The sequence below is a fragment of the Lygodium microphyllum genome, chromosome 2 (genome assembly GCF_053477565.2).
Source record: "Lygodium microphyllum isolate KBCC chromosome 2, Lygodium_microphyllum_v1.1.10, whole genome shotgun sequence".
In the NCBI taxonomy this organism is placed as follows: domain Eukaryota; kingdom Viridiplantae; phylum Streptophyta; class Polypodiopsida; order Schizaeales; family Lygodiaceae; genus Lygodium; species Lygodium microphyllum.
In genome coordinates, this window is record NC_141136.1 from 108,719,600 (window position 1) to 108,863,778 (window position 144,179).

At 42.5% G+C, this 144,179-nt stretch overlaps 1 protein-coding gene across 5 annotated transcripts; it reads right to left on the reverse strand.

The window, feature by feature from the left end:
- Positions 1–20,123: 20,123 nt before the first annotated feature.
- Positions 20,124–102,511, reverse strand: LUT1 (Cytochrome P450 superfamily protein). 5 transcript variants are annotated; one of them, XR_015694375.1, is made up of 10 exons: positions 101,849–102,511; positions 80,412–80,708; positions 63,017–63,214; positions 62,832–62,933; positions 57,636–57,776; positions 57,431–57,538; positions 57,227–57,309; positions 56,784–56,946; positions 21,658–21,788; positions 20,124–20,994 (listed from the first exon to the last, which is right to left on the reverse strand). XR_015694375.1 is itself a non-coding variant. In XM_087697198.1 (9 exons), exons 1-9 carry the CDS (start codon positions 102,392–102,394, stop codon positions 21,735–21,737), a joined length of 1,563 nt encoding a protein of 520 aa, XP_087553324.1. In that variant the 5' UTR covers positions 102,395–102,511; the 3' UTR covers positions 21,276–21,734. The 5 variants fall into 5 exon arrangements, 3 of the variants coding, with proteins under 3 accessions (XP_087553324.1, XP_087553308.1, XP_087553334.1); XR_015694379.1 differs by lacking the exon at positions 20,124–20,994 and adding an exon at positions 38,705–38,769 and having other exon boundaries at positions 21,276–21,788; XM_087697198.1 differs by lacking the exon at positions 20,124–20,994 and having other exon boundaries at positions 21,276–21,788; positions 80,541–80,708.
- Positions 102,512–144,179: the final 41,668 nt, after the last annotated feature.

Here is a 144,179-nt window from a genome sequence, read left to right on the forward strand (position 1 = left end):
AAGATATGGGTAGGAAAAATCATAAAATGAGAAATAGGCTAAAGAAGGAGTGGCTGAAAATTTAAGTGAATCAGTTAGGAAAGGTGTCAATTGATAAGCAGGAAAAGTAGAAGGTATATGGATAGATGGAGAAGGGCATGGTGGAGAAGGAAAAAAAACTCGATCTTCGATGAAAGAACAATAGGTAAATATAGGAATTTGAGAAAAACCCTGAGGTTGGAAAAGGAGAGGTAAGATAGCTGCTGAGTTGGTTTGATAAAGGGAAAGATAAGTATCATAGCGATGAGCCATTTGTTGATAGTATAATAGGCTAGGAACAGAGGGACCTAAAACAGATCGTCTCTGATAGGCATCAAAGAAGGATGAATCAAATGGATGGTTTTTGGAAAGATAAGCTAGGAGATCCACCCTCAATTGGTTAGTGCTCTGCACATAAGTAGAAGCTGTATTCTGACATTGATTCAGGACCACAGAATCAATCATTGAATGCCATGAAGTGTCAAGGCAAGTAGCCACTTTAGAAGAATAACACTGGAACGTGTCATCTATCCTCAACTCTAAATAGTTGACATACAAAACATCTTGCAAAACCACATCCCCCACATACCAATCCAGATCTAAATCATCTGAAATCAACAGATCACCTCATAGATACATGTAAGACAGCAACATGGTATCCATCGTCACAAAAATCTTCAAAGACCATACGGACAACTTCTATCAGTAAATCAGAAAACCAAGCCCCACTCCAACCATCCTCTGGAAGAGGAAGATCCATCATTGAAAGCTTCATATAGAAGGCCAACTTCTGCAACTAATAGCGGACAAAGAAAGAATGGTTCGGAGGAACATACTCCTGAAAGTGCTCAAATGTAGACCATAACAAATCCATCCTAGGGATTGCAATCTTTTCACTTTATCTTGAAACAATGGACATAATGTGGCCTGTCTCTGGAGAACTGCCAAGTCCTGCTGAGATATAGAAGGAATCATAAGGACATTGGGGCTTGGAGGAATGGACCGTGACTGTGCCAGTTGGTCCTACAACTACTTAATCTGGGAAGCTTGTGATTCCAATGTATTATGAGCAGTTTGCAAAGCTGATAGTTTTGCATCTAAAAGAGTCTGAAACTCTTGAGCTTCGTTGGACATTCTCTCTTTCTCCTCCGAGACTTTAGTGACCTCTAACTGAGCTTCTGCTAAACTGAATCTTCAAAGAAGATATTTCTTCTCTCTAGGTCTCAATCATTTGGGTCTGCTGCTCAATCTGCTTAAATAGATCTGCAAGAGTGTCTTTAGCAGAGGCTAACTCTAAGGTTGCCTTATGCAACTGGTCTTTGGACTGCATCAATTCTTCATAGAAAGAAGCATATAACTGTTGAACACAAGCTGTCACTGAGAGTTCAATCGAACTCTGGATGTTATTACAAAGGAATGGAATGGCATCTCCTGACACTAAACTATGCAGTGAAGGAACTGATATTTCCAAACAATCCTCTCGATGTGCCCTGAATAAATTGTTGCATGTAAGGTAGACAGGGAGGTCACTTCCAAAGGTGGCAGAAACTGTGACTGAAGGAAGGACTAAGGGAGTTTTATCTACCACACGCTTCAAGCGATTCCACTAAATGACCAATGAAAGAGGGGAATCAAGATCCTCTATGTCAATAGGTTCTGACTCTTCTGAAGGTGGAGGGGGAGGTACTGGATCAGATGGAGGAGGTGGTAGCACACCCTTCTTAAGGCTTGAGTATATCAAGAAAGCATATAAATAGAAACCATAAGTGACATTTGTGACATTCCCTCTAGTCACTTTGATAAAATATTGGTCCATCTTTGTAAGCAGGTAAGTACTCCAATCAATGGCAACCCCTTTTAATGCCATCCTAGAAGCTGTGAAGAGTACCTTGGACAAATAATGAGATGGTGTTTTGGTAGGCATGAACCTGTCTTGGAGAAACTGGCAGACTAACTTCCAAAGAGGATCAGTGATAATGGAAAAGAACACTCCTGAAGTGTTAATCACTTTCTTGACATTCAGAATCTCTTTGGTCTGTTTCTGTAACAACTTGAGAATCTCATCATTGGAGAATAATTGTCTGGCTGTAACAAAGGGTTCCTTTGTAGGGAAGAGAGAAAGCCTTCCCTAACCCTCTAGGTGTCAATACCATGGAAGCACCATGAACGAGGCCCGATTTCTTACTGTATGATGCAAGAAACTCATCACTCAGGGATGGATCGTCTGGAATCAATGGAAGTGAAGCATCTACGAAAGTTGCAAGTCCTACTTTCACTATAGGCTCAAAAGCCAGTAGGGAAGAATAATCCCTACTGATCAACGGGACATACTGGATAGGAGGAGCGTGAGGCGCCATTCAGATGGAAAACACACACACCACAAACATAGACAACCACAAAGAATGCCTGCAAAATAACAAAATAGCTATAAAAAAGAAATCGATCAAAAGAAGTACACACACAGACGTAACTAACCAATTGACCACCCCAAATAACCCACATCCTAGAAAAAATTCGACACGACCTCTACGCATATGCGATCGAAAACTTCATGCCATGCAACAAACAAGCACCCAAAATCCCGTATCAGGCAAAAAAGAAAAAAAACTACAAACCGCACCCGTAATCGTATCACACAAACAAACCATAATACCTTAAAAATCTAATCAAAACCTAACTATAACTTTGACCAACAATTTCAGCTTAAAGGACTTTACGTGCCCATCCCACGAAGCGTGTTTATTCAAAAGGGAAAAAAAAGTGCAGTGAGGGGAATGATTTTAATGAAGGGTTCATTTTAAGAATTTATTAACAATGGGTGAAATTTTATTAGGTTATAAATCTTGATAAGAAAACGGTGGTTCCTTCTTAAAATTTAATGACAATTTATTAGGGTGAAGCAGTGCTTTTTAACGAAACTCGAACTGCGATACCCAGACTGGGGTCTCTAAATGCAAATTTATTAATTAGAAATTAATGGTGATGTGGAGCACCTTTTTGCCCAGCGTGTGCTTTTTTTTTTGTGACGGCTGGTTCATTTTTATTAAAAATTAAGGTGCCTCAGAAGCGCACGTAGTGCGTGCAAAGTGAACGACTGATTGATTTTAAATTATTATAAACATTGTGTGTTTAGCATGAGCGCACGTGAAAAAGCGGGAGAATAAAGTTTATTTTAAGAATTAACCGTGGTTAAGAGATGATTAAAATGAATACAGTGAAGTTTTGGGGGAGAGGATGAGGAATATGAGGAGTTTAAATCGACTAAGATAGATTTTAACCAAGATGTCTCCTATCTTACCATGGGAATAGGGTGAGATAAAGTGAGAACTGAAGAAGTATATAGCAACATGCTTGATGAGGGTAATATTGATGAAGAGATATCTTGTGAAAGTTCTTGTGACACAAAGACTAGAGATGATGAGTTATTGAAATATCCTAGTGGACTGATTAATGAGATTGTCTCAGTGTTATAGAGTTGAAACCCTTACATGATAAGGATGGATTCTTTATAGAGAATTAGAAAAACTCTAGAGAGGAAAGAAGTTGAGAATAAGAATGACCCTATTGGAAGTGATTTTGAATCTTGTGAGTCAAAGGAACCAATCTGATATGGATGCTTCCTTGAGAAGCATCAAAAGTGAGCTACTGGGAACCAAAAGAATCTCCTTTAGGGATGAGTTTGAGGAGAGGAACAATGGAGTGGGTTTAGAGTCTAGACCCTTAGAAGATGAGTTGCGTAAGAGGAATTATCATTTTGAAAGGGAAATTGGAAGTTCATCCGATGAAACCCTATGAGAATTCCGTGAATATGAGTCAAATATAAAGATTCTCTTGATGCTATTGCCTTTTCAAGTTGATTCGGATGAAGATGTCTTTGGGATGGAATATCTCGTGAAGAGAAAAGCATTGAGTGTGCAATTGCAAGATTTCTTCACTCTTCTAATGGAGTAGAATGTGATGAGGTCCCCTCCACTAACCCATAAAATGTGCAATAAAAGTTGGTGAGCTAAAAGAATCCCAAGAGACCAAAAGTTTCGATCTTTACACCATCCTCTTACTCACTATACCTAGGAGTCCTCAAGATTAGGGATGTAAAGGACCCTTAATAAACTAGCTCCCTCCTAAAACCTCTAGTATCTCCTTGCCTATCACTTTGGGCACATCATGGGTAGGACATCCTTGAGCTCACTCAAAAACATTCAAACCCCTAGATTCACTACACATTATCCTGACTACATTGATTATTTCAAAGATCAAACATATTTAGGGAGCTTTGGCTTGTCTCATGTTAGATCTATTCCCTCGATCATACCTTTACACCACCATTACCCATAGTCAAATAAGTAATATTCTGGGATAACTCCCTCACCGCTATGACACCAATCAACAAACAATCCATTGTCATCAATGACCGTTCATTATATTGAAATTACAGGAGATTGGAGGTCATTTTCTGGCCCCATAAGAAATTGAGAAGAGAAAAAGTGGTAGTGCAATTTTTTTTTAAACATTCTAAGAAAAAAAATGTGCAATCCAAGGGAATGTTTTTCCTTATATACTCAATACTTTCATTTATCAATCAATACTAATGAAAGCTCACATGCAACTGTCACATTCAATGCCTCATTGCTACTCAAAATCTTACCTTGAATGACTCTCTCAAAATCTTCCCTCTTATTCATTTTCAAATCTTTACTTTGGTGAGCTCTAAAACACCTTCATGTTGCAAGCATGGATCACTTCTTGATAACTCTATTGTAAGTGTAGATGATTGTAAATGGCATTTATACTATCTCTATGTTGCTTTGGAATATGAGTATAAAGCTATTCGTAAAAGAAACAAGGTTATCATGAATACATTGAGTTCTTGGGAAGCACTAAGGTTAGAGGGTAGGAAGAATATTGATATGTGGGCCAATGTCAAATTGTATTCCATCGATCATACGACAAGGAGAATCCCTCAATTTTCTATTTTTTTCTCGTTGTTGAGGTTTATTGGAGATGTCCATCAAGGGCTTCTAGCTTATACACAAAATCTAGTAGCCATCCACACATGTTAAAACTAAAGAACTAGTGGGTTACATCAAGAAAGAGATACAATGAGGGAACAACTAGAGGAGATCCAAGGAAAACTAAGTGGACTTTAAATAAATCCAACTACATGTAGCCATATCAAAGGAAACCATACAGTACTTGGGTTGCGTGAAATGGAAGTTGAGGTTGTAACAAAGGAATAAGAGTAATATTGTAACAGTTAGTCACTCTTCTACTATATTTTGGGAGCATCAAGTCCAAAGTAAGTACTCAATGTGTGATTGCATTGTGAATCCATGATCATGTGCTTATTGTTGTTGTAATCAATAGGGTTCCCTTCTCCATCCATACAAAACAAAGAGGGACATAGAGAGAGCATTGCAAGCCTACAACAACACCATTCATCCTAAATTTGTTGTCCAAAAAGAGGTTCAAAAAGGGCAAGGAATAAATGTGTTGAAAAGTTCCTACAAAAATCTTTTCTTGACAAATAGGAGATCCAGGACCCTAGACAAAGTGGGATCCATAGATAAAGCTATACTCAAATCTTCAAATTCAGGCAAGAGACATTGAAGAAAGAAAGAGTCAAGGGGTCTTTGCTTCCAAAGCCATCTTCAATTCCAAGAAGAGAAGGGTCAATACTAGGTTTTTGCTTCCAAATCCAACTTTAATTCAACAAGACACAACATCAACCAAAGAGCCCTTTCACATCATTGAAAACTATCTTGGAAACATAAGAGTGCTAAAGTATGACAACTTGAACAACATATTATTTGACCTAAGAACTTCATAGAGAACTATGATCAACTTTTATAAGCTAGAGCATACCATGGAAAATGGGATTGCCATTTTCATTACTAGGATCAACAAAATTGAGATTGTGAAGGGTGAGAAAATGGAGAGAGTTTCTATCATCTTGATGAATAGGGCTCTTTAGCTGGACCTAGTGAGGGAAATGAAGGCATGGAGTGCTTAGTACACTTCTTCATGAAATTAGAGAAAGACATATGATGGCTAGGAGCACTTTAGGTTGACTCTAAATATTTTGATCAATTGCACTAGGTTTTTTAACAAACTTCTATATCCAATGTGAGAAGGGCTCAACAAGCAAGTAAGGAAATAAGAATTGAAGAGTTTGGATAATATAAAGTGGAGTGGCATACGATTATAGATTTGGAGACACTACAGTAGATGTACAATGTGTCAAAAGGTGTTGAGTTAAGGTCTTTGCATTTACTACATGGACCCAACCAAGTCCAATACTGCTAGTTGAAATCAAGTTCTTGCTAGACATATCAAATATTCAAACTTTCAAGCCACTCCAAGTATCCCTTCATCACATGTTCACATTGCATGCCTTGTGTAGAATATTGAGAGAATTGTGCATCTCTACACTTGATTTACATGGGAATTTCAACCCTAGAGAACTAGGGATAATGTTATTAGGGATATTGAAAAGATTCTCTCTAATATTGGTCTCCATGGGGCCAATGTTGTGATCAAGGAAGATCTTCAAAGATCTAAAAGTAGGAATAGTTTTGTTAAGAAACCCTTGATAGATGAAGTTAAGGATAGAAGGTTTTTGGACTTCAATGGCAAGCTTGAACAAAGGAACCCCAAGAAAGGTTCTTCTTACATCTAATACAACCAATGGAAAGCACTACGCAATGCAATCAAAGACCATGGAGATGATGGAAGAGCAAGGACTAGGAATTCTAAAGTTTGGGAGACATTAGATACAATGTTCATGTATTGTGATAAAATATCTTGTAAGGAGGATCTCCTAGGCTTCAAGAAGGCACTTGACAAATTCAAAAACTCCATGAAGGATGCTTGGGGAGTAACAATTTTGCACTCAATATTGTAAGAAGCTTCATAGTTAGTTTCTACACCTTTTAACTTACCATTTAGCTCTTAAGTAACTCCATCTCTTTTCTTATGTATAACATTTTCTTTATAATCACACTACTTGGTTTGTGATGCATTATGAGAGTTTCTTCATTTGATCCATCCAAGGGATAGAGAAGTCCATAGTTTAGCTCATCCAACATCATAAAGGTAGGCAAGCATAAGCAAACAAGCTTTTTGTCTCACATACTTCACTACAAAACATAACATGGGGTAAGGATCAAGGTTTTTAGTTTTATTTGAGCTTTTTCTTGGTTTCCAACAAGATGATGGTCACATCTAAGTCCCTTTCTTCTTTGTTGGTTACCTCAAGTTCCATCTTCTCATGCAAAATCTGCAACTTGTCTACATCTATTTCATCATACACACACACAAGTCTAGTTTAAACCCTATCAATCATCGTCAAACTCTAAGGGATTGTGTTTATGTGTTCTACTAGTTTCCCCTTTTTCCTATGTGATATTGATGTTGTCATCTAGGCTCATCAAAAGCACAATATATATATTGGAGTTTCTATGCTTACTGTTATTCCCTTTTTTTAATTAAATGGCTCTTATTTTCGTTGTTCCTCTTCATATTAACTATTCAAATCCATCATCTAGGGACTTCTTAACCTTAGGAGGGGAAGTCTCATGCTTTGAGAGTCCTGATTTCTAAGATTTAAGTTTTGGGAAATTTATAATGAAGTTCTCTCTTTTAGGACATTAAAAGTAGGCATTCAAAAGATTTTGGTAGATGATGGGGTGGTCTTTTATGAAGTCCCCATATACATCTAAGATGAGTATGGATACTAATAGCTTTTTGCTTAGATCAACCACCATAGCTAGGAGTTGAGGATGCCACATGAGATTAACATCAATGTAGGGTCTTTGACCTAATAGTTTGTCTATGGGGGATTCTAGGATCTTGAGGAAAAGGGATAGGTTTAGAGGTAGATTGGGAAATCGCATCTACATGGGGATGCAGGTAGGTTGGAGTGCCAAGAGGGATAAAAGTCAAGAGTCCGTTTGAAATGTGACAATGGGGAGCTCCTAAGCATGCATTGACCATAGTGCAACAGGGTAAGAGTTTCCATTGACCATAGCTCAGTAGGGTAAAAGTTGCATGCTCATTCTCAAACAGGAAGAAGAAATAATTGTTTGGAAGACAATGTATGATCTAGGGTTTGCATCTTAGGATCTCCCAATTATTGCTTACCTAGGATCTCAAAAATTCTACAAGAGGTGTCACTCCATGGCACATCCTAATTAAAGCATGAGATTTATACAATGTACAAATTTTGAATTCCATTTTAGGGAAAGTGAGGGGAAATTTATTGCTTGGAATACCTATTTCAATGTTTACTAGCATGCTACTTTTTTTAGAATGGTTGGGGACATGGAAAGGCATAGATTATCCCCCTTGTTATCCTTGCATAAATAGATATTGGCTCTATTGAGCAAAGCTTTGCTAATGTCCAAGAGTTGCATTGTTATTATGCTCATTAGTTACTTGGAAGCTCGCCCTTTTACCATTAGCAACTCCTCCACCACCTCTATGTAAAATATTACACGGCGCAGCGAACAGAATCTGAGAAAGAGATAGAGAGTACACAACAGATAAGAGGAGAATCAGTAAAATTCTTTAACTCCAAACAACTGATACAAGGATGGCTCTGTCCACCCGTGCGCTTCCACTGAGTGAAGCTTAGATGGCGATCTAGACAGAAGATAGGCGAAGAGCTTAAGGCTAGCTGGAACAACAACTCTGACTGGGTGAAAGATGAGTGTAAGATGGCTGCGAAGGGGTTTAGCTTTTATAGCCCGCGAAGGTCGTTAGGTCGGCCTGCTGACCGACCTACCATATGAGCCTCCACTAGTCGGCCAGGGAATATTCCAGGGAATATTCCCTTTACCATCGGGCCGGGGGCGCTGCCCCCGGACCCCCGCCAGGGGGGCCGCTGGCCCCCCTGGGACCCCCCAGCCAGGGGCCGCTTCCGCGGCCCCCGGACCCCACAATAGGGGCCCCTTTTAACTCCCTTACCACGCAACTCAATGCAATGTGCCTCGAGTTGCTACCAGCTTAACCACTCCGTCTAACCCAAAGATTAGACCCACAACAGTCACCTTTTTGCCATCCGGTCACATATACCTCATCTGATATACAAGTCAGGACTCAACCAATGTCCGGGCTCACATTTGGCTTCTCCTCATAATGGGGGCCTTACAACTTTGAGCACCATGGATCATTGGTAGCACCTAATGAGGGTGGGGCATTGATCATATCTAACACCCCCCCTCAATGTCCACCCATAGGTGAACTATCTCCTCGGCCCAATGCCGAGTCTCTGAAGATGAACTTGAAGCAGATCCTTCGTAAGTGCTTTGGTGAAGATATCTGCTCCATTCTCCTCTGTTGGACAGTAGACCAATTCCACTATCCCATCCTCCATCAAATCACGCACATAGTGATACTGGATCTCTATATGTTTGGTGCGTGCATGAAACACTGGATTTTTGGCAATGGCGATGCAACTCTGATTGTCACATCTCAGCACAGTTGGTTCTTCATCCTGCACTCCCATATGCCATAGAATCCTTCTCAACCATACGGCCTCACATGCAGCAAAACAAGCTGCCTTGTACTCTGCTTCGGTAGAAGACAATGCCACTGTTGGTTGCTTCTTACTAATCCAAGAGAAAATTCCTGAACCCAAAGAGAAACAATAACCAGAAACTGACTTCCTGGAATCAATGTCTCCTGCCCAATCTGAGTCACAGTTCCCCACAAGAGAAGTTCCGAAACTGTATGTGATACCATAGTCAAGAGTTTTCTTCAAGTATCTGAGCACCCGCATCCCAGCCTTCCAATGACTCTCATGAGGTTTGTTTGAGAACCTGCTCAAAACACCAACAGCAAAACTGATATCTGGTCTGGTGTTACACAAGTAGATTAGACTGCCGACCAACCTCCTATACCTCCCAATGTCTGCTAGTGCTGATGTATCCTCAACGGATAACTTTACATTCACCTCCATAGGTGTAGCTATCTCCTTGCACTCGGTCATGCCAAATGCCTTCAAGATCTCCCATGCATACTTCTTCTGAGAGATGAAGATCTTTCCTGGCTCTTGCCAGACTTCAATCCCCAAACAATAGTGCAGCAAGCCCAAGTCTGTCATTTCAAACTCAAAACTCAAAGCCTTTCGAGTTTGGTTGATCATATCTTCATAGTCACCTGTAATAAGAAGGTCGTCCACATATAGGACAATCACTGCAGACTTTTTACCATCCCTGTAAACATACAAGTTAGCATCTGAGGCACATCTTTTGAAGTTTAGATTTAAAAAGAACCTATCTATCCGCTGGTACCATGCTCTGGGGGCTTGTTTCAGCCCATACAATGCCTTCTTCAGTTTACACACTTTGTTCTCAGAATGGGGGGCCTCAAACCCTGGTGGCTGAGCCACGTACACCTCCTCCTTGAGGTCACCATTTAAGAACGCTGACTTAACATCCATTTGGTACACTGGCCACTTCTTGTGGGCAGCCACTGCAAGTACCGTGCGAATAGTGGTCATTCTGGCAGTTGGGGCAAATGACTCTTGAAAATCAAACCCTTCAACTTGTGAAAATCCTTGGGCAACCAGTCTAGCTTTGTACTTTTCTAAGGTACCATCAGCCTTGTACTTTACCTTCCAGATCCACTTGGTGCCAATAATCTTCCGCTTTGCTGGCCGATCCACTAGCTCCCAAGTGTCATTCTTCATTATGCTGTCATACTCCGCCTGCATAGCAGCCTTCCATGATGGATCTGCAAGTGCTTCTTCTAAGTCAGTTGGCTCCTTTACTTCTCTCATAATCTCAACCATCAAGGCCATGTTGACTATGTGAGCAGAAGCCCTCCTTTGCTCCTCTATTCTCTGAGACCTCCTTGGTCCGTCTGCCTTCTCCTCAACAGATGCAGGCATAGGATTATTGTGGTCATAGAGCTGCTTCACCCAGCGCGGCAATGGCTTTTCCGGTGGGGTGATGTCAGGTTGGTGAACTTTTTCCTCATCATCTGAAGATGATGCTTCCTCCTCCTTAAGGATAGGGATAGCTCTCGGGACAGGTTCATAGTGGACTACTTCTTCGCTTGATGATAAAGTGGAAGACCTTGCCTTCTCCTCCTCCACTGTATGCGGCTCCTCCTTGAACACCACATCACGGCTCGCGATGATCTTCTTTGCCTCTTGGTCATATAACTTGTAAGCCTTCTGCTCATCACTATAACCCAAGAAGATACATTTTCTGCTTTTTGGTTGTAACTTGTTTCTCTTCTCATCTGGAACATGTGCATAACATTCACATCCAAAAATTCTGAAATGTGAAACAGATGGTTTCTTACCAGTGTAAGCCTCATGAGGTGTTTTTCCCTTGAGAGCCTTTGTGTAGCTCCGATTTAGAATGTAGACTGCAGTATTAACAGCTTCAGCCCAAAAATGGTTAGGCAATCCCTTGCCCTTTAGCATGCATCTTGCCATCTCCACAATGGTACGATTCCTGCGTTCCACAACACCATTCTGCTGAGGTGTGTGAGGCGTTGTCAATTGACGCTTGATACCTTTGCTCTTGCAAAAGCCTTCAAACTCCTTTGAGTTGAACTCACCACCACCATCTGTTCTAAATTTCTTCACACTTTTCCATGTTTCATTCTCAACAAGTATTAGCCATTCTTTAAACTTACCAAAAGCTTGAGCCTTATCACGAAGGAAGTACACCCACATCTTCCTACTGTAGTCGTCGACAATCAACATAAAATAAGAAGATCCCCCCAAGGCCTGTGTAGGCATCTTACCACACAAGTCAGCATGCACCAACTCTAGAGGAGCATGTGCTCTATTCTTGCTTTCTTGTGGAAATGCCTTTCTCTGTTGCTTGCCCATCATACAAGCTTCACATGGTTCCTTCAATTCAGTTATTGTAGGTAGGTGAGCAACCATACCTTGCTTTTGCATCTCCTTCAATACTGCAAATCCGATGTGTCCAAACCTTTCATGCCAAAGCTTACTTGTGCCCACTCCAGCGGTGGCTGTAAGAGCACTTAGCTCATACAGGTTGTTCCTCCTTTCTCCTTTGCCAACAATTGTGCCAGCACTATCAATAATTTCTGCACCTGTCTTCTTGAACCTCACTTCATGACCAAGATCAGTTATGGCAGCAACTGATAAGAGATTTCTTCTGATTTCGGGAACATACAACACATTTGAAAGCTTTTTGACTTCACCATTTGCAGCAACAAAAGAAATAGTACCTGTGCCCGCAGCAGGGCATTTAGCATCATTTCCAACCGTCACAGTGATGGATTCTTGTAGAGGCTGCATAGAACTGTATAGACCTTTCTTGTTGGTCATGTGACGGGAGGCCCCACTATCCAACACCCAAGAGTCAGTGGTAGATTCTTCTTGCGCCGAGGAGCACACTTCCTCAATGGTCGCCATGAATAATTCCAACTCTGCTTCAGCCGTATTGGCTGTCTCTTTCCCTTTAGTTTTAAGGGTACCATTCTTTTCATCTGCCTTCTTGACACGACAATCTGCAATTGCATGTCCTTTCTTCTTACAGTAGAAGCACTCTCCTTGAAACTTCTTCTTGCCGCCCTTTTTCTTTTTGTCACCATCATTTTTGGTGGAGGAAACACCTTTGCCTTTTGCATTGGCAGAGAATGCAGCATCTCCATTGTTGCTTCCTTCTCGGGCTTTCAGCCTCAACTCCTCCTCCATTAATAATGCACAAAACTCCTCAAAAGTCAAAGCTTGAGGTCTCACCTGAGTATTAAGGGCAGTTACTAGTCCATCAAACTTTTGTGGACAAATCCGAAGACACCTCCGAGCTAGCTCTTCGCTAGTCTTTTGTATCCCAGCGCCAGCCATCTGGTCGCGCAGATTCTTAATCCGAGTGATGAATGCTTCAACCGTCTCTCCTTCAGCAAACTTCTCCGCTGCTAGTTGATTCTCCAAGTTTTGAATCCTTGTTTGGTTTCGTGTTTCATACTGACTCCTTAGTACATTCCAAGCCTCTGACGCTTTGGTTGTATGCTGAATCAGAGTCAAAACACTGTCAGAACAGCTTGTAACTAAGGCACACAATGCATCTGCATTCCTTCGTTTCCAAGCTCGTAGAAGATCTGCATTCGGAGGAATCATCACACTAGGATTTGATGGGTCGGGGGTAGGCTGTGGTTCTGCGTCAGTCCCCAGCACAGTCTCCAGAAGCTCATAAGAATCAAGGATAGTAGTAATTTTGAACTTCCACAAGGTGTAGTTTGTACCATCTAACTTGCCTTCGCTGAAGGTTGGTGGACGAATCCTCAGTGTTTGAATAGCCGGTACAGCAGCACCACCTCCTGCACCGCTTCCTGATGCGCCAGAACTGCTTCCCGGAGTCGACATCGTTTCTCTTTGCTGTTGAAGCCTTTGCCTCTTGCACGCTCTCCGATCTCTAGAGCCCCCTGGGCTCTGATACCATGTAAAATATTACACGGCGCAGCGAACAGAATCTGAGAAAGAGATAGAGAGTACACAACAGATAAGAGGAGAATCAGTAAAATTCTTTAACTCCAAACAACTGATACAAGGATGGCTCTGTCCACCCGTGCGCTTCCACTGAGTGAAGCTTAGATGGCGATCTAGACAGAAGATAGGCGAAGAGCTTAAGGCTAGCTGGAACAACAACTCTGACTGGGTGAAAGATGAGTGTAAGATGGCTGCGAAGGGGTTTAGCTTTTATAGCCCGCGAAGGTCGTTAGGTCGGCCTGCTGACCGACCTACCATATGAGCCTCCACTAGTCGGCCAGGGAATATTCCAGGGAATATTCCCTTTACCATCGGGCCGGGGGCGCTGCCCCCGGACCCCCGCCAGGGGGGCCGCTGGCCCCCCTGGGACCCCCCAGCCAGGGGCCGCTTCCGCGGCCCCCGGACCCCACAATAGGGGCCCCTTTTAACTCCCTTACCACGCAACTCAATGCAATGTGCCTCGAGTTGCTACCAGCTTAACCACTCCGTCTAACCCAAAGATTAGACCCACAACAGTCACCTTTTTGCCATCCGGTCACATATACCTCATCTGATATACAAGTCAGGACTCAACCAATGTCCGGGCTCACATTTGGCTTCTCCTCATAATGGGGGCCTTACAACTTTGAGCACCATGGATCATTGGTAGCACCTAATGAGGGTGGGGCATTGATCATATCTAACACTCTATCTAGTCAACCTCAAACTCTCATGGCATAATGCCAAAATACCATATTTCTCCTCCTCCCAAAACTGGCTACCACCTTCCCCTCTTCCTCAAATGTCTTGTGCTCCTTAGGCGTGCAAGATATTACATAGAGAGGCCATTGAAGGGCAAGTTACCAATAATATTGCCATAAGCCCAAGTGGACTCCATTTGTGGCAAAGGAGTGGAGGCATCCCTTCCCAGGCTCCCCTCCAAGGGACCTAGGAGATTATGACCAATCGCCTCATGATAGAGCTCAATCACAAGATTGAGGCAAGTTAGGATTTTCATGTATGCCATAGAGCCAAGATGAAATGAAACGAAAAAGTTCCATTGGATCTCTCTCTCTCTCTCTCTCTCTCTCTCTCTCTCTCTCTCTCTCTCTCTCTCTCTCTCTCTCTCTCTCTCTCTCTCTCTCTCTCTCTCTCTCTCTCTCTCTCTCTCTCTCTCTCTCTCTCTCTCTCTCTCTCTCTCTCTCTCTCTCTCTCTCTCTCTATCTATGTGCATGCGTGTGTGCATGCATGTGTGTGTGTGTGTGTGTGTGTGTGTGTGTGTGTGTGTGGGGGGGGGGGGGGGGGGGGGGCCTTAAACTATGTGATTTTGTAAAGGCTCAACATTCTCATATTTCCAAACTTATTTATTACATTTACTTGGTAGCATTGTCTTTTTAATGTGTAAAAGACTCATGAAATATTTATCTTTCTTATGCAGAAAATTTTGTGTAATGACCTCTACAAATACAATTGTGCAAGTCTAACTTATGGTTTTCCAATGCCGATGCACAGCATTACTTGTTATCTCTTTACACATAAAGCTATTTTCTTTTCTTACTAGAATCTAGAAGATATTATGAGAGATATTAGAGATTATGTGATGCAAATATTTTGATCATATGAATTCAAAGCAAAATAAGAAATTCAAAAAATAATGCACTTTTTAATCATTAGCATAGAAGGTAAGAATTAGGAAGTTGAATGTCTTCATTGTTGCATAAGTCCACTTTAAAGTCAATGAGAAACATGGACAAAAAATAGCGCTCCCTTACTAGCTAAATTTCCAAGGCCAACGGATCACAATGAGGAATGATGAGGCAAAGTCCCTTTTGCATTCTAGCATACGTAAAAACTAATAAAATTCTAGCATCCTATGCATATTTCACTCATGGTTAATTGTTGTAATGTGCACAGTGAATGATGAAAAGTTCACCGTGCAAGTTAATATCTTGTATTATATCCCCCAAAATTTCCTTCATGTATTGGTCTAGTGGTGCCACAACTTCCCACAATCACAATTCCATCTTTTGTACAAAAATGTCATGATGAAGTTTTGAGTGGCAATCATGTACTTTTAAACAATAAAATCTAGTTGCAACTTCTAGGTGATTCCATCTTCCATCTTTATGTCCTAACCTGCATCCACAAACTCGAACATACTATCTGCATTCGGGGCACTTCACTAGGAACATGGTTCTCGAGGTATGTACTTAAGTGGTGGAGAAAAAGACTACAAAGATGGCTATGGGCATAAAAACAAACATTTTTATTTGCTTACTTGAAATGTCAAGCTTTAGGCATTTCTACACCTCATGAAAGTTTTTGCACATGTAACTCTCGCTTATTCTTAAATCTAGCAATATCCACTCTTTGCTTTTGAAATCTAGAAGGGGAAAACTAGACAAGGTTCCCCATACTAGTTAAGGAAGGTGGGATGTAAAAATCATTGTAAAAGAAGACGCCCATCTCATCCAATGCCCCTTTGGTCCTCCCCTTGTAAAGCTTTTCACCAATAGACACGTGGATAACATCTAGAACATCTACCACACATTTCACTAGCTATCGCTCCTTGGCACTTTTGATGGCTACAGGTTTGTTAAAAGGCTAAAATTTCATAACCCTAATAATTTCAAAAATATCAAAATGGTTTTGTAAAAAATATTTCATAATAGAAGTCTTCTCCTCTCATTGGTGGAGAGCACTATCTCTCTAGACATTAAAAGGCTAAAAAGTAACCTTGCACTTCTGCTAATGCCTTTATTGGCTACTCAAAGACTACTAAGAAACTAGTACAATGTAATGACAATGAGGTACTATATCAAGGGTAAAGCAAGTCAAAGAAATTGAAAGCCTATAGACTTAAGTTATTGCACATAAAAGAGAGTAAAAGAGGAGAATCTTGATGTACCATGTACCATACATGAAACAAGGAGCTTGCAAACTAACTTGGACCCTTTTATTTCTATTACTTTTCGTCCAATGATTGAGATGTAAACTTGTTATGGATTTCAAGCATTGGATTTTGTTCCATGTAATAAATAAAGTCCCATAAGAAAATATCATCAAGGCCTAAGCCAAGAGCCAAGTGTAGTAGTCAAATGAAATAGGTCAAAGGGACTAAAGTGAGGGTTACCTAAGCATTGTTGGATATAAGGTTGAAAATCAATAATGAAGGTTCAAACATATGTATACTATCTTGTGGTTTCCACCATTCTCTGTCCCATTCTCTCTTCTATTTGCACCATCGTTAGAGCTTAAGTAAAGGTGAGGGAATGCCCTAATGAGGCCTTTTCAACTTGAGGGTTGAGCCTTCTCCCCTCTTACTTGTGAGGGTTTTCTTCTCTTCTCTTGCTTGTAAGTATTTCTTCTCTTCTCCTCTTGCTCAGTCACATGTACAAGAGGAATGTATCCAAGGAGATGAATAAAGAGGATCCATGGTGTGTATTGTGGATGAGGACCTATTGATATTTTCTTCCACAAAGTTGAGCTTCACTAAGTATCTACATTACTTGGTAACTTCCATCTTCCTCTAGCTTCTATTCATGGGATAGTAGTGAAGTAGAGTAAGAAAGAGGAGCTTGGTTGTCAAGTGTCCTAGCTAAGAGATAGGACAACCAAGAGTTTGTGAAATATCTTGAAGGAATCAATTTGGTCCCCATCTAGTTCCCCAACATCAAGCTAGGTTTCCCAACATCCACTACACATGCAATAGAAAATAATGAAATGAAAACAAATATGATATGTTGCATGGCAATGCACCATGTAAAACAATAACGTTATCACATGTTTCAAAACCAATTGATTGAATTGTATGTTTACAAAAAACCACAACGATAGTAGCACTAAGCCATTACAAGGAGAGACTTGTGTATAACCGGCTACAAAAGTTATATGAGTTTCCCAAATCTCCACCATTCCAACATATCACAACTATAACAATAAATGAAAATTTGAAAAGTGCAGCAAATAGTGCTAGTATACGTGGAACAATTGCAAAGACATGCAAATGCTAAACACTTTGATTGTGTAAATCAATTGAAGATATCTTTATTTAGTTTTAAGCAAACCAAGAGCATCTTGCAAAAATTTTTACGGAGAGGAATTTTAAAATATAACATTAAACACTTCTTCATTGGTTAAGAGAATTGGAGATTCATGTCAATGTTTAAGTCATGATGAAAAATGGTAGACATTGGTTAAGAGAATTGGAGATTCATGTCAATGTTTAAGTCATGATGAAAAATGGTAGACATGGTAGACATACAAACTAAAGTTAGACCACAAAGTTTAAGATGAAAGCTCCTAATGCATTATCATTGTGAATCAATATCATAGACACAATATGTGGTTATATACTTTCTAAAAGAAATTAATAGGAGACTGTATAGAAGGATCTTGAATGTCGAGTTGCAAGCCTACATGAATTTGCTTGTTGCAACCATGAAGTAAACAATTTGACAAATGGATCATGAGAAGTGCAAGACATTACTGTATGTGCAAAAATAGAGGAAAAGTACATCTATACTAGTCACAAGGCCAAATTTTGCCAGTGTCATTCATATTGCATGTCAAGGTATGCATAAGTTAGGAAAGCCACATATGGATGCAATGTCAAAATACTCATGTGAAAGCAATCCTAGTGTGTACTATGATGAGGGAAAATTGGATAGGTTTTTTAATTTATCCAACATCAAGATAGTAAAGAGTGAGTTCTCATGTTGTTGATACCTCATATTATGTGAGGATTGGGTCTTCCTACCAGAAGATGTCTATCTTGCAAAGCCCAATCCACAAACCTTATAGTGATTTTCTCACACGAATTTTGCAGATGCACGTCTCCGTGTTGAGTATGATATGAAAAAATTAGGGTGATCACTGGATGGAGCCAATGGTAGCATTGGACTTGCGCCTACATAGATATTTAACCATGAAGGTGCAACATGGTAGGAATCTTGACAAACTAGAACTTGCGTAGATGCTACAAGCGCACCCCACAACAGCCTATAGCTGTGCAAATTGGAGATATGGTAGACCAACATGAAAATTTCTACAAGCATAACATGCAACTCTAAGCAATAGTAGTGCATCATCTATCTAATTGTGAATCATGCAAATGAGTATGATGATGATGATGATGGGCATTCTCCTCCCCTGTTGTCTCCTCCTTTTTCTTCGCCTCCTTCCTCGTCTTGTACTTGTTTAGAGCCGTCAACATGCAAATTGATGAATGCTATAGTAATATAAGGTAAAGGGGCCAATAGATTGTCATCTAACAATCCTCCATTATTAAAAAAATTTCCAAGTGAGTTGCATAAATGTTTTTTAATAGTCAAACTATTTATGTTATATAGAGCTCAAAGAAAAAATATTGGGATATTTTGATATTTTTATCAAGTAGCCTTAGTTACAAATGAAAGGTTCATAAAAGAGGAACAATGAGGGACCAATAGAGTGACACTCGAGGATGCATTGCTTTCGGGTTTTACAAAATCTAAAATATAAAAAATTTTACATGGCTCAATTGTTTGACTTAAGTTAAGCTTATCTGTAATTTAAAAAAACTCATATTATATTGTTAAGTGACTAAAAAAGCCACATCTTTCTTGTAAAAATGTCACTAAATTGGGGTGGGGTGTGTTTTCCTTTTGGAGGGCGCTCCTTTATTGGCCCCTTTACCCTAGCTATCGATGATTACAACATGTGGCCTTGTGGGAGGCCAGCTAGTCACACCTGCAAAGGCAACGACACGAATAGTCTCTGCACCCAATCCCTGAAAGCAAGCTTAGACTTTCTACCTATATTGTAAGCGACCAACTTTGCCTCTATGTCATCTTGCAATTATAAAATTCGATGGGGTAAAATCTCACTTCAAATAAGAGTCTCATAGTCCCCATCAACCCTTTAGGATGAAGATGGCCTTCTATTGAAATCCCTTCTTCACAACATATAACATGGGAACTCAACACCATAAAATGTATCGACTTCTCATCACATGCGATCAACCACGCGACAATATCTATATCCAAACACGCTCATTACCTAGCTAGTCAAGGTTTTTAAGGAAAGAGAGGATAAGTTTTCACACAAAGAAAGGGTAAGTTTTTATATCTTACAATAATTAGTTGAATGTTTTACAAGATACGAGACGTAATATAAAGCTCTTAGTCTTTTTGCACATAATAGATTAAAACAAGATTTGTGTTTAATCATGTCGCTTCTAATATTCATTCTAGCATGTTTAGGCTAGCTTCTATAGTCAAATAAAACATATTTGTATCCATCAATTCAATCGTGTTTAATTCAACAAGCTACTCATTTTACCCCCTTTTCACTCACTATGGCATCACATAACTCTTATAGAGGATCCTAAATTTATTCTTCCCAATATCAAGCTAATTTCACAACGTGTGCATCTTCAATAATAGGTTGATTTGCTATCATGGTGAAAGGCTCGATATAGTACCACAAGATGAACCCAATCTTCAAAAGTTTCATCTTCGCTAAAGGTTGAAAACTATTTTTTCAGTCATATTTTCTACTTATTTTCACAAAAATGAAATGAAATAAAAATACCCTTCCCACATGCATATACAAGGAATGGCACTTTCCCCCATAATTATGAAATATTAAAGAGACTTGTGCCAACTCATCGCCATTCTATTTAAGTAGCATGGTTTTGTTGCTTACCCTTACTATAATTTGTGCTTTTACAAAGTTGCGACATCGTCATTGTTATGTGAAAATATTAGAATATGAAAAGCTATTACCTTCTAGATTCTAAGCACCTTGCAAGGTACTATCACAAGGACAATACATGTTATGAGAGCCGAAACATCCTCAAATTTTCTTAGCTTCATTTTGCTGTAAGTGCTCTTCAGCCACACGCCTCCAAAGACTTAAATCATGAAATGCAACTCACTTTTCCCTTGAAGCATGCCATTGACCAAACTAGATTGCACGTTACATAGGCATACAATGCGGATATAGCGTGAAAAGAGGTTCTCTGACCTGAGGCTTTGATGTGGCTTCACATGTCATATTGTGATTGCTCCATGTTGAGCGCTGCTATGGGTTGGTAAGCCATTCCCTAGTAAATAAATACATAACCCTTGCCTTTTCCAGTGGTAGGATCACCCAGCATCAGCACATGCACTTTATCCCAAAATAGGAACAGATAGTTAAACTACGCCTGTGAATCGTCCCTCTCCCTGTCACCTCATCAATTGGCTCACTCGCGTTCCATAGACACTAATAATTTTGTTGAAGTTAAAGGTATCCTTTCTCAACATGGCGAGGCACCATGGACACTGTTCATCAAGGATGTCCGCGGTCCTCAATTCATATCCTATCTAGATACTGGAGCCTTCCAAGTATATCATATCATATCCTATCAAGGATGGCGTTGGAGGCTTCCAAGTCAGTATATCATGTTGCCGTTCTCATGAAGCCGAAGTTTCCATCATAACCTCAACAGTTGGTCAGGTGTAGATAACTCAATCTGAAACAACTGGAAGTATAATCTGCAAAACGAAGTGTCATTGGGCGGAAGTGCAGGTTAGCATGCATCTCCAAATATGAGCCTCCTAGAGAAGATATCAGAGTGCATGCATCTAGTGTGCTAGTGAATTTGGGGAAACATTCTCAATGTTTTACTAATAGTGGAACAGAAATGCTTCTGTGAAATCAGAAATATGAAGACTGGGATGCCAACAGGCAGAAATTCTGGATGCTACCAGCATAGCGAGGGGATATCTAATATTCTTGCTGCCAGAGACATGGCTAACAGATGGACTTTCACATATTAATCAAAACATGTTTCCATGTCCTTATTAATATCAGAAAAGAAGTGTCTCTGTGACATCAGCAAATATGGAGTAAACGGGCATGCCCACAGGCAGGAGTAGATGCTGCAAGAGTAGCAAGGATATCTATAATACTCTTGCTGCCAGAAACATGGCTAACAGAAGGACTTTCATGAGACAACCACTAAGATGTTTACGAGTTTTTCCTTGGTTCCAATTAATACGAGTGGATATGTTCCTTCCAGACTTGTGCCCCAAAACTGTGCCCACAAGACGCAAACATGCCAACTGATATAAACTCATGGCTGACTGCAGCTCATGCTGACTTCTGGCTAAGATCGAAGGGTATCGATAATTAATAAACAGGACAATGCTCTCTACCCAGTGACAGCTCGACCTTCCGTTGCAGATGGCATTTATGAAAGACCGAGGAAGGTTTCAATATGAATCTCAAGTATTCATACTACAGCCATGGCACTTTTATGCCGTTCGTTCACTGTCATGTACAAGCCCTGCAAAAGATTTAAACAATAGCAATAAGCTTGGATGTACCAACAATCAAACCATTTAAAAAATCAGACAAAATGCAGGGTTTTTATCCCTTTATGCCTGAGAAGTAACTTAGCACCAGCTTGGATGTGCCCACGATCAAACCATTTAAGAAACCAAACAAAATACAGGGTTTTTATCCCTTTATGCCTGAGAAGTAACTTAACGCCTAAGAGGCAAAAACAATCCACAGACACATGAGCCAAAAACCAACCTCCAACCCACAAACACAACACTTCTTGCATTTATCAGGAAGACTATGGAGCAAATTCTAAGCAATTAGCACACCTTTCCTTGGCAATTGCTTTCTCTTTTCCTCAACAGAAAGGATTTCTCAATTTTTATTGCATCCAATACAAAATCAGCTATGATAGCTGATGAACATACAAGATATATATTGATGAGGTGTATGCTTACACTTCCCAATTTGAGCCCGAAGAATGTGCATTACCATCTTAGGAATTCTCCCAACATCAGAGTGCTTCAAGCTTCCCTTGAAATTCCAGATCGAGTTAAGATTTTTAGGGACTCAAAAGTGAGCTTCAAAGGATCTTAGTGGTCAAGGCAAGATTTCTGCCTGGGCCCAGAGGTTTCCACTATTCACATCCAATTGAACCCGAGCCTCACTTGGACTGACACTAGAAGCTGAAAATTGGAATGCAATTACTAAAGCTTCACTTAATAGGAAGATTCCTACTTCAGTATGGAGCTTGAAATGATACTTTGCCACATCCAAGAAAATACAAGAAAACTAACAAGAAATGCTAGAAACAAACCATAGCTTGCCATTCATATTCAATGAGAAGGAGAAATACAAATGTTGAAGCCATGGCTGCTTGTTGAGAATACTATGATGATAGCTGCTGCAAGGCACACACCCTTTGCAATGGTGGGAAGGAAGAAACCTTCTAGCTCCAAGAAGTGGAGTTTCAAGAAATGAATTGAAAAGATATGTTACATTGGCACTCTCTTGCCTTTTATACTCTAGCCTAAAATAGACTAATTGGCCTAATTAAAGTAGCATGAAAATTGCTTTATTACAATCCATCCCTGCCCAAAAGTTTTGTCCTCAAAACTTTGAAGACTGAAATGACAAATGGATGGTAAATGTAAAGGAACGAGAGACCAATGCTGAATATCCTTGCTGAAGTTGTCCTTTGAAGAAGATACTCTTCCATGAAAAGAATCTTGAAAATAAACTCAAAACAGTGGAAATCTGGAATGCTGTCCTGAACAGTGTAGTGATAGTAAATGACCCATAACTTTGAATAGAAATGTCGGAATGACGCATATGAGGTATAGAAATGAAGTTTACTTCATAAGGTATCCATCCATGTCATCAAAATCCAATTTTGATGTCGATAGGTCAATTATTTTCATGACAGAAATTTATAACAGCAAGTTGTCCACTGTGTAATGAGCTAAGTATCTTCTTGAAGAAGCCATGGATATTGATCCAAATATGAAGCATGCTGCCAATATGATTCTTCCATAGGCAATCCTTTCCATTTGACAAGGTATTCCATAACAATACGGTTCCTTAGAACCTTCTCTATCTTGCCAATAATCCTTTCGGGCTCATAGATGATTAAGCCATCTTCATCAAGAGAAGGTAGTTCTTCAAGAACTTGTATGTCAGGGCCAATATACTTCTTAAGTTGAGACACATGAAAAACATTATGAATGCGTGTGGATGAAGGCAAATCAAGTTGGTAAGCAAGATCTCCAACTTTTCTTGTGATTTGATATGGACCATAATAGCGATGGACAAGCTTATTATGTCCGCCCTTGGGAGAAGCATAATGAGACTTAGGTACTTTAAAAAATACCCATTCTCCTTCTTCAAAATCCACATGCCTTCTCTTATCATCCGCATATAATTTCATTGTCTCTTGTGCCTTCCTAATGTTTTCTTTGCATTGCTTCATTAAGGCTTCCATCTTTTCCAACTCTTCTCAAGCAAGAGGATTCACTTCATCATGAAACAATGCTGAAAGTACTTGGACTTTGTATCCATACAATGCCTCGAATGGTGACATACCAATACTCATATAATGAGTATTATTATAACAGAACTCCGCAAGATGAATCCAATGATCCCATGCATTCTGCGTATCATGGCAAAAATGTCTCAAATAGACCTCTAACCATTTATTGACCCTTTCAGTTTGGCCATCCGTTTGTGGATGATAGGCAGTACTTGGAGTTAATTTGGTACCTATGGAAGTAAAGAGACTTTTCCAAAAATTCCCTATGAACTTGGAATCCCTGTCAAAAACAATCTTCATAGGTAATCCATGAAGTCTGAAAATTCCTTCCATGAATTGATCTGCCACCTGTTTGGCTGAATATTGGACTTTGGTAGGTAAGAAGTGGGCTGATTTGGTAAGATGATCAACCACAATAAAAATGCTATTCCAGCCCTGCTTAGTGGTAGAAAGTCTTGTAATGAAATCCATACTAATATCAGTCCATTTACCATGAGGAATAGGCAAAGGCTGAAGTAAACCACTAGGCAATAAATTGGAATCTTTATTCTGCTGGCATGGTAAGCACTGCATCACATACTCCTTGACATCTTTCCAAAGTCCCTTCCAATAGAAACATTTATGGATCTTATCAAAGGTTTTAAACAAGCCAATATGTCCTGCCAAAGGAGAAGAATGCATCTCCTGCAAAATACGTGGCCTAAATTATGACTGAGGGGTCAAATAGACTCTTCCTTTGAACCAAAGAAGTCCATTTTGCCACTTGAAATTGGGAAATTCACATCCATTGTCTTGCTATAATTTCTTCATAATGTTGGCAGTGTGTTCATCCAAAAGATATTCTTCTTGAATGTCCTGAATCCAATCTTTATGTATGGTAGAGATAGTAGAAACGGAACATGCCCACATCCTGGATAAGGCATCAGCCACTAATTATCCTTGCCTGCCATATAGAATATCTCAAAATCATATCCTTGAAGAGTAGCTAACCACCGTCTTTGTTTGGGAGAGAGATTTGGCTGAGAAAGAAAATACTTCAGCACTCGATGGTCACTCTTGACCTTAAAATGACTGCCATAGATGTAGTGATGCCACTTCTTAATAGCATGAAAAATGGCTAACATTTTCTGCTCATAGACATGGAGTTCCCTTTCTTTATCATCTAACTTCCTGCTTTCATAAGCAATAACACCATGGTCTTGGCATAAAACTGCCCCAATACCTCTGCCACTAGCATCTGCATAGATGGTAAATTCCTTGAAAAAGTTTGGGCACACTAAGATAGGTACTGAAATAAGAAGACTTTTCAGCTCATTAAAGCTCATAGTGGCTATAGCATCCCAGAAGAAAGCTTCTTTCTTCAATCTGTCAGTAAGAGGAGCTGCTACATGGGCATAATTCTTGATGAATCTCTTATAGAAGGAAGATAATCCAAGAAATCCTCGCAATGAAGTATAATTTTGTGGTATGGGCCAATCTTTGATGCACTGTACTTTCTTTGGATCAACCATGATTCCTTTCTCACCAACTATATGACCCAAATATTCCACTTCATCAGCCATAAAAGTACACTTGCTTTCCTTTGCAAAAAGCTTGTGTCTTCTCAAAGTAAGGAGAACTTCTCTGACATGTTCCAAATGTTCCTCTCTATTCTTGCTATAGATGAGAATATCATCGAAGAATACCAAGACTGATTTATACAAGAATGGCTACAAAATCTTGTTCATAAGTACTTGGAAGGTTGCAGGTGCATTGGAAAGTCCGAATGGCATGACTAGGAAGTGATAGAGACCTCTTTTTGTCCTAAAAGCTGTCTTGTACTCATCCCCTGCTTTCATTCTGATTTGATGATACCCTGATCTTAAGTCGATCTTGGTGAAAACCTTTGCATCCTTGAGTTCATCCAACAAATCATCTATACCGGGAATTGGGTACCTGTTCTTCACAGTGCTCTTATTTAGATCTCTATAGTCAATACACATCCTAAATGACCCATCTTTCTTCTTGACAAGTAGTACGGGAGAAGCAAAAGGTGACTGACTAGGCTGAATAAATCCCATTTCCAGTAAGTCTTTAACCTGTTTCTCTACTTCTTCTCTCTCACACTTGGATAATCTGTAAGGAGGTTTGTTGATGGGTTTAGTGTCAGGCATTAGATCAATAGGATGATCCACTTCTCGTTGAGGAGGCAACAATGTAGGTGGCTGAAATATGTCCTTAAACTCTTCCAAAAGTTTACATAGACATGGATCTTGCTCCTTAGGTGAAGTAGATTGCTGATTTTCATCTGCCTTTGATAGAAGAAGTATGAAAATGCAAGACATAGTATTGATTTCCCTCTTCATCTTCTTCTTACTGATTATTTCCACTTGTTTCCTCTCAATGCCATTAAGTTTTACTTGCTGCCTATTCCAAGTAAACTCCATAAATATCTGGTTAAGATCCAAGGAAAATTTTCCAAGATGTTTAAGTCAATCGCAGCCAATAATGATCTCAATAGGACCCATATCTAGGACAATCAAGTCTGTCATAATAGTGCAAGACTGTGATAGTTCAATAGGAGTCTACCGACATATCTCTTTACTCAACTCTTGAGCTCCATTTGCCACTTGTACCTTCAATAGGGAATCCATTTCTTGTGGTAATAACTTCAGCTCATACAATGACTTAGCATTGACAAAACTATGTGTGCTGCCCGTATCAATGAGAATATGAGCAACCTTTGAATTTATAGTACCTTTGAGCCGAAGTGTATTTTCACCCTTACGACCCATCCATGCATCCTGAGATATGGAACATAACATGGGTTGACAAGAAACCATAGAACCACCTAGATCATAGGGAAAGCTATTGACCGGCTCTAAATCCTCCTGTACATCTTGGTCCTCTTGATCATGCATGTCTTCATATGTGGGGGCTGCATCCACTTGCAAAATAGCATCTTCATTTGCTTCTTCATCCTCAAATTCTTCTATATTCAACATGTTTGACTTTGCTATGTATCCCTTGCACTTCTGTTTATGTTCAGGAGACCACTTCTCCCCACACTTGTAACATAGGCCCTTGGTTTTGTCATTGGGAAGTGCTTTATTGTTGTTGGCAATGGGATATGGTTTGGCTGCAGCTTCAGTCCTCTTGAAATCCCCTTTTGAATCAGCATTACTCCTAAAATTAGTGCCCTGCCTTGAAGCATAAGCTGTAGGATATATAGGCACCCTACTGAAATTATTTGAGAACCTATTTTCAGCTCTATTTCCTTCTCTTTGTTGGCTGAATTGCTGTCTAAATCTCATGGGCTGATTTGCTTAATAATGTGTCCCTGTTTTGAGCTGAAATGCAGTCAACTCTCTTCTATACTTTTGGCTATACCTTTCAGCATATTGTATGGCTGCATGTACACTAGTTGGCTTGGCTACTCCAACTTCGGCTGAAAGGTTAGGATCAAGACCAAAGATGTACTTATTTAACTTGGCTGCATCGGAGATACCTTCGACATACATGGAAAGATTCAACTTGAATAATCCCTTACGGAAGATCCCCTTTGCCTAAGATCATACCATCTTCGTTCAAGTCTTTACTTTTCCATGGGTGACACAAATACTTGAGTCATGGCTGATTTAAACTCATCCCAAGATTGAAAATTTTCCCCTAACTTGCACATGTATCTCCACCAAGTATGTGCATACCCTTCTAGGTGTAGGGCTGCATAACAAATCTTTGCTTGTTCATTGCGAGGGTATAGAGTAAAGTACATTTTCAATTTATTGATCCACTCCTCAAGCTCGGTTGGTGAAGGGTTATCTCCTTTGAAATTTGTTATATTGATCTTATCCTTGTATTCTTTATCATAGTGATATTGCTGCCCACCATGATTGTTAAAGCCAAAAGATTGTTGTCTATGAAAAGAGTCACTCCTTGGTTGCTGCCCATGATTGTTTGTATATGATTGCTGCCCATTGCGATGGTTTCCATGAGATTGATGGCCAAGCAATGAATTTCCATGTGATTGGGTATGATTAGAAACACCATGTGGCATTCTATCCTCATGAACATTACCATGCTGAAAACTATCATGAGCATTAACATGCTGAAAACTGTCCCCATGTACATGCTATCCATGATCTTCTCTCACATTAGGTTCTCTTACATTAGGAGTTTGAGCATGATGAGTATCAGACTCTTTATAAGAGAGGTGACATCCATGAATAAACTCTTCTTCATCTTCATGCAGTGAATGACCTTGCTGTCCATGTTCTCTTGAGATAGGAAATTTAGGCCTGCCTCTACTCCATGAATTAGCACGTGGCTGAGCGGTTTCATTGACTCTAGAAGGACCTCCATGTTCATAAGTCGATGGTATATGTTAATAAGCTGTAGTAGATCTCACAGTCCCATGAATGAGTGGCACTTCTTCAACATGGGATGGTGGTTTACTTTGAAATCTATCTCCCAAATTGTTGAATATAGTGATCAACTGATCAAACTTGGTATCCAATCTACTACTTTGTTGCTCCATATGAGAAATCATCTTGCTAAATTTATCATCCATAGAGTGGGTAAGCTGAAGTAAACCATCATTCATGTTGCCAAGTTGCTTAGACATTTGTTGGAAGTCGTTAGAATCACGTGAGAGGTTTACTTCATTCCCCTGATCTATGACATGAGGGTTCTTTGGCCATTGCACTTCGTCATTGGTGGTACTAACTCCCATGAATTCTAGCCTCTGATTTATAGCTCTATTATTGTAATTTGTCTCAGCATGATACTCCTCCAAGCCTTCCTCAATGTGGTCTAACATTTGCTCTTTCTTCTTGTTCCTTACCATGTTGTAATTTCAGCACTGTCAGTCAAAGATTGGTCTATATCTTGAGCTATGCTTCCCCGATCCAAGTGCTTTATAGCTCCAAACGGAGCTTACAAAATGTATATATACCAGATTTACTGAAATAAGCACTTTGGAAAAGGTATATAATGGTTCCAGACCAAAACAGTATGTCTCTGCCTGCCTGTCAAAGTGCAATCTACAGTGACCACCTGTCACAAAATGGGCTATAACTTGAGCCCCGCTACTCCAAATGAGGCGTGCTATAGCTAGGATCGAAAAGGACTTCGAGCTCTACGTACTGAGCACAAGAACCCTTATTGCAGAATTAAAAATGTCTTTCTTGTAATAGGTTCTTTATGACTGTCCAAAATGGGAATGCACCTTGTAAAACCCTGTAAAAGCACTGTTTGAGCATTGATTCATCCCATATGCATATAGACCATGGTAAAACTCATGTGGGCACTGAAGGGCAACCTGTAGGCTATAATAACCACCTGGAATCAAATCTGTAGCACCTGTAGACCTGTCAAACTATTCAAAACTGTGACCAAACTGCCCTGTTTTTCCCTGTTTGTACCAAGTGTCTTCAAATCTTTTCCACTCTCATCCTGAGTGGTCTTCCGTGGTCCACCACCTGTGATGAGGGATAAAACGGCGGACAGGCACCTAAATGGGCTCTGAAACTCCGGAAGGTGTGCAAAGTTCCTTCCGGGCCAAGTTGTGCACTCTTACAGAGTCATCAATAGCAAGGGAGAGTCACCTCACTATTTTCTTGCTATCTCGTCCGACTTCGACCTTTTTCCTCGGTCGGTATTGAACATGGCAGAGCTAGTATTCTAACAAACAAGGTATGATATGCAAGACCGAATCAAGACATTGATCCTTTCATGATATGCATGAATTGGAAAGGTATCATGAATGAAAATGGGCTGAGATAGGCTTACCAATAGTATCAGTGACTCACTGCATACTATACTTACCTTTACAAATTTATTTTGGGAAATTCTCAAAGATTGGGTCAACACAAACTCATGGGTTAGGGTTAGGTAAATCTCAATCAAAATATGAAGGATTATATGATGAATTTTGAAGTCTTCAATCAATCAAATGCAATAGATCAATGGGATGATCAAAACTCAATAAATGAATGGTTAAATGACTGAGTAGATACTCAATCAATGCTTGACAATCCAAATTGAAGGCTCATTGTATGAAATTTGATGATTCATTATCAATCAATGCTGAAGGTAAAGTCTATGAAGCAAGTCATTGCTTAGATTACTCTCTTAATCTCTCCTTCAACAATAGGAGATGCAGTCAACAAGTGGATTAATGATTGGAGAGATTAAAAAGAGTATTAGAAGTACCTCTTTCAACGCTTGGAGAAGAAGATGTTACTTGTCTCAAACCTCAGCCATAAAGAGTGATAACCCATCTTCATAAGTCCTCCAATTGATCAAGAGAGAGTAATGCTCCATAATTCCATACAATAGCTCCAAGTATGATCCAAGGATGATGCCTTGAGTGAGTCTTCAACTCCAAGAAGCCAAATGAATGGAAGATCCTTTGTAATTGGAGCCTCTTTAACTGAGATTTCCAAGAAATTCTTCAATCCCTGTCATGCTTGAAGTCCAAGAGAAAATTGGCCTTCAATCTTGAATCCATTGCTTAAAGCCTTCAAAATCTTCAGTGTTTGGAGTAGTAGAAAGGTCCCTGAAGTCATTTAAGACCAAAGCCCCATGAAATAGAAGAGAATAGACAAAAAATTTGAAGCCTATAGCTTGCTGCCCTGTTTTGACTCCATAGCCATGTCAAAATGAAGCTTCAAGCTTGAAGAAGGTTCAATGTCGATCATGAGAGTTGTGTAGTAGCTTCAGGGAATGGATTTAAGCAAAAGCCCCATAAAATTGATCAAGAATTCTGAAATTTTCTCTCTGCTGTAATAACAGTCCATTTCTAGGGTTTGTATAAGAAGGAAGAGCTCAAGAATGACCATTGATTTATGCCAAAGTTGAAGGAGATTAAGTGGTAATCTTGTAAGCTCTATGGCCAAGCCTCATGGAGCTTGATAACTCCATTTTAAATCATGAATACAGGAGTATGTCCAAGCAAGGCTTATGCATACTCTATGTGATGCTTAGAACATGGAGAATTAGCCAGTAGAAGCCATGGAGGTAGATGAAGTCTTGGTTGAGAGATGAGAGCGGGATTTTGGCTATGGAAGCTTGAGAGAAAGAGGAAAGAGAAGAAGAAACCCTTGGTTAACAAAAAGTAACTCTTTTTACTCCTCCATGATCCCTGTTTAACTCCAATTAGTCCAATCTCCCTCCAAAATGACCTATGAATTGACCACGAGCTGTTAGTTTCACCATAGATTCTCCAAGAACCTCCGAAATAGTAACGACTTGATGCAGATAGCCATGGCTAGTCACAGTTTGAAATGTAACTAAGCCTGTGACCAAATCTTGTCCTCCCAGTTACCCTGTACCAAGTCTGTGACTAAAATTCACCATGAAAATGACCCTTCCCATGGATCAAAATCCATGCTCTGATACCAATTGAAATAATACTTTGCCACATCCAAGAAAATACAAGAAAACTAACAAGAAATGCTTCCAAGAAATGCTAGAAACAAACCATAGCTTGCCATTCATATTCAATGAGAAGGAGAAATACAAATGTTGAAGCCATGGCTGCTTGTTGAGAATACTATGATGATAGCTGCTGCAATGTACACACGCTTTGCAATGGTGGGAAGGAAGAAACCTTCTAGCTCCAAGAAGTGGAGTTTCAAGAAATGAATTGAAAAGATATGTTACATTGGCACTCTCTTGCCTTTTATACTCTAGCCTAAAATAGACTAATTGGCCTAATTAAAGTAGCATAAAAATTGCTTTATTACAGAGCTTCAATTCCTATGTATGACAACTTCATATAAATGGATAGAGAGCTTCACTCCAAAGGTGAGATGGTAGATGCAAGAGAGGCTCCTGAATATTTACCAAGGTTGCAACCAAGGATTTAGACTTACATGCAGCTTCAAAGAGCTATGCATATAGTTCTCAGTCCGTGTGGTTGAAATTGATGAGCATGATGCTACATGCGTGCTCTACCAAATCCCCTCTTAAGAGGGTAAACGGTCTCAATGGTAACAGAGGCCCATATGCAGCACCTCACAGAAAGTTTGCAATGTTACGATGGTTGATGGTTGCAAGTATAGCTCATGCCCTGCTTTCACTCCCTGTTTCCCATGGGCCTCAGACTGTCTCAGCTGCCAAGACAAAACAAACTTCAAAGGCATGAGTTTTCAACCATTTAGAGGGCTTGGGAGGAACAAGTAGATCAAGCCAATAGCATTGCAGCCATCAGCATTGTATTGCTGATATGTGTCATCATCCATACATACCATCATTCACTATAAAATGTTTCACTTATTATCCCCGAGTAGCATAGCCCAAGGCTGGCAGTAAGCTGTGAATTATCTGCAATACCATTCGCCCGGTCGGCTGGACACTCATGTTTAGATTTTTTAGTTTTCAAATATTAGCATCAAATAGTTCTAGCTTGTCTCTAAGTTTGCCTCCCAACAACTATCACAATTACCATAGGTGCCCATCTGAGCATCCACAGTGACCAGCCATTGTGAGTCTTGGCCCAAAGGACTATGGTTTTCCAACTAGCACTCTAGCTTCTCTAAAGACAATGGCAAGCCTACTTGAAAAGCTAGCTTCTTGTTGTTAGCAATCATGTTTGTCCATAGTTGTCAGGTACGAAAAGTACAGTACGATACGGTACGATAAAATACGGTATTAAATGGTAACTTAAGATTTTATAAGGTACGGTACGATATTAGTACGAAAAAAAAGTTAACTTCATTATTTTGAACTATAGATGATAGAACAAATATTAAGAGTCTAAATAGCAATGCTATTGGAGTATATAAGATGAATACTTGAGGGTAACACGCCAAAACCTCTATGGCATATGCCGCGTGCGCAACATGCGCTACAACTTACAAGTACATACATAGGAGTGGATATATCATACATGAATGATCATACAAATAAGAGGCATGTATGCTTGTGTGTGTGTGTGTGTGAGAGAGAGAGAGAGAAAGAGATGAAATGACATGAGATGCTTTATTACCATCTACAAGAGACCAAAATGACCTATGAGACCAACAATTACCAAACAAACCACCAAAGGTTTTGGTAAAAGATTTATGAATTTTGTTATGGTTTTGTTTGGCATTGCCAAGGCTAAAGCAGCTACCGATGGTACATTCACTAATAAGTGTACTCTCAGAAGGTACATTAGGCCAAGCTATCCTCTGGCCTAGTTTTATTAGCAATGTGTACTAATGCTTTGGGTTGGGTGGTGCAAAATGAGCTGTGAACAAAGGTAAAATCAATAGGATTAAGCTACTTGATGATTCTCAAATGGTGCTGAATTTATTTATTGATGACACTAACATATTGTGAAAAATGATGGGACATCAATTAGAAACGTTTGGAACTGCTTGAATACCTTATGTATGGCCTTTGGCTCTAGGATAAATCATAACAAAACATGTATGAGGAGTCTAATCAAGCTTCCACCCCCTTTCTTGATTGATCGATCAAGGCTACAAAATCACCACCGCCACCACAACAACAACAATCAACAACCCAAACCACCACCAACAACAACCACGCAACAAAAAAAAAGTGCTTGTTTTTTTATACAATTTCGTACGAATTCGTATAGTACGGTACAGTACGAACTGTATAGTACGAACCAATTCGTACTACATACGGGTGCAACTATGTGTTTGTCATGCCTTGTCATCTCCTGCCTGTGAGCCTCAATCTAAGTCAAACGAGGACTTTAGGAGCTCTGACCTGTCCATCACTTGTTTCGATAGAGGAGGTAGCTCATTCTAGAGCACTCAGTTTATTGCATTTCAGTGCATTCTCTCCTTCAGTTAGGATTTTATGTGCATTTTCCGGGGCAATTTCTGCATTCTTCAACCTGCCTCACATACCGGACATTGTCCACCCTTTCCGGGATTTCTCTGAGCATTTCTGGCATTTTTACCAGCATTAAATGCTGGTCAGACGGTCGGACATATTTTTGGGCCCAAATTTCAGGTCGGCCAGTTTTTGGGATTTTTGGCTATTTATAGCCATTTCCCACTTGGCAATCAGTTAGATTATCATCTTCCCTCCTTCCTTGGCAGGTGCACACTCTGACTCCATCATCTTCCTCCATCTTCAGTGCTGCCATCATCATTAGCCTGATCTGGTGCCCTCACTGACACTGTGGGCTGCATGCAGGGACTGATTAGTCCTCCTCCTATATTCAACATTTGTTCCTTGTTCAATGCAGGTTTCTTTCCTTCCTTCTCTTGCAGATTGTCTCTTTCTTCCTATGTGTTCAAGTTTCTTCTTCCGTTGCGCACTCTCACATGGTATCTCAAAGTGACACAGGGTTCGTGAGGCCATCCACATCTATGTTTGCTGAAAACACAAGCTCCTAGTAGCTGGCGACTGTATCTAGTGCTCAGACGTCATCATTTGAAGCCTATTGGATGGAGGTGACTGTTTCTTAGCCAAGAGGCTACCTTCTGCAGTCAAAAGCAACCTTTCAGGAGCAAGCGACAGCATTCACATCAGCGTTGTGGTGCTTCTACATCCTTCATGAGCAGTCGACAGTATTTTCTCCCTCAGGCGGACCTTCTACATCGAGGTCTCTATATCCTGTAGCCGATTCCTCCTATCTTGGGGCTATCCATAGCCAAACGCAACTTTTTGTGGATGTTTTGCAGATATATACGAAGATGTCTTACAACCAGTTTTTTGCTGACTCAGAGGATGTAGTCTCTATTCCTTTCTCGGAGAGAGAGAGAGATTTCAGTGCTAATTCATGCAACGATCAAAGATCACCTAGCCTGTTTGTACGAGATCCCTCTCCTCCCCCTTCTCTCCATGTTTCACAAAAGACTTGTTCTGCTGGCCTTCATATGCCCTCCATGGCACTCTCTATACACGTGCGTGTACTCCCTTCTTTGCCCAAAGAAGACTAGCTTGATGGTTCCAACTACTCCGCTTTGGTCATGTAAGGTGGAGTGTATCCTTGATACCTTCGATCTTTGGGAGTTTGTTACCTGCCCTATTCCCCATCCAATGGAGGATCCCACCGTTGGATCATCGATGGATTGTGCAGCCTTATGGAATTAGCTCAACTCAAGAGCTCGATCTTTCCTCTTTATGAGCTTACAAGATTTTGTCCTAGTGCATGTGCGGACATTGCAGAAAGCAGCGGAAGTGTGGACAAAGCTTACATCTTTGTACCATCAAAAGACATTTGCCCATTAGATTACTCTTGAGAAGAAATTATGGATGCTCGCTATTGATGATTCTTATTCCGTGAAGGATCGTATCACTGGTTGGAGGACATCAGGGATAAGCTTGCGTCCCTTGGCAGGATGATTTCTTCGGAGGATATGGCTATGATTCTTTTGACTCAGCTGCCATCTCCCCAGTTTAATGTCTTCTACACCAGCTTTCTTGCATCGAGGACCCGTGAGAAGCTTCTATGGGAGGAGCTTGCCCCGCTTGTTTTGGAGCATGACAAGCGTGCCAAAGAGGTAGCTAATGGATCCACCTCCACCAAAGCTTTTGTTGTAGGTTCGGGAAGGGAGACGAGGAAAAAAGGGAAGGCAGATGGCAGGTGCACATAGTTACTATGTGCTTCCAAAATGGGAGGTATGAAACAAGCTTCATAGGATTCATATAAGTTTCATAAAATGTCAAAGATAGCATTTCATTCAAGATTGGAAAAAACTATGAAACTCTATAAAGATATATAGTCTAACTCATGAAACATGGCAAACACAAATTGATCATGATTCATGATTCTATTCAATGCAAATGAACATTCAGCATGGCAAGAATATTTGCATGCACTGCAGTCCATTATCCATGAGCAACATTAGCTTTAACTATAGAAGAAGCTATCAGTATAAGCATGCACCGTGGACAACAACACAAACAAAGTTTTTGTAATCAATACAAATGTCCATCACAATGTGTCAAATGAATCCATAATAAATGTGAAAACATAGGGGGAAAGAGAGAGAGCTTGAGCTCTTCCAAGACACAACACACAAAGAATGCACACAAGATAGGAAGCTGAAAACCCTAATCTTTCTTCTTCTTCTTCTCCCCCACTATAGCAGTCTACTAAGAATAAAGAGAGAGTATTAACGTACATAATATACAAAAAGTCCACAGTGTGAATATGGCAACTAGAGAGATAACTAGATAGATACCCTATAACTCGAGTAGGTGAACTATTGTGAAGTGTCACTAGAAGTATATGCCAATGCAAGTACCAACAGCATTAATAATATGAATGCGAAAAAGATCACCCAAATACGTGAGTGTCAACTCGTATTAAGATTGACATTTCAATACTCCCCCTCAAGCTCAACTCTATGACATGTACTCCAAGTAAGCTTCAAAAGCTTTTTTGCTCCTAGGGCCTCAGTTAAAATATCTGCAACTGGCTCCTCGATGCTTAGATATATGATATCAATGTCACATACCAAGACCCGCTCTCTCATGAAATGGTAATGAACCTCAATGTGTTTCCTGCATGCATGAAACAATAGGTTCCTAGCCAGTTCTACTCATGTTATCACAATAAATAACAACTCTCCTAACTATCCATATCCCCAAATCATCAAGTAGCTTTCATATCCAAGCTACTTCACATGCTTCCATAGCAACACCCCTGTACTCTACATCTATACTCAATAAAGCAACAATGGCTATTTCTTACTGCTCCAAGTCACAACCCCACTCCCAAAGGAAAACACATAGCCACTAGTAGACTTCTGTTAAACACACTGCCTATCTTGCATCAATATAACCAAATAAATACACTGAATTAGTCTCATAAAAGATACCATAATCCAGTGTGGTCTTAAGGTACCACAAGATACATCTCACACTGCCCAAATGAGGCTTGCAAAGCATCTGCATAAACTAACTCTCCAAGCCAATTGTGTAGTTACAATCTAAACTAGTGATAGTAGCAAAGATCAAACTTCCCACCATCTTCCAATACATTGTGAGATCCTCCAATATCACATCCACATCAGCCATTAGCTTCACACTTTAACGTAATGACACTAAGATTAACTTACAATCAACCATACCATACTTCATCAACATATCGAAGATGTGTTGCCTTTGCAAGAGCCATATTCTATAAAATATCCTAATCACCTTGATGCCAAGAAAGTACTTCAACTCTCCCAAAGTCTTTCATGTCAAATTTCTACTAGAAAAGACTCTTCACATGCTCCATCTCTTGCACATTATCACCCCAAATAAACAAATCATCCACATACAAGGTAATCACAATAATATCCCTATCACTCTGATACCCATAAAGTGAATGATTTGCATTTCCAACATGAAAACCAATAGAGACGAGATATTGTGCTTTCTAATTATACCACATTCTCAGTATCTATTTCAGTCCATACAAGACTTTGCATAGCCTACAAACATAATCAAGGTAAACCATGCTCTCATAACCCTGTGGCTGCTCCATGTGTACCTCTTTTTGCAACTCATTGTACAAGAATGCATTATTTATATCCATTTGATGCAAGACCCAATTTTTTGCTATAGCCACTACAATGACAATTTTGACAGTTGTCATCTTTGCCACTGGAGTAAACATCTCCTCATAATCAATCCCATAAGTTTATGCATAACGTCTGGTAACCGATCTTACTTTATACCTACTCACACTTCGATTTGCATGATGCTTGACTTTATAAACCCACTTTCAGCATATAGTTTTCTTTCTCTCACACAGTGGCACCAAATCCCAAGTTTGATTTACATCCAATGCAGCCATTTCTTCATCCATGGCTTTCTCCTAATACACATGACCAATAGCTTCCTCAAAACAACTGGGCTCAACTAATTTTATCACATCCCCCATATACACATAATGGCGAGCAATATAGCCATCATGTGTCAACCTGTGCAAATGGTACCCTCTCGTTGATATCCACACTTGTGCAGCACTCTACGATTCCTTTACATCACCCCTAGTTTTCCTTACACCACGTGTACGAACAACTGAAATACCAAACTCCTCATCTATACTCCAACCTAAGCTATTGGACTCACCATCTACATGTAAATAGCCTACAAAAACACCTCGCATACCAAGTGGCTCAACCACTTTTTCTTTTCTGTTATATGATATATTTACTGCACTTGTAAGAGTAATATTCGTATGCAACCTGCCACTCCATGGTCTCTCAATAGACCCACTAGATGAGAACTCTTCTAGTCCACTCAATGTTTGTGCATGTGAGCCCACATTTTCTGTAACCATCTTTTCTTTTACATCATTTGCAATAAAAAAAATTTCAGCAGTATACCAACTACTCATCTTATCAAATACCACATCTCTACTCACCTGTATCTTGTGTGTCATTGGATTATGATACATGTAACCCTTTTGCTTAAGAAAATAGCCAACAAATATATACTTTTCAGCTTTGGGTCCAACTTTCTTAGCTCATTAGGGACATATGCATACGCAATGCACATAAATACTTTAACATGTGACAAATCTAGTTTCTTGTCAGTAAACTTCTCTAGTGTCGCATCATACACTACAACAGTGGAAGTCTCGTTCATAATAATACAATTGTAGAGACAACTTCAACCCAACAATAATAATGCATGTTCTTTTCAACCATCAAGGCCCGTGCAATTTCTGCAATGTGTCTATTCTTTCTTTCAACAATATCATTTTGTTACAAAGAATACGTATATGTCTTAATTCCATGCTATTTCAAAAAATTATTGAATTCATTGGAGAGGTACTATTCCTTTCCATCTAACCTTAGGCACTTAATTTATGCACTTATTTATTTCTCAACCAGATTTTTAAAATACTAAAAGCAAGAAGAACACCTCGCTTTTTTTCTTCATGAAATACATCCATACTTTCTTTATATAATCATCAATAAAAGTTACATAATACTTACATCTTGCCATCAAAGCAGTATTTGTAGGATCCCACACATTCGAATGTACAACATCAAGTAAATGCCTGCTTACATGTTTATTTATCATAAGGAAATGCATGCCTTGTTTTTTTTTCAAATTTGCATACTTTACAGACTTTTTACATTTCAATCACTTCGAATTTAGGCAAGACTGTCACAATTTCACGTAATTGCATATTCTTCACTTGTAGCACATTTACATGGCCAATATATTTATGCCAAATATCAATATCAGCCACAAGTCCTACACCTTGTGCAAACATAGTAGCCTTCAACTCCAGTACATTTATATCCAAGGTAAACATTCTTTCCACACACTTGCCTTTTGCAACCAATTTACATCTATTCTTGAAATCTTCTACGAAGCAACTATTCTAATTGAACTTTACTTGCAATCTCTGCTCAACCATTTGGCCAACAGAAACCAAATTCTTTGTAATATTAGGCACTACGTGCAGCACATGAATAAAACACAACTTTTTCATCATGCACACAGTTGTCAGGTACGAAATGTACGATATAGTATTGTACGATAAATTATGGTACTAAATGGTATCTTAAGATTTTATAAGATACAGTACGATATTAGTACAAAGCAAAAAATAACTTGATTATTTTGGACTAAAGATAATAGAATAGATGTTTCATGTCTAAATAGCAATGCTAGTAGAATATATAAGATGAATACTTGAGGGTAACATGTCAAAACCTAATATTGCATGCGCTACTGCTACCTATAACATACAACTACATAGATGAAAGTGGATACATCATACATGAATGATCATACAAATAAGAGAAATGTGGGCTTAAGAGAGAGAAGGTTGAAAGAGAGGGAGAGGCTAGAGAGAGAGAGAGAGAGAGAGAGAAGTTGGTGTGTGTGTGTGTGTGTGTGTGTGTGTGTGTGTGTGTGTGTGATGAGAGGCTTGAGAAAAAGAGGGTATGAGAAGCTTGAGAGAGAGAGATTTGGGAGAGAAATAAAAAAGAAAAAAGAAAAAAAAAAGAAAGGAAAAAGAAAAAAAGAAAGTTGTAGGCTTGAAGGAGAGTTGCCAAAAAAATGTCTACTTTTTTGTACTAAATCATACAAATATGTACCATGCCATACTTACGGATCAGTCCATACTACGTACAAAGACAACCTTGATCATGCATAGACAATGAAATGCTCCCAATATGAGCACCAAGATGTATTGTATTCTCCTATTTTTGCAAAACCAAGCATTTCAAGATTTTTCATTTCTCTAAACCATTCTCCACAAGATATCATACGGTGAAAGGCACTTGAATCCATATACTATACATCATCACTCACTATTAATGCTACTACATTCATCATGTGTTGCATAACAAATAACTTCTCATTATCAATGGATTATTAGCAGATACATATGTGTTATATTGCTCTCCAATTTTTGTTATGTACACCTCATCTCTTTTTTGAACAGTCATATGTAATATGGCCTTTCTAACCAAAATTATAGTATTCTTTGATATCATAATCTATGTTATGTCTGCCTTATCCTCTGTGGCTCCCCTTGCCTCGAGACTAGCCTCTACCACCTATATGTGACGGCTCCTATGATTCATTAGATTGCCCCTAATTTTTCCCATAATGGCCACCATCATAATCTCTACCTCTACTTATATTAGACTAGAGTACACATTCTAAACTATTCTTGCTTTGGGACAATGATGTAGCAAGCTCCAAGTTTCTCTCTTCTAGCATCAAGATAAATACTAAATCTACAAAATTAGAGATGGCATCTCGTGTTGATGGAGGTTCGAAACTACTTGTACCCCTCACCCAAACCATCCAAAAATGAAACCACTATATCATCATCATCAACCTTCACTTAATAGATCCAAGAGTTTTAACAATACTCTTAATCTTCAATGCATAGTCATTGATAAACAAATTGTCACACTTAACATTGTTTAACTCAGACTTTAACAATAACTTTCGTATTTGTACCAAATAGCTTAACCAAGTTATTTCATGCTTCTACAAGACTGTTTGCATCATGTATGTACCCAATCATATTGTCTAAAACATTGATGGAAAACCAGTACATATATTTCTGAGCACCTTGGTTCTATTTCTTAAATACCTTGACCTACTCAAGCGTAGCATTTTCCTCCAGTAACTCTAGCGCCTTAGCATTATCTCATTCAATGTAGTCTCAATAACCTTTACCCATAAGAAAATCGATCAATCTAAACTTCCAAGCATGGAATATATGCTTGTCAAGCTTATCACTGGCAATTTGATTAAACCCCATAAACATTGTGCAACAAAACCCAAAAATCTACTCTTATTAATAACCTATTAATTCAAGTAAATTGTCACCTGTACTAAAGTCAGTATATAACTTATAAGTATACCATGAGCAACACCTCTAATGTCTCACCACCTATAAATATTATCTATCACACCCAACACTTGCAACGTGTTTGCGAAATGGCGTGGTTTGTAGAGTTCCCAAGCCTTACCAAATTCACACACAAACAATCTCTATCCCCCGAATGGAGGTAGAAATGCACTCAATACAAATCCAACCGCACAAGCTAGAATTGGAGGTCTCTTATACTCCCTCGAGCACTCCAAGCTTGCAAAGACGGCTTGTCAATTGGAGATCATATAAGAGAGATCTCCACAAGCGCACTCCACAATAATGCTTCCTTATAGACTCTTGTGCTTGTGGCTCACGGCTCCTCACCTAGACATTACTCTCATACCATGAAAAGATGGGAGAAAAGAGAGGAAGCTTGAGCTCTTCCAAGACACACAACACATAGAGAAAGCACAAAAGATAGGAAGCTGAAAACTCTCTTTCTTCTTCTTCTTCTCCACTATAACAATCTTGCAAGAATAAAGAGAGAGTACAACATAGATAATATACAAGCAGTTCATAGTGCGAACACGCTGACTAGAAAGATGACTAACTAGAAAGATTTTTTGAGTCTAAAATAGGTGTTTCGTATATTTATGAAACACCAAAGTGTGCAATGAGATTCCTAAAATAGGTCTCAAATAGTTTTCTTGGCAACTAATGGGGGTGCAAACAAGGAGGAGACCCCAATCAAGGGACAATGTGAGGCAAAAGCAAGGAATGGGAATGTTTCGGTTGGGAATGTTTCAGGACAGCAAGAAAGAATAGAAAATCATTTATTTGCTTGGATATAGAAGATGGAGTGAAAACAAGAGGAAAATGAGATGCTCACAATGTAAGCAAAAAATTTCCTTAAATCATCAATGACTAAAAACCATGACATGAAAAAGTTTTAACATTTCAGCATTCAATCATTTCATCACAGCATGTTTTATTACGTGTTTTGCAACATGAAACTTATCCCAATGACTTAAGTCTTCTTGATAAAAGAAATTTCAAGTTTGGTGTCTTGTTATGCTCCTAAAATTGAAATCGTTTCGTGTTGAGCTGGAATAATATTAGCATTTTGGCTATGAAACATTGCAGTGTGACAAATCACTGTCACAAGAAATATATATGCAAGTAATATGAGAGGGCCTTGCCTGTAAAGTGGAAGTGTCTGCTCCTGATTAAGATATAAATGCAAGGATGACTGGCACCATGCAAAGAAGTGGAGGAAGGTGGCAATGCAACTGATTGCCCCTTTTATAGAACAGTTTGAGCCTGTTGTCTTGTTGGCAAAGTCTCGAATCTCATTTTAATTGAAGAAATGCTTTTCAGAACTGCTTTAAGAGCCAAAAATTTGCAAGAAAAAGATAATAATTTAAATGGAAATTTTAGGTAGCTTAACATTCCCTGCCATGCCCACAAAGGGTGATTGAAGAGGGTGAAAGGAGCTCTAGTCCTGGCCCAAAAGGTCCCCCCCCCAAAGAGGCCAAAGTATCAGGCCAAGGGTTCCTTTTAGACTGCCGAAGGACCTACCAAGGTCATAGGGTTCCTTTTAGACTGCCGAAGGACCTACCAAGGTCATAGAGGCGATGGATATCTTCTTTCGAGTCAGCCAAGAGGTCACCCTAGTGACATCAAGGCACTAGAATCTAGACCAAGGGTGTCGCAATGGGCTGCCTAGAGGCTCGCAATGATCGCAAAGCCAATGACACTCCTATGAGACTAGAGCTTATGTTTTTGTTTTTCTTAGTAATTCACACAAGTGAAACTCAAAGTTCAAAACCACAATCAAGGGTGCCAATATAAAGGTATGACCAGTTAGATAAGAGTAACTACTGCAAGGAGTGTAGAAGTTACTCGAGATGTTGGGTGAGCAATAGAAGCTCATATGCTCAACTCAATGAGACAAAAGGAAAGCATGTCACAATATGTATGGGTTTTACTTTGAAGGGATGCCTACAATCATAGGTTTCATCCAATCCAAACACCCAACATATGCATACAATGCTAACACAAGGTACATGCTTGTGCAACAAAGTGCCACTTGGATAGTACACTCATAGGGAAATTATTCACTTGCCCAAGTACCCTTGTACAGTAAGGTTCTAACTTCAAAGACAAAGAAGACAAGCTAGGACCTAAATGTACCATAGAAAGCAACTACTTCTGTATTTCTCAAACAATGGATGCCAATCTCATCCAGAAGTGAACAAAGTAGAAGCATCTCAAATAGAAGATTCATGTAAAAGGAGGGGCCACCTTGGTGGCACCAAGGGATATATGAAGCTCAGCCTCGGGAGCGGAAGCCTCCAAGTTAATCAAAGAATCAAGGCTCAACCAAGAATAAGTAGCCTATGAGGCTAACTCAAATAGCCTAAAGAGCTATGAGAAGAAAGTGCTAGACTAGCCTCTAGCCTAAGGATAGGGCCAATAGCATGCATGCCTTTCGATAGGTATGGAGTCCGTGAGTGACCAGCAAGCTATGGCGGATGAACTCCATTTTTTTGGGGGGGAGGGGGGGGGGGGGCGGGGTGGGTAAAGAGAGAGAGAGAGAGTACTCTTGCACATACACAAACTGAAAGATAGATTGATAATGATAGATCAGATATGTATGATGAAAGTACAAGTGATAGGGCCCGAATACATAGGCTAATATGTATGGCTAACCCTTTGATCCTTATTTAATACTAAGTGGTGTAAAAGGTCTTCACACCTAAACGCACACTTTTACACACAATAATGTGTGTTCACACACAAGGATAAATAAATCTAACAAACCCCCCTTCAGGTCATGGGTGACTGAACCCATGACACAAAACATACGAAATAAAAAAAGGAAAGGTCTTCCCTTGAAGAGGCGATGTCTAATCCCATACAATGACTCTAGAAAAGGAGATACATAAGTGAGAGACGTGAGGAAGATCATGACATGTTCTACTAAAAAGCTCAAGGACCCAAAGTAAGGCATCATTCACAGGTGCATGTGCATGACTCGGAGGCTGATCAAAAGTCAACGTGGCTCAAAGATACTGGGCACATGACCAAAGGCCAAATACATGGGTATAGCTTTCAGGATCAACTAAGAGATCATGCAGTAAGTGGTTACAAATCCCCCTAAATACAACTCCTAATCGAATCGTAAAAGAAAGTATTAATCTTTCTAGATAAAAATCCAGGAAGTATATCCCACACAATAAATGGATGTGTTTGGAAAGATCTTAACACATGCATTGGCATGGTTAGTATCTAATTCCAAATTGCATTATTTATTTATTTATGATCTAATTCAAAATGCATATCGATAGGGTTTGTTGAGCTAAAAAATGCATTAGCTTCACTTAAACAGCCCCAAAACGTGCTTAATTAAGAAAGAAACCTTGTTTATTTAAAAAGAAATGCGTCCCTAGAGAGTGTTTATATCCCATGAGCACAAACCCACTTGGGAGGGCCCAAACTTTCTATAAATAAGTATGCTCCCATTTTTGCAAGTTTCAAGTGTTTTCAGCCTGTTGTCTCCACACCCTGTTTACAAAGGACATCGTAGTCCAAGCTGTCCATTGCAATATTCACTTTTCGGGCGCCTATTTCCAGCCCTCCGTCATCAATTTACTGTTGTTTCCAGCTGAGTGACTGCTGCTATCAATCATCCATCTGTCGTATACCCTACCATATCAGCATGCTGGTGCGTTTAAAAGCCCCAACTGCCACCCTGCAGATTTTCTCCCCAACCTATCGCTGTTGTTTTCTCTCTCCTCCTAGCTTGCATTTGCTGTTTGCTCTCTCTCCTAAGACTATCGCTGTTGTTTTCTCTCCCCTCCCAGCTGCGTTCACTATCTTCTCTCTCCTCACCTGCATTTTTAGTATTTCTCTCTCCTACAGCCTGCATTTGCTGTTTTCTCTCTACTCCCAGCTGCGTTCACTATTTTATCTCTCCTCACCTGCGTTTTTAGTTTCTCTCTCTCCTACACTACCATGTGCATCAGATCCAACCTTCCTTGACTGCATTTGCTGGTGTTTGACATTCGGAGGCTACCTTGCTATGATTCATGATCCGTTCGGAATACGATACACTCTCCAGCTCATTACCCCTACCCTAATTCTTAAGATACAAGAGTTCGAAGTTCAATATTCATTCACTACATAGTGTGTTTGTTGCACGAGCATTGTATATTCAATAGTCATATCATTTCATTCATTCTCTGTGTTCATTGTCTCTGAGTTACCCTAACCCTAATTGTGTTCTTCTATCAATCTATGCTTTGTCGTACAGTGTTATTTATGTTTCTGTGTTAGGGCATTTTCTTTATAAGGTTCAACATTGCCAAGAGACAATGATTGAACAGATACATTAAGGGCCTTGTCAGAAGTAATAGTTGCCCACACCCCGTTCGCGGAGGACATCACAGTCCAAGCTTTCCATTGCAATCTTCACTCATCTAGCGCCTATTTCTAACCCTCATCAGTTTCTTACTATTTCCAACCAGACAATTGTTGTTGTACATCATCCAACTGTCGTACAATCTGCCACGTTAGCATACTACTGCATTTGCAGACCCCAACTGCTACCCTACAGAATTTCTCTCTCCTCCCAACCTATCGTTGTTCTTTTCTCTCTCCTCCCAACTTGCATTTGTTGTTTTCTCTCTCCTCTTAGTTGTGTTCATTGTTTCTCTCCTCACTTGCGTTTTTAGTCTTTCTCTCTCGTACAACCTACGTTTGCTGTTTTCTCTCTCCTTCCAACTGCATTCATTGTTTTCTCTCTTCTCACCTACGTTTTTAGTCTTTCTCTCTCGTACATTGTCATCTGCATCAGATCCAGCCTTCCTTGGCCAGGTTTGTTGGTATTCGACATCTAGAGGCTGCCTTGCTGCAATTCGAGATCTGTTCGGAGTACGATACACTTTCCATCTCATTACCCTTGTCCTGATCCTTGAGATATACGAGTTCGAGGTTCAATATTCATTCACTGCATAGTGTGTTTGCTACATGAGCATTATATATTCAATAGTCATATCATTTCATTCATTCTCTGTGTTCATTGTCTCTAAGTTATCCTAACCCTAATTGTAATCTTCTATCATTCTGTGCTTTGTCGTGTACACTGTTATTTGTGTATTTATGTTAGGTATTTTCTTCACATGGTATCAGAGCCAAGTTCTCTGAGAGAAACCTAGGCCTTGATTTGAAAGCTCTGCACAAGAAGCAAGAACAATAGAAGGTCAAATGACTTTGAACATTACTTCCACACCACTTCTCATATCCGAGCTAAATCCATCAAGGAATGAGTCGGAGTGGACCTCACAGCTTGCTTCACAAACTTCTGACATGGCCAGATAGACATTGGACTACCATGGAGTTCCACGAACTTACAAGATCATTGCAGCTAAGTACGATCTCATTTTGATATATAGAGCCCAACAACAAATAAAAGGAAGTCTGAATTTCACCCTTCAGACTCGGTGCACCGATCTACTCACCATGCAACAAGAAGGGCGGAATCTCCACTTAGGATTGACCATCCGCAAGTGGAAACTCGCATAGAGTACACTCCATTGCCTTCATACTTATTCTCTAAGGTGCCAAGTATGTCTACCATTTCAAATTCTGTTTACGATGATTTCCCTTCTTCTATTAGTATGGATAATTTTCATGACGAAAGATGTATGCAAGACAATTTCTGGTTTATGAGTAATGAGAAAGACGCATATTTATTTACGAACTCAATACTAGATGAGCAATTGAAACAAGAAAATGTGAGTACTCATTCCCCTTGTTTTCCTTCAAACAATTTTGTTTTCAAATGTCAAAATGAAGTAGATGCATCTTCATCATTATAATTTCAATTTAATGCATTTAATGGGCAAAAGAAACCCACGTTATTTCCCACATCTACACCTATTATAAATCCATTTAATCTCCTGTCATCCCACCCTCTTATTCTGCTGCCACATCCTTTCAACCTCCATTAAGTACACCGCGTGTTGCACTGCATGTTGCATCTCATGTAGGATCACATGTGTTTTCATTCACCACATTGAGGGGTTCTTCAAATTTAGGCACAACCATTAGGACCTCATCTCTTCCTCATCCAGTGGTGTTCCACCTTTTTCTCACATACTTTCAAGATCATTGCAACCTAGGTATCCTCCCCAGTCTCTTCCGAGTGTGGATCAGTTGGTGCCACAATTTACCTCCATGGCATTATCTAGTGGACCCTCTGGTCATTATGCTGTGTCCCAGCCAATATGCCGACAAGGTTTACATGTCCCAATACCTCCATCTCCACTAACATCTTATGGAAGCATTCATGTTCCAGTGCCTCCGTATCAATCGACACTCATTGGACACTCACAGCCTATTTCTATCTACCCACCTCTTCCCCCTTCTCCTCCTTATCAAACATCTCCACCACCACCACCACCATCTTATCCTCCACATCCATCTTACCCCACATTCCCAACACCTCATGGTTCCACCTCATCTTCTGTCAAGCATGCATTCAATGACAAGACTCATTTTAACGAGCCAAACTTTACAACTTGGTCAAACTTGATAATACATGTTCTTGACTCATAGAACCTATGGAATCTTGTGTAGGGATTGGAACCCCAACCCAATCCCACAATTGTTCCATATGAGGTTGTCTACTCATGGAAGGCTAGGAATGCCTCTACTATTGTCAAGCTGATGCAGGGCTTATTACCTCAGTTTCATTCTCAACTTCAGCATTTTAACTTAGCATCAAAGCGATGGGCACACTTGACTGATTGCTATACGGCTCGAGATAGGACCGTCAAATAAATCTTGACCATGAGCTTTAGAACTTCAAAATCTCTAACTAGGATGACTTGAAAGTCAAGTTAGCAGAGTATCGATGTCTCCTTCCCGAATTCTCCACTACAGGGACTCCTATGTCCTCTGACGATCAAGTCACATTGTTTCTTAACAAGCTGTCGGATAAATACTTCAATTTTGTGCAACAAGTGGTTTCTCTACCCAATATACCCACATTCTATGAATTTGAGTATTAGTTATTGCGTTATACACGACTGTTTGATCAGTTTTATTTGAATAATCCCTCAGAGAGGGGGCTCTTGTTGCTCATTCTCGGAAGGAGTAGCGAGGAAAGGGTAAACAAAATCAAACTTCAAATCAAAATCAAAATCAAAATCAAAATTAAAAACAAGCAGGGGAATTAGAAGAAAACTCCCAGTCTCAACTCAAACTTGGGTGGCAAAATGTACGTAAAAGAATAGGTATTGTCAACATGTCAAAAGGCTGGCTATTTTGACGACGAGTGACGATCAAAGGCAAGAGGCACAATACGAAAACCCAAGTCACAAACCCCTACCCCTCAATCGGGCAACCCCCCTCAAGGGAAGCAGGGTGATGGGTTGGCAAGGGGTAGTGGAAATGTCAAATTCACGCTGCCAATGGTCAGTTATCTTAGTCGACAACGTTCTCAACTCCAGAGGGCTTGGCTAAATGGTATGCAAAGGCCCACATCATCTTTGTAGAGACATCCGATATGAGTCTCGTTCACATCTGTGAATTGCCTCCCAACAAAGCTACCACGGAGGCCCACTCGTCACGACCGAGCACATTAGCATCTGTTTGGATTATGGACAGTGGAGCTACACATCACATGACTTCTATAGAGAATATCTTCTGTACCCAAGCCCCTGCAGCCAAGCAAGTCCGCATAGGAAACAACTCCTCGTCAAGATCCAAGCTCAAGATTGCATCAATTTTGCCACTGACAAGGGTCCAAATCTAGCTTTGCTGGACAATGTATACCATGTCCCTCAGCTTGGGGTGAAGTTGCTATCTGTTCAACAGTTTTGCCAGTTGGGGTGAGCAGTTTTCATTACTGCGACCGCCATCAAGGTCATTGACTCTCTGACTGGTTTAGTGATTGCTCATGGTGAGGCATAGCCTAATGGCCTATACCACATGACCCATTTTCTTACCAAGCCGACAGTCGAGGACTCCATGTTTCAAAGCTTCCAGGCATTAGCCACATCACGAGAGCTTATAAACAATGAGCATCTTTGGCATTTCCGCCTAGGGCATCTTGGCTATGACTCTCTTTATGAGTTGTCTCGCTGTGAGATGGTTGAGGGTCTTCCTCGCCTAAAGCTAGCTTGAGATATCTGTAAAGCATGTCAGCTCAAAAAGCAGCATTGTACCCCAATCCCTCAACAATCTATACATACAGCTAAGGGATCTCTTAGATTGATTCACCTTGATCTTTGTGGGTCTACATCCACTACCACCTTAAACAGCACATTGTACTTCCTTTTGATAGTGGATGATCATTCGAGATACATGTGGGTGTACTTCCTCAAGCATAAGTCCAATGCTTTCACATATTTCTCTGCTTGGGTACTGTTGGTTCATAACTAGATGAGTCATCATGTTGGTTGCATAAGAAGTGATAGAGGTGGTGAGTTCATCTCCCAGGAGTTTTTCAAGTTTCTACAACAACATGGCATCTCTCGCCAGCTCACTTCTACCAACTCCCCCTCTCAAAATGGAGTCATAGAGTATCGCAACCGAACAGTCGTGGAAATGGCACGCTCTATGCTGTTCACACCTGAGCTCCTTGAGCGCCTTTAAGTTGAGGCTGCTAACATTGTGGTGTACGTTCTTAACCAGTGCCCGACTGCAGCTCTTACTCGAAAGACCCCGTTGTCGGAGCGTTTGGAGTCCAAAGTCTACCACGGGGATAAGAGACAATAGGGTGAAAGGTGATTCAGGGAGAGGAGTAGACGGAAGAGAAGGGGTTTAAAAAAATAGAAGATGTAGAAGAATACTCATAGAGGTGAAGCCTGTCAATTTATTTCTACATCCTGAGAAGATAAATCTCTTGTAGACCAAAAACGTGCATAAAATAATAGCTTCCTCTCTGTTGCTCAGACCGCCAATCTGATGCTTCCATTGGCTCCAAAAGGGGGGTAAAATACTAGGACACCTAGCTAGAATTCTCCCAGATCACTCCTCCTTCTCCCAATTCGGAGTATTGTTTATTGCTTGAAAACTACGATCGCGCATCGCGTGATTTCGCCAACCCTTCTTTTTGCATAAAATCCCCCAAAAATGGCTAAAAGCCACTTGCTTTCTTTTACATGTCATCCTATTCTAGAAGTTGTCTACAATTTTTGGATATTTACAATAAATAATATCTAAAATATCAAAGATATACTAAACTTGTCTAAAAATCTAGTATTTTTTAAACATCCACACTATGGACACTAACACTAATGACTAATATCATATATGACATTGGCTCTCTATATTAATAAGAAAGCCCAAGGACAATGCACTCTAGAGTTTTTCACACTGTGTCCGCATAGCGGCATGACACCGTACGAGACATTCTTTGGCTCTCGGCTTGTCATATTCCACTTCAAAGTCTTCGGGTATTGCGCATACACACACATGCCTGATGATAAAATAGAAAAGCACTTCGATGCGCATACACCTATAGATCTATTGTAGGGAAACTTCTTTCGTTAATTCATATTGGGTCAACCTTAGCTTACTCAATCAATATTTCACAGTACCTAGGATGTCACATTGGATTGCATGTCTTTATGTGTTGCGTTATTACAATGTACTTATTTTCATGGCCTCATTTATGGTTCTAGTTTATGTTTGCAGGGGTACACTGATTCTGAATGGACAGAAGAACCTGTCACCGCCGTTCCCATGATGGCTACCTCTTCACCTTAAGCACAGCTCCAATTTCTTGGTCCAATAGTAAGCAAGAGACGATGGCAACTTTCACGGCCAAGGCTGAGTATAGGGCTCTCTTCAATGGCACCATCGAGGCCATCTACCTAAGGAGCTTATTGGCGGCACTTTACTTCCCTTGTGACTCTCCCACTGTTGTCTACTGCGACAACTAGAGTTCCAATGCCCTTGCTGTGGACAATCCAATCATCACACCATAGATGCGGCATGTGGGAATCCAGTTTCACTTTTCCAAAGAGCAAGTTGAGCTAGCCACTATCCGCCTAGAGTTTGTGCCTTCGTCAGACATTTTGACCAAAACAGTCAACCGGCCAGTTCTTCAGTACCTTCTATACAGGATCGGCTTGGATACACCCTCTCCTACTTCTTCAGGTTCACGAGGAGAGGCTGCTTTCCTCTCACTTTCCCGTTCAGTTTCAGAGGGGGGGCTACTTCTCTTAATAATGGCAACGATGACGCTTACATTTTTTAGACATCCATTCATTCATTTATTCTTTTGTATTGTACTTATGAACATTTGTAACTTCATCTGCACTGTCAAAATGACATGATTGTAAAAGGACACTTGGGCAAGTGAACAATTCCCTTGCGAGGACACTGTCCAAGTGACACCGTTGCATTCCATTTTGCGTGAGCATAACATTTTGCATCTCCCTTTGCATTATCCCATGCATCGACATTCTGTTCATGTAAATATGCATCTGTGCGCATTTATCCATTTTCGGTTTTTTGAAGTGGTCGACTCTGGATCCACCATATTCGTCGCATTGCACATGGCAGTCTCCAAGGCAATTCTCTCTAGCTTGCTTGTCTTGCTTGCTTCACATCTTTGCTATATTTGAGTTACCCACACCTTAGCCATTTTCCTTCTTCATTGACGCCTAGTAATGGTAAGGAGAGTATTCTTGTTTTGTGAATATCTTGGGTCTGAGGTCTTGGGTCTAACCATCCCTTATCACTCTCCCGTTTGGGACACACATACTCAATAGGACGAAAACTGATTTGAAACCCTCGCTTAATGTTAAATCTATTAAATCTACAAAGCCCTCAAAAAAAACAAGTTCATAGCTGATTCCACCTGCCTTTGTATTACCACTCTCCCGTTTGGGGCACACATACTCAATAGGACGAAAACTGATTTGAAACCCTCGCTTAATGTTAAATCTATTAAATCTACAAAGCCCTCAAAAAAAAAAGTCCATAGCTGATTCCACCTGCCTTTGTAGGACTTGGTAGGCCACTGTTGGTAGGCCACTGGGCAGCCGCCGTGCATCCTTTGTCCAATGCCCTGGCCTCTCATGGGTGATCACTTGGGCTCCCTTGGTAAGATAACCATCGCCTCTATAGTCTTAGTGGGCTACTGGGCAACTGACACACACCCTTTGTCCAATACTCTAGTTGCTCTAGGGGGGGACGCCTTGGGGTAAAAGATAAAGAAAAAAAAGGGTTTAGCCAGCCTACTCCTTGTGGCACCATTGTTGGGCCTAAGAGGGGGTGTTGATCTAAAAAATGCATTATCTTCACTTAAACAACCCCAAAACATGCTTAATTAAGGAAGAAACCTTGTTTATTTAAAAAGATCTGCATTCCTAGAGTGTATTTGTATCCCATAAGCATAAACCCACTTGGGAGGGACCAAATTTCTATAAATAGGTATGCTGCCCTCCATTCAACCCTAATCTCATTTTTGCAGGTTTCAAGTGTTTTCAGCTTGCTATCCACACCCTGTTCGCGAAGGACATCGTAGTCCAAACTATCCATTGCAGTCTTCACTCATCTGGCGCCTGTTTCCAGCCCTCCGTCATCAGTTTGCTACTGTTTCCAACAAGGTGACTGCTATTGTCTATCATCCAGTTGTCGTATAGCCTACCACGTCAACACACTGCTGCATTTACAGGCCCCAACTACCGCCCTACAAGTTTTCTCTCTCATCCCAACCTGTCACTATTGTTTTGTCTCTCCTCCCAGCCTATGTCTACTGTTTTCTCTCTCCTCAGCCTGTCGTTGTTGTTTTCTCTCCTCCCAACTGCATTCACTATTTTCTCTCCTCACTTGCATTTTAGTCTCGATTTCTCCTGCAACCTACGTTTGCTATTTTTTCTCTCCTCCCAACTGCATTCACTATTTTCTCTCTCCTTACCTGCGTTTTCAATCTCTCACACCTACATTTTTAGTCTTTCTCTCTCCTACACTGACGTCTGCATCAAAATCCAACCTTTCTTAGCTGCATGTGCTAGTGTTCGATATCCAGAGGCTACCTTGCTGCGATTCAAGATCCGTTCAAAGGACGATACACTCTCTAGCTCATTAACCTGCCCTGGTCCTTGAGATACAGGAGTTTGAGATTCAATATTCATTCACTACATAGTGTGTTTGTTGCGTGAGCATTGTATATTCAATAGTCGTATCATTTCATTCATTGTCTGTGTTCATTGTCTCTGAGTTACCCTAACCCTAACTATGTTATTCTATAAGCATGTGCTTTGTCGTACCGTATTATTTGTGTTTTTGTGTTAGGGTATTTTCTTCACACGGTTCAACATTGCCAAAAGACAATGATTGAAAAACTACATTAAGGGCCTTGTTAGAAGTAATAGGTGGCTTATCAAGGTCACTATCAAATAAGGTATTAGCAATGGCATATTGGCCGTATTGCTTGTCTTTCTTTTTGTACCATTGGTTAACTGTGTGGCCAATACGTTTGCAGTATCAACACTTGGGCAATTGTTTCTTGGTGTAGAAGGCTACCTATGCTACATCAACATCTTTGTTGTGCCTTTCGCCATCCAAAAGCATGGTGACCATTTCTTTATATTTCATGTCTCGAGTCACCTTGAGAGCTGCCACAATTTCATGGAATTGTGCTTCTTTTATCAAGCTATTGGAAAGAAGTACAACCTTTTTGTCATCATCATCCAAATGGCTATTAAGAGTGGTCAATTGGTGATAGAAAAGACTTAAATGATTGAGATACTGCTTAACAGTCTCCAAAGGATTGTAGGAGATACTAAAAATTTATATCTTCACAAATAATTTGAAATTATTAATATCTCCCCTAAATATGGTTTGAAGGCCATCTGATATCTCTTTTTGTAAGATCAAGGTGATGAAGAGGGTTGTCAAAGAGGCCGAGGCCGATGATGGTGAGTGTGCTTTCGTTCTTCTTTAGCCATTCTTGATGAACTTGTGCATTGCCTCGCCGAACGTGGAGATGACTTTCCATGCACCTTCTCACATAAGTCTGAGCTAGATCTTTGTTTTCCCCATGGAGAACCTGATGCCCAAGAATTTTTCAATCGTGATGCTATATCTCAACATCCTGATGGTAGATGTCATGGAGAGGGCTCATATTGAAAAGGCCACTAATTTTGTGATAAAATTTTTGAGAAATTTTAAGGGGAAAAGAAAATTAGGGATAACTTTGGGTAAATTCAAGTGATTTGAAGTGAGATTTAATGGCTGGGGTAAAAGGCCCCAAAATTTGGTGGAGAAATTGGGCTCCAATAGGAAAAGCCCCAATCTGCATATGAACAGCCCTTAAGAATCCAATGTTAAAGTTTAAAACTTTAGTTTTGGACTTATCTGGTACAAATTGATGGGATGGTGACAATCAAGATGTCGCAAGTCGATGTGATGTGGCACTCAATAGATGACAGGCTGGACCCGCTAAGTCGTTGGTGAGAAGAAGACAGACGAGACGTAGCCTAGCGTCGGACACAGAGCAGGTCAACAGATTACGTGGGGCACGAGACTGACGTGCAGCGATAGGGGTCACAACAGGAGCAGGTCAGTCTGGGCAGACCGGACAGCCTTTTAGAACGGGCGCTTCTTCACATTCTTCTCTTTTTCTTTTTTTGTTGCTGCTATTGCTCTTATTTCTCAGTAGTACTGCGCAATTATGGCCAAGACACGCGAAGAGAACCAGCAAAAGATTGGGGAGCCACGGGTGAAGCTGAAGGAAAACCTCACTCTGATACCATTGATGGGTATGGAGCTCGCAAGTGACCAGCAAGCTATTGCGGATGGAACTCCATGGGAGAAGGGGGGGAGAGAGAGAGAGAGAGAGAATCCCTATAAACTTTAATTACAACATAAAATCTTCAAAAAGCACTTGCATGCAGACCAAGACTATTGCCTACAGCAAACTCTGTGCCCTCAGGAGAGAGAAAGTACTGCACACAATGCCCCATAGCCTGCATGCAACCGTAGAGAGCGAGTCTATGTTGAAGAGAGAAGCTTCCGTAGGTTGCCTTCGACCTGCCTATTGCCTACCATCTACATCATCACTTGTGTGCTTGATGTTCATGCCATGCCCGGCTGCCTCCACCTACAGCCCAGAACATCATGTCATGTCTTCCATGCATGGACCTCCAGCTCGTGCTCGCATGACACCTTGTCCATCGGCTTGCCGCCAGACATTCTAGCAAGATAAAGTTTTAACTTACAACCTTAATTAAAGTTTAAAGCCTTTCATGATTGGGCAGTTCACATGCAATCTCCAACACCTCAATTTCTATTGAAATCCCTCAAATTTTCTTAGATAAAATTTGTCACACTAGAGCCTTCTAACATCACATCGAAGCCCGTGACCATGCCTTCAAGACCACCTAAGCTCTCACCTTCAACATTGGGTACAAAATGCCCTACCAAGCATCCGTTGCTTGTTGGCGACAATGTCGCGAACAATCCACATTAACCACAATTTCCTTGACATCAATATCAAGGGAGGATTTCAAAACCATCAAACAATTTTAAAATTTCAAAAAGACAAGAATCAAAATTGATTATTATCTTTTAAAAATTAGTTAAAAATTAGGTGATCGGAATTAGACGTTGGCCATGGGCACGCATGCGCTAAGACCTTTTTATCACTTATTCAATAATTGTGTGGGGTCCTCTGCATAGATTTTAATCCAAAATGAGTTGTACTTCTTTTTATTTCTTTTTCTTTTGATTCTTAAAGGAGTTATGTTTCAAAAGGGTTTGTAGCCACTTTTTAATGGCCTCTGAGTTGAGTCTGAAAGCTATACTCACATATTCAACCTCTGGTCATGTGCCAAGTGCCTTTGAGCCATACTAGCTTTTGATCAACCTCTAAGCCATGTAATGCGCCTCTGAACCGTTTCCTACTTCATGTTCCTGAGCTCCCTAGTAGAACATATCATGACATATCTCATGTTGCATCTCTCTAGCTTATGTATCTCCTTTCCAGAATCGTTGTACGGGATTAGGCATTACCTTTGCGAGGTAAGATCTTCCCATTTTCTTTTCTCTATGTTTCACATCACAAGTTCAATCACCATGACCCAAAGGGGGTTTGTTAGTTTTATCTAATCCCTGTTTGCGAACACACATTATTGTGTATAAGTGTGTTTACATGTGAGCACATTTTACACCACTTAGCATTAAACAAGGGTCAAAGGGTTAGGTACACACCTTAGCCTAAGGGAGATTGTATGCATTTGCTTTGTTGTTTTGTCATCATTATGGCAATCATTACCTGATCTTTGATGATTTACTCAATGATTACCACTACGATTTGGTCTTGTAAAATCCTAGACAAACACGCATCTTACAAGTCCCAATATCTTGGTCTAATTTTTCAGCAATCGACCCTTGCTTTTTTATTCTTTTCATGCATTTTCCTCTCAACCAATATTTTGCTTTTGCCTGTGATAAATATGGATTTGGTAATGGAACTCCAAATATTTCCACCAATTTTCTTCTGTTCTCCCTGTGCTTAAACTGCACATGAAGTGACAGATGTTCCCTCTGGACTACGCTGACATCATACTATCCTCTCTTGAATACATACTCATTACATTGTATAAAAATATATCATTGACTTTTGAATTTAACAAAGTGTCAAGCTATGCAAAAAATTCACCAAAAAAAGTCAAGTTTGTTTCAGCCATTTAACTGACCGTAGTTGTGTGTATTGTTGCACCAGTGGTCATGCCAATATTTTGGTCAGGGACAAGCTGAAAGTCCAGATGCTGAAGCAGAATTGCCAGTGCAACAATTGCCTCTAGCATGGCAAACTGATCACCGACACATTTACGTGGACCACCACTGAAAGGTATGTACCTGGATTGGAGATATGTAACAAATTGTAAGGAAACCCATGTTTATCTAGCGTGCAGAACATGTTGAAAGAAGAAACGCTCAGAAACGACAAATATCGTAACCCATCCTGCATGAAAAGAAATAATATGAATCTAGGTTTGTGTCTGCATGTGTGCATGCATGCACTCGCGTGTTACAATTGGTACAATACTTTCCCACCAAGAAAAAAAAAGTGCATATACGCATCTCCCAATGAGAAAGAAAGACAGTATAAGTACTACTGAAGGGACAAACGATTTACCGAAAGTCTGTGTTTGTTTCATTGGGTACAGGTCCATCTAAATCAAATCTTTCAGGGAGGAATTCTTCTGCCTTGTCCCAAACCTGCTTTAAAGTTCAGAACAGGCAACAGATCACATTTGGAAATAGAAACATAGTAAATTAGTCCTACTTAAGCTCATTTTTAACAGTTCTATGCCATAATCCTCAAACCAAGCTATCATGCCTTGGGGGAATGATGAATGTTGTACACTGATATCATCACATCTTGGCCAGCTTCAAGTTTGTAACCTCCAGGTATAACATCAGGTTCTTGTGCTCTTCTTATTAAGACCTAATTATAGACCAGATCAAATTCCACATGTCCACTATCAGCACACAATTCATCTAACAAAGAACTGCAAATGCACCAAAATGATAAACATGCTTACAGGGGGGTGAGGATAAAGCCGCATCGACTCATTGATACACCTTGTCAAGTACTTCAACTCTTTTATATCAGAATAGCAAGGATTGCGTCCTTCAAGAACATGATCTAGCTCCTCACGAACCTTCAGATATGGTCCTTTATTCTGTATGATCCAAACAATGGTCATCGTTACAAATCGCACATGACACTTACTGTTTAACACTCCCGGATGAGCAGCAGCAGTTCTCTTGATAAGGGGGAAAAAATGAGGTATAATTTGGAGGTTCTTGCTGTAGGGAGCAGTAAGTTTATTGTTTGTAATAACGATGCTTATTACCATTTCTGAAATGACAATTTAATGGCCATCCATTCAGCCAAGCCATGTGCAACATGAATATATGTTAAAGGAGAACAAGGAACTAGATGCCAATCAAGAACCTCAGACAGAAACAGAGAGTGACGTATCAGATTAATAAGACAACTTTCTATTTCACCCATAAAACTGCTCCTTACAACGCAATTTAGACAGGTCAAATCTGAACAGGGAGTGACAACTTGCCTCCCCCTGCTCCCCTGCGTGTCACCGCTAGCCCCTCCTCCTTACCTTGTGCCAGCCCTCTACCCCCTCCACCTGCCTGCCTTGGCACTCGCTCCTTCTCATGTGATCTCTTACCTGCCTCCACTCCCATAGCCAACAGCTACTGCCACCCTCATGTGGAGCCAATGCCACCACCAGTCCTCCCCCACCACCATACTTAAAGCCATTTCTCCTTTCCTCACACACCCCTGGACAGCTGCATGTTGCAACTGGTTTTGTCTTCTCCCTCTCACCCTCCCCAGAAATACCAGAAACTGCACATGCCTCTCCCTCCTTCCAAGCTGCATCCTGAGCCATTCCCTCTCTTTGCAGCAGCCTTCCAAGTCCCTGCCTCTAACATGCAGATCGAGTGTTTAGGTTGCAAGTTTTACCACCAGCAATCAGGCAACCAGCAGGGCAACCTGTGCAGGCAAGAAATGCAACTCCAGCAGCTCTGTGAAGAAGAAAGAAGAAAATCAAATTGCAATCTTCTTCTGACTCTAATTCTAAAGAGACAACAAGCACAAAGGGCTTCCCAAGTGTCCACTCTGGAAAGACCTTGCATCCCAATGAGAAGTGCTAGAAGTACCTCACCTTTGTCTTGGTGCAAAGGATAGAGTGAAGGAGCCTATCTCTTCATCCACATCTGCTTCCGTGTTATGACCAAGTTGGACTTCCTTCACATCCATTAGGTGGAGGATTGTCCCTCAATTTTCTTGTCTTAGAGAGGCCATTGCTCACGGATATTGGTGCCTCAAGTCACATCACTTAAAAGTGTGATTGACTGCAGGATTCTCCTTCCCAAGAGGGTACTGTCACCAGCGTGACATCTCATGAATGCTTATCAACGGTGTTGGCACCATGTCGATTCTGCCCAACCATCCATCTTTGAATTTCATAGCTGAGGTCTTCCATATTCCAGATTTGGGCTTCCATCTCCTCTCAATCTATGGCCTTACCCTTCTTGGTACTTGGTTTACCTTCAACAGCTCAACCATCTTTTTAGAGGATGCTACCTTAGGAGCCGTTCTTTGGACAGGTTGTCAAGAGAGTGGACTGTATCGCCTCTATTTCCTTCTTTTAAGCAAGGTCCCTCATCATCTTCCCATTGTCTCACCCATTAGGCTACCTTTTCTTCCAAGGTTCCTACCCATCCCCCATCTCCTCTGGTGGTTCCTCTACCCCATTCAAGGGGGATATCAGCATTCATGATGAGAGTGTGGATTCCCAGAACCTTGAATCAGTTTCGCACGGGAATTCCCAAGATCATAAGGAGCTTTTTCAGACATGCACATCTTCACAAGGCCTTTGTCTCATGGAGTGGCTATTCTCCATGTTTTTCTAGCCAACCTTGCTATTAGCATGCCCATGCAATGCTCTTTGTTCCTTGATGTTTAACTCTAGTAAGAGTGCTTTATAGTGACTTCGATAGCTCCTCACTATCATATTTTTATCAGATCAAAAACTTGGCATTCATTCCTAACCAGATACATTTGGTGTGCCCCCATTCGAGGGCAATCCACTGATTCTGCTTCCATTGGCATCTTTCCACCCCTACCAATGGGATTTCATCTGAAGAGGGGGTGGCCATGCTTCCAGTTCTCTCCATCAATCCCACATGGATTGATCTTCCATCAAATTTTTTGCTTCTCTCACCTTCAACCACACCTCGGATTTGAGGAGGGGTGTTAGCAGACATGTTATTCATTGTCTTGTACCATGTACATCTCTTGCTTGTGAGTCTCAATCTGAGTTAAAGGACATTGGGATCTGTGTTACTCTCATGGTCTGCAAGTCTGTCTTTCGTGTCAAATGCTTTCATTGCAGCCACATCAAGTGGAGATCAAGGTTTCTAAGCCTTGATCTCTCATCAACTGCTTCACTTAGCCTATTCACGCGGATCATTTTATGGAGTGCATTACACAACTTATAAATATTGCATCAGGGGCATCATCTCTTCCACATGGGCAGCCAGTTTTGTAGGCATCATCTTCTGGGTAGCATCAAGTCCACCTGTGTATTGTCCATTGCCTATATATAGGCTGCCACTAACATGCCTTTATCATCACATCATTCAGCCAGCCATCATTCTGCCTCATCTTCCTCAATCAAACTCTCATCTTCTGCAATCAGTCCAATGCCCTCACTAAAGTACCTCTGCACATGGAAGGGCCGATTATGTGCAACCTTGTGTAAGTGTCCAAATCAGTGTTTTTGTTCTATTTCTTTTACATTTTATCTGTTGCTCTCTTCTCTCTATGCTCCTTTCCCACTTGTTGTGCACTCTCTGACTTTTCCCATTCCCCATAGCGGAAAATTCATGTTGTTGAGTTGAAAGGGAAGACCCAGTAACCAGTCCTTGGATCCATTGCTCGCCTGGTAAGACATCCGTGACTAGAGGTTGTGGATTGGGAAGGATACTAGATGAGTTGGATGAGGGATTCTAGGCAGTGGGCTTAGCCCACCTCATCAATCTCAGAAGGGTTGGTGAGTTTCTTCTCCTACACAGCACAAGTGGGCATGTACATCTTGATGTGTGCAGATCTCAAAAAGGTTGGTGAGTATATTCTCCTACACAGCACAAGTGGGCATGCACATCTTGATGTGTGCAGAGAGGAATAGCTCCATTTGTAGCTGGCAGTGAGTGAAGTACAGCATCACAGACCCTTTAAGACAAACATGTTGACAGTGCCTCTTAAGACAGTTGACAATCGCAGAGGGATTCTTTCTTTATTTAGCTAGTCCTTTAGGACAAACATGTTGACAGTGCCTCGTAAGACAGTTGACGATAGCAGAGGGATTCTTTCTTTATTTGGCTAGTTGCTCACAATGGACTGGTCATCTTATTAGCACCGATACAACAAGAGGGGGCATGTCAACTTTGCTCACAACAATTGCTTGGAGACCCATCTTGATGTGTGCAGAGGGGAATAGCTCCCCATGTAGCTGGCAGAGAGTGGAGTTGAGCATCACAGACCCTTTAAGACAAACATGTTGGCAGTGCCTCTTAGACAGTTGACTATCGCAGAGAGATTCTTTCTTTATTTGGCTAGTTGCTCACAATGGACTGGTCATCTTATTAGCACAAATACAACAAGAGGGGGTTACGTCAACTTTGCTCGCAACAATAATGCTTAGAGACCCCAGACTATTACCATTGGTCTTGCGCAGAAGCTGAGGTCCTGTGGAAAGGAGCTTGCAGGATTCAGTGACAAGCTGAGCAGAGACTAGGGTGCATTACCTAGGACACTTTCAACTGGTGAATAGTTAATTAGTTAGGCTTGTCACCTACTCTGAGTCCATGGAAGCTAGATCATGTTGAAGGTCACTCAAATGTCAACCTCTCAAGTATTCACTAATACTCCAAGTGCCCAATGTTGTAAGGACCCCCAATGAAAAGAAGCCATAATGGGCACTGCGGTAGGTAGTGGAGTATACACCCGATGAGTTTTACAGCATTTGACATTTGTTGAAATCACCATCAAAGCTCGTAGGAGAATACTGAAGACCCTTCAGCCATCAATTGTATCGATTTCATATAAAAGAATTTTTTATTCTCTACTAGACTTTCTCTTGTACTTGTGTCTGCTGTTATCTTCCCCTGTGCCTTGTTTTCTTTCAGATCATATGTTGTTTCCCCCCCAAGAAAAGAAGATTCTATTAATAGCACCTTAGGAAAAAACTGTAGGTAAAAAACAAAGTACAAAAGGCCATGTGTCTAGGAGCTTATCAAGGGTGTTACAGGAAGGCTTATTTGGAAGGCATGCTATGAGCTGATCTTCAGAAGGGGAATCCAGCCGCCAATGAGTTGAGGGAGATGTTTCTGCACACTTGACACCACCATGGTCTGTTCTTCATGTTACACATGGCCACCCCTGACAGTGCTACAGCCCCCCTCCTTGCCTTCTTTCTTCCTTCCCTCCCAAACCACCCTGAGATATGTCATATTTTCATGTAGCTCTCTAGCTTCAACTACACTGTTGAGCCCTTTTGATTCCCCCGCCCCCCCCCCCCCCAACAACAAAAAAGAAGCCACTAAAGAGCAGCAAAATAGCAAATGAATGCTTCTTATGTGCTCTCCTATGATGGGCTACTCCATATTATAAAAAAGTATGTGTGATAACCCAATGATCAGCCCCTTAAGAGAAAGGCTTCCTATAGCTCCCTTGGAAAGCTGATTTTTAGAATGACATGCCTTCACACTTTTCAGAAGCAATCACACACAAAAGTTCTAGTGTATTCCACATTCCTGGTGGTGAACTCTATTAAATCCTAGAAGGCATATCAGTTAACTAAACAGTAACTTAAGTCCCAACTGTAATCCAGGAAATCATTTTTAAAGCATCAACAATTCAATTAAAATTACCAAAACATAAACAATAAAAAAAAGTCTTATTAAGAATGCAATTATGTATTTTACTTCCTTTCATTAATCCAACACGATTAATTTTTTCTGTGAGAAACAGCACCGTTTCAAGTGCCTTTTCTTAACAGTTGGCAAAAGCTGAAAAGCCAATTTTGTACATAGAGAAGGCCCGATAGCGTATGTCCATAGACAAACCAAGATGAGCCAACGCTTGATTGATAAAATTCTAGAAGCCTTGCTCAACTTGAGCACAAAAAACAGCATCAATGGCTAACCTTGCTCAGGAGATATAAAGTCCAGGTTAAGACGGAGCCTGTTGTTTCATGACCAGCCACAAGCATTGATAATAAATCATCCCGCAACTGAGTGCTCGAAACCTGCAAGGACAAAGACTAGTTGAATAACTATCCTAAGAATAGAAACTCAATCAAAACCTCTGTATATATAATGAAGCTGCAACCTCCTCTCGGCTTGCCAGAAGAAATCGGAGAATGCTTGGATCAGCCTCATTGACGTACTCTTCTTCATTCAGTTGTTCTCCTTCAGCTTCCACAATAGCCTTACATCTTGCCACTAGTTCCTCCACTGTTTCACGAATAATAGAAACAGCATTTAACGCTTTCACTTGCCTTGGCACCACCTTACATAAAAATGGGACCTGCAAGACACAACTGGAACATTAAAGCAGTTTCTTGAACATCTGCTGCATTTCTCAGGTCAGAAATGCCACTTTTTCTGGCATATGAATTTTTGCTTGAATACATCACATTGAAAACCCTTCAAGAGACTTACATGGTTTGGCAGTACAGACTGCCAAACTGGTTATTTTATTAGCCTGCTCTACTTTTAAGAACCGATTGGTGCCACTAGATACCAGCAGTAGGTTGCTGGGGCCAGAAATGCCACTTTTTCTGGCATATGAATTTTTGCTTGAATACATCACATTCAAAAACGTTCAAGAGACTTACATGGTTTGGCACTGTAGACTGCCAAACTGGTTATTTTATTAGCCTGCTCTACTTTTAAGAGCTGATTGATGCCACTAGATACCAGCAGTAGGTTGCATCTCTTCTTTACCTTGCCAACCTGGATGTTTCCTTTTCAAACACCATCTTGAATCAATCCTCATCAAACTCATTGCAAGAATGTATGCTAGTGCTTCCCTATGTAAAGGTACTTCTTCACTCTCCCTTCATGTAGTAAAGCAATTTTCATGCTACTTTAATTAGGCCAATTAGTTTATTTTAGGCTAGAGTATAAAAGGCAAGAGAGTGCCAATGTAACATATCTTTTTCAATTCATTTCTTGAAACTCCACTTCTTGGAGCTAGAAGGTTTCTTCCTTCCCACTATTGCAAAGGGTGTGTACCTTGCAGCAGCTATCATCATAGTATTCTCAACAAGCAGCCATGGCTTCAACATTTGTATTTCTCCTTCTCATTGAATATGAATGGCAAGCTATGGTTTGTTTCTAGCATTTCTTGGAGGCATTTCTTGTTAGTTTTCTTGTATTTTCTTGGATGTGGCAAAGTATCATTTCACTTCACTACAAAGGCACTGCTTTACCAGGTTCTATGTATTTAGACTGGGCTAGAGATATTGACTACAAGAGATCCCATGGAGCTATAGTCAAAGCACTGGATGGAAACGGGCTCGATAGGCATTACAAATTATTGAAAAAGATGGTGGTGGCAGCACTGGACCCAAACACTGATGTGCAAATGGCAAGGAGGCAGTAAAAAGATGATGGCAATCAGCTGATAGTGGAGAGCAAGGAAGAGTGATGAAACTAGGGTAAAGTGTCACAATGGCCATGATTCTCCTTTTTTAGAACTTTCTAAGTCAGTTGACTTACCAAGTCTCTAGAAATTCGTATTTGATTTTATTTAATCTAGTTTCTTTTTGGGGGTATATGAGAACTGGTAGAATTTCACCAATGATAGGTATATCTTTCAGGCTAATTCTTAGGTAGCTTCACAAGAGAGTGACTGATCCAAGTGGAGTCACCTAGATGAGACATTGTGAATATAAGCTCATGAATTAGAATGTGACACATGACCTAAAAGTAGCACAAAAGGTGTCTGGGGTTCAAATAACATGGGCAGGCTAAGGTACACTAACCACAAAATGGAAAGTGAGCCAAAATGACCACAATTAGGCAAAAATCCAAACATCCCTCATTGACTAGGTGTACTGCTCACAACCAAGAGATGACCATGACTACTAAAAACCCCTCTTGAACCTTGGAGATTGGGTGTGTTTAAAATCCTGAGCAATGCAAGTAAGGAAGAAGCAAAGGATATAGACCCTCCATGAAGATGTCTACCACCTTGTCCACTTTAGAACCAAACACCAGCTCCAACTCCAAATTCACGATCCACTCTCAAACAATTTGGTATTGAATCTCTTTTGCTTCGTATGAGCCTCAAATATAGGATTCCTAGCTCTCACCAACAAGCAGCTCTATGTAATACCCCACCTCCCCTAGCCGCCACCGAACAGGTGGCGAGGGGGAAGGGGTTGACAAGAAAGTCGAGGCAGGAGGAATGGGCGACGTCGATGAGGGAGGGGTAAGTCGACATGGAAGATGATGATGAAGACGGCCAGAATGACAGTGGAGCTACAGGCGATAACAGCGAGGTTGACGAGCAAGACGAGGACGTCGATGAAGATAAGGACGACGACGCGAATGAGGGGAGGAAGGCCACGTGTGCCACCTCACCCCCCCCCCCTCCCCCCCAAATTAACCACGCCCCCATTTCCACTATAAAAACCCCCCAACCGTAATGAAAAAAGGATATATATAGAGCCTTAGAGGAGGGGCCAAGAGGCTGCAAGGAAGAGAGGGAGAGAGAGAGAGGAGAGAATAAGGGAAGAAGGAGAAGAAGAGAAGAAGAAGAGAGGGAGAGAGAGAGGAGAGAAGAAGAGAAGAAGGTGACTATGTTTATCAATCCTTTGGATTAGATGCAACAACAACTCTAGGGCAAGCGAAGAGCTCAAGGATTAGGAAACCCTAAGTCAAAGGAAAGACCGATGCTTTTGTACTCATTTTTAGGAAGAAGGATTCGGTTATCAATCAAAGTAAGGGACTATTAGAACTCATGTCTTGAGCAATGTCCTAGCTGAATGAAGTGTTAAGTAATTTTTGCATGGAATCACTTGGATCCCAAGGGGGAGAGCAAACACGCGATGGAAGGTTATCCAGACTATTCTTGCAATGTTTGGAAAATGATACCATTGTTTTTGTTGATTAATCATACAATGTCCTAAATGTTTTTGCAGTAAATTGATTGTTGGGATGTGATTTGAATGATTATTCCAAGTGCTTGTGTTTTGGCAAGGGTCACTAATGACAAGTTGCCATGGAACATAAAGCAATGTTTCCTTGGAAGATGATATTAGGCCGATTGCCTTGATTGTGCTTGATTCTTAATTGGATTAATTAAGGAAGTATATTTTACGCGGGTGGATCATCTCCAAGGTCACGCCGCGTCTCAACCCGAAAGGGCACTGATCGATTCACGGGCCGAAGGTCGAGTGGTGAAAAGGCCAACCACGGAAAGTGTGTCTCGCTCCTAGGTCGCTTGGAGTCAGTGGAGCTCTAGACACCCCTTGTTGCCGAGTCTCGAACGAAGTTGAAGACTACCGTGAGCCCAACGTCCGGGGCATTGGAAGATCCTATTCTAGATAAAGGGTAAAAATTATGGTGCCATGTAATTTGGACCAGTTACTTTTGCAGGCAAAAGGAATACTTCTATCGGACAGAAGGAATACATAATTTCTCCTGTATGGGCAGGAGACAAAGATTACCTGGAACATAAGTTAAGGAACTTGTTTGTCAAAAGGATTGCTTGCTCTGTATTTATGTATATACTGTAAATTACACAAACGAACCCTATTCCCTAAAAGGCTTAATTAATAAAGCTGATTTTAAATGTCACACATAATTGTGGTAGGACCATTAGAAAACTAAAGCTATCAAGGGAAGCGGGTAGGCAGAACCCCTGATGGGTCTGTCCTATGGTAGGGTGGTCCCACAAAACTGGGAGGCTTCTCATAAGATTTTCCGTCGTTCGACCTTTAGATATTGTTAAGTTAGAACCCGATTTATGCCGTTTTAGGGGACCAAAATGGGACTATGCCCTACGAGCAGAGAGATTGAGCGGCACATCCCTCTCGTTTGCCATTCTCTTTGAACCAAGTACAACATGGATCTGCTTCGGATTGGATATCTCTACGTAAAGTAGGATGTCCAAAACCCGACGCCAGAATGCTATCAGGAGACCTTGACCCCGAGGAACCCAAGTTTCAGGTCGATTCTAGTGGGTTCGGCCGCGAACGTTCTGTTGCGAGGTGGACTCGGGAAACCCTAGGCAACAAACCCCGTGACATTCCATGGGAGTGCCGGGCGGCGTCGCCTGGGCTCGTCTCTCGATAGACCGTTAAAAACATGCCTGGACAACCGATAGGCGGCGAGCAAGTTACAATTGGTATCAGAGCGAAAATTCGTAATGATGCATAATTGATTAATGTATAGTTGGTAGACATATCCTAAACAAAATAATCTAAGTGGTATGGCTTGATTGTCAGGCACCTTTTGCACCCACAAACCCTCACATGCAAGAGAAGAAATTCCTTCTCAAGCAAATTAAGGCACCCGAGTTTGATGGAGAAGGCATAGACGTCATAGCAGAGATGAAGATATGGATTGAGTCAATGGATGATTATTTTTCTGCTTCGGGAACTGCTCCAACCAATCAAGCAATGATAGCCAAACTTAAATTAGTTGGCCAAGCTCAGTTATGGTCAAAGCAATGGTGCCAGAATCAAAGTATTTCTGAAATCGTTGTTACTTGGGCTCAGCTGAAAGATGTCATAAGTGGACGATACCTTCCACCGACCTACCGGACTTTGAAGATGAGTGAATTCTTCAAGCTCAAGCAGCTAGAATTAACCTTGGAAACCTACTATTCAAAGTTTGTGATCTTACTAAAATACGCGCCACCTATGTATATTGCGCAACAAGTATCCAAGTTTTACCATGCCTAAACACTCCTCTGAACCACTGTCTTGAAGCAATGCGTCCAACGAACTTGCAAGATGCATTACTTCGAGCAAAGCCAATCGTCCAAGAACTTGGATCGGGCAATGGTGACAAAGATAATCCCCGAAATCAGAGCAAGAGATACCACATTTGCGGAGAATTAGGGCACATCCATAGGAGATGTCCCTACCATCAATGCTTCCATTGCAATGAGCTGGGACACGTCCAAGCAAACTGCCCTAACCTAAGTCCAGAAGACAGTGAACCTCCAAGGAAACGAAGCTACACAAGTGCAGTCTTTGGATATATAGAGGAATCTGATGAAGAGGAAGACCTAGAGCCTACTACACCTTTTTAGGATGATTAGCGATCCTAGCAATTCTATTGACATGTAATACAACTTCTATTTGAAATAAACCCTACTCTTGTACCTACTGTTAATTGTAATAATATGAGTTGCACTACTTGAAACATTAAGAGTAGCGCAACGGAGTCGAGCAGACGCATGGTGGGTCCTAACCGACAAGCCCTAAGCCCCATTAATGCTTGTCTTCCTCCCTAGTTTTTTTAAGATGAGGACATCTCGAGCCTCTAAGGGAGAGAGGATGTAATAGTCCCCCCCCCCCTCCCCCCAACCACTACCGAACAAGTGGCGAGGGGAAGGGGATTGACAAGAAAGTCAAGGGGGGAGGAACAGGCGACGTCGACGAGGGAGGGGTAAGTCGACATGAAAGATGATGATAAAGACGGCAAGAATGACAGTGGAGCTGCAGGCGATAACAGTGAGGTTGACGAGAAGGAGGACGACGTCGATAAAGATAAGGACGATGACGCGAACGAGGGGAGGAAGGCCACGTGTGCCACCTCACCCCCCCCCATCAACCACACCCCCTTTTCCACTATAAAAACCCCCCAATCGTAATGAAAAAAGAATATATATGGAGCCTTAGAGGAGAGGCCAAGAGGTTGCAGGGAAGAGAGGGAGAGAGAGAGGAGAGAAGAAGAAAAAAAGGAGAAGAAGAAGAAGAGAGGGAGAGAGAAAGAAAGAAAGAAAGTTATATTAACGTCTTCTAAAGACCAAAACTGGCCTATGAGACAAACTGTGAGAGAAGAGAAGAAAAGAAGAAGAGAAGAAGAAGAGAGGAGAAAAAGAGAGAGGGAGAGAAGAAGAAGAAGAAGAAGAGGAGAGAGAGATAGGGAGAGGAACAGAGAGAAGAAGAGAAGAAGAGGAGGAGCCCTTCCTCTCCTTAGAGGGTGACCACACGCATTGCTCTTCTCCTCTCCCCGCGAATCTAATCCTCATCTCCCCGCAATTTTAATCCTCCTCTTCTCGCGAGTCTAATCCTTTCGAGAAGAATCACCCGGCACACCATCTCTTCGACGAGAGAAAAAGAGTGATTTATAGGCCGAAAGTATGGCCCCAAAACGGAGGGAGTCATGCATCAGCAGTAATCCCGCATCCAGCAATGGAGCCACCGGCCAAGGCATTTCTGCGAATATGAATACAACGTCGAATAGGGATAATGCATATCCGAATATCCAGGTAAATTCCTTCCACAACCATAGATGACCTTGCATAGATTTATGTTTATGGCGCATTGAGGTTCACACAAACCCATGACTCAAATACTTTGCATCCCCGTGCTATATGACAAAGTCATATGTGGCATAAAAGAACATATAAGGTTACTTAAGAGTTATGCACATAGACGGTACATGCCTGGAAAAGACACTATGAAACATACATCGATGGTACACAAATTGATCTTGCATTAAAGTCTTGCTAATATCTCGAACTATTAGTTCATTGGGATCTTGAAGTCATGCGTAGCTAGTACAAACAACAATCATTGGGATTAAGACTACGATGCCTTGAGATTCGCCGATAGTGACTATGTTTATCAATCCTTTGGATTAGATGCAACAACAACTCTAGGGCAAGTGAAGAGCTCAAGGATTAGGAAACCCTAAGTCAAAGGAAAGACCGATGCTTTTATACTCATTTTTAGGAAGAAGGATTCAGTTATCAATCAAAGTAAGGGATTATTAGAACTCATGTCTTGAACAATGTCCTAGCTGAATGGAGGAAGTGTTAAGTAATTCTTGCATAGAATCACTTGGATCCCAAGGGGGAGAGCAAACACGCAATGGAAGGTTATCGAGACTATTCTTGCAATGTTTGAAAAATGATACCATTGTTTTTGTTGATTAATCAAACAATGTCCTAAATGTTTTTGCATTAAATTGATTGTTGGGATGTGATTTGGATGATTATTCCAAGTGCTTGTGTTTTGGCAAGGGTCAGTAATGACAAGTTGCCATGGAACATAAAGCAATGTTTCCTTGGAAGATGATATTAGGCTGATTGCCTTGATTGTGCTTGATTCTTAATTGGATTAATTAAGGAAGTATATTTTACATGGGTGGATCATCTCCAAGGTCACGCCGCATCTCAACCCGAAAGGGCACTGCTCGATTCACGGGCCGAAGGTCGAGTGGTGAAAAGGCCAACCACGGAAAGTGTGTCTCGCTCCTAGGTCGCTTGGGGTCAGTGGAGCTCTAGACACCCCTTGTCGAGTCTGGAACGAAGTTGAAGACTACTATGAGCCCAACGTCCGGGGTGTTGGAAGATCCTATTCTAGATAAAGGGTAAAAATTATGGTGCCATGTAATTTGGACCAGTTACTTTTGTAGGCAAAAGGAATACTTCTGTCGGAAAGGAATACATAATTTCTCATGTATGGGCAAGAGACAAAGATCACCTGGAACATAAGTTAAGGAACTTGTTTGTCAAAAGGATTGCTTGCTCTGTATTTATGTATATGCTGTAAATTACGCGAACGAACCCTGTTCCCTAAAAGGCTTAATTAATGAAGCTAATTTTGAATGTCACACATAATTGTGGTAGGACCTAATTAGAAAACTAAAGCTATCAAGGGAAGCGGGTGGGCAAAACCCCTGGCGAGTCTATCCTATAGTAGGGTGGTCCCAGAGAATTGGGATTCTTCTTACAAGGTTTTCCGTCGTTCGACCTTTAGATATTGTTAAGTTAGAACCCAATTCATGCCGTTTTAGGGGACTGGAATGGAACTATGCCCTACGAGCAGAGAAGTTGACCGGTGCATCCCTCTTGTTTTCCATTCTCTTTGAACCAAGTCTAGTATGGATCTGCTTCGAATTGGGTATCTCTATGTAAAGTAGGATGTCCAAAAACCGACGCTAGAATGTTGTCAGGAGACCTTGATCCCTAGGAACCCAAGTTTTAGGTCGATCCTAGTGGGTTCGGCCGCGAACATTCTGTTGCGAGGCGGACTCGGGAAACCCTAAGCAACAAACCCTGTGACATTCCATGGGAGTGCCGGCGGCGTCGCCTAGGCTTGTCTCTCGATGGACTGCTAAAAACGTGCCTAGACAACCGATAGGTGGCAAACACGTTACACTCTAACTATCACAATGAAAAATTGTAAGCTCTTTCTAAGGAAGCCAATCTCAACCAATATCTGCCTCAACCAAACAGCATATTGGGCTACAAAATAAGCACGTCTATACTCTACCTCTGTAGAAAAAACAGCATGTCGGCACTTAACAACTTCAATCAATGGCACCTATACCCAGAGTAAAATAGAAACCTATAGTGGATCTCAACACTATCTCAATCTGAGTTGGTCCAACCTATCAAAGAGAGCCTCCCTCCACATGACCCCATGTGTGGGGTGCCTCACAATTACCGCAAAACCCATAAAGATGTGGCCTGCAAATATCATTGACGAGGCCTGCAAACATCTAGTCACATACAATTTGGCTCCATGGTTGTAGGCACCCAAATCAATATGCTGTTTTTCTTTCTTTTTTTTTTGTGGGGGGGGGGGGGAGAAACATTTGTAGTTTAAATATTAGTGGATAAAAACGTTTGACTCAAACACTTTCTTTAATAGTTTGCAGTTTGCAAAGAGTTGGAGACTTGTAGGGTTGAAGATTTTTGTTGCCTTAGAGTTTAATGGTGATGCTGTGGAGACAAAGCTTTGGATTTGGGTTTGCTGCTACAATTAACCAATCTATATATCTATTGAAATCTGTCAATGCCACAACTGTAAACAACTCAACCACATTCTTCTACAACAAGATAAAAATCTTGATGTGATAATTGAAATGTTGCGAGCCCATGAACAAAGTGGAATAAGCAACTATCATCTCAATGTCCCTTCTCAACACATCCCACATCGAAGCAATGTGCTCCACATGACTACCCTGCCCTGTAATGATCACATCATAAACATAATATTAACATAGCTTACCAACCCCATATGCCAATCCACTAATATCAAACTCGGATTACCTACTTCACCCCATAGAGACCCTTCCACAAGCAATAAACATGATCCAATGATCTTGGAACATTGTAACCTTGTGGCTGCTCAACATCAATCTTCTCCTGAAGAACATTCACAAAGGCTGACTTCACAGCCATCTAGCAGCCACACCTACCTGTGATGGGAAGGCACTTCTAAGATTATCCATAGTCATCTGAGTTGTCAATACAAAGGCATCTACAACATCAACCTGGCCTCTAGGTAAATCCCTTGGCGATAAGCTTGGATTTGTGCTTTTCCAAGGATCCATCAACCCTCTACTTGGCCTATACGGCACCTCCCAATCATTCTTCACTTGTACTCACCACACTCTCTCACTTCTTCTGAGACTTTCATCTCCTCTCTCCTTCCATCATCTTCTTTAAGCGCCCTATCATCTTCCACATCAGGTTTGCATTTTGGAGCCCATTCTGTTGGTGTCAACTTCTCCACCTTGGCGACACCTCATCTCTGCCTAGCGTCAGCATCCCCAACTTGGCGATAGCTTCCTCCACCTAGGCCTCAATCTCCACTCACTTGGCATCATCTACACAGTCTCTTGATTTGCATTTGCAGCCTATGAACACTTTTCCTTCACCTGGCATTTGCATCATCAGCCTATCGTCAACTTTCCAAGCTCCAAACACTTCTGTTTTGGTTCCTAGTGTTAGCAATTGTCATCCCTTGGCGGAGCAGGCAGCCACGTCACCAGTGCCACGTCAGCTGCCATGTGGCAGTCTGGTGCAGGTCGGACAGATCTGTACCAGTCGGCTGAAATGCAGCCGACCTGCCATATTTTATCGCCTATTCCCAGGCTATTTATAGCCGGCAGTCAGCACATTATTCCCCACTTGTGATTGCAGATTTCAGGCAGGAGATCGTGTAGATTGCAGCGTACTTCGAGGTGAACAGCAGGTTGCATCATCGAGGTGAAGACACGCAGTCACGCGCACTGCGCCCGTGTATATATCTGCATATCTTTGTATACAGCACACCTTATACAGCAGATCATCTTCCACTGTCTCTTTCTCTCTCTCTCTTCTCTCTGTGTTCACTCTCTCTCTCTCAGCCTTGGTCCCACGCTTCCGCATCGCTGCACTCTGACATGGTATCAGAGCAGTGAAGAAGGGCTGACTGAGTGAAGAACCTGCCTGAAGAGGAGATTCCATCGCGACACAAGGCTGCGTTTCCAGCGTTCGAGGGCGAGCGGGAGGGCTGCGCATCGGAACAAGGCTGAAGCGAGCGTGGGCGCACGGGAAAGGAGTCCAATTGGTAAATTTGCTGCTGTTTGCTGCTGTTTGAAGAGGAGGAAGGCTGTGTTTTCAAATTTCAAGTGCAGGTTTTACTTTTTCATCGCCTCTGATGGTTGAAGAAGGTTCGGGACGCGGAAGAAAGAGCCCTAGCAGGCTGCGTTTTCATAGTCAGAGGGGGCTGCTTTTGCGTTTATGCAAGCATTACAAGTGAAGATGTCTACAGAGATTGACTTGGAGTTCCAGACGATCATGGATCGGAAGGTGCCTGTCTTACCAGCTCTTCCCTCAGATCAAAAGCTCGATGGCGACAATTACCGCATCTGACGCGTGATGATGTTGGCCATCCTTGAGTCTTACGATTTGGCAGAGCTTGTACAGGAGGAGATCGACCGGCCCTCGGTGAGAGATGAGTCCAAACTCTCTTCCGATGCTCGTGCAGAGTTGGCCAAGGCCCAATCTCACTGGGACAAACTAAATGCCCGGATTCGTTCTTTTCTTTTTCTTTCTTGTACTACAGCCGTGATAGCCCACATCGAGCACTCGACGGTGGCTTGAGAGATATGGCTGGAGCTTGACCAGATGTATAACCGGATGACCCTTATGAAATGGGTTTCTTTGGAGGTCCAGATGCGGACCTTGTCCGTGAACAAGTCTTCTTCGTTGCGGGAGCACATCAACAAGCTTAGACAGCTTCAGATGTAGGTTCAGAATGCGAGGAAGCCGATTTCCTCTAAAGACATGGCGATCACACTCTTGTCCCAGTTGCCACCAGGATTCGGTGCTTTTTACTCCGCCCTTATTGCTTCGGGGCGTGAGCCAACTCTTCGGTGGGAAGAGTTGGTTCCTATGGTCTTGAACCAAGAGGAACAACTAAAGGGACAACATGCTTCCAAGTCGAAAGCATTGACAGGTCAAGCCTCTCAGAAGAAGGGGAAGGACCAAAAGAAGAAGAAGGAGGACAACAAGTCAAAGAAGGACAAGGAAAAAGAATCCACATGCCATATTTGTGGTACGACCGGCCATTGGAAGAAGGATTGCCCCGACAAAGACAAGAAGGACACCAACAAGAAGGAATCGAAGCGGTGACTGCACCCTCATCAGCTGCGTTTCTTCATCTAGAGTCATTGAGGACTCTACACCGAAGGCTTCTGATGCTGCCGATGACAGCCCCCCAGGCTCGAGAGTGGATCGTAGACAGTGGTGCCTCCCGGCACACGACTCCTTCATCAGTTGGTGTTGCCCAGTTGTGACCTTCGCATGGGCAGATTCTCATCGGAGATAGCTCTTCGGTGTCTATTGCAGGACGGGGTGAGATGCAGCTTATTCCAGATGGACGTGGTGGTACCCATACCTCAGAGGTGTTGCATGTGCCAGGTTTAGGATATCATCTACTTTCGGTTCATAAGATTTGTTCACTTGGACTTTTAGTGGAGTTTGACAGTGATTCGGTACGAGTCCTTGATCGTGGATCACGAAAGGTTCTCTCATCAGGATATGAGGAGAACGGCATCTACAAATTGACGTCTTCTACCGCTCTCCCTACTCTTCTTCTTACCTCTCAGACACAGTCCGAGCTATGGCATGCTCGGTTTGGTCACCTAAACTATGATTATCTTCGGAGGGCGTCACATGGACAGCTTGTTCGAGGGTTGCCGGACATAGTGGTGAGCCAGCAGCCATGCGTCTCCTGCATTCGTGGGAAGCAGTATAGGGATGCGATTCCCAACAAAGCTTCGTGGCGGTCTACTTCCCCGATGGAGCTTGTATCTATGGATCTTTGTGGCCCTATACGGAACAAGTCCTTGAAAGAAAGCTCGTACTTCATGTTGATCGTAGATGACTACAGCAGGATGACTTGGGCCTACTTCTTGGCGTTGAAGTCGGATGCTTTCTCCCACTTCAAGGATTGGCTTCTCTTTGAGGAGAACCGATTGGGCCGGGCGATTAAAGACCTTACGCTCTGACAAGGGTGGTGAATTTGTTTCTCATGAGTTTGCTCGTTTTTGTGCAGATAGAGGCATTCACCAGGAGTTTGCTAACACCAACACTCCTCAAGAAAATGGCATTCTTGAACGGAAGAACCGAAGTGTGATCGAGATGGGGCGCACCATGATGGAGCACCGACAGACACCTCAGTTTCTGTGGGCCGAGGCTGTGGCTACTACCGTCCACATCCTCAACCGATCCCCCACTTCGGCCGTTGATGGGATGACACCTTTTGAGGCTTACTTTGGGACTAAGCCCGATGTTTCTTATTTTAGGGTTTTTGGGTGTGATGCCTATGTTCACATTCCCAAGCCTCATCGTGATAAATTTGAAGCGGCTTCCCGAAGACACGTATTCGTTGGCTACAGCTCTCAGTCCCAAGGCTATCGCTTGTATGATCCCGTAAAGCGGAATGTGTACACCAGTCGAGATGTGCAGTTCGTGGATGTTCAGGCCATAGCAGCGGGTGAGGAGCATCCCGTTCTTGGTAATCCAGGGGAGAGTTGGGCTCCCGAGACAGTTCTTTTGGAGCCAGCGCCTTTTGATTCCGATTCTGTTTCCGATACAGAGTCTACTGTTCCACCGATCACCCCCGAGGAGTTACCACCGGTGGATATCCTAGAGTCTTCAGCTGATGGAGAGCGACGAGAAGAGGTCCGGACCTCCTCCTCATTGGGCCCGTGACACACTCCGAGATTCAGAGATCGAGGGGGTCCCTGAGGAGTGGGGACTGCAAGATGGTCCGCGGCGGTCACGGAGGCACCAGGCACATTCTACGGAGCTTGTTTGCTCTAACTATTGTTTGATGACCCGTGTTATGCAGGATCGAGAGCCCACCTCCGTGAAGGAGGCTTTACAGTCCGCACCATGGAAGAAAGCTATGGAAGCCGAGTTGGAGGCTATTGAGAGGAATGGCACTTGGTATCTCGTGTCTCGCCCCTCGCATAAGAAGATGATTGGCGTCAAATGGGTCTTCAAGACCAAGTACCTTAGCGATGGTTCTTTGGACAAGCACAAGGCTCACCTTGTTGCTAAAGGTTTTGCACAGCGCCCAGGGATTGACTGTCATAATACTTTTGCCCCCACTGCTCGTATGGCGACTATTCAAGCTGTTCTTGCCTTGGCTGGCCATAGGCGATGGCCTATCTACCAGTTGGATGTGAAGTCGGCCTTCCTCAATGGTGATTTGAAGGAGGAGATCTATGTAGAGCAGCCTCCTGGCTTTGGATCTTCAAATGGGCAAGTCTACAGGCTAAAGAAGGCCTTGTATGGCCTCAAGGAGGCTCGGTGTGCATGGAACGAGAAGATTGACTCGTTCCTTCAGTCACAGTTGGGATATCGGCGCTCCAAGGCCGATCCGCAGCTTTATGTACACACTTCCGAGGCTGGTTGTGTGCTTTTTGTGTTGTATGTTGACGATTTGATTGTCACAGGTGATCATGCATAGACAGTCAACGAGACGAAGGCAGCTTTACATCAGGCGTTCGAGATTACGGACTTGGGTCTACTCCACTTCTTCTTGGGCCATGAGATTTATCAGTCCCAGAGGGGGATTTTCATCTCTCAACAGAGATATGTACAGGAGCTCTTGGTTTCTTTTGCGATGGAGGATTGTCGGACCATTTCTACTCCTATGGATCCGAACTGGAAGGCCACTTCACATTCAGATTCTCCCTTGGCGGATGCTTCCCGCTACCGTCAGTTGATTGGATCATTGATTTGGCTCCTCAACACTCGTGTTGATCTTTGTTTTGTTGTAGGTCTCTTGGCGGGATTCATGAGTGAACCTCAGACGATGCATTGGCAGGCTGCCCAGAGGATACTTCGGTATTTGAGAGGGACCTCTGCCTTAGGGATTCATTATCCAGCAGGCACAGGTGGTTCAAATCTTGTACTTGCAAGTTGAAGCGACTCGGATTGGGCTGGCGATGTGGACCACAGGCGGTCTACTACAGGCTACTATTTTACCTTGGGTGCAGGTGTTATCTCATGGAGTAGCAAGAAGCAGCCCACGGTAGCCCTTTCGTCTACTAAGGCGGAGTATCGGGCCGCGTCTTCCACCACATGTGAGGTTGTGTGGCTTCGGAGATTGTTGGAGGAGCTTGGATGCCCCCAAACTCGTCCTACTTTTCTGCGATGCGACAATGAGAGTTGCATTGCCTTGGCACAAAATCCTGTTTTCCATGCCCGGACGAAGCCCATAGAGATCCAGTACCACTTCATCAGGGAGAAGCTTCTAGATGATACCATAGCTGTGGAGTACTGCAAGACGGAGGACAATCTTGCAGATTTGTTTACGACGGCGCTTTCCCAGGCTCTACTTCGGAGACATGCCAAATCCCTCAGGCTTTTGCTCCGTCCAGGCTCTGAGAGGGGATGTTAGCGATTGTCATCCCCTGCCGGAGCAGGCAGCCACGTCACCAGTGCCACGTCATATTTTATCACCTATTCCCAAGCTATTTATAGCCGGCAGTCAACACATTATTCCCCACTTGTGATTGCAGATTTCAGGCAGGAGATCGTGCAGATTGCAACGTACTTCGAGATGAACAGCACGTTGCATCATCGAGGTGGAGACACGCAGTCACGCGCACTGCGCCCGTGTATATATCTGCATATCTTTGTATACAACACACCTTATACAACAGATCTTCATCTTCCACTGTCTCTTTCTCTCTCTCTTCTCTCTGTGTTCACTCTCTCTCTCAATCTTGGTCCCACGCTTCTGCATCGCTCCACTCTGACACCTAGCCGCTCTCCAATCATCAAGCATCACTCCACAACAACTAGTGCTTCCATCATCAGAGGCTGCTACGTTTGCGTTTTCAATTTCTGGCTCTTTCGTCTTCTCCCGCATCACTCTCCAGCAGCTAGCGTCATAGCAGCCAGAAATGTTAAAAAGTTTAGAAACGAAACGTCAGAAATGTGTTTCGTAAGTTTCTTTCAAGAGGGGGTAAAATAAAAAACGTTGGTTTTTTATATAGGGATTTTTAATACTTTTAACTAGGGAAAGAGGTTCTAAACCTCTATGGAACTCTCTCTTAAACAAAGAATCGTCAATTGAGCTTGAGTGATAATAGAGTCAATTGAGAATAATACGTTACATATCCATGATCCATTATTGACTTGTCACTTATGTCAAAGTTAGTATTTGGACAAGCTACACTATGGTTTAAAACTCAAATATTATAATTCATACATATCATACGAAGAAAATTGAAATTAACATGTAAATAGCCTATCTACAATATGGACTAAGTCAAGTTGCAACATCATGAATCTCTTTAAAACAGATTGACAAAATGTCAAAATCGAGAATGAATCGTAATATATCATAAATAACTCATAAATGAGACTACAGTCGTATAATATTCAACGCTCAAGACAAGAATAGATACTAGATTGACAAAGTCCAATAACTAAACAAAATCACAAAAAAATATGTCTCTCATCCTAATTCATGAGCTCTCACACGAGTCATTACACATCATCATCATCATCATGTTTAACATTGCCCAATAGTTTTTGTCAAAAAAAACCATGTTTTGGGTTCCAACTCACAAAAAAAAACGCCCATGTTTTTTATTCTCAGAATGTTTCGTACTTTAAGAAACGTTTTGTACGTTTCCAATTCAAAGAAACATGTTTCTTAGCTGCTATGGCTGGCGTCAGTCTTCACGCCTACGTTTGCCGACTCAGGGGCTCTTCATCCTTTGACGGCAGTCTCCCTGCTCTAGGCATCACCAGCCTTCATCCTTGCATTGCGAATTCAGAGGCTCCTCTTTCTACAGCAATCCCCCTGCTCCACGCGACACCTCATCATCCTTGCATTTGCAAATTCAAAGGCTTCTTCGACAGTCTCCCTGCTCCAGAGCATCCTTCGTGCTATACCCTTGTATCAAATTCACTTCATTATTTCATTTATTCATGTGAGTTTCACTTCTCTTCTCTTCTCAGTGTTTTCCGTACACACTGTGTTTCTCCCTGTAAACCCTACTCTCTTTGGTTGCTCAGTCATTTCGTGACATGGTATCAGAACATACATGTTCTTCTTGACATACTCTATAAAGCCTACCCTCCTATGAGGCAATCAAAAGAAACTCTCTTGCAGACTTATCCTCCACCCAAACATCTCAAGAATGAAGATAACACACTACCGAAAGAATTTGGAACAAAGCAGGTCAAAGGTCTTGTTAGCATAGATTTTCTCCCACAAATCTGCCCTAGTCATGGAGTTACCATCGTCGACTAATGGAATAGAACAAGGTACAGCCATGGTAATGAATAGTAAAATGTGGTAGACATCCAACATGGACCTAGCTTTCAACTTCTAGATGGTGCCATCCAACCTGTGAGCCTATGGGAGGTTGGGGAGAATAGGGATGCTCACCACCAAGAACAATACAGCAAAGTGGGGTTCATCTAGCATAGCAACCATAGATGGTTCAGAGGTAGAGGTAGAAGAAGCTTCATCAACAATAGATGCCATGGAAAATAATTTACCAAGACTGCATAAGCAGAGTAACAGATCCGCTGTGGGCCAAAACACAGGAGTACTCCAGCTGCAACAGGCAACTGTCCACCAAAACACAGCTGCACCACTGCCCACCAAGGATGAAAACACAGAAACCAGCACAATCAGCACCGGCTACCACAAACACTGGACAGACTTTATCCATCAGTCAACTCCCATCCATTTTTGGATGTGCATCAATTCTTCATTACACATTGATAACACCCAACCTTTTGCCAGATCATAATAAGTCAAAGACTCAACTTTAATTAACATATGAAGAAACATAAGACACCTTAACAAGCAACAAGCTTTTGAACAATGACACAAATGATACAAAAGCCAATTTCATATATTGCAATAAAAACTCCCTGAGAGGGCAATGCTTATGTGCACTTGTGCACTCTTGTTTTGATCCGTATGTTGAACATGAAATTATAGTACCAGCATTTTGATACATAGTTTTTCTACCTTGTGACCTTCTTCTCTCCTGATCGAGGAGGTTGATCTTTACAATAGCTTATAGGCTGCTAACGGCCAATACAAAAGCTTAAAGAATGTGTCACACCTTGAAAGCAAGACAACATCTCCAAATCAGAAAGTAGGTGTTTGATGTCACTCTTATCCACCATAATTGAAAGATTGGACAACCATTAAATGGACCAGACAAAGAGTCATACACAGAGAGAAGAGAAAGAACGCAATGAGCACCTTCCAATATGGAAGAATGTCTGTGGACCGTGATTCTGCCTCTTTTAGAGCAGTGTACACTGCTTGTATGACTGGACTGTTTGACGTAAGCGAATCAAAGTTGTAATTGAAAACAGAAAGACCAATTACATCCAGCGTGAGTTGAGAAAATTTCTCCTCCATGTTCACAGCAACACCCTTTTGAATCTCCACCTTCAGCCTCTTCACAAGTTGTTCAGTGCATGTGGAAAAGACTTTGTCCACCATAATCGACAAATATTTGCGATGAAGGGATGGCAATACTGCTCTTCGTCTGATCTATGTAGCCAAAATAAGAAATTCTTAGTAAAGCATTAAATCAAAAAATCTTTTTTTTTGTAAAAGGTAATTGTACTAATTACAAAAAAAGTACAAGATTACAAGATACGGGATGGCTCTAGGCCATCGTGCGTAAAATCAGAGACATCACAGTGATGGTACAAAGGAAGCAGAGCGACTCAACTGCCAATCTCTCTCTCTCTCTCTCTCTCTCTCTCTCTCTCTCTCTCTCTCTCTCTCTCTCTCTCTTTTCGTAAAAGGTAATTGTATTAATTACGAAAAAAGGTACAAGTTTACATGATTACATGATTACAAAATACACGAGAGCCCTAGGCCAACGTGTGGAAAATCCCAGTACTAATCCACGAAAAAGGTTACACAAATCATGGCAAAGACCCAGAGGCAATTGCCATATGCCAGGGAAGCAAGTCCTCCCGAGGGAGCAAGTCCGAGTGCCGAATGAGATCTATCTGCCAATGCGAGAGACCTTTAAGCCAGGCAATGTGTCTCAGTACATTAGAGGCCAAATCAAAGAGAGAGGCATTCCGTGTGGTCCAAATGTGCCAGCATCCCCAATATCTGAAAAAGTGGAATAAGATCTTCATATGTAACTATGGCGGTGTGCGGTACTTTGGGCGCACAAAAACCCAATCGAAAGGTGTTAGTGAGGACCCCACCACTGCGCGCCAGACTTGTGACAAGAGTGACCAGATATTCTTGGCGAGCGGGCAAGAAAGAAATCGATGTCGGGCCGATTCCACAGTAGTGGTGCAGAAGAAACAATTGCCATTCGAGATTCTACGCTTGGAAAGGGCCGAGGCAAGATGAAGACCACCAATCATTACCCGCCAAAGAAAGACCTTGCATTTGAAAGGTGCCTTATTCAACTAGCCCTCCATCACAGTTGCCTTCCACCATGACTGTGATTTCCGCAATCCCCATACAATATTAGCTTTCACACCCAGCCATTGATGATCTTGAATGAGAAGATGATACTCCTGATTAGCAGAGGCCTTTTCCAGACTCAAACGGCCTGCAAGGTCCCAGTCCTGCCAAGGACGATCCACAGCCAGGGCAGGAAAGGGTTGCCTACCTTGAAGCACCGACAAAAGCTATTCCCATAAATCACGGTATCCACGTGGGATCCTGAAAAGTCTCCTAGCAGTACGAAATGATGCGAGGACATTGCGAGTGGCAAGGGTAGCATCCGCAACAGAAGTCACACCCAAACGGGCCATGCGGTTAAATCTCGGTCTGAGCTGATGTTTGTCTTCCCATGAAAGTAATCTCGAGACTGCCAACAATTCCAGTTGAAAGGAGTTAATATGCAAGCGGTCCCCCACTGGATGCCAATGGGCCTTTTGGAGCACCACTTTCCACGAGCCGACCAAGTGCAATAACAGAGAGGAAGAGGGACTGGAAAATCGAGAGTCTGCATTAAGAACATGCCACCAGGAGGCCCGAAGTCGTGTATTACCATGGCGTAGCCCACTGTCCTCAAGAAAATAACGGGCTATAATGGTCCATGGGTGATGATCCACACACATGGCGCGAAAAAGAGACCAACGAAGAGCCAGCATATGAGTTTCAGCATCCAAAATAGCTCCACCACCCATGCGTATAGGGGTACATGTATGTGACCATGAAATCCACGAAATACTTACTTGCAATAAATCCTTCTTCCATAACATGAAACGAATGGGGCGAGTGAGAGCCTTCAAAGTAGTAGGAGTCCACGGCAGCAATGGCAAGAAATATGTTAGCATTGGCAACATAATTGTCTGAGCCACTTTGAGGCGGACATGGAATGGCCATGCTTGCGACTTCCAATACATAAACTTTGCTGCCAGTTTTTGTGAAATCCACTCCAGTAGTTCCTTTGGCCGAACATCCACCCCCAATGGGTATCCAAGATACCTTACAATGGAGCCACGGGAAACAACCTGGCCCTGCCAGCATAATGACTGTAAATCAGGCTCCATGCAACTGAGTATGGCTGATTTAAAGGCATCGACACGAAGACCAGAAGCATGACCAAAGAGCGTCCAAACATCTAATGCCTTTCGAATGTTGTCCCTGTCCACCCGCAAAATCATAAAGCTATCATCAGCCAGAGATTGGCTAATGAAGTGATGTCCCAAAGGAAGAGACAATCCGGCTAGCTGAGCAAAAGCCGCCATTGAGGATAACATCGAAAGGACCAGGTGAGTCGCCAGGGCAAAGAAGAGAGGACTCAAAGGGCAACCCTGTCTGACCGAGCGTGCAAGGACAAATGGTTTTGTAAACCCACCATTGAGCATAACTCTTGAAGAAGCCGCAGCACTAATGGTGTAGATCAATCGGGACATCCGAGTACCAAAACCCATAGCAGACATGAGTTCTGCAATGAAAGACCAGTCTAAATAGTCAAAAGCCTTTTCCAAATCCAATTGAATCAATACCACTTCCTGACTGGAGTGCCTCGCATAGTCAATAGCCATTTGCACATTTAAGATATTATGCAGAATGTTGCGGCCCTTAATGAAACCATATTGGAGAGGATGCACAATAGCTGGAAGGTGCTTGTGAAGCCGATTCGCCAGCACTTTGGAGAAGATTTTATACATCAAACCCATCAAAGAAATTGGTCTCCAGTGTTGCAGCATTGACAACGAAGGGACCTTTGGAAGCAGTTTGATAAGGCCTTCTTTCCATGAGGAAGGCATGACCCCTGCTCCCAAACCTGCTGAAACATAGCCGCCAATGGCTTCACCAGCTGGGTGCCCGAGTGCTCAAAGAATTCATTGGTGAGACCATCCCAACCAGGACTTTTATCCTTAGGCACGTGTAACAAAACATCCATAACCTCCTCCTCGCAAATATCTGCCTCCAAAGTAGCTTACATATCAAGTGGAACTTGCTGGCAGACCAGATCATAGAAGACCGAGCATGCATGCGTAACCTGGCTAGAATGCGACGGAGAAGAACCAAGAAGATCCATAAAATAATTTCTGCACATATTGACAATGGTCTGCGGATCAGTGACCATGCGACCTTCTGAATCCTGGAGTCTAGTCATATTTTCTCAAGCAGAAGAAGCATGCAAGGCGCGAAAGAACTTATGAGACTGACAAGCACTATCTTGCAATGTGTCAGTCAAGTTATGCAGCTTGGCCTGCTGATAAGATCTCAACTGAAACACTTGAATAAGATGAGCCAAACGCATCTCCAGTGACAGCAGAAATTCATCATCTGGGGTGTCCACCAGCAGCGAACGGACCAAAGCTAGTAAGTCCTCCGCTGCATGTCGATGTCACCGACAAAGAGAGGCATGATGGATCCCATACTGCCGAGCAACCCGCTGGACATTAGCGAGCAGCCGTGCAAAGGAAGCCAAGCCCTCAGAGGCGAAGTCCAATAAGAACCTCTCAATCAATTGCTGCATATAGCCCTGAAAGACTGGATGCTTCAAATAAGACCAGTTGAAACGTAAAGGGAGTCTATTCAACAACTGCATAAAAGGTGCAACAGGTTGTGCAAGAATCTCAAGCTGGAGGGGGAAATGGTCTGACAATGCATATTGCTGCAAGACTTTCATTTCCAGCATCTCGGGAAGAAAATCATCCCCCTGCATAATATACATTCGGTCCAACCGCGACCAAGTAGTTGCATATTGTGCAGAATGAAAAGTAAACCCTAAAAAAGAAGGGTGGAGCCAAGACCAAGGATCTTGCTTAAGTACGTGAAGAGCAAAGGCATTCCACACCCAGCTTTCCGGAGCATCCATTACCGAATGCCCTAAAGTGGACTGAGAAGAGTCAACACACATATTGAAATCTCCCATCAAAAAACCCCTTCGGCCAAGTGACATCGATCTCTGCAAAGTTGACCAAAGATCCCGTTGGGATGCGGGATCATTCGGAGCATAGAGGCCCAGCAACCATAAAATCTCTCCTTCAAATAAGACTTCGATTACCAGAAAGCGGCCCTGTACATCATTTTTAATAAGAACAGGCTGGTATTTCTCATGGACAATCATCAGCACGCCCGAATAGTGCATAGCATGTGTCCCTGCATAAAACAGGCGGAATCCATGACAATCCACAGCTTTTCCTGCTTCACCGTGGCTCTTGTGCTCAACCGCACACAAGACATCCCACTGGTTCTCATGCAAGACAGTCCACATGGCATGTTGCTTATGACGAGAGCAAATGCCTTACACATTCCACGTGGCTATCTTCATATATCTTCAAAAAAGAGAATCTGGCGGCCCGCATTAGAGGTAGATGAAATATCCACTGCCTTGGGAGTGGGGCGGGGATAACGCCGATCCTAGGGTGTAATCACATTACCTCTAGTACCAAACGCCAGCTTAGCAGGTGGGCCCTTGGGACCGTCTGTATAGACTTTCCTTGTAGACTGATTACGGGGGGCAGAAGGGGCCATAGTACGCGCAGCATGCTGTGAAGAGAACATTTCTTTCCTGGCATATACGTGCGCACGAAATCCTTTGAAGCATTAGGCCCAGAATCTGCCAGGCCTGCATCCAACTTTTTACCTTTTTTTGGACGTGCCTCGATCCAATCAGTGCTACAGGAATCCAAACCCAGGACCTGTTGTTTACCTTTATCCACAACATTAGGTGGCTGGAGGGCCTCCTGTGCCGGGGCATCAAGCACCATGTCATCCTTAGGCAGCACAACATGCGCATCATCGGAAGACGGTTGTCTTTTTGGGCATTCGGCCATAAAATGCCCCAATTTACCACATGAAAAGCAGTGTCCTGCAAAGTTGCCCCATTTCAAGTGAAAGTGCAAAGGATGCATGCCAGAGCAATTGAGGCAAAGCCACGCAGGCCTTTTCCTGGCCGTGTCCCATAACATGCATAAATGGTTTCGATTCATAGCCCTTAGGCTTGGGGGAACCAACACCGTTCCCACAACCGCCATTGCATCCTTTAACAATGGCCAATAGACCGCCAGACAATCTTCCACTTCCACCCACACCGGGCATTCTCGTTGAAGCAGGCGCTGGAAGTCTGCCATAGGCCGCCATGGCACAGCATGGACCAAGCCGTGATCAAAGAATAATGGCAACTTGGACAGGAGCTCAGCCCGATGTGTCTCTGATTTCAGCAGCACCTCATAAAAGCCGTGGGGTCCAAGGAAGATCTCCTCAACACACTCCCCTTGCAATAAATGGTGCAGCCACTGGCGAATATGGGAAAGCACTGGGATCCTGCCAGTGAAGAAAAGTATAATGGCACGGTCATAAAACACCGAAAAAGACCGCAAGACTGATTTCGGGTCCACTGTGGCTCCCAGCACGTCATCAGTTCCCGAGTCAGAAAAAGTTTCATGATTATGCTGGACATAATCGCCAAGCAGAGTATTGGCAAAGTCCAACAAATGCTCTCAGTCAATCTCCTGCGAATCCACAGGATCAGAGGCAACCTGCGCATAGGAACGTTCCTGAGGGCCCATTGTCTTGTCAGAAGTATGTCTCCACAGGCGGCAGTTCAGAACCCGAAGGCATCTCCTCCGTACACGGCACCATATCCTCCGACTCCTCTATATCAAAATCAGGGCCAAGGGCTGCCACCGTCCGGTCTAGAAAATCCATATCCAGGCCAGCCATACTGTTGTCGTCTCCCTCTGTCGGGGCGCGCAGCCAAGGGCAACGTCGCAGGGTAGGTCAGCCGACGTCACAGGTCAGTCGACGTCTCGGGTCCGCAGGGCAGGTCCACAGGGCAGGTTAGCCGACCTCACAGGTTCAGCAGGGCGGGATCAACAGGGTGGGTCAAACGAGGGGCGAGGCGGGCGCACCAACACAGGGAATCGCGAGGCAGGTCTTCGTGCAGACGCAGGGACCCACGGACAGGGAACTTGGCACAGTCGTGTGCGCGGGGTCTCACAGACGGGCCGATCGACGTCAGGCAGGGGTCTGACAGGGCGCAAACCAGGGTGAGCGTGGGCGAACGGGCGCAGGCAAGCGTGACCAGGCGCGAACTGGGTCGGACGAAGGCGGGTAAAAACGGCGCGAACCAGGGCGGCCTGGTCCAAACGGACGCGGACGGGTCAGGGACGATCGATGAAGGGACGTGCGACAGACGAAGGGATGTGCGAGTCGCGACAGGCGCCGAAACGACGGGCGCAGAGTCAACGAGCGCAGAGACAGGTTGAGCGCTCGCTCCCCGCCATTCTCAACTCTCGCCTCTCTCTCTTTTGGTTCTCTCTCTCTCTCTCTCTCTCTCTCTCTCTCTCTCTCTCTCTCTCTCTCTCTCTCTCTCTCTCTCTCATGATGGTTTAGTAGCTGAACACTTCGCGCATGCTTGTGATATCTTGGCACCAACGCTGGCTCACATCTTTAATAGGGCAATTTGTGAGGGATTTCCAACCTGTTGGTCAGACCATATTATTGTTCCGCTCTTTAAACTCTCTCATGATGGTTTAGTAGCTGAACACTTCGCGCATGCTTGTGATATCTTGGCACCAACGCTGGCTCACTTTAATAGGGCAGTTTGTGAGGGATTTCCAACCTGTTGGTCAGACCATATTATTGTGCCGCTCTTTAAGAGTGGAGACCCCGCGCTACCTAGTAACTATCGGACTATCATGATTGGACACATGCTCGCCAAAATATATGGCTCTATCGTGGAACAAGCATTGAGTGAATGGGCCGAGATGCATGGCCTGAGATCAAAAGGCCAGGCTGGCTTCAGGAGGGGATATATACAACTCTAAACCATATCTTTACATTGAGGGCAATCATCGAAGAAGGCAAGGCATTCAAGAAAAAGATCTACTGCTGTTTTGTGGACTTTCGCAAGGCCTTTGACACAGTGCCACGTGCTAGACTCATGAGAAGAATGCAAAACATTGATGTGCCTGTAGAGATACAGTGGAGTATCTATGCCTTGTATGAGACAGTGACGGGCAGAGTACGAACACCTGAGGGCATCTTAGACACAGTCAATAGCACCATTGGGGTGAAACAAGGCTGTCCACTTTCACCGACACTTTTTGGGTTGTACATAGATGAAATTTCAGAATATGTGGACAGAACTGGTGGAGCCGGAGCCAGCCTAGCTGGAGTGCTGATACCATTACTGCTTTATGCCGACGATATTGTACTTATATCTAACTCACCTGAGGGACTAAATAGACAATTGGATGCATTATCAACTTTTTGCAGAGATAGAGATCTTAAGGTGAACCTTGGGAAAACTAAAGTTATGGTATTTACACTTCAACTGCTTGGGTGACAAGAGCTGAGCACCAGTTTACTTTTGATGGAGAGCCAGTGGAGATGGTTAGACAGTATGTCTATTTGGGGGTCACATTGAAGGGACCACAGTTCTCTTGGAGAGAGACATCGGAGGCTCGTTTGGTAAAAGCATATGCAGCCTTAGGTGCATTGGAGAGGCAATGTGCTCATATACAATTTCATGAGCCGCGCACCAAATTGTGGCTTTTTGACACCCTGGTTACACCCACACTCCTATATGGGGCAGCTATTTGGGGTCCGAGTCTCTTTCACACGAGGAGACAGCTTTTGGGAGACCAAGATGGACCAAAGAAGAAATACTATGACGGGTGGGAGCATATGGAAAGACCACTGGTCATGATGATCTCACGTATGATACGAGCGAAGAGCTCAACCCCACATGAGATTATCAAAGCTGAGTTGGGAGCATCACCCATGGTGGTTGAGGCCTTGGTCCAGGCAGTGACTTTCATACATAGACTATGGGAGCTCCCCCAAGATAGATACCCACGGCTAGCCCTGGCCTCTTCTAGACAACTAGCAGCAGCAGATGGTGACAGACATTGTTGGTATGCTCAAATGAGTACATGGATGAGTCTACATGGGCTGCAAATTGGCAGACTACCCCCCTTTGACTATAGCCTGGATTGCCCTACACTTGACCTAAGCCGATCAGAGCTAAACCATGTGATTAGAGTAGACATACTGAAGTTAGATACGGAGAAGACCTGGATCCGACCCCCCTCCCCCCATGGCACGAGGATGACACACTACCAGACCCACTTCCTTCAGGTATCTGAGAATGGTTTCATCACCCGACCCAATTACATGGACACACAGCTGCCTCATGGACTACGCATAGTTATTGATCAGATCCACACCTCATCCCACCACCTAAGGATTGAGACAGGCAAATGGGAGGGTATACACACAAAGGAACGCATATGCCCACAGAGAGCCAGAGACAGAGGAACACTACATCTGCCGATGCACTGTATATTATGATATACGAGGTAGATACCACTGTCTGTTTCGAGAGGGTTTTGGACCCCTGAGACGGATCATGCAGTTTGAGGATCAGAGATGCTTGGGATTCTTCCTCTTGGAGCTCCAGAGGCGCAAAGCAACAATTCTACGGAGTAGGAGGCCCCCACAGCTCGGCTCACATAGATAGAGAGCAGTCACTGACTTTTTCACTGATACACGACAGAGTATGGCAGATACCACTACTACTGCCACACAGCCTACAGGAGTACATCATCATTGGATCTCATCTTCTGTAGGTGTCCCTTTGAATAGAGCAATAGCACTTAGCCGGTCTAGGCGCCCACGTCCACCCAGACGAAGGCCTAGACATCCACACCACAGACAAATTAAAGCCATCATTGAGCGCCACAGGAGACATATGCCGAGACGCCTCAGCCATGCAGAGATACACCTCCTTAGAGGACAAACATCTCATTGATGGAGAGTTTTCCTTTTTCTACTTTCACTTTTAGATCATTGGCATGTTTCCCTTTTATAGGACACTATTTCATTTTTTTCAGTCTTATAGGCATGTTTTTCATCTTTTCTCGTTCCAGATGAGAAACACACCATCATTGTATGTATTGCTTTGGTCTCATAGGCCACATTGGCCTTTTAGAGACATTAATATACTCTCTCTCTCTCACATAGCCTAGCAGGGGTGTTGATACTGATATTATTGTATGCAGATGACATTGTTCTTATTTCGGATTCACTAGAGGGATTGCAGCGCCACCTAGATGCTTTGCATGTCTTTTGTAGAGACTGATCATGATGATAGCACGTATGATTAGGAGTAATCCCTTCACCCCACATCCCATTGTCATAGCGAAGCTAGGGACAACATCTATAGTCACGGAGGCACTCTTCAGGGCAATGACCTTTTAGCAACAAAGGGCGAGAAGAACTATTGGTTTTCACAGATGACCATCTAGATGAGCCTACATGGTTTGGATATTAACCGCCTTCCACCATTTGACTACAACCTTGACTCCCCTACATTTCCTCTCATTCGATCAGAGTTGATATCTTGAGGATTAAGACATCAAGGACATGGGTCCACCCACCACTCTCTCTAGGATCGAGGATGGAGTTCTACCAAAGCCACTTCTTGTCTCTCTAAGATGATGGATTCACTATTTGGCTACCATACATGGACACCCATAACTCCCATAGCATATGGGCTCCTATCAGACAGATTCGTAACTCTAAACATAGGCTACAAATGGATATAGGTAAATGGACAAATACTCCAGCAAAGGATAGGATTTGCCAGCTTTATAGCATATGCAGATGTATAGTACACTATGACATACGAGGATGGTACCATTGCCTCTTCCGTGATTGTCTTGGACCTCTTGGTCGTCATGGAGTATGAGGACCAGAGATGCCCAAGTCTTTTCCTCTTGGAGCTCCAGAGGTGCCGCACAACATTACTGTGAGACAAGAGACCCGCTCACCCAAAGAGACCCACATAGAAAGCAATGACAATTTTTTTTCACAGATCCGACCCTACTGACACTACTAGCCATGTGGAGACAGAGCCACACCACAAACACCTCCCATTCCACGCCGTGGATTCACATTGGATAGAGCCATTTCACTTTGTCGAGCATGATGACCTTGTCTACCAAGACCACATCTAAGGAGACCACACCACAGTCAAATCAAAGCCATTATCACAAGACACTAAAGACTCACTACCAAGCATATCAGTGGCGCAATTAGGGATCGCATCGTAGTTGAGATCATGTGCAGACCTTGAGATCAACTACGATCTACAGTTCAGACAATTTGTGCTTGCAGTGACAAACATGACAGTTTGTGTCTACAATCACATTTTATGTTGCAGACACATTGACATTTTATGCTACAGTGAGAATTACAAGAGATTGACAGTTTTATGCTACACTGATAGTTTATGATACACTGACAATTTATGCTATAGTGACAGCTTATGTTAGTGGTTTACTGCTCTAGTCAAACTGTAAACAATTTATGCTACAATGTATACTATAATCATGATGCAAGAAACTGACGATGAAGGAATCACAAAACCAACCATGGAAACAATCTTTCATACACCGCCAAAGAACCCAAGATATAAAACCTATGGGCATAAAACCCAAGATTGAAATGTCTCTCTAGGGTCAAGTAGATATGGGAAACATCCCACAAAATCAATGAAACACTATATGAGGATATGTTGACCATGCTCTGTGCTGAAATGCGTATCATGAGGAAGGAAATGGAAAGTGATATACAAGCGCAAGTTCAAGTTGAAATGATGGAGGAACTAAAAAAAGAGATGCAACAAACACTGAATGCACACATGGCAAAGAAAGACTCAATGATCTCTAACCTAAAAGAAGAACTAGATGAATGCAAAAAGAAATTGGACGCACAAAAAAAACCACAAATCACACCGGAGCTGAATAAGAAATAGATGTTTTAAAAAAGGATACGCACACCTATGCAAGTGTGGTGGAAGGCACCCAAAAGAAAATGGAGAATGTTGAGAATGCTGTCAAAGAAAGTGCAAAATGGATAGACGCGGCAAAAAAGAACAAAGGAATGCATGGCAACAAAGTGGAAGTTATGAATGCCACCTTTGAAGAAGAGGCGAAAAGATGGGCATGTGCACTTCTTATAAGACTAGTTGGACTAGATGAGAAAAGCTCCCCAATTGAAGATGCTACAACTCTTGCCACCAAAATTGGGGCTATAAATGTACCCATCATTAGGGCCTCTAGCAAGTCGGAAAAGACTACACAAAAACAAAAGTCCTCATCTTGAAGTTTAGAGACTTGGAAAAGAAGAGTGCCTTCCTCTCCAAGAGGATCGCTCTCAAAGGAGAAAAGATCTACCTAGATGAAAACCTTATCCCAACTCAGATAGCCCACAAGAGGGAGAACATGCCACGTGTTCTAGAGGCACGAAAAGTAGATAAATGGGCTGTCTACAAAGATGGAAGAGTCATCATCACAGAGAAAAGGATAGCATAATGGTGCACGGCCCATGAGACCTTGAAGTTCACACTATGGAATTGCAATGGCTTCCTTAGGACACTTTCAAAGGGATAGACATTGCTATGTATATTGAAACGCACCAATGTAAAGATAGTCGTCTACCTAATGTATATGGATATAGATGGGAAAGTACATATTGCCCTCAACCTAGGAGGCCTGCAAGGACGAGGGAATCAAGAGGTGTGGCAATTCTATTTAGAGAAGAGCTCCAAGATACAGTCCAAGTGGTACATAGAGATGCAGAGGCAAGATAAATGTGGATCAAGTTACATACAAATAAAACTCGAGACATATATATTGTCATATGCTACTTTCCCCCTGCATACTCTAAGTTTGCCCCTAAAGAGGCATCCCCGTATACACCACTATATGAGGACATAATGAGATTTACGAGCATTGGGGATATTTTACTAGCAAGAGACTTTAACGCATGCACAGGAAGCAACCAATCTGCTTTCTTTGACACTAGCAATGAGATATTTTCAGCGATATTGCATTCGATGAAGTGGGATTAGCCAGATCAGCCCAAGATAGACAGATAAAAGAATATGGAACGCACCTGCTGGCACTAGGAAGTGCACATGGTTTGGCCATCCTTAATGGGCTGCCACAGTGGCCAAGATCTAATCATTTCACATACTAGAATAACAAGAATGGGTCAAGTACGATGGACTACGTCATTGGATCACCCAACTTGCTACCTGACATAAAAAGCTTTGAAATCTTATACAAACCAATTGGATTAGCAAAAGACCATGTTATTCTAGCTTTCACAATGCAATATGGACATATACACGAGACACAGTCGCACATATCAAAATTACCACACTATGATTTTGTGGAAATGGCCTCACACTTATACACATTGCTATGCGAGATGCATTGAGGGAGCTAGACTCACAAGCCTCTCTAGATGGGTTTACAAGATAGCTGACTGAGATAATACATACTTCAGTAGCCTATGCTTTCCCCCACACCACACTGTCAAATAAGCCTCCACGAGGTAATGCCCCACGAAATGGCTGGTATGATGATGAGTGCAGAGAGACACAAGCACGTTTTCAGCAAGAGGTGGCACTTGGCATATGTACACACAAGCATGCTCGAACACTCTTCAGACGATTGGTACGCAAAAAGAAGTATGAATACTTGAGCAGACTAGAAACAAAAATGTATTCCATGTTCTTGGGATAGGAAAGTAAGGTAGCATGGAAAAGGATGCATGAGAGCTAGCCACCTATACAAATTACTAGACCGGATGATTGGCATGAATATGCTTACACACTTTATGATGTTCCTAGCCAAAAGCCTATGCCACTCCCCTCAACCTCAAGACCAGCAAATTGTAGATTTTTCACCAAAAAAAAAAGTGAGAAATGCCATATGGAAATTGAAAAATGGGAAAGCCCAAGATCATGATGGTTTAGTAGCAAAACACTTTACACATGCTTGTGATATCCTGGCACCAGAGCTAGCTCACATCTTTAATAGGGGAGTCTATGAGGGATTTCCAAACAATTGGTCAGACCATACTATTGTGCCGGTCTTTAAGAGTGGAGACCTTGCACTACTTAGTAACTATCTAACTATCATAATTGGACACATGCTGGCCAAAATATATGGCTCTATTGTGGAACAAGCATTGAGTGAATGGGCTGAGATGCATGGCCTAAGATCAAAAGGCTAGGCTGGCTTCAGGAGGGGATATACAACTCTAGACCATATCTTTACATTGAGGACAATCATCAAAGAAGACAAGGCATTTAAGAAAAAGATCTACTACTGTTTTGTGGACTTTCGCAAGGCCTTTGACACTGTGCCACATACTAGGCTCATGAGAAGAATGTAAGACATTGATGTGTCCGTAGATATACAGTGGAGTATCTATGCCTTGTATGAGACAGTGATAGGTAGAGTATGGACACCTGAGGGCATCTCAGCTATAGTCAATAGCAACATTGGGGTGAAACAAGGCTGCCCTCTTTCACCAACACGATTTGGGTTGTACATAGATGAAATTTCAGAATATGTGGACAAAACTGGTGGGGCCAGAGCCAGCGTAGTTAGAGTGTTGATTCCATTACTGCTTTATGCAAACAATATTGTACTTATATCTGACTCACCTGAGGGATTAAATAGACACTTGGATGCATTATCAACTTTTTGCAGAGATAGAGACCTTAAGGTGAACATTGGGAAAACTAAAGTTATGGTATTTAACATTTCAACTGCTTGGGTGATGAGAGCTAAGAACCACTTTACTTTCGATGAAGAGCCAATGGAGATGGTCAAGTAGTATATTTATTTGGGGGTCACATTGAAGGGACCATAGTTCTCTTGGAGAGAGACATTAGAGGCTTGTTTGGCAAAAGCATATGCAGCCTTAGGTGCATTGGAGAGGCAATATGCTACAATTTCATGAACCATGCACCAAACTTTGGCTTTTTGACATCCTAGTTACACCCACACTCCTATATGGGGCAGCTATTTAGGTTCAAGTCTCTTCCACATGAGGAGATAACCTTTGGGAGACCAAGATGGACCAAAGAAGGAATTCTCTGACAGGTGGGAGCATATGGAAAGACCACTGGCCATGATGATCTCACGTATGATACGAGCAAAGAGTTCGACCCCACATGAGATTATCAGAGCTGAGTTGGGAGCATCACCCATGGTGGTTGAGGCCTTGGTCCACGTAGTGACTTTCATATATAGACTAAGGGACCTTTCCCAAGATAGATACACATGGCTAGCCTTGGCCTCTTCTAGACAGCTAGCAACAAATGGTGACAAACATTGTTGGTATGCTCAAATGAGTACATGGATGAGTTTTCATGGGTTGCAAATTGACAGACTACCCCCCTTTGACTCTAGCCTGGATTGCCCTATACTTGACCTAAGCTGATTAGAGTAGACAAACTGAGGTTAGGTATGGGGAAGACTTGGAACCGTTGACCCCCTCCCCCCATGGCACGAGAATGGCACACTACCAGACCCACTTCCTTGTATTTGAGGATGGTTTCATCACCCAACCCAGTTACATGGATACACAGCTGCCTCATGGATTATGCACAGTTATTGGGCAAATCCACACCTCATCCCACCACCTGAGGATTGAGATAGGCAAATTTGAGGGCATAAAGATAGAGCGCATATGCCGACTATGCAACACAGAGCCAAAGACAGAGAAACACTACATCTACCGATTCACGGTATATTATGATATACGAGGCAAATACCACTATTCGTTTCAAGAGGGTTTGGGACCCTTGAGACAAATCGTACTATTTGAGAATCAAAGACGCTTAGGTTTCTTCCTCTTGGAGCTCTAGAGGCACAAAGCAACTATTCTACGGAGTAGGAGGCCCCCACAGCTCGGCTCACATAGGCAAAAAGCAGCCACTAACTTTTTCATAGACAAAGAGTGGCTCACATAGATAGAGAGCGGTCACTAACTTTTACACTATTACACGACCGAGTATGCCACATACCACTACTACTACCACGGCCTACAAGAGTACATCATCATTGGACCTCATCTTCTATGGGTGTCCCTTTGGATAGAGCAGTGGCACTCAACCAGTCTAGGTGCCCACGTCCACCTGAACAAAGGCCTAGACATCCACACCACAAACAAATCAGAGTCATCATTGAGCGCCACAGGAGACAGATACCGAGACACCTCAGCCATGCAGAGATACATTTCCTTAGAGGACAAACATCTCATTAATGGAGAGTTTCCTTTTTCTACTTTTACTTTTAGATCATCAACATGTTTTCTTTTAATAGGGCACTATTTCACTTTCCAACAGCCCCAAAAGCACAAGAATGGAAAATCACTTTCATATCTGGCTACACAGGATCTGAGAAGTTGGGCTGTCCAAAAACCCAGTCCTTTGATCTCTATCTCTCTCTCTCTCTCTCTCTCTATTGAGAATGTGTTTGTCATGACTTGGGCTGCATCTCGCATGACTATCAAGCTGCATCTGACATGTATGCTAGACTGGTGTGACTGTCACAAATGCTGGATTAGCTTGACTTGGAATGACTCTCATAACTATCAAGATGACTTTTGTCATGGCTAGCATGACTATCATTTAAAGCAATTGGGTATAAATGGCATGCACATACTCCCATGACTGCCGATTGGGCATAGATATCATCATTCATCTTGATGTGACTTTTGTGGTGACTCATCCTGACTGCCCTGTGACTGGTACGCACTCCAGATTGTTTCGAATGCAGACAGGTCAACAATGAACATACATAGGACATTCTAGGCAGTTGTATATGCATTGAATTGACATATGAATGCACTGAATACTATTGTGGCAGCAATGCAGCCATGTGTATTCTGTGACTGTAACCTGCTCTATAAACATTAATATAGGGAAAACAGTAACAGCAGGGAAACAATAAATACACAGAGTGAAACCTGCAGTGATTGGGTTAATCGGCGTGGTTACAATTGCAATGACATGGAATTAAGTAATGCAGTAAATGAACAGTGATTACAGCATTAAATAGTAAGCAAAACAACAATCATAATAAAATATCAGAGATGAAAAAATCAAACGGAGAATGCTACCACACCAATTACAATTGGGGGCAACATCAAACAATGCATCAGTTCAAACACTGACCAAAGACCCAAAGATTAAGTTCACTTATACATGAAAATGCAGAGATTGCGCTACCCCCCACAATTCAAGAGGCACAAACATTGCCCGAATTCATAAATGAAGCAATGTATGAGGAGATACACAGATTGGTACAAGTTGAAATGCACCTAATGCAGGAAGAGGTTACATGGGAGGTCACCAAAGGGTTGGAGAAAAAACAGGCTGGCATGTACACAATGCTAAAAAATGAAATGCATGTGGAAATATGGGCTGGCTCCAAACTAAGAGAAGACATGTAAAAAGATTTGGATCCACAAGTCGCAAAGAAAGACAAATCAATTAGGGAAATAAAGGCAAAACTAATTACTTGCAAGGAGAAACTTGAACATCTTGAAAAGCAAGACAAAGAACAAAAGGTATTCATCAAAGCTGAATACAAATGAAATCAAGGAGCTAAAGACACATTTTGAGAATGAAATTAAAGCCTTTCCTAAAGTGACAAAACAATAAAAGCAGAAGTAGAAGAGAAGCTCATCTGGATTAATTTAGTGGAAAAAACAAAAGAATGCACCAGTGAGCAAGATAGAATGGATGAGTGTACCTTTGGAGGAGGAATTCAAAAGAAGGGCTAGACCTTTACATGTGCAGATTTGAGCTGGGAAGAAAAAGGAGCCCCTCAGAACGATGCCAAGGCACATGGCATAAAAATGGGAGCACTTGAGATGCATAGAGAGTGGGTAAAGATGATACTAGAGCCTAGGGTTCCATGCTAAATTTTCAATCTTTGAAAAGAATGTTGCACTCTGTCACACTCATCCTTGTGTGTCTCTAAGGAGACAAGGTGGGCTTGTGGATTAAAGTCCATCAATGATCTAGCAAACCAATTCAGCATCCCCTCTGATGTCAAGAAGAGCACGAACTATGGTGGTTGTCCAATGGCTGCATGATCCTGGAGTCTCCATGGGCCTTGACTACCATCTGAATGAGAATGAACTAGAGGGTTGCCACTACTTTGCCTATACTAAGGAGTGCAATCCTGTTCCAACCTCCTTGTTGCCTTGTGTGATGCTTACCCCACACCCCACCAGCCCACCAGCTCTTTCATCTCTTCCTCCTTCAAGCTTCCACGCTTCCCTCCTCCCACTTATTCCTGCCATTTTCCTCCTTCCCTCTTCCCTCTTCCTACTTCCGCCTCTTCCATCTCCAACTTCTGTCTCTTATGTCTGCTTGCTCACCTGGGCCCTGCAGGCTACAACCTGACTTGTGCCCGTTCCTGGGTCTACTCAGCCACCTTGCTAGGTGCCTACCCATTCCAATTTCCGCCCAACTGTCAACACTTCAATGGCTTCTTCTTAACCAGCTTGTCATGCCAAAGGGAGAGGCAGACGCTCCGACGCACAATCATGGTGGGATGAAGCGAGCTCGGACTAGAAGCCAATCTCGTTCTCTGTCATGTGATAGCCCATCATGAACCTGGAAGTCAATTCCAATTTCAGGATTTGAAAACCTACCAGATTTCAGTCCATGCGTCAAGGAAGTTGCTCTCTGAAACTTGTACACTTGTATATCTATATAGATCATAGAAACATGAAATGGAGAATAGGAATGAGGAACAATGACAAAGACGGTGATGGGGACGCCAAACCTAGGGCACGGGGACATGAGAGTGGGAACGGCATTTAAAAAATTAAAATTCGTGAAAACAATTTAATATTTCACTCATAATCCATGTGGAGTGTTAAAACCAGGGAATATAATCCACAAGGACAAATCATTTTAAGTTTTAACTTTAAAGATATCATGCATCATTCTAAAACTAGTCAATTAAAAATTGAATTTCAACTTACAAGGCTCAAGAGTTAAGCTATTCAATTACAAAACGCATAATACATATGCCATAAAACAATGAACAATGAACTAAACTTCAAAGTCTAAGCAAAAAGAACATGCCCATGGCCCCATTGCCAAAAAACTTAAAAGACTAGGAAGTCTAATCTTTGAAAGAATATGCTCATTGTTCCAAAAAATACTATAAATATGAAGTCTAATCTCTAGATTGAAGCAAAATGCAGCATGCCAAAATAGCCCAAAGGGGAACTATAAGACTACAAGTATAAATATAATGTCAACATGGCACAACGGCCCAAGTGTCACAGTCATCAATGATCATAATATCATATACAATGTACATGTGTCATGAGAATCATGATAAGCAAACTAAATCAAAGATCATCGTCATGATCTGAGGCTGCTCTAGCTACTCCTAAAGTGCTAGCCTCATCATCATCTATACCATTACAAATGCTCATTTTCTTGGAGATGATGGTGATGCCTTTTCCTTGTTCAATTTTCCTTTTGTATGTTGCTTTATGCCATATGGCTAGTTACAGCCTCACAATTACTTGCTTTATGGCTGGTTACTATTTATAGTTTAGTCGTTTTAACATTTGTCCTTGACTCCTTTGACATTTGTCTTTAGTTTGGACTGGACTTTTCATGCCACATGTGACATAAATCATGACAATGGACAAATGCTCCTTTGTAATACATCGATCTTTAAAGTTTATCAAAATGGTTTGTCATTTGTCATTTACTCATCTCATGTTCATTATGTGACATGCTAATAAATACATTGGAAATTGATGTTTTTAAAGCTTTAAATGTGTTTTTGTATGTAATTCATTGTACTGAGGTCCAATGTGATGAGCTGAAAATTGTTTTATATGTAAAAATACAGCTTTAAAATGTGCCCACCCCCCCCCCTCCGCATCCTTGTTCCCTGGGTCTGGCTGTCCCTCATCTCCCTCACCACCCCCATCCCATGTTATTATAGCTTTAGCATAATTAGCTATACACATGTGAACTATAAATTAATTTTGGCATGGTGAGAGGTCCCAATCGTATGATATACAGTGGGGGATATTGACAAAAGTTGTGACAAGTTGTGCTAGACAAGTACTTGTGTAGGATGCCTAGTGTCAATTTTGGTTTGGAGCATCAAATGGACCTTGAAAATAGCTGGTGACATCATTTGTGCCAAACATTAAACATTTGATCCTAGACTAAGGCCAAATGAAAGTCAAAACAACTTTCAAGTTCAAAGGGCTTAGCACATTAAACGTGGATAGGCAAGGACAATAGGATTCTTAATTTCCAGCTAAGACTTATCTTATGGAAATAAGTCTAGAGGCTGAGGTTCACATTAGAAGGTGTGATCCCTTTCGTACATGGTACTAGTGCAACTATGTAGGTGACATTGGTAAAAGTTGCGAGAAGTTATACTAGACAAGTACTTGTGAGTGCCTCTGTCAAGTTTGGACTAGAGCATTGAATGGACCTTGAAAATGACTTGTGAATCGTGATATAATTTAAACTAGCCAAAAATTAAATATTTAATGCTAGACTAAGGGCAAATGAGAGTCAAAATAACTTTCAAGTTAAAAGAGCTTACCACATTAATGGGCAAAGACAATAGGATTTTAGATTCCAACTAATAATTAGCTGCTGGAAAGTAAGTCTAGAGGCTAAGTTTCACATTAGAAGGTATGTCACTTGGTAGCCAAGAAAAAAACTTGCCAATGCAAACTAGAGGAAGCTTGTGTGAGGCTCGCCGAGGTTGTGGAGGTCCATTTTGGGGCTGTAGATTGCAGCAAGTGAAGCTAATTCTAGCTTGGACAAGATTGCAAACATCAAAGAAGCTGCTAGAGATAGACCACAGCCATCACGAGACCCCTAGACAACAAGCAACAGCAATTTGCTGCCCTCCAATAGCATGTGACAGCATTTCAAGGTCCTGGAGCTGTAGGTGAGCTTTTTGGGCTGTTGGGCACAAGGTAGAAGCAAAATTAGAGTTTTAATGAAGAGATAAAACAACCCAATTTCTTTCTCTTCAACATATTCTCTCTCTTTCATGTGTCCTTAGCCATTCTCAGCCATTTCCAAGAGATTGAAGGTGGACAGCAATGCATTTGCTATCAAAAACCCTAATTTGCAGCAAAAATTAGGATTTTTCAGCCATCTCAGGAAGTGTGCCCATTAATGGAAAAACCTAGTGATCAAAGTAGCGGCTGTAATAGAAAAATTGCCGCTGATCTGAAAGGAATTAGTCATCAAAATTTGATTTGGCCTACATGCAAGTGTTCTTGATTCAATTTGTGCCCAAATTGTAGCCAAAACAAGGGGCAAATTGATTCCTAATGCTACTGGCCATTTATGATGGCTCAATGTCTTGGAAGTTTGTAGAGAGATTAGCCTATATCTTTGTACTTCAAATTGGAGTAACACAATTTAAAGAAATACCACAAGGGATGCCAATTTTTGGGACAAATCAGGTGTCTGCTACCCAAGATTTAATTGGTAAAGTACAAACTTTAGATTTGAATTTTATGCTTGCTGCAAATTGTGTTAAATCGTGTTATCTACCACCCTATCCAAGAAGGAAGGTTGGTTTCACTTAACACTAAACACATTCTGGGCTGTAGCAAAAGAGAGAAAAGAGGAATGAGATGTCAAATAAGTGGGTGGCATTGGGTAAGCAAGTGGTTTGCTAGTACTAGAAGTGGCACAAAGGTGCTTGGCATGGTGACTCTGGGCAGTTAAAACATTGAAGCTACCAGCTTGTGCAGCAGCCCAGAAATTGTCTGGTTGAGGACACTGCTTGCACAGATTAGCTTTTCAGGTCGCCAGTTGATGAATCTGGATCTCAAAATTGCTTGAGAATATGAGATGAAAGTCTCATTGATCTTCTTGCATATTGAAGCAACTTGTCCCATGCAACAAGAATGGCATTGACCAGATGCAGGAGAATTGAGGATCGGAAAGACCACAAGGCATCCTGCGAACAGCACAATCTGTCAGGCTTGCAGCATGGGAGAAGTAAAGGACAAGAGGTATTTCATCTGTTGAAACCCGCATACTAAGAAATGGTATCTTTTGCTGCAGCGAGTATAGCAACAGTGAGCAAATAAGGAAAAGACCAAAATACTTAAGTCACATCTTCCAGCTGCATTGAAGAGTTAACAACAAGGGGAATTATTTGTAACCTCTAATACTACAAGAGAAAAGATGTGGAATTCTTTGAAATCAGAAGCAAATAATAGTGTGTTATGCAAGCTAATAGGATAGCTCAGATCACAGATAATCTTCAAAAGTCTCAATCCAATCACGAACTGCATCTGCAAAGTGTATCCCTCCAATGTAGGCAATGATGTTTCATTACCGTCCAAAGAGGCCCTTCAGCAATCGCAAAGCCCGAGCCAAAGAGGAACTCTGAGACTTCAGAGACCAAGCCCTTGGCATATTTCCCGTAATTCTTGAGCACATGCTTAGCAGCGGCAGGGTCACCAATGACGACGAAGTTGCGGGGACCGGCGGCCAGGCGGTAGACAGGTCCCGTTTCCAGCATCCATTTGAACAGGGGCAGGAAAAGGGCTCCACCCAGAAGGTCCTTCACATCATCCATCTTGGCAGTGGCGACGGGCACACCGGAGGCGTCCGGTCCCGTGAAAAGGCGGCCGGTGAGGGATGTGAGCCAATCCGGGCTGACCCATGACTTGCCGGCGCCGGATTTGTCCATGACTGGAGGGGAATTGGAAGAACGCCCATTGTCGCTGCCACTGCTGCAACAGAGAGTTCTGGAGCAATGTCGCCTAGCGCCACTGAGCTGCAGAGTACTGAGGCTCTGCTTCAGGCGTGGGTGGTGCTGGAATGAGTGGAAGGCCGGCGCACAGGCCCATACAGACCTCGAATCCATGCAGGCTGCCATCGCCGTGTAACAGCTGGCGAGCGCCTCAAAATGCTACGCCGCCATCTCGGTTCCGCCGCTATCGAGTGAGAGTGCGTGTGAGGATGGGAGGTGCGTTTACGATGCTTCTTCTCTTGGAGTATGGAACATTGGGTGCACAAAAAGACAAGAAGATGCTATAATTCATTTTTATTGTTTTTCTATTTTTATTTCTATGTTTTTATATTTATTTTTAATATATATAAATTTATTTTATTTTTCTTCCTTTTTTATTTAGTTTTTATACAAACATTATTGCTTTTTACTTTTTAAAAATCTAGGCTCCAAAGTGATTATATGATATTCCATGGAGTCAAAAGCACATTTCATACGGCAAGAGGATTCCAGGAAAGTTGATATAAGAATAGTAATCAAAACTTCAAAAGCTCTAGCAATTTAAAATAATATAATATTAAATATATAAAAATAAAATATATGGGGATGTGATACTCACTTATATATAGTGATTTCTATTCACATTAAGCCTATCATGGTATACCTGCATATTATCCTCACACATTAAGCCTACAATATTACATAAATTTAACAACCCATAAACTATATTCAAAATAAAATCTCTCTCTCTCTCTCTCTCTCTCTCTCTCTCTCTCTCTCTCTCTCTCTCTCTCTCTCTCATAAATATTAATTATATATATACATAATTATATATAATATGTTAACTAAAATATAATTATATATTTTATTAATAATTATAGATGTGTTAATAACTAATTACTAATATCTAATCAATTATATTATTTTATCATTATACATATTAATTATTATACACATAATCAAGTATATTAAAGTATAATAATTATAATAAATATAGTATCACTATCATTAATATAAATAATATATGAAAGATAATTATGTATAATAATTATTATTTTAAATTAAAAATGTTATTTAATATTATATATTATAACTATCTATTAATGTATATATGCAATGCATTATACTTATATACATTAACCTACTTCTTAATTATTATATGCATATACATTATACATCTTTTCTTAACAAATAATTAATGTATTAATAGTTTATAAAGAAGAGAACTGAGGACTAAGATAAGGGAAGAGAGAGGACTAGAGAGAGAGAGAGAGAGAGAGAGAGAGAGAGAGAGAGAGCAGTCATGGAAGTTGTGAGAAAAGTGAAGAGACTTAATTCATTCATTTTTTGGATGTTTTAGTTGAGTCCCTTTACATCTTTTATACCTTGTCCATGTGATCGGTATTTTACCGCTAGCTCTCTTCCTTACATTCCATCCCCACTCATATAATTTTGTCCTCGAAAATAAAGGATAAGACTTATTACATGGTGTTTCCAGAGTGGTGAATGAGGGCAGTAGGGTACTACGCTATTTAGACAAGTTAAAGACTCCCTATTCTCGAGTGAATGTACATGAAGGCACTCTGTCTCATGAAGCTCCAATGAGATGCTCACATCATGTAAGGATGGTTGAACTCAACTCTTGTGACAACACCAAGTAGCATTCAATGCAAGCATTTTTCTTTTCAAGTCAACCTTATTTAACAAAAGTTTTTTAGCCATCTCCACACAAGCTCGAAGATCCTTATAATGAATAAAAAGGCAAAGTAGTATAAAAGCAACAAGTTCCTTGGTCTCCCAAGCACATTTTGATTCCCCACATCACGCTTAGGGCACATTAAGGGCAAGACATACCTAGGGAGGTGCCATCTGGGATTTTGATAAAACCCTCGGAGTTTGCTAACTAGGCTTGCTTGAGTCTACCCTGAAGTGGAAGTTTTGGCGGCTCCCACGAGGATCGACTTGAGTTTTTTTTGTTAAATCTATTACTAGCGGCTACTTAATATTAGCGGATTCTAAAGTGATGCGAATCAAGCTTTCTAGTTTCTAATGGTCCATCAAGTGTGATTTTTATTCCTTCTTAGGAAAGCTCTCGGCTTACCAAGACCACCTAGCCATAGGTCCGGATTCGTCAGAGATCCATTCTCCCACTTCACTTGAGAGAGTAGTTTTAGTTATTTAATAGCCTACCACTTTAGGTTCAACATATAAAAATAGATTCTTTGAATTATCTCCTGATACAAATTCGTTACATGCCCTTAATTCACGACACAAAAATAGAGTAAAACAATTTCTTCTTAATAGTTCCTTTCAGAAAAATGACATTTTACAAATATTTTCTTGTTCGAAGGTATTAATATCTTCAAGTTCCGTTCCCCAACTAGCATTGGAACTTCGAGACATATTTTGGAAATCGAAGGACGGTTGGTAGTTCGTAAGAGCCTAAGGAGTTTATGACCAGAGCCCCCTGGTATCCTCACCTCCTCCTACCGACTAGAGCTCCTTACGACAAGACCTTTCACATCATGATTGGTCTAAACTCACTAACATAAATAAAAAAAGAAAAACTTCTTTCACATCATGATTGGTCTAAACTCACTAACATAAATAAAAAAAGAAAAACCCCTTGGTGTAGGTTTTATTCATGCTGGCCTTGGGGAAGTCTAGTGCCATTAAGAACACTGCCTCAGTCAGCATTTTGTGTTCACCGGAATATTGCCTCAGTCGGCGATCTTTACTCACTATACTCAGTCATCCATCTTTTAGCCTGATGATTTTAGGAAAGATCAATACCTAGCTTACAATCACAAACATCAACAAGTTTATTTCCAAGACAAATCTTTTCTTTCCAAAAATAATAACTTTGAGGCAAATTAGTATAAGTGGAAAAATAACTTCGAGACAAATCAACATAAGTGGAAAAATAACTTCAAGACAAATCAACATAATTGGCAAGATAATTTCGAGACAATTCAGCATAAGTAGCAATACCTTCTAATAGTCTTCTTGGACTTCCTCTTCCTTGGGGATTAGTTTGGACTGAATTTAAGTAAGAATTTCATACTTGAGGATAACTCCCTTGGAGTTTCATAGGTCTTTGCCCGCAATAAAAGAAAATCTTAGTTAGTTTAATTACAAACAGTATCATTTGGCAATTGCATCTCAACATCTCTTATATATCGAGGATTAGCGTCTGTTATTACCCATCAGAGATTTCATTTGATTAACACAAAAATCAGAAATATTAAATCTTTTAGGGACACGGTGTCGTACTGCTGCGTATCCAAGGTGTGGAATCCACCAAAAAGTTTGTGTGTGTGACATTTATTACTTTGTGCATACTTAGTCGTTGTGTTTGCATTTTGTTTTGTGTGGCCTGGAGATTGAACATCATTGTTTAGTAGATGATTTGATGTTCACCCAAAAGCACACCTACAGACCCAATGGAGGTGGGCAGCATAATGATGAACAGGAGACATCACATCAACATGATTCATTTCAAATGAAAGCCATTGTGACAATAAGGTTTGTAAAAGATGCCAAGGAGCATATGGATGTCCAAGGCTCCAAGTGTGTACCTCCACGTTGTGCTTTGCTCTGCCTGAACATTTTGCCTTCAATTGGTTCATGTTCAATTTCACAGAAGAAACAAGTGCTGTTTGGGAGTGAATCTGGTATTTGTTACAAACAATTTAGAAGGAGAATGGGCTCTAGATCTCCAATGAGTATGGTTTTCCCGAGCTTCTGAAGCTGTTTGCAATGACATAGATTGAACAAGCTGATGTTTTCTTGGGTGCAGAGGTGATTGAAAGGCTAATTAATGATTGTAAATGTCTAGAAGCTCTTTCCTTTGCTTGTACCTTCAGACATTTTGAGTGATGTCATCCTATAGACCTGCTTAAGGCACATCTAAATGAAGCTAGGGAGGCAACAATTGCTATCATAAACAGGGGTGAGAAGGGTGCACAGAATGAAGCAAGAAAGATGGAACTGGCAGCTGCAAAAAGAGGTTTATAATATGAAGTTCACTAAAATACTCGTAGTTGAAAGGATCATATGCAAAGTTTGCAAGATGAGCAGCGATCTGCTGTTTAGAATCTTCCTTGGTAGTCTTTTGGAACTCTGTGACCAACTCTTGGAGCTGGATGGTGTTGGTGTGGCTAGTGGTGGCCTGAGGGAATTCATTCCTTGTATTGCCAGAACATGTGTTGCTGTCGAAGTGGATGGCTTTTATTTTTGTTGAATCATCTAACTATATATGTAACGGAGGAAAAGGAAAAAGCAACGGATAGAGAAAAAGCTGGGGGAGGGAGGGAGGCAGTGACGACGACTGGCTGGGAAAAAGCTCCTGCAATTACATGCTGGAGTGCTTTACCTGTCATTGGAAGCAGCTCTCCAGCTCTTAGTCCTATATCTACAAGGTACCAATGACCATTCATATCACGGACCTGCAGTCCAAGACAGTCCGATGCAATTAGTGTTAGAAGTCCCTTTTCACACTCTTGAGAAAGTCCTTCTGGGCCTGGAGAACTCTTAACACCATTATGAAACTGGGTCGCCACCAAGACTGATGATGAGGCATCATCCTCAGGCAATGGACATTCATCCAAAAGAGAATAAAAAGCATCTCTTCGTAAACACAATTGCCGAGAAATGGCTCCCAATGCAATCCGCGAAGCTTTCTCCAGACACCGAAAAACATTAGACATGCAAGGAGGTGGATGCTCTACATCTTTCCCCATCACATCTTCTCCCACCGAAGTCCGTCTCTGTTACCCTCGATAGAGTCTAGGAACATCTTGGATTGTGACAGATTGGCCTTACTGATCAAGTTATTGGATGAGGGAACTAGCACATTACCCCCCTGGGTTTTGTATGAATCCTATACATTAATGGGGCATTATTTTGGTCTGCACCAAAACGGTTCCCTAAACCTCTTGAATACACCTCTGAGGATCCTTCGTACTTGTCTTTTATTGCTGCTGCAGCTATTCTGAGGGTTGAGACATACATAATTGTTGTCCCAGATTGGGTTCAGAATTCTCAGAAGCTATGTGATGCAGTGGATAAAATTCAACTAGCCCATTCAAACCAAAACAAGGGGGGGTAAAAAATTGTCACACATGAGAAGGCAACGACTATTAATGCTCCAGCGGGGCTGATGACTCTGTTGTCATGCATTGAAGCCATGTAGGGCTACACTGATCAGCATTCTCACTTCTATTCAATCTCTCCGGACGAATCGGAATCCTACAAGCTCTGCAAATCTAGAAGCTGCCTCATTATACCAGAATGACATTGCCTCCTACAACAGGAAAGTCAGATAGTGTGTTCGCAGGTCATTGGAGTCATAACAAGTCTGTAACCTGTAAATCTATTACAGAGATCAAAAGCTTGCCTTAAGCTTTGGCTGTTGATCTGTTTCATGCAATATAAGGTTCAATTGTACATGTTAATCTGGGAACTTTAGAGAGTGGAGAACGTGTTGTGGAGGTTGCCACTGCAAGCTAATCTGGCTGTCTAGTTGTGCTAGTTGGCAAAGGACAACATATTCTTGATTCCTTACCATCACTCACAAGTCCCGATCTTATCGAGGGAAAGTTGCAAAGGCTAGAACAATGATGGAAGATGAAGAGTTAATGGATTTGCTATTTTCCTTCCTGGATTCGGAGAGGTTGCTCTGATTTCTTCTTCTTGAACCTTGTATTTGTTATTGGTAGAAATAAAATTGTTACTTGGCATCATTTTCTAATCTTGCTTATTCGCTTGATCGATCTTCTATCTTGAAATTTGTCAAGGTCCTCTGTGGCCGCGACTTTGTTTTCGAAAACCCTTCGACATCTTTGGTGAACCCGACGTGAAAGCATCGCATTTTTAAAAAAAATTTAGGATGGGAGATACTTTAGCATCAATTTCAGCCCCTTCTACGATTCCTGCTTTGTCCTCTACTTCGACTCCATCATCGACTTCTGCTTCAAGTACTTCTACGGATGATTTAAAGCAGATTTTGCAGAATATGTCTATGTATATGCAACTTCAAAATCAGCAGACATAGTTGTATATGCAGCAGCAGCAGCAGTTACATCAACAACAGTTGTCTCAGCAAAGGCAACTATATTCGAAGTAAGAGAATGCAATCAGCGCAACTAAGGCGATTGAAGCAGTTGAAAATGAAAAGAAGCTATTTGATGGCCATAATGTATCGGCTTATTTGAAGACGTATGAGATTAAGATGGGATTTTTTGGAGTACCGACAGGACTTATGAGTAAATATTTTCTTCGCCTTGTCACACCCGCCTTGAGGGTAAAAGTGACTGATCTTTTCCTTCAAAATTCGCATTGGCAAGATTTTAAGAAGGCCCTGAAAGAGGAGTACTTTCTTGAGGAATTTGGGACGGCTACACGGCGGTCATTCCGAGAATGGGTCTACATGCCAAACAAAGGTCTAGCTACTTCAGAATTGATACGAGAATTTGAAGAGAGGTATAGTCAGCTTGATGCCATTGAACAAAGAGCATTGGATATTGAGAAAGTTGAGCTTTTCTTGCAAGCTGTAGATCCTGCTCTTCAGGAAGAATTAGGAGAGCTTCTTGAGGATCGCACGAAGCCTATGGGTCTTAAAACAGATTGGCAAGATGCCAAGGATGCGGTCTCGACTTTGACCAAGAGGCGGATATGGAAGACCCGCCTACAGAATGGATCTATGACACCGACGCCGTCTTCTGCTCCTATGTCAGCTTCCACCCCTGTCATTTCTTCTCTTCCTCAGCCAGTTACTTGGCCTATGCCAGTGCCTACTATTTCTAATCCTCCTGTTCCAAGACCGATGCCGGCTCTTTCTGCTCCAAAATCATCCGTTCCTTTGGTTTCTTCCTCTCTTGATGACATAATCAAAGGCATAACGGATTTGACATTGGAGTCAATTAAAGCAGAATTGGTGGAAAAATTAAAAGAGCAGTTTGCTTCGATCGCGCCTACTATTTCTTCTAGTACTCCTAGTGCACTTAGGAGAGATCGAAGATGTATTTGGTGTGATAGTACGGACCATCAGCATTGCAGGGATTGTGAATCTTTTCAAGATGCAAGGAGGGAAAAATTGGTATTTTGGGGACAAGATGGCAAGATCTAGTTGACTGAAACAGGAGCTCCGCTTGCTACCAATTTTGGGAAAGGCGGAATGAAGAAATTAGTAGATGACATGGCTGCGCGTACTTCTTATGTGGTAGCTAGAGGAGATGCCTCTGCATATGGAGTCCATATTGAGAAAGGATCAGAGAGTTAGTCAGGATTATGGACCTATGCTATAGAGACTGCAAACAAGAGGAAAATCCAGCAGACTGTTTTGACTAGTGCAGGTTTTAGCATCAGATCTGAGACAGGTTGGGATTCGCCTGCTGACAGGTACACTATTTATGCCTACTTGGCTAAGTCTTAGGGAGCAGATGTACTTGTTGAGGAGAAGCGTAAGAGAGATGAAGAGAATCCAAATGCAGCTAAAAAGACTAGAGGGGGTGAGTCTGTTACTCCACCTACTGCAGGGCCGTCTTTGAGACCAGGGCCAGAATGACAAATGGAGGATGCTCAAAAGAAAGAAAAGAGGCAGAAACCTAGATAGAGAAAGCAGCCAAGATTTAGATTAATGTCCGATATTGAGACATCTACAGACATGAATAAAATCTTTAATGATAAGATACTTGGCAGTGAGGTGACTTTTACTATTTCTGAGGTTTTGGGCATCTCAAAAAGAGAGTTTCAAGATCAGTTCCAAGAAGTCCTGAAGAGGAAAAGACATACATTGCCTACTACTGATACACAGGGAGTTTTGATTGGGGAGTTGGATGAGGATGAGGATGAGGTTATGGTCGAGAATGCTTCTATTTTACCAGACAGAGAAGCGAGTTCAACCTATGCATTATGTTGAAACTGATGAGCCTATCTTGGTATCGCGCAGTCATTTTTCGCGGAGTCATTAGGCTAGGGCAACTACAGAAACAATGGTAAATATTGGAGAGAAACAGGTGCCTTATGTTGCTTTGGTGGATCATGGTTCAGAGATTAATCTCATAGTTCGTGGAGTTTATGAAAGTAATAGATGGCCTATGGATGCAAAGCATGGGTGGCGTATGAGAGTCGCCAACAACACTGCAGGTGATTTGTATGCTGCCTGTCCCAGTGTCAGGATTTCTATTGGAGATGTAGAGGAGGATTTCCATTTCTTTGTGCAGGATTCATGCTCTTACCCCATAATCCTAGGATAGCCATTCATCACAGAGATGCGCATGGAGATGAAAGTAATGGATGATGGATCTGCTTATGCACGGATTCACAGTAAAGATGGTATGAGAGCAGTCCAGTTTATGACCGTGTCTGTAAATCATGCTAGAAATAGGGATACTCTTCGAGATGCGCCTTTGCCCACTGTGAGGGATTCGGGTTTTCATTAGGTACTGCTGTTCCGCGAGACGACCGTGGTACAAAGCAGAGGAGATTGGAGTTCTCACCTCCTGGCAGCAGTGTTTTCTCCTCCAATTTTGTTGGAATTTTAGCAAACAATTCGATGAGTTATTAGAAGATTTCTAAGTTGCCTAGAGCTGCCAGGTAGTACATATGCAGGAAGGAGAAAGATTTGAAAAATGCAGGTATTTTAAAGGATGATGAGCATATAGATGGGATGTATGATAGTATGGTTTGTGCAAATACGATGACAGAGATGGAAAATATGCTGAAAGCTGATATGTAGAGTTGTCTCAGTAATGTATCAGTGCAGTCCCTGGACATGTTTCATGAAATTTCAGATTTTGTGTCACAGATAGAGTCAGGGGCTGAGGTGACTCAGCAAAAAGTGTTGAGAGTTGAAGAAATTCAACAAACAGATTTTTCGACTGATTATGATCAGCCTACAAAGACACGGAGGGCTGAAAACTTTCAGCCCCCAACAGAGTTTACTACTGAAATATTTCAGCATCTAGAGTTTAGGGCTGTTCCTATGCAATCCATAGAGCAGAGGGCTGAGGATATTCAGCCCCACCAGAGGGCAGAATTGCTGATTTACAGTAAGATTTTAGTAATGCAGAGGATCATAATGAAGCCAGGGTTGACACGAAATACAAGACTGTGGATAAGAAGGTGAAGCTGGCAGCTGGACCGCTTCCACCTGAAAGTGATCAGCAAATAGAGAGGGTTGCCAAGCAGCCAATTTTGAGGAACCCAGAGCATATAGGCTATAAATTTCCAGCAGAGACTCTTGCTGAATTAAAAATTGGAAATGGTGATTTCTTGCTACCCTCAGAGAAGCAGTGCTTTCAGGATATGCTTGAGCAACATGGAAGGGGGTTTGCTTTCTTCTCGCATGAGATTGGATGTGTGAATCCAGATATTGTTGCCCCTATGGTGATCTTTACTATTCCTCATTTTCCATGGAACCTCCGACCTATTCTAGTGCCTAGGGCACACCTGCCAAAGCTAGTTGACTTGTTGAATGAGAAAATCAGGATGGGAATCCTAGAGTCGTCATCTGCACCATACTTAAATAGGTGGTTTATGGTTCCAAAGAAGAGTGGTACTCTCCGATTTATATAGGACATGCAGCCAGTAAACAAAGTTACTATCAAGAATGTTGGTATAGGTCCAGTTGTGGATGAGTTTGCAGAAGCATTTGCTGGACGTGCCATCTAATCTTTAGGTGACTTGTATTCGGGATATGATCAGTTTCAGCTGGCCTTGGAAAGCAGGGACATAACCACTATGAGAAATCCTATTGGGCTTGTCAAGATACGTACCTTGCCTCAAGGTGCCACTAATTCTATTGGGCATATGATGAATGCCATGCATAAGGTCCTTCGTGAGTACATACCTCAGCTTACCATGCCTTTCTTGGATGATGTGCCCATTAAGGGGTGTGCAGAAGAAGAGAAGAATGAGAGTCTAAATGAGCAGGGATGCAGATACTTTGTGGCTGATCATATTGCAGCTTGTGAAAAGATTTTGGCCAGGTTAGAAGAAGTGAACTTGACATTATTAGGGCAGAAATCTGTTTTTGGAGTAAATGAGGTCGTCATTGTTGGACATATGTGTGGGTATTATGGCAGGAAACCTTCATCTACGAAGGTGGATGCTATAGGAAAGATTACGGAGTATTGTTCTACCACTTCAGAGGTACGAAGATTCATTGGAGCCTGTGTGTTTTACATGATTTGGATACCCCATTTTGCACACATAGCAGATTGTTTATATCAGCTACTTCGAAAGGGGCAAAAATTTTATTGGGATGAGAGCCATACTAGAGCCATGTGGAAATTGAAGAAGTTATTGTAGATTGCTTCTACTCTCAGGAAAGCGGATTATAATTGCGGAAGGCCTATTGTATTGACAATAGACACTAGTCCAATTGGCATAGATTGGGCTGTGGGTCAAGATGATGCAGATGGAAATAGGTACCCTATTCGATTTGGGGCGAAAGTCCTAAACGAGAGACAGAGGAGGTATCCGCAAATCAAGAGGGAATTACTAGGGATTGTTACAACTCTTAAATGCGACAAGGAGTATTTTATTGGAGCCCCAGTTGTGGTAGAGACAGATTGCTTGCCATTGATAGGTATGATTACGAGTTGCTCTACTCCGGATATAGCTATGCTGAGATGGATCGCATACATCAAGTCATTAAATCCAGAATTTAAACACATAGCAGGGAAGGATAATCCAGTGGCGGATATGCTGTCTAGAGCCAGATATGATGATGAGGAGACACTACTTGCAGAAGAGGATGATGCAAAAATTTCAGCCGCTATGGTTGATCATGTTTGCCATGTCTATGATATTGTGGCTTTCATAGAAGAACTCTATGTTGGAGATTGGTTGCAAATTGGCAAGTACCTTAGTACACTAAGCAAAAGAGATGAATGGATGGATGAAGAGTTCAAGAAGATCAGAAGAAAAGCCTATGGTTATTTTCTCAAGGACAGTTTTCTTTGGAAGCACCCGAAGAAAAGAGGTGGATTACCCTTGCAGGTTGTCTGCAATAAAGAGACTCAGTTATAGGTGATGAGAGAGTTTCATGAGAGTCCTTGGGCTGGTCATAGAGGAGTGTGGGCTACTTATGAGAAAATCAAGGAAAAATATTGGTGGAAAGGCATGTACAGAGATGTTTCTCGCTTTGTAGAGACTTGCAGAGACTGTTAGATGTATTCCGTAGTGCATCATCGAGACGAGCTTCACCCAACCTATCCGCTATGCATTCATTATAAGTGGGTAGTTGACTTGGTTACTATGCCAATGGGTCTATGGCAGATGAGATATATTGTTTCGGCTAGAGAGGATCTTACCAATCATGTTGAGGGCAGACCTTTGAGAACGAAGACCACTATTGCAGTGTGTAAGTTCTTATTGGAAGAAATTTTATGTAGGTATGGCTATGTGGGTAAGATCACTGCAGATCGCGGTGAATTAGATACAGATGAAGCTAGGGATTTTTTCTCTCAACTAGGAATCAAGTTAGCTCTAACCACAGCATACAATCTAGAGGGAAATGGAAAGAGTGAAAGAGGGCATCCGCCGTCGATAGTGAAAGCATTAGCCAAAGCATGCAGAGGACAGATTGGAGAATGGCCGAGACTTCTACCATTTGCTTTGTGGGCTAATCGTACGACCCAAAGTGTTACCACAGGATATATGCCCGCAGAGTTGATGTATGGTCAGAAACCAGTTATGCTGACTGAGACTTGTGCTTTGACTTGGTCAGTTTTACCTTGGCAGGAGGATTTGACGAGAGAAGAGCTCTTAGCTCTTCGGATCTAGCAGTTGGAGAGAAGACCAAAGGATATTCAACTAGCTATTGACAGGTTGAAGGTTGCTAGACTTAAAAATAAGGACAGGTTTGACAGCAGGCATCGCTTGCAGCCTAGAGCAATAGAAGAGGGAGACTGGGTATTAGTCTCTGATAACAGCCTTGAAAATCAGCATACTGCACTTCGGAAGATGGTGAAAAGATGGTTTGGGCCGTACATAGTCAGACATGTCTTTGACAATGCAACATATGAGCTGACAGAATTGGATGGGACAATGCTTAGAGTGCCCATTGTAGGAAAAAGAATCAAGATTTTCAAGAAAAGAGATTATGAGGATTATGCATTCGAAGAATTTGCAAGAGAAGAGCAATGAGAAGAAACTCCAGTAGAAGAGACAGATGGTATGACAGATAACCTTGCTGATATACTAGAAATAGTCAATAAAGAGATTGATCTATTCGTGGATCTTGACGACAATGATCATGGGTAGTTGGCCCATCCGGAGGATGCGCAGGATCAGAGGGGGTGGATGTCGTACTGTTGCATATCCGAGGTGTGGAATCCACCAAAAAGTTTGTGTATGTGACATTTGTTACTTTGTGCATACTTAGTCATTGTGTTTGCATTTTGTTTTGCATGGGCTGGAGATTGAACATCACTATTTAGTAGATGATTTGATGTTCACCCAAAAGCACATCTACAGACCCCATGGAGGTGGGCAGCATAATGATGAATAGGAGACATCACATCAACATGATTCATTTCAAATGAAAGCCATTGTGACAATAAGGTTTGTAAAAGATGCCAAGGAGCATATGGATGTCCAAGGCTCCAGGTGTGTACCTCCATGTTGTACTTTGCTCTGCCTGAATGTTTTGCCTTCAATTGGTTCATGTTCAATTTCACAGAAGAAACAAGTGCTGTTTGGGAGTGAATCTGGTATTTGTTACAAACAATTTAGAAGGAGAATGGGCTCTAGATTTGCAATGAGTATGGTTTTCCCGAGCTTCTGAAGCTGTTTGCAATGACATAGATTGAACAAGCTGATGTTTTCTTGGGTGCAGAGGTGATTGAAAGGCTAATTAATGATTGTAAATGTCTAGAAGCTCTTTCCTTTGCTTGTACCTTCAGACATTTTGAGTGCTGTCATCCTATAGACCTGCTTAAGGCACATCTAAATGAAGCTAGGGAGGCAACAACTGCTATCATAAACAGGGGTGAGAAGGGTGCACAGAATGAAGCAAGAAAGATGGAACTGGCAGCTGCAAAAAGAGGTTTATAATATGAAGTTCACTAAAATACTCGTAGTTGAAAGGATCATATGCAAAGTTTGCAAGATGAGCAGCGATCTGTTGTTTAGAATCTTCCTTGGCAGTCTTTTGGAACTCTGTGACCAACTCTTGGAGCTGGATGGCATTGGTGTGGCTAGTGGTGGCCTGAGGGAATTCATCCCTTGTATTGCCAGAACATGTGTTGCTGTAGAAGTGGATGGCTTTTATTTTTGTTGAATCATCTAACTATATATGTAATGTAGGAAAAGGAAAAGCAACGGATAGAGAAAAAGCTGGGGGAGGGAGGGAGGCAGTGACGACGACTAGCTGGGAAAAAGCTCCTGCAATTACATGCTGGAGTGCTTTACCTGTCATTGGAAGCAGCTCTCCAACTCTTAGTCCTATATCTGCAAGGTACCAATGACCATTCATATCACAGACCTGCAGTCCAGGACAGTCCGATGCAATTAGTGTTAGAAGTCCCTTTTCACACTCTTGAGAAAGTCCTTTTGGGCCTGGAGAACTCTTAACACCATTATGAAACTGGGTCACCACCAAGACTGATGAGAGGCATCATCCTCAGGCAATGGACAATCATCCAAAAGAGAATAAAAAGCATCGCTTCGTAAATGCAATTGCCGAGAAATGGCTCCCAATGCAATCCGTGAAGCTTTCTCCAGACACCGAAAAACATCAGACATGCAAGGAGGTGGATGCTCTACATCTTTCCTCATCACATCTTCTCCCACTGAAGTCCATCTCCGTTACCCTCGATAGAGTCTAGGAACATCTTGGATTGTGACAGATTGACCTTACTGATCAAGTTACTAGATGAGGGAACTAGCACATTACCCCCCTGGGTTTTGTATGAATCCTATACAGTACTGGGGCATTATTTTGGTCTGTACCAAACGGTTCCCTAAACCTCTTGAATACACCTCTGAGGATCCTTCGTACTTGTCTTTTATTGCTGCTGCAGCTATTCTGAGGGTTGAGACATACATAATTGTTGTCCTAGATTGGGTTTAGAATTCTTAGAAGCTATGTGATGCTATGGATAAAATTCAACTAGCCCATTCAAACCAAAACAAGGGGGGGTAAAAAATTGTCACACATGAGAAGGCAACGACTATGAATGCTCCAGCGGACGGCTGACGACTCTGTTGTCATGCATTGAAGCCGTGTAGGGCTACACTGATCAGCATTCTCACTTCTATTCAATCTCTCCGGATGGATCCGAATCCTACAAGCCTTGCAAATCCAGAAGCTGCCTCATTATACCAGAATGACATTGCCTCCTACAACAGGAAAGTCAGATAGTGTGTTCGCAGGTCATTGGAGTCCTAACAGGTCTGTAACCTGTAAATCTATTACAGAGATGAAAAGCTTGCCTTAAGCTTTGGCTGCTGATCTGTTTCATGCAATATAAGGTTTAACTGTACAGCTTAATCTGGGAACTTTAGAGAGTGGAGAACGTGTTGTGGAGGTTGCCACTGCAAGCTAATCTGGCTGTCTGGTTGTGTTGGTTGGCAAAGGGCAACATATTCTTAATTCCTTACCATCACCCACAAGTCCCGATCTTATCGAGGGAAAGTTGTAAAGGCTAGAACAATGATGCAAGATGAAGAGTTAATGGATTTGCTATTTTTCTTCCTGGATTCGGAGAGGTTGCTCTGATTTCTTCTTCTTGAACCTTGTATTTGTTATTGGTAGAAATAAAATTGTTACTTGGCATCATTTTCTAATCTTGCTTATTCGCTTGATTGATCTTCTATCTTGAAATTTGTCAAGGTCCTCTGTGGTCGCGACTTTGTTTTCGAAAACCCTTCAACAACGGTACCTTCCTTGTACTCACTTAGGTTCATCTTGTATAGACCCAAGCTACCCCTTGGAATTCACAGTTAAGAATTCCTCAATGAAATTATATGTAAAAATAAAATAAAATCTTATTTTACGCATGTAACTTCTGTTGCCTATTCATGGGATAAAGGCAAGCTAGCTGTTTTTAATTAATAAAAATATTCCTCTAAGGGGGAGAGGATGTGATACAGACCTAAGTTACCCCTTGGAATTCACAATTAAGAATTCCTCAAAGAAATTATATGGAGTAATCAAATAAAATCTTATTTTACGCATGCAACTTCTCTTGCCTATTCATGGGATAAAATGCGTGCTAGGTTATTTTTACTTGAGAAAAATATTCCTCTAAGGGGGAGAGGATTTGATATCCCGACTTTGATTTAAAATCTTTTCGACTTCTCGCAGAATGGACTTGAAGAACTCTAAAATCATTAAATAGAGAAGATCTCGAGCGAAAAGACCCGAGGATCATAATTCGACATTTTTCCGAATTGATAAGGACTATAGCCACCCGTCACGAAAGTTACTGTGTGAATGAGAGTTATGAGCCATATTAGTCATTAGTGTTAGTGTCTATAGTATGGATAGTCCAAAAATACTAGATTTTTGGACAAAACTAGCATATTTTTTATATTTTAATATTATTTATTGTAAATATTCTAAAAAACTATGAAAACTTATAGGATAGGGTGTCATACAAAAAAGCAAGTGGCTTTTTCAACTAGTTTTGGAGATTTCATGTAAAAATAATGATTGACGAAATCACGAGTGTCACGATCACAATTTACAAGCAGCAACAAATAGTACTCCGAACGGGGAGAAGAATGAGTTATCTAAAAGAATTCTAACCAGGTGTCCTAGATTTTACCCCCCCTTTCGGAGTCAACGAAACTATCAGATTGCATCTTGGAAGCTTCAGATCGCTGATTTTGCCAAGATCCCTTCTATAAAGAGCTCTTCTTTTTAGTCACAACCTTTCTTTTCCAATTTAGCATAAATACGAGGCATGGGGAGCTGTTGAGGGTAGTTGGAGCAAGAGAGGAGAGGCCCTTCTCAAGAGTATAAAGTAAAAGAAAGTGGGGCAAGAGAAGCGTGAGCATGGGAATTTCTCATCAAGAAGACAAGGAGGATACTCCATGAGCTCTCGAATTCAATTCCTCTGTCCCTTCTATCCTATTCCCATGTGAAATCAAGACTCTTCTCGATTTCTCAGAATTCTTGGTGATTGCTTCCCCCCCGGTCAATCAAAAATTCCGTCAATCTAATTACTCCTAATCTCCTTCGCCAAATTCCCATTTTTTTTGTGATCTTACAATCAAAGACCATGGTCGCGAAGAAGAAAGCTACAAAGGTCGTGGAGGCAGGAGCTGCCAATAACGCTACTGACACAATTACTACAAACGGAATGGCAAGTACGGGGATTACAAACGAAGCTGCAAATACCATCAACCAAGCACCCATCATGGATCCTCAGGTACTATTTTTCTTAAATAAAAACAACTAGCAAGCCTTTATTCCATGAATAGGCAACATAAGTTGCATATGTAAAAATAAGATTTTATTCGACTCCTGCATATAATTTCTTTGAGGAATTCTTAACTGTTAATTCCAAGGGGTAACTTGGGTTTGTATAAGATGAACCTAAGCGAGTACAAGGAAGGTACTGTGTCCCTAAAAGATTTAATATTTCTGATTTTTGTGTTGATCAAATGAAATCTTTGATGGGTAATAACGAACGCTAATTCTCGGTATATAAGAAACCTTGAGATGCAATTGTCAAATGATGTTATTCGTAATTAAACTAACTAAGATTTTCTTTTATTACGAGAAAAGACCCATGAAACTCCAAGGGAGTTATCCTCAAGTATGAAATTCTTGCTTACATTCAGTCCAAACTAATCCCCAAGGAAGAGGAACTCCAGGAAGACTATTGAAAGGTACTGCCACTTATGTTGATTTGTCTCGAAGTTATTTTGCCACTTATGCTAATTTGCCTCGATGTTACTATTTTTGAAAAGAAAAGATTTGTCTTGGAAATTCACTTGTTAAAAAGTTTATGTATAATGCATTCGAAATAAGATGTTTGTGATTGTAAGCTAGGTACTGATCTTTCCTAAAATCATCAAGCTAAAAGATGGATGACTGAGTATAGATCATTGACTGAGGCAGTATTCTGGTGAACACAGAACGCCAAATGAGGCAGTGTTCTTGATGGCGTTAGACCTCCCTAAGGCCTGCATGAATAAAACCTACTCCAAGGGATTTTTCTTTTTTTGTTTCGCGTTAGTGAGTTTAGACCAATCATGATGTGAAAGGTCTTGTCATAGTAGGAAGCTCTAGTTGTTGCGATAGGAGGAGGTGAGGATACCAGGGGCTTTGGTCATAAACTCCTTAGGCACTTACGAACTGCCAATTACCCTTTGATTTCCAGATTGTGTCTGGAAGTTCCAATACTAGTTGGGGAATGAAACTTGGAGAGATTAATACCTTCGAACGAGAAAATATTTGTAAAATGTTATTTTTCTAAAAGGAACTATTAAGAAGGAATTGCTTTACTTTGTTTTTGTGTCATGAATTAAGGGCGTATAACAAATTTTTATTAGGCGATAATTCAAAGAAGCTGTTTTATATGTTGAGCCTAAAGTAGTAGGTAATTAGATAACTAAAACTACTCTCTCGAGGGAAGTGGGAGGATGGATCCCCAATAGATCTAGACCTTTGATTGGGTAGTCTTGGTAAACTGAGAGCTTTCCTAAGAAGGAATAAAAATCACACTTGATGGACCACTAGAAACCAGAAAGCTTGATTTGCATCACTTTAGAATCCACTAATACTAATTAGCCGCTAGTAATAGATTTAACAAACAAAACTCAGGTCAATCCTCGTGGGAGTAGCTAGAACTTCCACTATGGGGTAGACTCAAGCGAACCTAGTTAGCAAACTCCGAGGGTTTTATTAAAATCTCGGATGACACTTCCTAGGACATCTCTTGATGGAATACTAAGAATGTACCACCAAGAAAATCTTGGGTGGCACGTTCTTAGTAGCCTATGTCGGGTTCACCAATGTCACAGGGGTTTTAGTCAAAAGGTTGTATCCACTGGGGATCAGAGATAGAAGAAAGTAGAGAATAGGGGGTAGAAGAGAAGAAAAAAAATAGACAAGAGATATACAAGATAAAGACAAAGCATAATGAATCAAAGCAATATGTATTGATAGAACCTGAAATTTCTTATTTGGCACTACTTAGAAGTAATCTCCAAGTATTAGATCTCATGGATCTCCCTTGTAGACCAAAAATGTGCATCAAACTCTAACTTCTCTATTGCTCAGACCACAAATCTGATGGTTCCATTGTCTCCAAAAGGGGATAAAACCCTAAGACATGACACTTGCTTTAAAAATCTCCTAGATCACTCCTTCCTCTTTCCCCAATTAAGAGTGGTGTTTGCTACCTGTCAACTACGATTGCGATGTGCACGATTTTGCCAGTCCTTTTTTCATAAAATCTCCCAAAACTAGTTGAAAAAGTAACTTGCTTTTTGCATGTCACCCTATTCTAGAAGTTTTCTACAGCTTTTTAGGATATTTACAATAAATAATATCCAAAATATAAAAAAATGCTAGTTTTGTCTAAAAATCTAGTATTTTTTGGACCATCCATACTATAGACACTAACGCTATTAATGACTAATATGGCATTGACTCTCTAGATCAATAAGAAAGCCAGATGATGATGCATTTTATGTTTTTTTTAACACTGTGTCCGTATAGCAACACGACATCCATCCCCTCTGAATCTGCACATCCTTGGTAGGCCAACAATCATACATGATGGGAGAGGACAAGAGGAAAGGGGACATGCAACATCCCTTAAACTAGAGAAAAGATGTATGTGGTGTGATAGTTTGCAGTATGAAAGAAAGGATTGTGCTGATTAATCTGGATGCCTTGGCATGACAGCTCATTTTTTGGAAAGATGGCAAGATCCATGCACAAGAAACGAGGTTTCCTCTTGCTTTGAATTTTCGAAAGGGAGGTATGAAAAAGTTGTTGGAAGAATTGGGTGTCTGAAATGCTTATGTGGTTGTACATGCTTCTACTTTTGGTCTATAGTTGGATAGAATGCCCAGCCACGTGATGGTTAGGTCCGAAGAGGCTACAATATGGACACATGCTTTGCATATATTTGAAAAGAGAAAAGTTACTGATAGTGAAATGTCTCATGTAGGGCAAGACATTTGTGACATAACTAGCTGGGAATCACTGGTAGATGCATATTCAGTGGATACATATTTAGCAAAAGAACAAAACATGGATGTACTTGTGGAAGAGAAATAGAAGAGAGATAAAGATAATGCAAGGATATCTAAGAGAGTGACAAGAAGAAGTATGGATCCTCCTAAAGTTGCAAATAATTCACTTACCGAGCATGTTATGGAAGAGGTTGGTCGGGAGCAAAAAGAGGATAACAAACAAGAGGGCAAAAAGAAGGGCAAGCGGCCATGATATAAGTTGCAGTATAATATTGAGACAATCACCTGGATGCCTTGGAAGATCCTATAGTGGAAGAGTCAACCATTGCATTTATAGATTTTCTTAATGCATTCGAAGAGGTTTACGAAGATCATGTTTTACTTGATGTAGGGACTCAGAGGAAGATTGATGAAGTGTTGGATGCACATGATTTGCAGGATAAAGTTATCATTTCTGAGATAGTTCATGAGCTCTAGGATATGCCTTTAAAGGATGTTAGATGTGATGCTCCACAAATGGAGAATGTTTTGGATGCTTTTTTAAAGGCCTTGATAGGTAATTCTTAGATGCTTCAAGATATGGACTACTTCACTATTTTCGATGATAGTGAGAATGTGTTGGATGGAAGTGAGGCATAGTTTATGTTTGATGTGGAACACAATTATCAATATAAGCATATTTCCATGCATTGGACTCTAAAACAATAGACATGTTGCTATATATTTGTTGATGGGTACATTAATAGTCTATATATGGAGATTCAATATCCTCTAGTATATGATGTGCACCCAAGGTCTTATGACCCTAGAGGGGGTACTAGGTATGGCTCAAGAATTGTACAAATGTTGAGTATTTTGATCTATGATCTAGGGGGATGCCTTCTTATATGCATGATAAGCGACAAGTTGGCGTTATGGGTGTTTGACCTGGGTGGTGCTTCGGTGGTGCATATCGGAGGATGTGCAGGTTTAGAGGGGGTGAATGTTGTGTTGCTACGTGGACATAGTGTGAAAAAACATGGAATGCATCATCATCGGACTTTCTTATTGATCTAGAGAGTCAATGCTATATTAGTCATTAGTGTAAGTGTCTATAGTATGGATGTCCAAAAAATACTAGATTTTTGGACAAAATTAGCACATTTTTTATATTTTGAATATTATTTCTTGTAAATATCCTAAAAAGATATGGAAACTTCTAGAATAGGGTGATATGCAAAAAGTAAGTTGATTTTTCAACCAATTTGGAGATATTTCATGCAAAAAGAAGGATTGGTAAAATCACCAACGCGTGATTGCAGTTTACAGGCAGCAAACAACACTTTGAACTGGGAGAAGGAGTGATCCAGAAGAACCTTGAGCAGGTGTCTTGAGATTTTACCCCCCTTTCGGAGCCAACAGAACGATCGGATTTGCGGTCTGAGCAGTAGAGAAGAAGCTAGTGTTTGATGCACATTTTTAGTCTACAAGGGAGCTCCAGGAGATCTAATGCTTGGACATTGCTTTTGAGTAGTGTCAGATAAGGAATTTGTTTATCTTCTTAGGTTCTATCAATACATAGTACTTTGATGACCTTTCGACTAAAACCCCTCCGACATTGGTATTAGAGCACGTATCCAAATTTTGCAATGGTCTAAATCTGCCGCGACATGAATAATTGAGACCATTGGATTACAAGATGCATTGATTTGAGCAGCTTCAATAATTTAGGAGATTGAACAAAGACCAAGAAATGCAAAAATTTGGAATAGAAACACTCAGAATAAGGGCAACTTCCAAGGTTACGCAAAAAGAGCCCAAGGATAGTACCAACCAAACAAAACAAAGAAAGCCAAATCAAATGCTATGGGAAGCTTTACACCCAGAAGAAGGAGCAATGAGACTCCAAGGTGTTTCTATTGCAAGGAACCATGACATTTTAAGAGATAGTGCCGAAGCTTGCAGTTTTGCGGGCAAAGCCTAGATGTCAAGGGGGGAAGGTCAGTGGAATAAACCTAAAGGAGATCAGTAACGATAAAGATCCCACAATGGAATCCGATATGGAAAGAGCTAGAGTACAAGCCACTCTCAATAAGAAGATCCAAATCGCCAATTCTCAGTAATTCAAATACTAGCAGATTATCAAAGTAAACCCTTTCGAATTTTAATCGATTGTGGAAGTACCCACTCTTTCGTATCACCAAAATGTGCAAAAAGGCTAGGCATAAAAACTATTCTCGCACCTAGAATGCTTGTGGAATTAGTAAATGGTAAAGAATTTCTATTGACACAACAAACTAGCAAGGTAGAATTTAGCTTGGGTGGCAATTCTTCCAAAATGAACTTTTAAATTATGAACCTCGGGGCTTAGAATGTCTGATAGGTATGGATTGGTTAATTCCAAATAATGCCTATATTCATTGCGAAACGGGCCAAATCACATTCCAGAACTCAAAGGGAGAACAAGTAACCACTCAAGGAGAAGTAGGAAACCCTAAGGCTCAGCTGACTAAAGCCTCCCAAATAGTAAAGGGGTTGAATAAAGGATTACCAGTCTATCTAATTAAACTGTGGGAGCTTTCGCTCAACCGCCAAGACCCATGGACCGCTTATTGTTTCAAGTGTTCCAAGTGAGCTCTAATGGCTATCTCTCACCTAGTCGACATGCCGTTGATCCTATGAGTGTAGTGAGCTTACCTTAGTGCCGATACAAGTTGCCTCCTCTCTCCCACATACCGGTAGCTCCATGATTCTAGATGCTAGCTCAAGCATCCTCAAGTCTCCTCCACCTCCAAGCTCCATCCTCCATAGCCGCACACGCAAGAAGAGAGAAGGGAAGAGAAGAAGAGAAGAGGAGATGGTGAAGAGCTTCACCCTCTTGATCCCTCACTCTCACACACACTCACTCCCTCACACCCTCACAGTCTCACACTCCCTCTCTCAAGAGCACACACAAGCAAGAAGGTGAGAAGGAGAGAAGAAGAAGAAGACTCCTTTTGCCACACACCAAAGAATGATCTCTTATTCACTTTTTGAACTTTATATATAAAAACCCTAAAATCCCATGGGCACCCATCCCTTTTTTACATGACCGGCCATTGTGGCAAGGTCCTTTTTCCATTTTCCTCTTTTAGCCTTGTGCCTCTAGCCTACACCCATCTAATATTTTACAATTGGCACAAGAGGGAGCCTGGCGCTCTTTTACAAGAAATTTTCAAGTTTTTTGAGGTGCCTTTTCTTTTAAGGTTGCGCTTTTTGCCCCGGTTCATCTTTAGAGGCCGCCTGCATGTCTTTGCTCTTTTTCCATCTTCCTTTTGCTTTTTCCTCCATTTTTCTCCATCTTGATTTGGGGTTAACATTACCCCCCTCCTAGACGGATGCCAGTCCCATGGCACTTTGGCATGGGTGTAAGGGTGAGGGCCACATGTAGACTCGGGTGCTTGTGGAAGCTCAAGAATGATGTTTGTCGGAGCAGCTCACTGGATTGCATGGGTGGACGAGGGCCTTCGAAGTTAGTGGTTGGGCATTTTTGGTGTACCTGAAGAAGAAGGTGCGGTGCTCTACCTAAGGGGAGTGCTGTCCTCAGCGTGTTGGTGCAGTGTGCTCATGCTAGTGGAATGGGGAGGTGGGTCTAACCGCAGGCGAGCCCAGGTGATGTCCCACACTTGAGGACCCCATTTGTGCCAAGGGGGTGTGGTGCCAGTGGCTTAGGGTGATAGGTCTAACCATAGGTGAGTGTTACCTCCCTAGGTGTGTCCTGCCTTGATGTGCCCTAAGCGTGACGTGGGGGATCAAAAAGGGCTAGGAGATTAGGAGCAGAGCCGGCTGAACGAAGCCACCGGACACGCCTAACTTAAGGCCCCCCTAGGTGCAGTGATTGTGTGTTTTTTTTTTGTGGATACATTTCGGGATAGTATTACATCAAGAGCAGGACAACCAAGCCTAATAATCGTCGTCCGAATGAGGGGGGAGGGAGGGCGGATGGATTTGCGTAAAAATTGGTGGCTCTGCATGTACCCTTTTAGGTTCATGCAAACATGGAGAGATGGTGGATAGAAAGGGGCGATTACACCTAGTGAATTGGCTGTCGCTCATATCCTCTGGGAGAGCTAGGCAAAATGAAGGTAGTAGGCTAGCCCTCATCATTAAGTGGGTCATAGCGTAGCTATCAATAGCATTAGGATCAAAAAAGAGGAAAGGCAAGCCTTTTTCTTGTAGTGCCGGATCTTGCTTAAGTAGGAGCTTAAGGAGCCTAAGGTAATTACAGGTGGTTATGAAAGCAGGATCTGGACAAGAGGAGAACTCAGCGAGGAAGCACATCATGGAGGCGGGTAGGCTTCCTAGATCAAAAAGTAGAGCGTCCTCAAAGGAGGTGGCATTGGAATTATAGATGACGGGGAAGTCATGCCTCCCATGGAGGGTGGTGACAAAATCCATGCCTACCCTATGGGGATACGCCATAAACGTGGGGTCGTTCCGCTCGTAGGATAGGGTGTTACAAAATGCTATACAGGCGAGCATGTTGGTATTAGATATTCGCCTTCTCCAGAGGGGTTGGCAGTCGTTGCCCCTTACTGTGTGTGGCACTTTGTATACTTTGTCTTGCCAAAATTCGGCCTCCTCCATGCCCCACAAAGTGGGGGTCCTTTCCCTTTCATCCAACCATCTTTGGCCTAGTCGACTGCCAGCCACGATCACCTCCTCCATCACTTTGATCGGCAGGACCCTTCTTAGGCTGTCAGGCATAAGGAAGCTGAAAGAGAAAGGGTCCTTTTCAATTTCCTGCTGTTCCCAGACCATTAGTTTTGCGTGGAATTGCATTGGGAGGTCTTCAGGGCATGGTGGGAGGGATGCGGATGGCCGCACGACTGGCTTGGCCTGCAACCTTTTTCTCGCTTCTTCCACCAGCTTTTTCCATCGCTCCTTGACTGTCTGTCCAGGGGCGGGTCGGGTGATCCTGATCGTGCGGCGAGGGGGACTGTGGGATTACATCTTCTCTGAATCTGTTCATGTCGACTTCGAGTTCTAATTCCTCCCCCTGCCGGTTTTCGTGTGGTGCTCTTTCTTCAAAGCCGAGGGCATCTGCCTCTTGGGGGGTTAGGTCAGCCAGTAGTAGATACTTTCGCTGCTCCTCTAAGCCCAGCCTAACCTCTGCAGGTTGGGGTGGCATCTGCAGCCCTGCATGCAGGGCTCTGCATGTGATGCTTAATTTCTTCTTCACCACCTCCAACGGCTCCTTTCCCTCTGGTTGAGTTGTATCTAGTAGTGTATTGAGGAAGGCCTGTTTTGCTGGGCAGTGAAGGCTGTCTGGGCGGCATCTGCTTTGCTTTCTGCCAAGATTTTTTCCTTCTCCACCAAGGTGAGGCGCCGTGCCAGTGCCTTCACCTGTGTCTCGTTTCGTGTAGCCCATTCCTAGGCCCTTTTGCTCATTCCTTCCATGCTCTCCCCTTGCTTTTGAGCTAGGGTTACGAGCTTCTGCTCCTAGGCCCTAAGCTCTTTGCTCATGTTGTCTTGCTCTTTCTTCCCGAGGCGTAGCTGATCGGTCATGGACTCGATCTCCTTTTGTTGTTGCTCCCTCTCTTGTCTTCTCTTCTCTTCTTTGGCGCTTAGCTCCTCCATCATCTGCTCAATGGTGGCGGTCTTTGACTCCAATTTCTTATATTGCATCAGGAGGAGCTTGTACTCCTGCTGCATCTGTACGAGTTCCTGATTCTTGTCCTCCAGCCCCGCTGCTTATAGCTTTCTTCCCTGTTCTCTTTGGCTTTCAACTCTTGCTTGAGTTCGAATATTTGGCGTTGCTGCATGGCAATGATGCGGGTTTTCTCTAGTTGAAAAGCCACCACTGACTCTTTTTCTGTCACCAACTCAGCCACCCACCGCCATTCTTTTTTCCTCCTTCGCTCTCTCCAGTTGGGAGAGCAGCTCAGCGACATATTCATCGTAACTGGCTGGTGGCATCATTGTTGTGTGGGTGGGGGTGGTTGAGGCCTCCATACGCGGACGCTTTTGGTCCTGCCTCGATTCTGCATCTGTAGTTGGCCTTTTTGGTCCCGTGGTCATAGTTTCCGTGCTTTTTCCTTGGGCCATTTTCTTGTTGATGAAGTATTGCATCCAGGCCACTAGGTTGGACACTTCCAAGCTGGTGGGGATGCTAGGGGTGATTATAGTGGGTTTAGCGGGGGGTGCCATGAGGGTGGGGATAGGATGCAGGGGTGCTTTGCCTTTTCGTTTTGGGACTACGGGGGGCACGGGTTCTGGTGACTGCATGCTAGAGCTAGGCCTCTCTTCCCTTGGCTGATTCTAGGCTTCTAGGTCATCATCCCTGCACTGCTGCTTGTAGCTTCGACCAAGTCCTCCTCTTTTCTTCTTAACTCCTCTTCCTCCTCCACGACTCTTCTTTTTCTTTCCTCTTCGGCCTTTTTGTATTCTTCCTCTAGTTTTTCTTTTTTCTCCTGCTCTTCTCTTCTTCTCCTTTCAGGCTCTTGCTTGGACGCCTTCTTAGCCTGCATGACTTGCTCCGTTGTTTCTTCTTCTTCATGCTTCCTCTTCCTTTCTCTCTCCTCTGCCTCCCTGAGGGATTGTCGTTTTGCTTTCTCCAAATCTTCCCTCTCCTTTCTACGGCCTTCATCCTGTTTCTTTTTCTTTTGCGCTGCTTTTTTCTTAGTCTCCTTGACCTGCTTTTTGCTATTCCGTCCTTCCCCTTCTTCCTCGATCTCCGTCCTATCACTGGACCTCTCCTGGTGTTGATGAGGAGGTGATCTGTCCGGTGTTTTCCCCTCCCCCTCTTTTGCTTCCTTCACGGCCTCGTGGATAAGCGCCGTTAAGATGCCCTCGTATGCGATGAATGAGGCTTTGGAGGAAGCCCTCTTTCTTTCTGCGGACTTCGACATCGAGGATTCTTCTCCTGCTGGCATGCTTCCTAAGGCTAGCACTCGAGCTGCCTGGTCGATAGTCTTGCGCACGTAGCCGTTCCAGTCGACTTCGTGTAGGGTATGGGCCGCTACATTTTCTAGTATTGGTACGCTGATCCGGTGCATTAACGTGTTGTAGCGCTGGCTGGAAAAGAGCACATGTACGAGCTTCGCCTGTAGACTGGTCTCTGCATTGGGAATGCCCTGGATACTGATGCCGTCGTTTGTCAGCACGTCCTCCTTTCTCATCCCCAACATGGCGTATACGTCCCTCTTCTACTTCTTTTCCACCTTTGGTTCCAGTCCCAGTGCCTTCTCCACCAAGGCTAGGGTTAGACAAACCAATACTTGCTTAGCATTCTGTTCTCTTCCCACTGTGACAGTGCCACATTCACTATTGGGGTTGTAGGACTTGAGAAATTCCACACAGCTCGTGTGGTCAGGTTCTTGTGCGAAACATTCTAGGTACTTCTTGAGGTTGCAGCTTTCCACGACGCTCCTGGCCTCCTCTTCCTTGGCCACTAATTCTTCCAAATTGTGAATAGTTTAAAATTTCAATTGATTATAGGCGCGGCTCTCTAGGTTAATGCTATACTGCGTTTTCTCCTCCTCCCTGAAGGGGAGTCGGTGGGCTCGGTCCTGCTGCGACACTTTTTGTTCCTGTCATAAACCGCAATTTTCATTAGTGCTTGTGACATAATAATTGCTGAAAAAGAAAAAACTCCATGCTTTTGAATGAATTCATTAAGGTCTAATGCAGATTCCCTTTTTCAGACTTTGACTTTTTGCCCTTTAATTCAAGATTTTCATGCCCTTTTCCTACCCCATCCGTTTTTCACAATGTATGTCTACGTGCTTCACTAACTTTGATTTGATTTACTGATTCTGATCTGATTTACCTTACCCCCTCCCCTTCCAGTTTGAGAAAAATCCTTCCTAGGATTGAGGGTTAGAAGGTGAAGGGCTTTCGGCATGGAGGTGTAGGGGCTACTTGTGAAGGAGCCAAGTATAGAAATCGGGGTTGTATTCCAAATGGGCTTCGCGGTCTAGGTCGGAGGGTTTAATCCCCACTTGGGTGATGTATGTGAGAACATCAGTTAGGAAGTCGCCCAAGTTGACTCGGCTAGCAATGTGTAACTCCTCCTCGGTCAACAAGCGGTCGAGGTAGGGGTGTCCCTTGATGTGTTCTTCTATAGGACGGCCCCGCAGCGTGGTTAACACTCGATATGAGGTTGGCACGACGTATGTGGGGTCGTACTCTGTTGTTTTGATAGTGCATCGCTGCTCAACGTTGGTCATTATTCGTCATCCTTCAAGTTCCCATTGCAGCCTAAGAGCGTACCAATGCCTTAAGAACTGGGATTTCATCTCAGCAAGTTTTGACAGCTCTGCCACTTCTTGGTCAGTGATGGCAGAGGTGGTTAGTTGATCATACGACGTGATGAGGTGTTGTTTGATTGCTTGCTCTTTTGAGATCTCACTACTGAGCAACTTAGCAGCGGAGGTAGCGGCTTTTGCAAATGCGAATTCAAACGTTTCCCAAGAACAAGGCATTGTTTGAACTTCGGTTGCGAAGGATTCATCCAATAGGCCTAAGTCGAGGCGATCGTAGCTCAGAGCTAGCAACACAAAAGTGGCGTCTAGTCGCTTAATGCAATCCACCACATCATCCTTTGTTTCCTCAACTAAATCAGCTGCTAGTGAGAGAAAGGATTTCCTCTCATAAGAGGGCCTAAGGCTTGCTGGTGGTTGGGGTTTGGTAGGACTTGAGTCTTTGGCGACGGAAAGTTGCGGTGATGAGTGTTCTTGAGCTTGTGATTGGGTCCATGGGACGGAGGCTAGGTTAGTAGCAGTCTCGAGTGACGGCCTGCTGCTTCCTGAATGGATTTGGAAAGTCGAATTGACGCTGATGGGTGATGACTCCTGTGACGGTAGTTGTTACTTGGGTTGATAGGCATGGGCGACTCTCTTGGGTTCGCGCATGGATAAGGTTGATGGTTGCGGGTTGGGGCTCTGCGGCGTGTGGTTTTGAGGTTCTACGGTTTTTGGGATGATCAAGCTTGAGATTGGCGTATGAGTGGTACCTCTGGCCATGTGGGCCTTAGGTATCCATAGCCAAGCATTGCCCTCATAGTAGCCTTGTGCGCGCAAGAGGGCCTTGGGGACCCATCTTTGACTGATTACACGTCTATTCCTGTAAGTGCATTTGGGCCTCCTAGGTTTAGAGTTTCTGGTCTTATGAGGGTAGGAGCATAGACTCCTAGGCGGCTGTTGCGGTTATTTAGGCATCCATTGAAGGCAAGGTTGTGGGGCCTTAGCTTTGGCTGCTATGGGTTGCGGTCTATGAAGCTCGGGGAGTGGCGGCCGCGCACTACCCCCCTCCTTAGACTTGCCTACAGGTGTTTCTATCGGTGGCTTGGTGGCCCGTGATGAGGTTGCGCAGCCCTTGTGAAAGCTGTAACAATGCGAGTGTTGCCTATTGCGAGGTGGATGCACTGCGATGTGTAGTGAACATTGCAATGGGTCTGCTTTTTGAAGGTGCGCCCCAGCAGTGACTCTGTGCCTGCATTTTTAGCATTTGGCAACACGTAAAAAATCATTGGAACAGTCTCAAACTCGATAGAAACGGCTGCTTTGCACTTGCCGAGTAGTGCATAGGAATGGGCCCCATATGGGCTTAATTTGGCAGTGGTGGGTTGGATTTGTGGTTTGCCAAGTTGAGTCCAATAATCGTGGGTTAAGACATTAAAGTCTACTCCCTCGTCGATCAAGGCGTTGAAAGCACATGTTTGTTTTGCCGTGATCGTGATACGGAGGTATGCGGGTTCTACGGCCTCCTTATCCTCATCATCGATTTCAGTGATTGTGGCTACTCATACTTTGACAAGCGGTTCTAAAATCGGTGGCTCATGCAAAGGATGCGTAGGGGGGTAGTACTTCTTGACATGATTGCCACTGAAGAAGCCTATCCCTTCACTGTTTAGCGTCTCAAGTTCGACATTGCCAGTTTGGTTGATCGCACGAACTTTGAAGGGTCCAAGACCTCTAAATTTCATTTTTTGCTTATGCCCCCTTAACTGAGTAGAGGAGCACTAGGTCACCCTGCTCCAACTCGCGCTGCTTGACATGCTGGTCAAACCAGCTCTTGCGTCGGGCTTTCTCATAGATCAGTGCATGGGTGGCAAGAAGACGAGTCTCCGAGAGGCGTTTGAGCTCAACTAGTCGTTGCGTCCATGCCTCCTTTCCTTCCCATCACACTTAAAGTGCTATTCTCAAGCTAGGAATGAAGAACTCTAATGGTAGAATCACTTTCGTTCCATATCTTAGTCTAAAGGGGGTTTGATCGACAGCCATTTTATAAGCAGTTCGGTAAGCCCACAGAGCTGCCATCAACTTGTTGTCCCAGTCATTGCGTGAAGCAGAGACAACCTTGGTTAGGACATTGACAAGAATCTTATTCGTTGATTCGGCCTGGCTGTTTGCTTAAGGGTAGTATGGTGAGGATTTGTGATGGATGATGAGGAAGGTGGACAGGAGATGCGCGATCACTTCATTGATGAAGTGCGTGCCTTGGTCACTGACCAGTTCGATGGGGCAACCGAATTGTGAAATCACTTGCTCCCATAAGAACTTAGCTGTCGTTCTAGCATCGTTTTTCCATGTGGTTCGCGCTTCTGCCCATTTAGTGAGGTAATCCATGGCCACAATGATGTACTTAGCCTGCGAATACTGTGCCGTAGGGCTGATGGGCCCAATGAAATCAATTCCCCATTTTTCGAAGGGTTGTTGAGCAATAACTGGGGTTAATTCCATTTGATCTTTGTGAATTGGGACCTTCGTCTACTAGCACTCGTCACAGTGCTTGACGAATCGTGCTGCGTCGCGGAAAAGCGTGGGCTCCCATAGTTGGGACTGCAACACTTTTCGTACTGTCATGTCTCCGCTAAAGTGCCCTTTGGCAATGTCGCCGTGCGCTTCTGAGAGCACATTGTGCATCTCATATTCGCACATGCATCTGCGCAACAATCCGTCTTGCCCCAGCTTATAGAGTTGGCCTGCAATCAGCTGATAGGGCTGGATCTTAAGGATTAATCACCTAAGTTGGGATTTTTCTATTGATCAGTCAGGCAGTCTGTGCTCAAGCACTTGGACTATGTCACTTGCCCAATACGGCGTTAGATCATCCTTAAATAGATCTCTCTTGCTAGAAAGGTTAAACAGATGGGCGTCGGGCAGTTCATCAATAACACCTTGCCCAGCAGCTTCTCCGGTGGGAATGCGCGACATGTGATTAGCTATGTAATGTTGTTTTCCTTTCCGTACCACTACAGAGAAGTCAAACTCTAAAAGCAGAAGGAGCCATCGAGCTATGCGTCCTGTAGCACAAGGTTTGTTTACTAGATAGAGCAAGGCTTGATGGTCCACAAAGAAGGTGAAGGGCGTGGCCAAAAGGTAATGCTGGAATTTCTTCACTGCGAATACCATGGCTAATCCCTCTCTTTCTGTCGTCGAGTAATTCATTTTTGTCTCAATGAGTTGTTTGCTAGCAAAGCTCATTGGATAGTCTAAATTGTGTTTGCCAGGCTGGCACAACACTGCCCCCACGGCAAACTTAGAAGCATCGATATGCACGTGGAAGGTGATGGTCCAATCTGGGGCTCGTAGGATTGGCACTGTGGTTAGATCCTTCTTCAACTCTTCGTATGCCTGTTGGCATGCTTCAGTCCATTCAAAGACAATAAGCAGCTTGTACAATGGTCTGGCGATCAATGCATAATTGAGTACAAATCGCCCATAGTACCCAGTATGGCCGAGGAAGCATTGAACTCCCTTGTAGTTGCTCGGGGTTGGAAGGTCAACAATGACCCTGACCTTCGAGAAGTCAGTGGCAATGCCGTCCTTCAACACCACGTGCCCTAGGATGCATCCATGCTTCACCCAAAACTGGCACTTTAAGGGGTTCAAGGAGAGACGGTATAAATGACACCGCTTAAAGACTGCTCGGAGTTTGTCTAAGTGTTCGATCCAGGTCGAGTGGACACAGAGGTCGTCGACAAAGACTTCTAACTCCTTGCAAAGCATGTCCTTAAAGATGGTGCACATGAGGCGATGGAAAGTGGCAGGGGCATTAGTCAACCCGAAGAGCATGACTATGTAAGCAAAGACACCCCACTCAGTGGCGAAGGCAGTCTTATGCCTGTCCGCAGGATGCACTTGCACTTGGTTGTACCCTGAGAAGCCGTCCAGAAAACTGTAGGCTTTCTTGCCTGCCACTCTCTCAAGCATGTGCTCGGTGTACGACAGCGGATAGTTGTCCCTCTTGGTGGCAGCGTTTACCTTCTTGTAATTGATGCACACTCGGATTTTTCCATTCTTCTTCATCACGATGACTATGGGCGATACCCAGTCTGTGTGCTCAATTTCATAAATGAATCCTGCTCTCATCAGCTTATCAATCTCTTCCTTGACAGCATGAGCATGTTTTGGATTCATAGGGTACGGTCGTTGCTTGACCGGTATTCCGCCTGGCGTCATGGGTATGTTGTGAGTCACGACACTTGGATCTACCCCCTTAAGCTCTCCTAAGGACCAGGCGAACACGTCTATGTACTCTCACAAGAGAGCGACAAGACTCGTTTCTTCTTCATTAGTCAAGTCATTAGCAATGAAGACTGGTCGGGGTGGTTCCCCTTCTTGGGCTAGGTCCACCTCCTTGACCTTGGCTGGTCCCTCGATTGGTTCGCTTATCTGTGCTTGACATTTGGCCCTAACAGAACTACCACCCTATCCTCCTTTTTGAATTTCGTAAATCGTTTAGGGAGGTCCTGCGGTTTTCGCTGTTCTTCCGTTCGAGTATCCCTGGGTTGTTTTGCCTTTTCCTGTCTCAATCGTCTACGCCTCAGGTGGACAGGTAGGTCCCCCTTGGTGCATCTGGTTGTGGGCGGCCTAGGGATCTCTGGATCACTATCCGAACTAACCTCCGATTCAGAGTCGAATCCCCCGCCTTCGCTAGAAGAGGTGGTCTCGCCTGGTGGGCGCAGTTCAGATGGTGATTCAGTTCTAAATACTGATGTCATTCTTGGCTGGGCTAGTCCTGCTTGCTCAAGGTCTATGGCTCCTACATATTCCAACCACGTGCGGTCACATTGCACCCGCATGACTCCTCGCTCCATCCTGAAGATGCTCTTTCTCTGCAGCTTGGAGTCTGCTCGTATTTGCTCTATTTCTTGTCCTTCAGTGTTGTATTCCACGGTATCTACCTCACCCTCACTTTCATCACTGAAGGATTGGCAGTCTTTGTATTCATCGTTAGAATTCCCTTCATCAGACTGCTCGTTTGTCTCCTAGGACTAGGTCTATCTCTGGTCGTTGGTCAGGCACCAGGGCCCAGTTATACATGAGGTTTAAGTCATGCACTCTGGTCCATTGCCACTTGGATTCATCTAAGAGATCGTGGAGTGGTTTGAGATTTGTAGCTGTATTGCCAGCTAGCTTGTCCGATAGATATTCCAATACCTCCTGGAGTTCCCTTTTGTTGGCTGGGACGTGGGAGTTGACGGGCTTCGGTTTCCCATGAAGGCTTCTTGCCATCATGCAGACCGGTACGGAGGGTGTGTTGTTAGCCTTGCCGACTGTTTTGATGGCTTGCTCATATGCCTCGTGATCAGAGAACAACAGGTCGATTGTAGCAAGGACATGCATCCAATCCTGCTCATCCTCTGGGCATGGGATATACTTGGTCAAGGGGCCGTAGGACTTCTTGACCTGAGCATTACCCTTGAGCATAGCAGAGATGGCATCCAAGTTGACTGGTGAGGTCTTCGAGGTGTCCATATCTACTCTCACGGTGTCCGTCCTATTGCCGATGAAGATTAAGCTGTTACCCCAATCTTCGATGACTCTAGCGTTGCGCATCCAGGGGCGGCCTAATAGGATGTCGTAGTCCACTCCCTTCATGACTATAAAGTCAACAGAGAACTGGACACCTGCGATCTTCACTGGCCAATTCTTAAGCACCCCGAATGGCTTGACTCTCATACCATTTGCTAGTGTGACATTAAACCTAGCAGTCTCAACAGGTGGGTTTTCCCAAGTTTGAAGCACTGCATGGCTAAGCACACTAACCCCAACCCCCGTGTCTATGATTCCCTTTCTCATTGTATCGTCTAGGGCTAAGACCAGTAAGACTGCATGCATCTCGGAGCCTTCCCAAAAGGCATTGACGTGTAAGGATTTAGGTGTAGAGTGCAGCGTTAAACTTGGTATTTGCGTTTCTACCTCATGGTCATGAGGGTCTGTCGTGACCTGCTCTTGTGACCCTTCAACCCACTGCTTAAGATCTTGCCATAGGGTGGGGTGCTGCCTAAGCAGATCTCCTAGGCTAAGTGTTACAGGGGTCTCTCTCCTAACTTGGATTGTCTTGGCCAGTGGCCGTGATTGAACCGCGGCCATGTAGCAGCGCCAAGGCTTGGCCTTAGCGGCACCGCTTGTAGTGCAGTTGCTTCTCTTGACTTTGGTTGTGGGGGCAAGATTGGCATACTTATGCTGGAGAGATCATCGATCCCATCCTCTATGATGGGCTCAACGTCTTTTAGATGTTCTTGGGCTTCCTTCACCCATTCTTTCACCTTTTCTATGGCCTCTAATTGTCGCTTCGGGTGCGGGTATTCCCCTACCTTAGCGCTTCCCTTTTCGGTCGTCTTAGGGGCTGACGTCTCTGCTTCTGTGTCAGAGACCTTCTTTCCCGTGGACAGAGTTGTAGCACTCTCTGTTTTTAATGCGATTTTAGCTTCCGACTTCCTCCTCTGCCGTCTACGGCTCTTCTTCCCTATCGAGGCTGCATCGAGATTGCTAGGTCTTGGCAGAGAGATGCCGGCCTGCTTCGTTTGGGCACGGGTCATGACCCGCAATGGGATAGGCGTGGCCTCCCCATCGAGATTGCTAGGTCCTAGTAGAGAGATGCCGGCCTACTTGGTTTGGGCACGGGTCATGACCTGCAATGGGATAGGCATGGCCTCCCCATCATGGTTCTCGACACCGAATAGCCCCAATGGGACAGATGGCTCGTTGGCTGAGCTAGATGACGGCTTTTGCCTTGGGCAATCGACGAAGAGATGGGTGATTCCGCACTCCGCACACCTTAGGTTAGCCTTGTCTCTGTTTTGCTACTCCCTTTTAGGGCAGCGTGATGAGACATGACGTGGGTGGCCACAAGTCCAACATGTGATTGGATCCTGCGTCTGCCCTTCTATGCCTTTACCTTGTCCTCTTCCTAACACCATCACCGGTACATGGCGATAATCCATGAGGACAGCGTTGCCCTCGTCGTCATGCGAAACGTAAGAGCATATGTAAGCTTCCTCCTCGTTTGGTTCTTCCACATAGTGGACAGGAGCATCACTCGGTGGGTGGGTTACGTAAGGACCGGGCGGCCTAGGAATGCTTGTAGGATTTATTTCCATCCTAGGAACAGCCGGCTTAATGTCGTTAGGCACAGGGAGGGCCAATGGGGCTCCCCTTCTGAAAAATGGCTGCGGCTTGTTCACTAGGTAAGGCTGGCCGTATGGTTGTGAGTATGGAAGTCTCCTTGGCAGTCTACAATGCGCGACGTCATGACCGAACCTACCGCAGTTAGTGCAAGGTCTTGACCTAGGGTCTTGACACTCGGCTGGCAAGTGGTTTCTGCCACAGTACACGCATTGGATGTGTGGGCGCGTTGGTTGTCTCAACATATCTTGCAACTTGGCTAGTTCCATTCTAACGTCAGCCAAGTCTTGGTTCGTTTCGATGGTTTTCCCCTTATCCTGGGATGATGGGCTGATCGCTCACTTGAAGCTGACGCTCTTTCAGAGCTTCGCGAGTTGGTCTCTTCTAGGTTCGTGCTTCTGGATCTCCGCTCCTTCAGTTGATCATCAACTCGGATGGCTTCCTCAAACACTCTGGCTAGCAGTCTCGTTGCAAGATCGAGTTGCCTGCCAAAGCCTTGTATAGTTCCTCATTTTGAATCCCACTGATGAATACAGTTGATACTGCTCTTTCAGTCAGTCGCTCTCCAGTAGGGATTCTCTTAAAGAGACTTCGCACATGGGTCACGTAATCATGAATGTCCTCCTTCTCTTTCTGCTTGACGTTCATCAAGCGTACTAGTAGAGAATCGTAGTATCCGAGCTCGGCAAATCTCTTAATGAAGAGATCCTTGAGGCCATCGAAGTTGGCTCGCTCTGCGTTATCCAAGCTCGTATACCACGTCCTACCCTTATCGCCCAAGCAAAGCCTGAACGCTTGAGAGCGTTGAGTCAGGTCATTGAGGTTGTTCGCCTCGCAAACTTGCTCGAACTGCTCAACAAAGCTGTATGGATCATCATGGGGTTGATACTTATCGAGTTGCTTGGCAACAATAGGGATTTTAGCCTGGCTCTTTGAGCCCTGGTTTGCTCCTAATCCTGCGAGAGCAGTGATGTCGCTAGAGCCGTGGCACTTTGCTCTGCAGCCATGTTATCGAGCAACCGCTTCATGAGAAGCTCACTCAGTGTTAAGTCTCCTTCTAGTGCCCTCTCATGGTCCGTTCAATTCCTGCTAGCCAAGTTCAGTACCCGCTGCACCTCTCGCAACTCCATGCCTTGCCTTTGACTCCTAGCCTGCTGATCCCTATTGTACTCATCCATGTTTTACAATGCTCTACGGGCCAGCTTTCTCTCCTCTTCTAGATTTGAGATGATGGCGTCTGCTATCCTACTGTGGTGCTCGTACCGAGCATGACCATCGTAACTACTAACCAGCTACTACTGAACAGCATCTGGAAAGGCTCCTAAGTCGAATTCCTCGCTAGATCTGCGGTTTGGACTTTCTTCTGCCATTGTCGAGTTGTTGTGCTCCACCAAGCTATCGATCAGGTTCAATAGACTCATCAGATCCACTTCGTCAACGTCCCTTGCTTGGTCCTACTTCTGCATGTTGATGGTTTGTCTATGTATTGGGTTCTCTCCTATTAGTGGGATCCTTGAGTGGTTTATTTGGGTGAGTTCCTTCAGTTGTTTAATACAATCCTCAATTTATGGCCACTCAATGTGTCTCTCCTTGTGCACTTGTGCTCAATCAGGCTTTCAGTTTCCTTAAGTGTACTTCAAGTGCGAAAATTCAGGGTGAGTGCAGCAACCAATTCCTAGACGTCTTACGAACTCTTGCGTTGTTTTGGGCCGAATAGGCTTGTTGGTCAATTTCCTGGCCGTCTTGTCAAGGTTTAGGGTTTCTCTAAGATGGTGCCTCACTCGCAATCAGGCCTTACAACTCAGCGGTTCGCATCTAAGCCTCCGAGTCTCGCAATTGCCCACTTCCAGCTGCTAAGCAGCGGCGCCCTACGATTTTGCCTATTCCGTGTGTCAGAATCAAGTTCTGAGCGCCCTACGGGCTTTCGACAGTTTGAGCTGTTGAGTTCTAGCCAGGTTAGGTCAAATTTCTGAAAATCTGGTAAAAATCTACACTCGGCCCAACTGGTTCGAATTGCAGGGTCTGAGTGGGTTACTTGGACGGGTGAAGGCGCATGGGCCGAGGGCCGAATTTGGGACTCGAATGGGCCGAGTGGTTGATTTGGACAAGGTTGCTCGGACATGCCGAGGCAAGTGGGCCAAGGGTCGAATTTGACACGTGGCAGAGGGCCGAATTTGTGCACGGGGCCGATTAGGATTTTGGCCGGATGGGCCGAATGGTGAGGGGCCGAGGGTCAATTCTGGGACTCGGCCCAGAAGTGGCCGTTTGGACGGGCCGAGCAGGTGCACGTAAACAGCGCAAACTCAATTTCGATCGTTTCTCGTGCTTCACTCGATCATACCAGGCATAACCCTCTAGATCCTACCTAAGGGAGTAAGAGAAGGGATTCACATACTTGGATGGAGTGGTGGGCTCGTCGTTGGTGCGATCGAATCGAATCGACCGGTAGCTCTCTCTCTCTCTCTCTCTCTCTCTCTCTCTTTCACATTGAAATGGTTGCAAATGAGTGCTTCCTTGGCCTCTTGGCTCTTATATCCCTTCCCGGGTATGGTGTTGATGTCCCCAATCACTCACTTGCTGATCTTAAGCATCGCAAGCGAGCTTTTTGCCATTTTTGCACAATTTTTGGCCCTATTTTGCCCTGTTTTGCAACAGTAAACCCTACCCTTCTCCGGTGTGATTTCCTAATCCTATCCTACTCTAAATGCAACAATAATCGAAATCAAAATACTGAACTCATTTCTCCATGTTTCCTAATCATCAAACAAACAAAATAACCCAAAATACTTACTTGTTTTGAAGATAAAAAACACCCAAACTTCCTACCTATCTCAAGCTCCGGTTCGGGGATGAATCCCTTACTTCGATGCTCGATATGAGGTGTGCAAGTGCTCAAGCTTGAATCCGTTGGTCCCGGCAACGAAACCAAAATGTGGGAGCTTTCGCTCAATTGCCAAGACCCATAGACTACTTATTGTTTCAAGCGTTCCAAGCGAGCTCTAATGGCTATCTCTCACCTAGCCAACACGCCGTTGATCCTACGAGTGCAGTGAGCTTACCTTAGTGCTGATACGAGTTGCCTCCTCTCTCCCACACACTGGTAGCTCTACGATCCTAGATGCTAGCTCAAGCATCCTCAAGTCTCCTCCACCTCCAAGCTCCATCCTCCATAGCCGCGCATGCAAGAAGAGAGAAGGGAAGAGAAGAAGAGAAGAGGAGATGGTGAAGAGCTTCGCCCTCTTGATCCCTCACTCTCACACACACTCACTCCCTTACTCCCTCACAGTCTCACACTCCCTCTCTCAAGAGCACACACAAGCAAGAAGGTGAGAAGGAGAGAAGAAGAAGAAGACTCCTTTTGCCACACACCAAAGAATGATCTCTTATTCACTTTTTGAACTTTATATATACAAACCCTAAAATCCCATGGGCACCCATCCCTTTTTTACATGACATTGTGGCAAGGTCCTTTTTCCATTTTCCTCTTTTAGCCTTGTGCCTCTAGCCTACACCCATCTAATATTTTACAATTGGCACAGGAGGGAGCCTGGCGCTCTTTTACAAGAAATTTCTGAGTTTTTTGAGGCGCCTTTTCTTTTAAGGTTGCGCTTTTTGCCCCGGTTCATCTTTAGAGGTTGCCTGCGTGTCTTTGCTCTTTTTCCATCTTCCTTTCGCTTTTTCCTCCATTTTTTGCCATCTTGACTTGGGGTTAACACCTACCTTGATGACTTCGTCCTCGTCTTCTTTGATGATATCCTAACGTTTTCCAAAGAATGAAGAATGCCATGAACCACAGCTCTATACAAACAGTTCTTGAAACAATGAGAGCCCACAAACTGTATGCTAAAAATAAGAAATGTGCTTTCTTCAAGAAGCAGATTAAATGTCTAGGGTTCATAGTATCGGCATATGGAATTTCAGTGGATCTTGCCAAGGTCCAAGATATACAAGATTGACCATCCCCAACAACGATCGAAGAAGTGCAAACTAGGGCTAACGAGTTGGTATAGAGTCTTCATTAAAGACTATGTCTCAATTGCCACACCTCTCATTGCCAACCTTCTCAGAAAATAGGTCTCCATTACATGGATGCCCGGCGAACAATCTAGCTTTGAGAAGCTTAAGCAGAGTTTGGTAACCGCCCCTATCCTAAGGCTACTCGACCTCAACAAAGAATTCGAAGTTACAATTGATGCAAACTCTCTTGCTTTGGGTTGTGTGCTTATGCAAGAAGGACATCTAGTAGCCCATGATTCTAGAAAATTAAAGATCCAAGAAAGAAACTATGCCACACATAATCTAGATTTACTTGCCGTAATTTGTCGCTTTAAACTATGGAGACATTGCCTACTTGGTAATAGGTTTTCTCTAGTCACTGATCATACTTCGCACCACCCATAGACTCACAGGGCATGGGCCCACAGACATCAGAATGAACCAAGGCCAAGAACCAAGGCCAAGGGCTCACTCATGCATGACATACCAAACTTCTTATGCGTAGATCTAGTCTTCCTGCCATAAAGACAATGATCACAAGAGTCAAAATGAGAATAGTCAAGGGGTGGTAAGTATTGCAAACTAGAAAGCATTTTCATTCCCTTAACAAACATGTGCCCCAAACGAGCATGCCAAAGAGATACATGAGGTAAAGGCCCCATAGATAAAGCATGATCAACTGTAGATCTAGAAACAACTAAGGGGTAGAGGCTCCCAGCCTGGCATCTCTCGCAACCGCAAGCCTACCACGAGTAATCTTCCATGCAGAGTCTCCAAAAGATACATGATATCCTACGTCATCAAGCTGTCTAGCGGACATAAGACTACGTGTCAATGCAGGTATATGATGTACATCGTGCATAACAAAACTGCTGCCAGAAGGAAATTGCAGCCTAACATCACCAATGTCGACAATCTCAAGAGACCTATCATCACCCAAACACACAAAACTCGAAACACAATGGTATGAATGGAACCACTCTCGGCAAGGTGTCACATGAAAGAACACACCTGAGTCCAAGAGCCAACACTGTGTATACATAGAGTATCTCTATCATCTGCAAAGCACTAGATGAAGCTGCTGCAAGGATATAATCCCCATCACTATCCTTGGGTTGCATAACATTGATCTCTTCAATTTTAACACTTGACTTAGTAGGTACTATGCTACGATTAGAAGACTTTTCCTACACTTTCTCTTTTCCCTTGTCTTTGCACCTTTCATTGTGCAATTCATGACACTGTGGCATTTCTTTCCACAATGATGACAAGTCAGATTGGCATTTCTACCACGAGACTTACTGAGCAACTTGCCACGCGACTTGGACTGAGATTTCTACAAATCCCGTCCACGGCCATTACCATGGTCAATCTTTGCATTTCCATCATGTCAGCCTCTAACTATCAAAGCATGAGACACAAGAGGCATCCAATTTCTTATGATTTATCTCTTCATGCAGAAGAGAGCTCTCAACATCACATAGCTTCAGAGTAGTGACAGAAGCACATAAGGCAGGCAGTGCGGAATACATCCCAAGACTCATTAAGAGTTTCAAGAAAGAACAACGGAGTGACATGCTCTTTGAAATCAATGCCCTACGAAACCAAGTTCTTAAGAATAGTATGTAATTGGCTTAGATGAGCTGACATGGTCACATTCTCTTTCATGTAGAGATCCATAAGCTGTTCTAGCCAATACATTTGACTTGTAGGACTTTGCTTGTCATAGAGGTTCTTGATCTTATCCCAAAGTTGCCAAGCACTCTGTGCATCCTCAACCACATTGTAATGCACCTATTCAGTGAGAGACAAGATGAAGGTGGACTTGCATAACTCATCAAGCTCCATCCATTCGTCATTAGTCGTAGTTTTAGGTTGCTCTCCACTCAACCTTAGTGGCTTTATCTGCGATTTCTGCACCAATACCTACTAAACTTGGCTCTTCCAATAGGCATAAGTTGTACCATCAAGCTTAGTGATGTTGAAGATAGCACAAAAGATGCCATATTGCAAGCTAAAACAATGCAGGCAATTCAAAATTGCTTGTTGTAAACTACAGAAATTAACCAAAAACCCACCAAAACCAAGGCAAAATGGTGAGAAACGAGTATATAATGATGCTATCTACCAAGTACCCTTAAAATTCCATCAAACCAGGATGATTCAACATGAAAAATACATGACAGCCCGGAGATATATGCTTGCTGTAACTTATGATAGCAGTGTACAATGAGAGCTGATAGTAGGCAAAACCCAATATTCAAAGTCAATCACTGAATGTCAATGCAAAACCAGCATCAAGCGGGCATCAACAAGCATGTAACGATGAAATTGACATGAGCCAATACCCAAGCATGTCAGACAAAGTCCGTCAGTAAAGTAGGTACACCCCCAAATCAAAAGGGCAAAATGTACATACCATTGCCAAGAACTGACACAAGTCGGTGTTTGCTTAGTGAATATAAAGCTGAATCAGCCCAAGTACATCTACACAGACCAAGGCATATCAAGCATACATCATCCACAAGGAGATCCCAGTCTCAAAGATCCAAAAGCTCAATATGCATAACCCACACTGCTCAATGTTTGATAAGCATACAAAGACACTCCCACTAGCACAAAAGCCATAAGTGTCAAGAAAATAAGCTCAAAAAGAGCATGTAATAGCGCCAGCGATGGAGTATCCAAGTTTATACATCAGTAAGACATCTAGAGCATATGAGCGGTTAAGTATCCAATGATAGCATCCAATGTCATGAAGACAATCCCAATCAATATCTAACAAGCCAAAGCAAGACCAAAATAAGCTCCAAAATATCCAAAGTCAAGCCCAAATGAAGCTCCAATAGCATTCAAGTCCAAACAATGTAGCTAGCATGTGTAAGCATCAAGCATGTACCAACGGGTCAATCATAGACCATAGGTATAACCTTTATCACAAAGCATGCTAGTGTAGACTGATGTCAAGTAAATGCCAACCAATATGGAGCTCAAAAAAGGCTCAAAATACATTCTTGAACCATCCAAAGCATTTGCCAACCTTCATTTGCATCCTTGTAGTCATATGAAATACCCGGGAAGCACCCGCAATCAATAGGCAAAGCATAAAGTGACTAAATAAGCTTCAGCCCTAGGGTGTACAATAGTGATTAACTATGTAAATTTGAGTATTTTAGGCCACTAAATCAGCTCCAAATGATGGCCAATAAATAGGCATACATTTCCCTAACATTCGGGGATCATTCGAGACCACCAACTAGGCATCAAATGTCAATGCCAACCACTAAGCATAAACATAAAGTGCTGATGTAACACTATTTGTGGCTACCTATGGACTATGGAAAATAATCTTAGACTGAGGTAAATCAGTCCACAAATCAATGCCAATG

What these genes read in the sequence shown, in the direction of transcription:
- LUT1 (XM_087697182.1), bottom strand. Translation starts at nt 102,394, where the DNA reads ATGGCAGCCTGCATGGATTCGAGGTCTGTATGGGCCTGTGCGCCGGCC. An exon ending in ACATTCATCATTCCCCCAAG is followed by an intron (nt 57,310 to 57,430) that starts GCATGATAGCTT and finishes ACTTTAAAGCAG; the next exon opens with GTTTGGGACAAGGCAGAAGA. An exon ending in CAACAATACACACAACTACG is followed by an intron (nt 21,789 to 56,783) that starts GTCAGTTAAATG and finishes AATCTTTTGCAG; the next exon opens with GGCTTGTACATGACAGTGAA.